The 122215-nt window shown below is 42.3% G+C and overlaps 3 protein-coding genes across 4 annotated transcripts in view; 2 read left to right on the forward strand and 1 right to left on the reverse strand.

The window, feature by feature from the left end:
• GRIP2 (glutamate receptor interacting protein 2) overlaps nucleotides 1–8687 on the reverse strand; it is a 496203-nt gene extending 487516 nt beyond the window's left edge. Inside the window, exon 1 of the mRNA XM_032784290.2 lies at nucleotides 8523–8687. Coding sequence (XP_032640181.1) covers nucleotides 8523–8577 — 55 coding nt within the window. The 5' untranslated portion in view covers nucleotides 8578–8687. The remainder of the gene's footprint in view (nucleotides 1–8522) is intronic.
• Nucleotides 8688–40492: 31805 nt separating this feature from the next.
• Nucleotides 40493–65053, forward strand: CCDC174 (coiled-coil domain containing 174). 2 transcript variants are annotated; one of them, XM_032784287.2, is made up of 11 exons: nucleotides 40493–40650; nucleotides 43824–43928; nucleotides 45260–45360; nucleotides 46675–46733; nucleotides 47996–48176; nucleotides 51279–51374; nucleotides 53758–53894; nucleotides 54306–54400; nucleotides 55359–55506; nucleotides 57119–57268; nucleotides 61576–65053. In XM_032784287.2, the coding sequence occupies exons 1-11, from the start codon at nucleotides 40510–40512 to the stop codon at nucleotides 61848–61850; spliced, it is 1488 nt and encodes a 495-aa protein (XP_032640178.1). In that variant the 5' UTR covers nucleotides 40493–40509; the 3' UTR covers nucleotides 61851–65053. The 2 variants fall into 2 exon arrangements, with proteins under 2 accessions (XP_032640178.1, XP_032640176.1); XM_032784285.2 differs by having other exon boundaries at nucleotides 40494–40650; nucleotides 57116–57268.
• A 3490-nt stretch (nucleotides 65054–68543) lies between these two features.
• On the forward strand, nucleotides 68544–121599 carry C17H3orf20 (chromosome 17 C3orf20 homolog). Its single transcript, XM_032784284.2, has 15 exons — nucleotides 68544–68973; nucleotides 70123–70233; nucleotides 70979–71101; nucleotides 72041–72143; nucleotides 73653–73844; nucleotides 76818–76970; nucleotides 80043–80163; nucleotides 81390–81521; nucleotides 90593–90716; nucleotides 91985–92243; nucleotides 93362–93674; nucleotides 95922–96038; nucleotides 104964–105106; nucleotides 117290–117415; nucleotides 120181–121599. The coding sequence occupies exons 1-15, from the start codon at nucleotides 68544–68546 to the stop codon at nucleotides 120311–120313; spliced, it is 2580 nt and encodes an 859-aa protein (XP_032640175.1). The 3' UTR covers nucleotides 120314–121599.
• Nucleotides 121600–122215: the final 616 nt, after the last annotated feature.

Consider the following 122215-nt stretch of genomic DNA (forward strand, 5'->3'; position numbering starts at 1 on the left):
TGGATGCTCAATACTAGAATAAAAAAGTGACTTTATTCCAATGCAAATACTCTGCTTTATTATAGTATAACTATGCCAGGAAATTTCCACATGTAGGTGAGGAGGTTCCGGATGACTGCAAAAAGGCTAATGTAGTGCCCATCTTTTAAAACAGGAAGGAGAAGGATCCGGGGAACTACAGGCCAGTCAGCTTCACCTCAGTCGCTGGAAAAATCATGGAGCAGGTCCTCAAGGAATCAATTCTGAACCACTTAGAGGAGAGGAAAGTGATCAGGAAACAGGTCAGCAGGAAGGTGATCAGGAACAGTCAACATGGATTCATCAAGGGCAAGTCATGCTTGACCAACCTGATTGCCTTCTATGATGACATATTGGCTCTGTGGATAGGGGGAAAGCCGTGGATGTGATATACCTTGACTTTAGCAAAGCTTTTGATACAGTCTTCCACAGTATTTTTGCCAGCAAGTTAAAGAAATATGGATTGGATGAATGGACTATAAGGTGAATAGAAAGCTGGCTAGATCATCAGGCTCAACAGGTTCAATGTCTAGTTGGCAGTCGGTATCAAGCGGAGTGCCCCAGGGGTTGGTCCTAGGGCCAATTTTATTCAACATCTTCATTAATGATCTGGAAGTTGGGATGGATTGCACCCTCTGCAAGTTCGCGGATGACACTAAGCTGTGGGAGTAGTAGATATGCTGAAGGGTAGGGATAGGATACAGAGGGACCTAGACAAATTAGAGGATTGGGCCAAAAGAAATCTGATGAGGTTCAGCAAGGACAAGTATAGAGTCCTGCACTTAGGACAGAAGAATCCCATGCACTGCTACAGACTACGGACCGAATGGCTAGGCAGCAGTTCTGCAGAAAAGGACCTAGGAGTTACAGTGGACGAGAAACTGGATATGAGTCAATAGTGTGCCTTTGTTGCAAGAAGGCTAATGGCATTTTGGGTTGTATAAGTAGGGGCATTGCCATCAGATCGAGGGACGTGATCATTCCTCTCTATTTGACATTGGTGAGGCCTCATCTGGAATACTGTGTCCAGTTCTGAGCCCCACTCTACAAAAAGGATGTGGAAAAATTGGAAAGAGTCCAGCGGAGGGCAACAAAAACGATTAGGGAGCTGGAGCACATGACTTATGAGGAGAGGCTGAGGGAACTGGGATTATGTAGTCTGCAGAAGAGAAGAATGAGGGGGAATTTGATAGCTGCTTTCAACTACTGAAATGGGGTTCCAAAGAGGATGGATCTAGACTGCTCTCAGTGGTACCAGATGACAGAACAAGGAGCAATGGTCTCAAGTTGCAGTGGGGGAGGTTTAATTTGGATATTAGGAAAAACTTCTTCACTAGGAGGGTGGTGAAGCACTGGAATGGGTCACCTAGGGAGGCAGTGGAATCTCCTTCCTTAGAGGTTTTAAGGTCAGGCTTGACCAAGCCCTGGCTGGGATGATTTAGTTGAGGATTGGTCCTGCTTTGAGCAGGGGGTTGAACTAGATGACCTCCTGAGGTCCCTTCCAACCCTGATATTCTATGGTTCTAAGCCCTTTGGAACTGAAGGGCTCTATTCACCCACAAAACAAGTATGATATGAGCAATGAATGACAGTGCCTGTTTCCCCCCCCGTGGCCTCTCTACTGAGAACCAGACTTAAAGAACTAACGCCACAGACAGCCTTCGGGTGGTTTTGTCACTAACATGCTGATCTGAATTTGAAACTCTGAGCTACAAGTGAATGGCACTAGGGACAGGATTCTATCCTGCGAGTCATCCTTCCCTTCAAGAGCAGGTTTGGACATCACTAGCTTGCCAGTGAAAATTAGCATTGAACCTCCTCTCGGGCCCATCTGGATATTGGGCCACATCATATAAACTGCCCACAACTTTGTGGTAATTTGGCATGCTCCGCAGCAGCCTCTCAGAACAAGCCCAGGAATGGAAAAGGCAGGGTGCCAGCAGCTAGAAGCGTGGCGTATTTGCAGAGCACCCACGCTAGATTACTGTGATTTCTATTTATAAAAAGGCAACTACTGGGAACTCCTATATAAATTATATAAACAATGTTCAATCCACCCCCAGCATTTCCCTCTAACAAAATTCCCCAACCCCACAAAATTCTCAGCCCCCATCAAGAAGCCCCTCACTCCCTATAAGCTTTTTCAGAGTTTTACCCTCTTTGCAGCGTGCTCTGAGCGCCAACAGACCCAGGCTATTCCCGAACCCAAGAGCAGGGAGAGTAGCTTCCAAAGCTGAAGGACCCTCGTCAACAGTACTCTTCTCCCAGCTTCCTCTCTTTGAAACGAAGGTTGAACCAGCTTGAGTGTCTTCACTGATTGCAACTGCCGCAGTATGGCACAAGGAGAGTGGAGGTCTCCGAAGTCAGATAGTACCAAGTCATTGCAGCCAGCACTATGCCACTGCATGTAGTATTGTGCCAGGATTAACACTTTATCACTGCTCATGAAAAGCCTCTTTTCTGGAAAGACCTGTACAATAGCCCATCCAAGTGAATCCAAAATTATAGCCATGTTGGAGAATTCTGCAGCCTTGTTCAAAAAAGACAGTTATAAACTATCTTGTTTTTATAGCCATTTTTCAGAATCCCAGGTTTCATCCCTATGAAAGACTTTTCCATAAGGGTTGACTGTTATGGCAAAGTCAGGGACCAAACATCACACCTGAAGCAGGCACAGGGTGACAGAGAGTTGGGGGGTGGGGATGGGAGGGGTCCCAGGAAGCGCTTACCCAAAGCACACTGATGTCACAGCCGTTTGTCCCTCATTTTAAGTGGTGCCGCATGCACATCAACACTTTAATGAAAGAAAAAGAACCCATCACGGTCTAGTAGGATTTGCTCTTCCTGTCCTATCAGTTTGATGAATGAACATTGTCCTTTAAGCATTACTACCACAGACTTAAAGCCATTCTAATTCCCTACCATACGTTGTTGGAGGTCAGAACCTCTATTTGAACATTTTGTTTAAAAGCAGTGGCCTGTATAATTAGTATTGCCAACAAACTGCAGCCCATAAATTTCTAAGCACCATGTGTGCAGCTCTTCATCTCTGGCAAAGATTCACTGTGAAGTTAGGTGCTGGTATCTAGAAATATATTAGAAGACACACTGTATATACAGACAGCCGTAAAGTCTTTTCAGTCTTTCAGCATCCAAACACTATTTGTACCTACTGCAATCCAGCAGAACTTCTATATTAAAAAGGTGCCAATAAGATATTAAACCACATTGCTGTAGATTCAAATGCAGGGATTCTTCAAAGCAAGACACTATGCTAAAACTGCATAGCATCAGCCTGCTATTTAAATGCATTTGTAGTAAAACCTTGCTAATTCTCATTAATAAGTAGGAGATGTATTGTGAGTTACTGAGTTAGGTCCTGATCCTACCCACACTAATTTAAGCAGGTAAATAGTACAACTGATTTCAAGTTAAGCACGTCTGTAAGAGTTTGCAGTATTGGGGTCTTCAAGGGAAAGTGAACAAGCACATTAAAAAATAATGCAAGTTCTTTTCCATTTGTCGGATTCTTTTTATACTTTATTCTGTCTTACAGTCTCATGTACTACATATATATATATACACACACACACACACACACACACACACACACACACACAGATATGTCATTTTTATGAAGTCCCTCAAAAATCTGTATATTTTCTGATAAGTTAATTGTGAGATTCACAAATTCCCCGGCCTTGACTTACTGGGGCACTGCACTTCGAGATGTTATCGTACATAAATAGAATCCCAGTCCTAGGCAGGATCATATCATTTCACAGTTCTGAAAAAAATTGCCATCATTTATGGATGTAACTGAGGACAGAATCTGGACTAGATTTTTATAGCACAGCAGCAGCAGCTGAGATCTTCAACATATAGATACTTTTACATTTCAAATGTAAATTTAAACACTTCCATCAAAATCATGAAAAACACCCCTTGTAAACAGTTGAAAACTACTTCCAGATTCCCACTTACTGTGTCAAGTTTAACCTGCTGATATTTAACATGGATTATCCCACTGCAAGGTATGCAAGTCAAATTTTATCCCATAATTTCCATGTTTTTTCTTTCATTTTACAAATCAAAACACATTATCAAGCATTTCCTCTTCCTGGGCTATATATGCACGGATCTACCATGGGAAACCTCTGCCCACAACCCTAACAATCAGTGTGACCACAAAGCCAATAAAATTACATAGTACACTGCTACAGCTGTTTCCTAGGTAACTAGCATGAAGCCACATAAACTGACTGGATGCAATGGATGGAAATAAACAGCAGTGACATAATCCTGTAACATTTTGACTTTTCAAGAACAGCTTTAACTTGTTACAAATTTATTCTTTTATCTTCCGCAGTCAATTTGCATGTGAGGAGTCAGTAACTCACTTTAGATTTTATAATCCCCCTGTATTACTACTCATGTGGTATTCCAAGGGGGCGAGGGAGCAGAAATCACCACACTGGGTTTTGTAATGTACAACTTAGGCCAAACCTTGAAGTCCTTACTCAAACAAAATGTCATTGAAGTCAGGGGGAGTTTATCCACAGTAAAGATTTAATGATTTGGTTCTATATTAGTGACCTACACCTTTATAATCACAGCCTATACTTGTCTCCAGTAGTATATGAATCACATCTAAGGTCTGTGTAACGGTGTCTAGATATGAGAGTGACAACATAGGTCGATATAGATATTATATTACTCATACTTGTTATGACAAAAATGTCTTATCCTCTTGTTCAGTATACAAGACTTAGTCCTATGTCATTATGGCCACACTCTGCCCTTGGTTGCTTAGAGGTACTGAAATCAATGGGAACTCTCCCTCCCACCCACCCACATGTATGCACAGTACTGAAATCAGAATGTGGCCTTTATTTTTTCCCCGCTACTGACATGCTGAGAAAACCATGAATAAGGGCCCAGTCATGCAGTCCTTACTCAAGCTAAATTCCCATTAAGAACTGCAGCATTAGGTAGTTAAATCCTACTTACAAGCATTGTGGGCCATAACCTGCAGTCTTCGCATAGGCTTCATTCACAAGCCACTGAAATCAGCAGAATAGTTTTCTCCAGCAGGACTGCAAGAAGTGGCCTGACAACTAACCAGTGATGAGCAGAATGAACATGATCTAGTTTGTTCTGCCGTTCTTGAGTTATCATGATAGTTAGAAATTCAGTGACACATAATATTGCTCCAACCTTTATTAGTTTATAATTTATGTGGTACTATTTGGCAAATAATCCAATATAATAAACTATAATAAGGGAATTGTATCTTACTGTGTGATACTGTAATTAAGGACATGATTATAAAGCGTGAGTACAAAGTGTGTAATTAAGGACATGATTATAAAGATGCAGGCAAGGTAGATTTGTTTGTGTGGCTGCCTTACCACGGAATTTCCAGCCTTCAAGCCAGATCCTGCAAACAGTCAGCTGAGCAATACTTATGCAATATGGCCAGACCAAAGCCACTGAAGTTAATGGGAGTCTTTCCATTGACTTCAGTGTGCTCTGGATCTGGCCCCATAATGGTGCTGATGGACCTTTTCATATGAATAAGGAAGTAGTCGTAGGAACTGGTCCTTGACTTGGGAAGAACAAGTCTATGTACATAGAGAACATGTGTGTTGGGAGTAAGGTAATGTGGAATCTTACTGGCAACATTCAACTTCTTTAAAGTCATTAATGTCAATTCTTCCTCAAAATTAAAAAAAAAAACCCAACAATTGTACATACCATGAAACTCTTTTTTGATGGAGAATGAGAATTTTTTCATGATCACAGCCATTTTGTGCTTTCTCCTGGGATCATACATGCCAGACTGTAGCCTTTTTACAGCAAAACAAGTGTATAAAGAAAATACCTGTGGTTGGTTTTTGCTTAAAATATGAATGAATGCCATATTTCAGCACAGCCCATGTGAATTTTACGTATTTTAACTATGTTACTTAATGCGCTTGACCCTTTGAACACCGTTCTCAATTAATGAAGCTCCCACTCTTGTACAGAATGACTGAAAGTAGCAAGCGATGCCCATTGCAGCAATATGGAGTAACCAAAAACGTACCACTCATTTTCATAGACTTAAATATACTCCTTTTCATGACTAGCAGAACATTTACTTTGGAAACTCAGGGCTATGGGCTATGTGCAAAATTTACACATTGCATGGTGAGTGTGTGTTGCTTTTGCAGTGCTGTCGCTCTTAGTTGTGGTATGGCCGAACTGAAATTGCCACATTTGAACAATCACAAAAAGACAACAGGCAGAGAGAATTTGTTCAGAAAAAGGATAACTAGAAAATAATATTAATAGGATGTTTGGAGTTTGGCTTGACCAAAAAAAAAAAATCTGAATAAAATCCTGTTTTCAGGATGCTGTTATACAAGACGAGATGTGAAACTTTCTCTGGAGCTTAGTTATGCATTGTACTGTGTCTGTTAAAATATTAATACTACAAAATTTTAACTGGGCCCATATCTGTCTTACAGAGTCTTACACTGAAATATGAACAGCTGACTATTTAGCATTGTAAAAAAAGAAAATCTCTGGTAGAAAAGGGACGAAGATCTCTTCCCTGCATGCCCTCACCACTAGTCCATTGCCATACACATAGCTTGTCCGCTACACATCAAACCAGCTTGTCATGCTGCCTATTCTGCAAGATTTCTTCTTTCAGATGGTTCATCAGACAGTAGTTAAGTCATAACTTCCAAAGACAAACTGCTCTTGAGCTGTGCAAGGAACTAAGGACAATGTTACAGTGGAATCTGGTAAACAGCCTATAAGAATATGGATAATGTACCAGCATACTCAGGTAAGAAACCCACTGCAGTGCTGTGTGTCAGAGGAGGGGGGCGGCAAATGAGGGGGAAATCAATTTCAAAGACATAGGAAGGAAGAATCATTAAATATCTGTGAAAGTCATAGAAAGTAATAAAACCAATCATGTTAAAACAGTGCAGCTAGTACTTCAGGAGCTCAGTACTGTAAATACTGTTTAAGAATTACTGGCCTCCAAACCTCCACTGGTGCAAGAGCACCCATATGTATTACTGCAGACCAGTGTTACATAGCACTGTATCCCACGGTGACTGCATTAAAGGACTAGTTTGAGGACACTATGGACTTGTTGAAAAAAATGCTTTTTAATAGAATAAAATCTCTGATTTTCAGCAGAATTCAAGTTCTCAGTTTAATGAGCCTGGAGTCCAAGTTAAGTGGAAGCTGTAGACCCAAGAGGTTAAAAAACACTATGCTGTTATCTTGAAACAGAGTGCAAGAAAGAGATAAGTAGCATCAGAAAAAAAAGACTCACTAAATATATAAGTTTAACTATTCAAACCTGACACTTCACAAAGCAGGTAACCGTGAAATTTGTTTCTATTACTGGTAATCAACAGGGTTGAAAAGTCTGATTTTTGCATTACTCACTTGGTGCAACTGTAATGCTTTAAATCATTCTTGAGCCCGCTTGGCATTGCAACACAACTCACTGCTAACCAACTGCAGCAAAGCAGCTGAGGGGCAGCATTGAAAGGAGAAGCTGCAAAGGCAACCAGAAAAGGAATTCCTGCTCATCTCTGACCCTAAAAGCTTGTCTCAGGTTAACTCCCTGAAACTACTGTCATGGGATCAAGACAGAATTATACTCCATTTCTGACATAGTTACTGTCCTCAACACTATCATTCCCATTCATACATACTCTCCATGAACCAAAATATACTGGCATGTAAGATTTTAAACCTTCTTTAAGTTGCCACCTTGTGAGAGTTTCCTTCTAACTTTTATGAGCTGCAGATCCAACATTAATTTAACATCACACTGTAGAACATAATTCCCAGATGCTGGGAGTAATAGTATGAAAGATAACATGAGTAGTAGTAAGCTTGCAGGACCGCAGTGAAATTCACAAGACCCACATCCCTGTTTGAAGTTAAGCACTGAGAATAATTGCTATTTGGAAGCAGCAGCGGCTTTAGAAAGTTACATGCAAGATGCTGCATGCTACTCGACTGCCAAAAATAAATATTCAATTTCCCCTCTCTCATATCTTCTCCCAATACTCAACACACAAGGAAAAGAACACCACCTCCAATCTTACACCCAGCATGATGGATGGAGGACAGAGGAGCTGCTTTAAAGTTTATTGGCATTTGGCGTATTTCACCCCCTCAGCCAGAGCATCAGACATCTGATTTATGTTGCTGTTCCTGGCAAACAGGTAACCACCAAACAGGGTTCAAAGTGATTTGTATCGGGGGGGGGGGGGATCACTACCAGAACCATTGTAAACACGCAGTTCAAACAGGGGCCTCAAAAGAGAGGCTGCATTTTCAAGCATCCCTCCAGAGACAAAGAAACAGACACACACACCCCTTACAACCTCATGAAAAACTCCAAGGCAGTTTCTCAGTGCAGTGTAATATCCCCCCTACCCCACCCGCCGAGCATTCCCCCCTGGTTCTGCTGCCAGCCGTACCTTCCTCCTGCATTCTCTGCAGACACAGGGTCAGATTCTTCCTCCAACCTGGCATCCCGGCACCGGAGCAACCTGCTGAGGAGACGAGGGGACCTTTTTTTTCCTTCTTCGGCAAGTCTGGACAGGGCCCCCGCCCCCACTCCAGAAGTGCTGTGGGTACAGCGCAGCGAGCAGCGGCGAGACCCAGGGCTTTACAAGGCTGGACATTGATGTGCGATTCGCTCCATCAGTGCTTCTGCAGGAACAAGGATGGGGAGGGGGGCAGGAGTAACCGAGGTAGCAAATAAAAACACCTCGCCGTGCCGCTGGCTAGTGCTGCTTCAGACGATCCTCTCCTGGCCCGTGGCATGGGACTGTGGCTCTGCTGAGGCTTGTTACTGCCCTTAGTGTAGCCGCGGGAGCTGCGGTTCCCAGCGTGGGGGTGGGGATCGTACTAAGTGGCAGGAGAAGCCAGGGGAGCGCCACGATAGTGAATTTCCTTCCTCCCTTAGCGAAGCCTTTGGCCAGGGGAGCGCAAGCTGCGCGCTGCTAACGGGCCCCCCGGGTGGCTGCCCTGCGGGGAGATCCTAGCTGCGTGCCGCCAGGGCTGCGATTCCCGGCAGGGGGTGCCCGAGGTAGTACAGTCCGGCTCCAGGCTGGATCCGAGTCACTCCGTTTCCCACAGCTGGGCAGGTAAGAGCAGCCGGATGAGCCTTTTCCCCGGGGTTGGGCGTGATTTTCTTCTGGCCCGTGCGGGGGGGGGGGGTTAATTTGGGGAGCCCTGTGCATCGCAGGAGGGTGCACCCCGAAGAATTCCAAAGGGAGCCGGGGCAGGGAGGAGGCGACAAAGAGCGCTCTGGTCTCTCGGTGGGAAGCGCATGGACCATTTGTGTCTAAACGGGAGCTGCGACTGAGGGCCTGAAACCACTGCCGCCGCTGCCAGAGAGGCTATACTGAGCCTGATGGCACCAGGCGCAGCTCGCAAGATGATACGGAGCGATGCCTCTGAGTTTTGCCTTTGATAATTGTATCATCGCCTGGTTTGTTTGGCAACGGAGAGAGGGAGAAAACACACGCAGCCACCCACTCTGCTGAGCACAAATGAGCCTGCTGCCGCCTCAGCCCCATGGCAGGTGTGTGTCATCAGGTCCTAGAACATCGCACGTTGCGGATTATTCAGCCCCCGCCAGATTCCAGAGGTGTCAGACCAAAAAACAAAAACCCCATCACACGCTATTTTAATTAGGTATTTTCTCTCTGATCAAGCCGTTTCAATGGACACTGTCAGTTTGCAATCTAATCTATCTGAATAACTCTGGTTAAAGGAATACACCTGCTTCTTAGTTCTTTCCTGCTAATTGTCCTGGCTTTACCTCCACATTTTCTTATTTTTTTCCATTATTTTCTCTCCCCCACTGCAGTGTGAAACCCCACATAAACAATAGGGAACTGTCTATTTTACCATGTGTTGTCAAATGCACAATGTAAACAGATCTTTTAAAGGGAAATATTTTTCTGTTCTCTTTTTCTCTAAGCTGAGGCATTACTTATAACAATGGTAGGTTAAAAATCAGACTGATTTTAAGTTGACTTTAAAGATTAACATTTACATTTTATAATGAAAACCCGAGACCAAGAGAAATATTTGCATGATTAATTAATATAATTGATTTTGAACATAAGCATTTCCTGGAATGTCTGAAACTCAAACCCTGAAAGTGAAACTGTCTATAAACAAAAAGTGAAATGTCGATTTTCAGTCCAAGCTGAACCGAAATTCAAAGAGCAAATGAGGAGCACAAAGAGTGACCAGTAAATAGGACTCTAAAAGTTCTTTCACCTCATAAACTAAGAAGTTATTAGTAACGCAGGGAAAGAAGTTTGATAAATAACTAAATTGAATGTATCCCTTTAATATGACACGTTGTAGGTGTTTTTACCACAAAGGTGTGATTGTAGCACAAATAGGCATACCTATGCTAGCTTTAAACAAGTTAGCACGGGAAACAATAGTAGCGAAGACATAGTGACACAGGCTAGCAACCCAAGCATGAGCCCATCAGGGACCCTGGGTACATACTCTTGTTGCTAGCCTATGTCACCATGTCTTTACTCTTATTGTTACCTGTATTAGCTTAATTAAAGTCAGTCCAGCTCTGCCTACTTGTGCTGCAGTAATACCTTCACTTTGGAGTGAAGACACATCCGAAAGTGGTCTCTAAAGCCCTGATTCTGCACCTATGTCCCAGTCCTGCTAACATGCCTGTATGTAACACTTTGCTCACGTGCGTAGGACTACATATTTGAAACTGCTTATGTAAAGTTGCATGACTTGGACCAAAGTTTATAATGTTTTTTTTTTCCCAATTGTAATGACTATTCACAAGTATTTAAAAAATCTGGGGGGTGGTTGCAAACTCTCTCTGATTTTTTTAAGGATGCCAGAGTTTTGTTCATTCTTGAACATGCAGTTACAAAGGAGACATTTATTGCATATGCCACGATGTTCATGTTTTTAAATTTCCTGAGGGCAACATTTCTTAGTAGTAACTGACAGGCTTTTTGTTCTTTGTCAGGCCTTTTACAAGCACTGGTAGGCCTTCATGTATATCTCTGCCTTCATGGTGGTAGCTATTTTAATGGGTGTCATGGCAGTTGTAACCTTATAAAACCAAATTCTCGCTCAGACCCCAGAAGGTAGGGTGCAGTAGATCAGCCAGTTTGTGTTACAGAGAGCTGTCCCTCTGGCCCACTTTGGATGGTTGGGACAGCCACATCACTATAGGGACACAGTAACCTAGGGTATCTGTTTATTGCAGCTTAGCTGTTGGGAGGCAGGAAAAAGGAATTGCAGTTTTGTTTTCCCTTTGGGTAAGAAAGGGAAAAGAGAACATAAGAACAGCCATACTGGGTCAGACCAAAGGTCCATCTAGCCTAGTATCCTGTCTTCTGACAGTGGCCAATGCCAGAGGGAAAGAACAGAACAGGTAATCATCAGGTAATCTAAGTCTGCAGCTAGGAGACCCATGATTGCTGCTGAAGTAGCAGTAACTTCTCCCAGCATCTTTGGGTTAGATCTCAGAATGTTTACAACGTGTAGCATCAGGGGTGAAAATAACTTAAAGGACTTGCCGGTACTCAGAAATCCTGAGGAGCGGCGTGGCCTCCACCGGAAGAGGCAGCCTTTAAATCAGGATTTAAAGGGCCCAGGGCTGAGGTTGTGGTAGCAGCAGCTGGAAGCCCTTTAAATCACTCCCGAGCTCCCAGCTGCAAAGGTGGCTGGGAGCCCTCTGGTTTGGGGGCAATTTAAATGGGGCAATTTAAAGGGCCTGGTGCTCTGGCTGCTGCTACCACAGCAGAGCCCCGGGCCCTTTAAATTGCCGACGGAGCCTCAAGGCTCCAGCAGCAGGGCCCGGGGCTCCGGCTGCCGCTACCCTCCAGGGCCCTTTAAATCGTCTCCAGAGCCCTGCTGCCAGGGCCCTGGGGCAGCGATGGCAGGGCTCCGGTGGCTATTTAATGGGCCCAGGGTGGTAGAGGCAGCGGGAGCCCAAACCCTTTCAATAGCCACCAGATCCCTGCTGCCACTACCCCAGGGCTTCAGCAGGCTCTGGGGACCCTTTAAATTGTACCCAGGGCCCTGGGGTAGTGGCAGTGGGGATCCAGCAGCAATTTAAAGGGACTGGGGCTGTAGCAGCGGCAGGAGCCCTGGGCCCTTTAAATTGCCACCCGAGCCCCACAGCCACTACCTCAGGGCTTTGGGAGCAGGGCTCTGGCAGCAATTTAAAGGGCCCTGGGCTCCTGCCTTTTAAACTGCTGCCGCAGGAAGCTGGTCCACCCCGGTATGGTGCACCAGCTCTTGCCAGCAGGGGTGGTAGGTTTGTAGAAATTTTGATGGTGCCCAGAACCTGCCCCTGCCTAAATTCTGCCCCCCCAAACTCCACCTCCCAGCTGCCCAAGACTCTGGGAGGGAGTTTGGGTGAGGAAGGAGGTCTGAGGTGCAGGCCCTGGGCTGGGGCAGGGCACTGGGATGTAGGAGGGGTGCAGGCTCTGGGAGGGAGTTTGGAGATGAGGGGATGTGGAGGGAGGGGGTGCAGGGATGAGGGCTGTGGGGTGAGGATGGGGGTGGATTTGGGATGTGTGGCTGGGGATGAGGCGTTTGGGATGTGGGAGAGGACTCAGGGCTGAGGCAGAGGGTTAGGGTGCAGGGAAATGAGGGCTCTGGCTGGGGCTGGAGATGATGGGTTTGGGGTGTTGGAGAGGCTCAGGGCTAAGACCGAGGGTTGGGGTGTGGAGAGGGATAAGGGCTCTGGCTGGGGGTGTGGCAGGGCTGGGGATGAGTTTGGGGTGCAGGCAGGGTGCCCTGGGACAGAAGCCAGAGAGAAGAACTTCTCCCAGCCCTCTCCCTGCTGGCAGCAGCGAGCTCTGGGGTAGAGATCCCCTTCTCCCCTCCCGGCAGCACACTCACTCCCCCCTCCCCATCACTGCATGAGCTCCTAGGACCCTTCTCAGGTCCAGGAATCCGCCTTGCCTCCCCTGTGGTGGGTGCCATGCCAGGGAGAGGGGGGCTGCTATCACATGTGTGCCTCCTCCCCTGCTGCTTCCCTTCACTGTAGCCTCACTGGTTGTGGCAGATGGAGCTTCCCCTTGCCCAGCATGGGGCAGGAGCAGTGACTGCAGGCAGGGAGGCGGCTGTACTGGTGGAGGGTTCCACTGGAAAATGAAAGGATCCTAGGGGGAAAGGCAGCCTGCCCTGGAATTTGTGAAGGGGAGCACTAGGACCCTGTGGCAGCAGTTAATGCAGGCAGGCAGCATGGAGCTGCAGGGGACAAGGAGAGATACTCTGCTCCAGGGAGGTGCATAGGGGCAGCAAAGGGCAGGCGTGGAGGCAGCGGGCAGCAGGTTGGGCTAGTGGGGAGACGCAGCCCTGAACATTTGTGGAGCCAGGCTCAGACCCTCAATATTGCTGGAGCCAGGAGAAGGAGTCAGAGAGGGAGAGAATGCTCCATTTTCTTGCCTGTAGTTACTGCAAGTTTTCTTACCAGTCCTCCGTACTGGCCCGTACCGGCTTACTTTCACTCTGTGTAGCGTAGAAGCCAATTGTTTTAAGGGCAACATAAGGTGGATGGATAACATAGCCCACTGCCAAACTGATTAGCAACATTCCTCAACATTCTTGTGAAACGTGAAGGACTTTCACACACAGACACTTTAATCCCCTGCCCCCTTAAGGAACCAGTGCTGCAGCTACCGTCCCCTGGCTGAAGAGGATTCCTTTTGAATGTCACGCCTGTATTGGCCAGAGGAGCGAGTGGTGGTGAACACAAAACTGTCCCCCTTTTTTCAAAGAAGAGTGACATCATCAGTTCCTGCAGACTTAGGCCTTGATCCTGCAAACATTTAACCACATGCTTAATTTTATTCACATGATAATCCTATTGTATTCAATAGGATACTCACATGTCTAAAGTTAAGCACATGTGTAAATGGTTGCAGGACTGAGGCAGTAAGCCGTCAAGCCCGGGAACTGAACTCAAGTTCTCAACATGGTGATGTAGTGAATTACCACTAACGTTGCTCCCTTTGCCAGTAACACTGGTCTACAATTTTTGAGAAGTCGTCTACTTCAGAGATAAAATGTGGTATTTATTATGTATTTTGATGTGCTGAATTTAAATTGACTTCAACACTGATTGGCTATTTTCTAAGTATTTAAGTTTTTACAATTTTTGTCTATGGTTATTGTTGTTGTAGAATGGTGTTTTAATAATAAATTGTAAACCTAGGTCTTTTCATGTGTTTAATGGTGCTTTACCTGATAATATTTCTACCTGTCTGTTTATTAACACTTTAAAAATCAGCAAAAGGGTTATATAATCAATAATTATTATGAAACAAAAGGCAAAACTATATTTACTGTTTGTCCTATTCAGTGTCTACTCGGCCCTTCTTGGTTGTTTCTTGTTATTCATTAAATGGAGCATCTCTTGTCACTGTCCAGCAATAGTCTGCAGCATTGATGGGCTCCATTTGCCTGATTGACAATGGAGAAATGCCTATGTCTGTGGAATCGCTCGCCATGCTCGTCGTACTGCTCCGCAGTTCGGTGGAAAAAAATCTAGATGGAGTGCAAAACTGTTACTTTAGTGACATGTTGCAACCAAGGCTTTTGTAATGCCTTGAGGAGGTTTTCCACAGCTTGTAGTTGTCGGCCTTGTTGTTTCTGAGAAAATTTATTGCCACTAACTGGAAGGCTTCCATGCCGTCTTTTCCTTGCCAACGCAGTGCTGTCAAATGCATTTTGAGAAGTTCACGAACTCGGGACCAACAAACACTTCCTTTTCTTGCGTCACTTAACCTTGGAATTTTCCACGGAGGTACTTGAAGCTGCTTGTGTTTGTCAAGGGCCTTGACAAAGTTCTTCACGACCACATTGTAGGGGGTGGTACAATCTCCTGATTCAAAGGGGGATGCTGACCACTGTTCCTCCACAGCTCCAATACGGAATGGCCATTTCTCTTGATGATGATGGATAACTCTGCACGACACCTCGCAGAGAAACCACAGTATTGTGTAGCATCTGCGACCAACAGGAGAGAGCAACACCTTAACACCACAAAGCTGCCATCGATGTGGTCTAGTTAATAGACCTCAAAGTTGTTTCATGTGTCATGGTTTCCTTCTTGGCTGCAATGACCTGGAATTGCAACTTGCCTTTGCAGCAAAAGCTTTAGACTCAGTCTTCGGATGATCAGTGACAGTCTCACTCTCTGGATCGTGACAATGTAGAGGTGCCATACTCGTTTGTGTTGTTGCAGGCTACAAAATCACCTTCCTGAGAAGGAATGGGACAAGATCCTTTTGACGGTCGCGGAACATGGAAACCCTAACATCACCTGCCAGGAGATTCCACTGCTGTAGTCTGGAGCCAACAGCTAGACTAGAGCCAATCAACAATTTTAAGCACCATTTTCGTTCTCAGTGACCCAGAATTAGTAAAGTTTGACTACATTTATTTCAGAAGCATTTTGGCTGTAGAGCAGTGTAATTTCTAACTCCTGGAGCTATCCATCATCCCCAACTGGGAAATATATCTAGACGCTGGCAACTGAAGATATATTTTAGAAAATCAGCTAGTATAGTCTGTAGGCAAAGGTGTGCAGCTTGCCTCTTTTTCACTGTAGCCAGCTCTAAGGGACATTTCATGATGAAAATCAGCTGGCAGCAACAGCACCGCTATCTCTCAAACTCTGGCACATCCACTAATCGTGGCACAGCAGCAAAGATTACGGAGGACAGGGTGGTTATGTTGAATCACAGATGATGATGGGGAGGGGTACGTTTCTTGTCTGACCTGCTACTGGAGGAATAGCTAGACTGCAACCTCAATACAGTAAACTCCTTTTTATCCAAATATACTTGGGGGCGGGGACTGGAAACTTTTGGCTAACCAGGTGTTCGGATCCAAGGAAGGGCTGTAGCCTAACATAGTGATACAAAGGAACACACTGTGGATTCAGATAATTAGAGCCCTACAAATTTTGCATCTGCATCCAGTCTGATCTGCAACAGTGATCCACAGATTTGCAGTGCTTTAGGTATAAAATTTGGATCCTCATGCAGCCGTGACCTGCAAAAATGGTCTTTGGGTATCCACATCTGTGAGTTCTACAGCTAACTAGGATTTTTGAATTAAGGATTCAGATAACTGGAATTATACTGTAGTGATGAATCCCCCTCTTGTCACCAGCTGGAAATCTGACATGCAGAAAATCACTTGGAAAAACAATTCTCTGTAGTTTTGGTGCAAAAGTATGTGATAACTTGCGGAGCTACAGTAAATCAGAATTCTTTAGCTGAATTTGATCAGTGAACATCACCCTAACTTGCAGAAAGTTTGTGATGCACACCAAATGTTCTATCTGACAACAAAAAGATTAGAAAGACACTTATCAAGCCAAAATAAATGCTAATGAAAGGAGACAATGTTTTCTAGTAGTTAAAACGTGGAAGTGGAATTCTGAACTGTGGTGTTATATTCTGGCTCCACTATTAACCTAGGCAAGTCCTTTGACCTTTTGGTGCCTTAGTCTCTCCATGTGTTAGTTGGGTACAGTACTTACCTACCTCCCAGGGCTGTTGTGAGGCTTATTCAGTATTTATCGGCTGCTCAAAAATATTCACAGGAAAGGTACAGAATTATTAGGAAAGGATTTTCAAAAATGGTCCATGGTGGCCCAACTCCTCTGCTCCTTCTGAAGTCAACGAGAGTTTTCAGAAGTGTGCTGTTTGAAAGGACGAACATGAAGATGACAAGTGTCTACCTTTTAAAACAGCTGAGTGCCAGGGAAATAAATACAGATACAATAGCCAGAGTACTAGTTGAAAATATTGCCTTATGAGTTTTACAACTGTATGTGCTACATTGTATGTCATTACAATTAAAGTACCAATGCTACTAAGCTGGGATTTTCAGACACGGCCAATGTGAGTGTAACACTGTTCCCTTGAAATCAGTGAGTCAGTGCTTGAATAGGAAAACTGCTACCTATTGAGCCACTAACATTTTTGCTGCATTCTGGCTTTTCCTCAAAAAAAAAAAAAAAAATCTTCCCTCTGAGTCAGTACTGAATCAGTGCCCCAGCCTGGTGGTAGAAGGTTCTATCCTTTCACCGGCAACCACCACCAACTGATTTTTCAGGCAAATGGAAATTGGGAAGTGCTGATTGGATACATCTCTTGAGCTGTGTTCTGCCCACATGGCCTCTAGAATCAGTGTTGCATTTTTAGAATACCTAGCTGAAAGAATAAGGTCGTCTTGGATACTGCAATGACACTGACATAAGCCTAACAGGTGGCATTGACTTGTAAGTGCACGCTACAGCTGGGTACAACATACTGCAGGGGTTGTTGTCAGACAAATGATTTCTCCTGGATGATATGCACTGGGACCTGGTGACTAGTTCATGTCGGCTGCTGATGGTACTGAATATGTCCTCGTGTGTCTTCATGCTTGCCTGGTGCTCCCCTCCTTGCTAAAAGGAGGACTCAGGCAGACTGCAAGACACAGCACAAAAGCCCGGAAGTCCTCATAGTGGTAAGAGCTGTTTTGCTGACACTTATAGCCAAGTTCCTGGTGCTGAGGCTGACAGAAGGACACAATCTAAGATAGATAGTTATGCTGCTTGAATAAGGGGGAAAATGAAGCTGATGATCAGTTTGGATTAAATATCAACAAGCCACTCCACTCAAGCAGTTGTGAACTCACAGGGGCTGAAACTAGTGATGGAGGAAGCATCAAAGCTTCATTTCAGCTAAGCTCCATGGTGTTTGGCTTGGGCGATAACAGCCCAATCTCATTTGAAAAATTCTAGTGAAAATCTCACCAGGAGAGGCTCAGTCAGGTGAGGCTTCTGGCGCTGCTTGTTTCATTTGAGCAAGAAATGTATTTCTAGAGCCCCAGCTGTGTGCTAGTTACTTTAAAGACAAGTAGGTGCATAAGGGCCTGGCCCTGCAGAGCTTACAGTCTAAATGGCAAGGACAGTGGGGCTGGGATATGGCAAACTGCAAGTGATTAAGAGGTGAAGTTGATTATAAGCATTGCAGTATGCACACAGCAGCATTTTACAGGTGTAGTGGAGGAGAGAATTTGGCCCAATGCAGTTTAAGATGGAACTCAAGGGGTTTTACAGCCCATTTCAGAAGTTCTGTTCCGTGCCCTGTGCACGAAGTTAGCTGATGACAGTAGCGTTTGCATGTTGTCATAAGAGGTCTTCCAAGCAATAAGGATGGAGTTCATTAGAGGAGTCCTCACTTCATCAGCCTGTGAAGAGTGGAAGCTGAGCTGCCTGCACCAGAGAGAGGTAGTGGAGTGAGAGCTTCCCCACTGTCCCCCTTTAACCTCTGACCAAGTGGGTTGAGAGCTTCCTTCTGCAATGCTTCATTTGTAATGAAATATGTGCTGGGGCTCAAGCAAATTTTTTTTTTAAAAGCACTTTCATAAATGACTCAAAGCCCAGAGATGCCGGGGCTCAGCCCGGGCACAAATTAAGCAGTACCCTTCTGTCATAAATTTTGAACCTGCAAGGACCTTCACCCCCACGCTGAGCTCCATGAGAAAGAAATAGAAATAATTGGAGATGCACCAATCTCCTAGAACTGGAAGGGACCTTGAAAGGTCATTGAGTCCAGCTGTCATAGCTTCCTACTCAGATTTGAACCTTAGCGTTCATAAACTGAGAAGCTAGCATGAACCCTCTAAGCTTAATTACCAGCTTAGATCTGATATCGCTGCCACCAGCCAGGAATGTCCAGGGCCTGACTCCCTCTCTGGTCTCCCAAAACCTTCTCTGGGGGACCCCAAGACTCAGAGGCCCTGAGTCTCACACCAAAGGGAAAACAACCTCCTCCCCTTGTCTCCTCTTTATCTCATCCCCAGCTCCCCCTCCCTGGGTTATCCTGGGCGATACTGTACTTAAACTCCTTGAATGCAAAACAGAGAGGGCAATTTACCTTCCCCCCTCCTTCTTCCCCTGAGGCTATGCAGATTCAAACCTAGTCAAGCTAACACAAAGATTTCCCCCTCCCTTCATTCCTTAGCCTTAACCAGAGAAAAAACTCAAAACAGGTTTTAAAAAGAAAGCTTTATATAAAAAAGAAAGAAAAAAGACAAAAATATTCTTTGTATCACGGTGACAATAATACAGGATCAATTGCTTAAAAGAAAAAATGAATAAACAGCCTTATTCAAAAAGAGATACAATTTAAACATTCCAGCAGCTACACACATGTAAATACAACAAAAAACAACAACAGCCTATTGTTTTTCTACCTTTGTACTCACAACTTTGAAACTGAAGATTAGAAGCTTGAAGATAGCTATGAAAGGGATCTTTCTGAGAGCCAGACAAAAGACACAGACCCAAACATTCCATCCCTGAGCTTTTAAAAAAAAAAATCCAGTTTCCTGACTGGTCCTCTGGTCAGGTGTTTGGTTCCCTTCATTAACCCTTTACAGGTGAAAGAAACATTAACCCTTTGCTATCTATTTATGACACCAGCCCCCTGCCTTCACTAGGCAGGACTAATTTTTGCCCCACATCCCTAAGTGACTCCCTCAAGGATTGAGCTCACAACTTTGGGTTTAGCAGGCCAGTGCTCAAACCACTGAGCTATACCTCCCTTTCTTTACCTGTTTGTTTGATCCCAACTTAGTGACTGGTGGTGCATTCTTCCTACCCCTCTCGATTTAATCAAGTACTTTTTGCTATTCCCTCCAAGCAAACCTCTGTCCTCTAAGCCATGTTACCCCACCCTTGATGGAGTTCCTGGACAGCCCTTCTGGGAAATGGGAGGGACTGCTGAGGGAACAACCCAAGGTGCATTTCATTTGGAGCAGGCTTAGATATCTATATGTGGAGGATTTACCTTACGCAGTGAGCTGCTGCCATACAACATATAGTTAGAAATGAAGCCAGCACAATGTTACTAGCTTAGTTTTGTTTAATTCTGCAGAAAGGAAACGTACTTGGATAATTATTTCCAGACTCTCTCACTACTGGACTTAATCTTTCATTCAGTTTATTTTTTCTTTCACTAAAATGTCTTGCAGAGCAAACAGTGTTTTGTAAATATATCAAGGGAAAAAACAACAACATTTACATAGGTCTATCTCTGGTCATGGTTTTGATGCAAACTTCCCATTGACTCTCAGTAGGAGTCTTGCACACAAAATGATGGCAAGATATTGCATGTAAATTATGCTGTCACTGTAAATTAGTATTTAAAAGTGATACCACATATAATTCAAGTATAACTTGTCAGTAAATACAATAAAAACTCAGATTTTAAAGTGGTTTTACATGGCTATATGTTAGTATTTACATTACAACTGAGAAAGTAACTAATACAAACTAGGTTTTAGGGGGAAGGGACCTTGCCTAATTCTATGGTTGTATCACAGCTAGCATAAAAGAGCCCCAGCCCTAGTTGGGGCACTATTGTAAAAAAAAGAAAAAAAAAGGGGGAATGATAGCCAAGTGGCTATGGCATTAGCCTGGGACCTAGGTGAGCCAGGTTCAAGTCTCTGCTCTTCCACAGACTTCCTACATAGTTATTGGCAACTCACTTAGCCTCTCTGTGCTCCATTTCCCTACCTGTAGAATAGGGATAATGGCACTGTCCTGCCTCCCAAGGGTGTTGAGGATTGTGAGGTGCTCAGATACCATGGGGATGAGAGGCATAAGCACCTAAGCTGATAATAGGTATTTAGTAGTGGTTTACAAAATGTTACTCACTTTGGAATAGTTTGTGGCCAGACCTGCACAGGAGGAAAAGAATATGAGCAAACATTTCTGCCATAGGCCCTTGCACAAGGGACTGGATGTAATGTGGTCCTTGCAGTTAATTTCACTAAGAGCCAACAGAGTCCTCTCCTTCATTAGCTAGTTCAGCTGGCCCTGGGTGGGGATGGAGAGGAAGTGCACTCTGCAGCTTGACTAATCCACCACTCTATAATGTTCCCCACAGCTCCAAGAAGCTTTGTGTCTGAGTAAAGCAGGATCTCTCCAGAAGTTTGTCATGCAGTAATCTGCCTCCACTGTGCTGTTTATTTCCAGGCCCCAGCCACATGAAAATGAGTCATTGTTAAAAATGTAAATAAGTCCAAATATTGGAAACATCACAGTAGAATTTTCAGAAGCCTTCACAATTGCTAACTTCGAGCACTCAGCAACTGACCTTCCAGTGATCTGCAGATGATCCATCTATCTCCTTGCTGGTCAATCCCTACTACAGTGACCTTCAACCACTCCCTCGATAAACTTTCACAAGGTTATTTCCATTTCTACACATAGTGTGACAAAAGTTTGCATCTGCTGATCAACATCAGACTCTGCTTCTCTCCCATAATATTTCAAACATCAGCAGTCATATTTTTCTGTCCAGGAGATATGCAGGAGTCTTCACCAGCACCACATTTCAAAAGCTTCAATTTTCTTCTGTGTCAGCAGCATTAACTTCCCATGATTCAAATCCATAAAATCACTGCAGAAAAAAAAAATTAGGATTTTCACCAATTTCAAGATACCACATTCCCCCCCCCCCACACACTTTCTTAAAGGAGGCCATATCTGAGAAGTCATCCCTACTTCTGATTTCTTTGGAAAAGCGTCCTTGATTGGATATATGAGATCCAGATAATTAAATTCAGGTACTCTCTACAGCTTGTCCATTAATCATGATGTCTGCATGCATCTTGTTTTTGTTAGTCATGTCACCATACGTGCATTTTGTTTTGTCACATTCAGAAATAGTCCATATTCCTCACTAACTGTTTTCAAAGACTACAACATTTGTTGCATTGTATCAGTAGTGGTAGCAAAGAGTATGATGTCATCAGCATATATGAGGTCAGTTAAGAGGTACCACAGTGGAATTCCCAGCTCCTTCCTTTTTGTCAAAACCTTCCAAGGCTTGTCTCAAAATAAATTCTGTGTCTACGTTAAAGGGCTATGGTTACAAGAGGTTACTACCCTTGTTACAGGGGATCAGAATCCATTTACTTCAGTGGCTACTGTTACAACTCCTTCCTACCTGGGGCTGTGCCTTGAAAGAAAAAAACAAACATGCAACTGGTTCATCTAAAGCAGTGATTCACATTCACTGTGTAAATCACATACCTTGAAAGGTAATACTATTGAGGTTAAAAATCACTGTAAATATCAAATCACCTTCATTCTGTTACTAACAATATGCAAGATTGATACAAAGTTTACTTACTGGTGCAGCTTATTTACATTTTGCACTTCACTCAGTATGGACAATACACTAGTCAGTTTCACATTTGTGTAGAGTAGGGCTATGTCTATGCTGCAGACTCTGTGCTGGTGGAGCCCCCCAGTATAGATGCAGTTTGCACCAAGTGAGGGAGCTTTGCTGCCAGTGTAGGAACACTATCTCCCTGAGACTTCTGTCAACATAGCTGCATCTACACTGGGGGTTTTGTTGGCATAGCTGTGTCAGTAGGGAGTGAGGATTTTTCACAGCCCTGACCAACAGAGCTATGCTATGTAAGTTTTAAATGTAGACAAAGCCTATGTTTCATTGTTAGGTTCTCATACACAATCACACTGCTGCAGTGCTTGGGTTGCAAACACTGCTGGGGAATGCATACAGAGTTTGCTGGAATTTTAAAGAGTAGTTTCATAAAGGTATTCCTATTGTAGATTTGGTTAGGAAAAAAAAAAAGCAGCTTCATTTTGTGTCTTTCTACTGTGGTTGAGAAAACCTTATCCATCCAAGATACTTGTAAGATGATTCTGTACTTTATACATTACCAAGAGTTTATGCACAAGTATAAGCTTTGTTCACAAGTACCCACAAAAAACACACACACAGGAAACACTGTGTTCAAGAAATGCATCCCCAAGCAATTGAATCAGGATATAATAATCACCCTTTGTTCCTCCAGGATAGAAGTGGAAACATATCCTTTTGCCTGCTGTGTTTCCAGAGGGCACAGCAACAGTTAAGTTGCCTTCAGCAAGAGGTATGTTTTTTCACACACACACCACCATCCCCGCTGTACAGGAGAACTACAGCATGAGCAGCAAAGGGCTAAGGTCAGTTCATGGGTACTCTCCAGTGTGTCCATGCCATGAGGCTCTTGCAAGATAAGGATCCACAAAGGTTCTTACTGTTAAAGCAACAAGTCTGCCTGCCAGCCAGAGTCAAGACAGAGTGAAAGTCAGAGTGGGCTGATTGGTAAAAAAACAAGACAAACAAACAAACACCCACACAAGATATCTTTGCTTATTTCTGAAAAACACTATCAGCTCAGCCTCTTCTCATTATCACATGGCCTGTCTGTAGTCGATCAGCGCTTGTGGCCAGGGCTGATGGTGTCTTCAAACAGGTCTACAGACATGCTATGTCTACACTATAGACCTTACAGTGGCACAGCTGTTTGGATTCTGCTGAGCTATTCCATCAGGATAACACCCTGGGATCTATTAGAGAGTCTTAACAGGATTTGTTCTGCAATGCTGTTTCCCACTTCAATGTAATCTTGTCCCCCGACAGCTGACGACTGCAGTACAGCATTGCAGGAATTCCACACTTCTTATTATTCGCTGGCACTAAAGGTTATGGGCCTGTAGGACTATGGCAGAGAGCAAGGCAGAGCCAGAGGAGCCCGTGCCTTGGTCAATGCTTACTCGAAAACATCAGTGTTCAAGCAAGCCAGAGAGGACTGGCCTTTTTCCTGCTAGCACTGTATTGTTTATAATAGTGTTGTGCACACAGCTCCATTGCAGCTGCTGTGTATTGATTTCAGGTCTGCCGAGGCAGATTCTAGTAATTCAATACACTGTGGTGACTGACCATGTTAGTCTATAAAGTCTCCTATTCCAAGTAGTCAGCAAAGCACTTGAAGCACTAGTTTCGGACACAATTGCTTAACACCATTAACGTTTGCTTGTAATTATATAATGTAGGGGACAACCGCTACTGGTCCAGTTGTTTTTCCTGTTTGGAACAGTCACAAGGTTGCCAGTCGACATCTTCCTCACAGTACAGCAGAGCTACTGCACAACTTTGTGTGTTGCTAAACCAGCCTGAGTTCAGCCAGCAGTATATTTAAGGGCTACTTCAATCTTTCCTTGGAATAGATAATAGTGGTGTTAGCACCCATTTGTCTTTTGAAAACTTGCATGTTTTCTTCTAGTGGGATGGAAGCTCTTTGAGGAGAAAAAAAACTTCTGTAAGAATGAGAAAATATCCAGAATGTTAGCAGATCAGATGTTATCTCCAATATCCCTGTCTCTCCTCCCCAGCAATCCTTTCAATATCCCCCTTCTTTCTTAACTCCTATCCACCCTCAACTGCACATTCAGACAAGGTGACAGGAGAGAAGTTGCATCTGCTTACACCGGTCCACATTTGGCCCTTGCTGCTGGGTGCAATTATATCCATAGTAAAACATACAACTAAAAATGGGTTTACCACAGTTGTCAAGCTTCCTGTACAATTATGTGCGCATTGCTGGAGGGAATACTATTTTTACAAGGTTCAGCGGCATTTAACGGCTACCTAGTACATAAGGGTTTCACCTCGACTCAGCTTCTCCTTGGACAGGTGCTCAGGGAAAGTTCCATAAGTCAGCTAATTGCAAAAGTGAGGGGCATTGTGTATGAGAAGTGAGCATTCCATACTCAAGTCATAGGTTGTTGGGTTTAGTGAGTAGATGCCAGGTGGTGCTGGTAGCTTGTGATATACAGGAGGTCACACTAGATCTGGTGGGCCCTTCTGGCCTTCAGCTCTAGGACTTGGCTGAACCCCAGTCAGGGAGAGTTTCCAGTTAGTATGTGATTTTTTTGGTTTGATCTCAGCTTTATAAACAACATTTTCACTTGAGGGGGAATAAACCCTTGCTGAGTATGTCTGTTCTACACCTGTTGAGCCACTTTCCCAATTGGCACGTGTCTCTTGGCTGCCAGCCTGCAAGTAAAGAAGTTCCTCAGCTGGATCTCTAGCATCTTCTGGGAGCATTCTAATGCCTGTAACACTTCCACATGGTGACAATTCGCAGCTGCTCCTAGGCCTCCTTACTAACAACAGCCAGGCCTGCCATGCTGAGAACATACAGACTCCTTCCTGAGACGTCATTAAAAACTCAGTGGTGAGGACAATGGACACCCTGACCACTCTGCCTACTGAGCTATTGCAGTTATAATGATTGGTGTATTTACCATACACTTCACAGTAAGCAACTTCAGATCTTGTATCTTATATAAAGGCAACCACCTCCATTAACAGCAGATATTAAAACATTTTGTCTCAGATCCACAAAAGGACATAGGCATCACAACGCTGAAGAAGAATCACAGCAACACCACTGTGATCCCCAGCACTGGAGTTAAGTCCTCAGGCTCCCTATACAAAGAACAGAGAGAGATAGGAGCCTTAGAATGCAATCCACAAAAGCCATCACTCTAGACAGGGAACTGCCTAAGCTAGCCATGGGAGATGCTGATAAGAGAACAGTGTCTTAAGCCTCACCCCTCCCTTGGAGATAAGCACCTGAGCCAGGACTGCAGGGAGCCACCTACCTCTGCCTAGGTATCCATGAACAGGCACCTGTCTCCTGAAGGTAGGGGGCTCAAGTGCCTCAGAAATTGCTTGTACAAATAAGTTTTGGCATCTGCGCACAATGGCAGGAGAAGGAGATGGTGCCACCCACCTTATAACTTTTAGCCTAGTGATTAGAGAGCTCACCTGGGATGAGGGAGAGCCAGGTTAATTTCCCCTTCTGCCTGAGGGGGGGAAAGGTGGGAGGCCCTGTTCAAATCCTCTCAGGAGAGTGCTCTAACCACTGTCCTGTGGGATGTTCTGATGTGGGACTCGCAGTGACTCTTCTGTTGAAGCTGTTCCACTATGAATGATGAATTCAAGAATGATTGACTCAGGGGGATGGACCCTAGGTTTCCCATCTCCCAGGCAGGTGCCCTTACCACCAGGCCACAGAGTCTCTCATGTGCACGCACCCCCTGACTGTTCCACTTGGGATAAATAGTCATTAGGCCAGTGAGAGAGAGAGAGACAGATGCACACACTCTGTAGCCTGGGGTTTATATATGGAGATATACCTATCTCACAGAGCTGGAAGGGACCCCAAAAGGTCATAGAGTCCAGCCCCCTGCCTTCACTAGCAGGACCAAGTACTGATTTTATCCCAGATCCCTAAGTGGTCCCCTCAAGGACTGAACTCACAATACTGGGTCTAGCAGGCCAATGCTCAAACCACTGAGCTATCCTACACTCCAATCCACTAAGGTACTTTCCTTTTTCTGACTGCCAGTCCAGAAGTGGTTTGACAAATGTACTAGTCTGTAAACTATATGCACTGATCAGTCAGTACTTCTGCACCCCTTTCATTCTGACATCGATTTTAGCTCTCAGTATCTCACTAATGGTTAGAATTTTATACGAATAGATCAAATCTTTTCAAAATGGGGGCGGGGGGAGCTTGAAGTTCACTCTCAAGAGAATGACTGAAATCATATTGGAAGTGGGGTGTGTGTTGGGGGGATGGGAAGCAAAACAGAAATCACATCATCCTGATTACATGTTCTAATGCCTCACAACCTATCCCAAGTGAAAAAGTGTTATGATGGAGTGAGAGAACTGAGGTTACACCCAGCCTTCTACTGACACTCGCATAATATCCTGCTCTGATGTTCTGCAAAATATTGGACTTTTAAGTCTTTGTGGATCCTTAGTTTAGCAGTCATTTCTTGGCATTGATCCAGCATGGACCTTAACCCAATGTAATTTTCATCTCCTCTGAAATATGACGACAATTCTGTCTCATTCTGCTCCTGTGTATTGGGCTGGTGATAGCATGCAACAGACACTTGTAAGCTCCCCAGGGGCATAAAGACTGGTTCAGTTTCACTCATTTCAATTCCTAGGGGGGGGTATTAATAATCTTACTTTGAATTTCCTTTGCCAGCCAGCTACACAGACATTTTTTGTGCCTTCTGGGTTTTTATTTTAAGCCAATTTAGTGCTGGAGTGACAGTCCTGGAGGTTGGAGTGCTCCAATCCAAAGACAGAAAGGAATAGTTCAGGCAGGAGCAGTGCTAACTTCCCACAAACTGTCTCACTGATGTGCCTCAATTCTGCCCTAGAGAGGTTACCCCTGGGGGAGAGAGAAATTCAGTTTCCATGTCTCTTTGGTCCTTAGCCTTGCTGCAGAGACTGCCAGTGTCAGTCGCTGCCAATTATGGGGGTGATTGGAGATGTAAGCACTTGTCTGATCACTGGCTCATTGCACATAGGCTACCAAGTCACCATTAGAGGGTAATGACTTTTAGCCCTATTGACCCATGCTGAACTGGCAGTGGCAATCTATAGTAAAGGTACTGTAGCCCATCATCCAAACTAGATAGTCCCGCTCGCATTTTTGAGTTCTTTTGCCATATTTCCACCATTATTTTATTTCTATAGGACTATGGAAATAGAAGATCAATGCCATTTATTTCTCATAAATGTAGCAGTTTGAAGAGAGGATGGGCTATGGGGAGGTAGAGATGTTTTCATTTATGTAGAGTAAGTTCTGCTAAGAGTGCTGTGCTGTGTGGATCTAACCAGCCTGTACTGCCATCTACTGTACTGAGAGAGAGCAAGTTACCAAAGGGGGTGATTAACCTCCAGACTGTTGATGCAGATGGAAACCAGGAATGTGTTTTTGATCACCTACAGCTGGTCCTTTTTCTTCCCAACAGGTGGACCCCTTTTTTCTAGGTAAGTTTTACTTGATAATCTCAACAGTAGGTGTTAACAAACAAACAAAAAAAAAAGGCCCACCACACCAGCTGCTTTGACACCAAACATAATTCCTTCCCCTTCCCAAAATGTAAACATTTTCTCAATTAGATATTTTTATAGCACATAGGCTATAATGAGCAGATCAAGACTCAAACAATATACCTAGCCATTTTAAATTTCAGGGTGCATGGATGTTGGAAGGGAAGGGGGAGACAAAGGGGCATGTTCTTCTAAGTGATCAGCTATTTACTTCAGATGTAGGGATGATCCCAAACCAGACTGACCAATGGATTTGATACACTATGGAAAGTCCTTCATTTCTAAAATGTTTTCTAATGTAAAAACATATACAGGTTAACAGCAAGTTGTTGAACAAAATAGTTGCCAGTTAACCATTCTTGCCAGCATGAGGAGGATGACAGGTAATCCTGTGGGCATGGTATTTCCAGGGATGAAAGTAATTTAAAGGACTTGCTGGTACTCCAGAGTCCTGCAGAGGGGGAGGGAGCCCCAACCAGAAGAGGCGGGACCTTTAAATCCCAGGGCTTTTAAATCAGGATTTAAAGGGCTCAGGGATTCAGCTGAAGCTAGGAGCCGGGCCTTTTAAATCACCCCTGGAGCAACCAGCTGCAGAGGCAGGTGGGAGCCCTGGGGTTTGGGCAGGGGTGAAAGTAATTTACATTTCTTACCCATATGGTCCAATTGCAAGCAACCCACCTCTCCTACATACTTCATGGATCCCTCCAATTGCGTGACATAGATAGAGAAAATAAAGTTATTATTACTCCCTGTACTGTCTGTAATAAAACTTTAGTATTGGAATAAGCCTGAAAAAGTGAAAACTCACTGTCACATTTTTCTCCGTGTCTTCTCTCCTCCTCCAGTCAAGCTGCTGACACTAGGCTCCATGCTTTCTCCCTGCCTGACACTGAGCAGCAGCTGCAGGGGCTTCCTTCTAGCTTACAGCAGCTAGCAGGGAGACTGGCTGAGGGAGGGAGAAGCCTGTCTCCTGTGTAAGAACAGTTTAAACTCAGCTGTTCCCTGTGTGGTTCTTCAGTAACATTTCAAAGAGGATCTGCAAGCAGTTTGGACATCACAACCATGATCCTCTGCTGGGGAGCAAATGGGATAGATTTGAACTTGGAAATGGTTCCTGATTTTGATTGTGTTTTTTGTGTATAGGAGATCCCCTCATCCCAGGGGCAGAAAAGAACTGCCTCTGCCATGGTCACACACACACCCTCCCTCCCCTCCAACAACTGGGAGTGAAATTAACAAGGATGCCAGAAATGTCTTCTGACTCTGGGGGCTGAACTGCGCAGGGAACAGCTGAATTTAAACTATTCTTATGCAGGGGACAGGATTTTCCCTCCCTCAGGCAGTCTCCTTTTCTTACTGATCCTCCCTACCAGCCCCCGCTTACTTTCACCTCTGGGTATTTCTCTGGCAAATACCCTGATTTAACCATTTCTGTGCATCAAGGAATCACATCACACATGTGGAGCCACAGTCTGATTAATTAGGCTAGTCTACCTCCTCTTTACTGAGCATCAAGAACGAAACCCACCATAAGCAGAAATTGTGCAGAATACTTGGACTTTATGCACTAGCCATCAAAACCCATGTCAACAGTTGTTGATAATTGACATGTCAACAGAAAAAAAAATTAAAGTAGGGCTTTTTGGAGTTTAAGTGCACTGCATGTATTTTAAAAAGGAATTTCCAGCCTCAAAAGCTAAAGACCACCTCAGTCAGGTTAGTTTGCTCAGATTCCCAGAACAGAATCTGCTACTTTTCAGTTCACAGCAATCTTGCCCATGTACCCATTTCAAGTTCAATGTATATTTATCACTTTTCAGCCATTTATATTTTTAATGCCCTAATAGCAGTTCAGAGGCATTGTACTAGGGCTAGTAAATTCCCCAATAGCATTCCATTGAAAGAGGCCAAGGAACATTCTATAGGACCCAGATTCCTGCCACCTTGTGGGGATGCAGCCATGAACCTTCTGGTATAAAAATAATTCTATCAAACACAGTGGGATATAAACAGACTCACGTCACAGGCAGTGCCACTGCTATAGATACAGCTCATAACATCACTCTGAGGATGTCATTGGAGGAATGTAAAACAGGGTTTAAACACGGAGGTTAGAAAACAGCATCTTTGGAAAGAAACATCCACAATGAAAGGCAGCATGTGCTTCTCTGCCTGCTACAATCAGTACTCTAAAGGTTTCTTTAAAGAAAAATCAAATCATGCTTAATGATTTTAGTTAAGTTTCCAGCCATTTGATATCATCCTGTCATTAACTGCCACTTAACATGTACGCTTCAACAGGATAAAGCTACATTTTTAGGCCAGGTTCTGATTTTAGGAACACTAGTCTAACAGGAGTTATCAGAGTTCCTCTGGATTTACACTAGTGTAACGGAGATTGGAACTGGGCTTCAGCAAGGATTTCTTTGGAAAGATCATTTGATTGGAAGAAATTTTGTGCTGCCCCCATTTTTTTAAGAAAGCTCTATCAGAATTATATTTTTAATACTCAGTAGGCAAAAGGTTTTGGAAGAGAGTTATGGAATTGGTTGAATCATCCATGGATTAAAAAAAAAAAAAAAAAAAAAAAAAAGGGAACACTGGATCCTCTTTTCCCATTGCTGCCCCAAAATTACAAAGCATTAGAATCTCCACTTAGTTAATAGTATTCCTCTCCAGCCTCACCTCCATGCTGCATGCTCTGCAGACAAACAATAAGGCTTTTCCTCCAGCCTTGCATCGCAGTGCAGGACAGACAGAGAACTGCAAGTCTGTAAAGTGGCTTGTAGATGTGCAGCTGGAATTGGAAATCCCGCTTCATTTATAGGGCTAGACATTGATGCACAGGCAGTTCCCTCAGTGCTTGCAAAGGCATGAAAATTCTCTGATGTGAAGCACCTAGACCAAATTTTGCTGCGGGGATGGAGCAACTTCCTGTCCAAAGCAAAAGAAAGATGGCTGGAGAGAGGAAGGCTGGATGGACCGGCAAGTTTCAAGAGGGCAGGTGAACCTTTAATTCCTGTTACAAAAGTCACTGATGATGGCAGAACAAAGGGGTACATGATACAAAATATTTGAATGGCTTACAGAATGCTTATCAGTCGGGCTGAAAAAGTGTTTTTAAATCTATCACAGTACACAGCTATATATTTTGTTTTAAAATTATTTTTCCCTGCTTCTTCATGGCCCAGGTGATGAAAGCACTTGAGCGTGGACTTAAGCCCAGGCTTAAAGTTAAGGACCTTTGACTCCAATGAGACTTAAAAACATGCATAGTTGCCTTCTTAAGTAGAGCTCAATACTCCCATGTTCAAAAGAACCCATCAAAACTTTTATTAAAAATAAAATATTAAGGATCTCAACACAAGTTTACTAGAAAAATTATAATTGAATTACATTCCTCTTCCAGTTTCTATTCTCTATGGTATTATTCTCATTTCCTATCAAAATTGTTGCACGCTGTTGAACTATTGCTTTCTAGCTGTGTTGCAGTGATGGAGAAATACAGTTCACTTCTATATATTTTATAAAGTGCCTCAGGGTCCTTTTGGATAAAAAGTTGCCCTCTCTCATATGTAGAGAGACAAATTTAGGACATACAAGTTTATAATGCACTTAGGTAAGACAACCACAGTGTATGTAAAATGCAGGGTTTTTTGGAGGGGAAGTGGGGGTTAACTACAATATTAAGCAACTCTCTAGTTTATGTTCCTGAAAAATGTGACTTTAAGCGAAACGATGTTAAGCTAATCCAATTTTCCCATAATGTAAATAGGTTAGGTTCCAGGGAAATTCTTACCAGACCAAACAAACTATATTATATAGGTATACACAGTATAAGTTCTAAACAAACAATTTAATACTGTTTACAGCTATGATGATTGTGAAGCTTGGTTGAGGTGGTGAAGTTAGAGGGTGGAAGAGGGAGGGATATTTCCCAGGGAATGCCCTACTGGTAAATGATGAACTAGCACTCAGCTGAGCCCTCAAGGGTTAACACGTTTTTAATGTAGCCTCTCATCGAGGCAGCACAAACAGGGAGGGAGGGGAGACAGCATAGCAGATAGACACGCAGACCTTGGGGGGGGGGGGGGGGGGGGGGAAAGAGATGCATGCTGCCTTTAAGTAACCTGATCCACTCTTAAAGGCATTGTCTGTTTAAGTGGATCAAGACATTGAGACAGCAGCTGCTGCCCCAAGCTCTCTGTCTGTCAATGTCCCCTCCTTGCTCTATATGGAGAAGGGGTAAGCGGGGTGAAGGAGCAGGGGGACCTTCTGACATTAGCCCCTTCCCCACTGCACAGCAAGCAGGAGTCTCTGGGAGCAGCTCCAAGGCAGAGAGCAGGAGCAGCATGTGGCAGTGGGGGACGGAGAGCTGAACTGTTGATTGATAGCCTGCAGCACAGAGAACTTAGGGGAGTGAGGAGCTCATAGGGGGGCTGCTGGTCCACCCTGGTTACAACTCCCCACCAGCTAGCTGTAATGGGCTACTCTTCTTGCAAGCAGTGGACAAAGCAGGCGCCTGCCAAATGATCTTGGAAGGGATCATTGCACAACTTTAAATGAGCATGTTCCCTAATTGATCAGTAACGTAACAACGTTAATCGGGACGACTTTAAGTGAGGAGTTACTGTAATCTATGAGCAGAAAGAAGCTAAAGGATTCCATAGTAGCGTCCTTTAAACCTAGTTCTGAAGGTTCAGGCAGGCACTTATTACAGACACTCAATGCTTATGTGCTGCTCCTGAACAAAGGTTTTGACTTTCTACCTAGACTCAGACAATAGAAGTAGTAGTGTATAATAAACAAACATACAATCATTCTCATTCAGAACCCATGTCCATCTACAGAGGATTGTATCAAACTGAAAAAATAATAAAAAGTCTTCTTTTCTTTTTTTTGAGAAGAGACATTATTAAATGAACATCCATCCCTCCTTACTTCTAATCTGCAAATGCAGTTTTGACCAGTGAAGGGGACAGCTTAATTTTTACTGGAGACATTCTTGACACTGCCACAACCATGATGCTACAATCCAGACTTCCAGATTCTACTTCAGGTGAACCACAGAGGTTCAGGTTTGGGGGATCAAACGTAGTTACTTCCTTGGATGTGTTATGAACCTCATTCTTCACTTTGTAATCCAATTGCTCCTCCTTCTCTCCCTTTGCTATGACGATGGCAATCTATCCCAATAATATCAGATATGAATAAGGGTCTAATTCTGCTTCCACTGAAGTCAATGGCAAAACTCCCAATGGATTTCAACAGAAGCAGGATCAAGCCTCAAGAGACCATTTTATTAGAAAACCTCCTGTCAAAGACTATCCTAATGCATCCCCAAATGTATTCAGTACAACCAGAAGACCACTTCTAGATCAAATGCTGTGTAATGGGCAATGCACGTTAGCAACATGTAGCAATTTGGCAGTTTCTACAACATAAAATTCAGTAAAAATATTGAATATTAGGAACTAGTGTGGAATCATGAGATACAGAACGAGTTAGAACTCTATTTGTGCTGTGATTTTTTTTTTTTTTTTTTTTTTTAAATATAAGGGACTACCACAAAGCCTTCTTAAAAATGAGCTGTGGTTGTATAGAGATTGTCAGTAGAAAGTGGGAAAACTCTTGTGACCCAGTGTGACAAAATGACCCCTGTATTCACACCCAACACACAAGGTATATTTTGTACAAAGATTATTACAATAAGGTATCATTTGAAAAACAATAACTTGGTCATTAATGTCATGGAGAAGTATATGTAGCAACATTAGACAAAGGTATTAACCTATGCTGAAATCATGACTGAAGTGTGTTTACCAGACAAGGCTGGGAGTGGGTAAACTGCTTCTCAAAGACAAAGGACAAGTTGACTCCTTTAGCCAGGTGTCAAAGCTGATGGACCATCACCTATCAAGTGACCATTCTTTGGCAAGGAAGAGGGCAGGAACAAATAGATCAGCATCTTAGCAAACAGCAAAAAACCTCTCCCCCACCACACCCAGGTCTCATTACTCTTATCTAGGGGTCTGTCTTGTAGATTGCCACGTATTCGCAGGGGCAAAAGAAAATGTAGGCCTGTTATTTACCAGGCTGCACGTGGCAACAGACTATATAGGTAAGAGATGCAAGGAGAGTATGGGTCACGAGGCAAACTGCAGACACACACACACACACAACTAAAATCAATCAATTTAAAATTTTATTGGGGATAGTTACAAGGGGTAAGAGAGCAGCTTATGATTAGCTAATAGAGTTAACAAAACCTAAAACACACAATGCCTAAAATATCTACTAACAATATTTACAAAAAAAATGCAGCATTTAGTAATAACTGATACTTACAAATACAAACCAACACATCACGACCGGCAAACGTAGAAGCTCTATTTGAAACACGTGAGCTGAGAGAGAGGCTTCGAGGTGATCAGGCTCGGTTACGGCATACACGGCATACACGGGATACACGGGACACGTTTTCTCCTCTCTCTGCCTGCACATGGCAGGGCAACCCCTAAAGTACTCACTATGACATCACAGAAGTGTCATAGGGGACGGGGCCCAAAACCTGTGTGTGTTCGCCTCTGATTGGCACAAGCAATGTTTACACCAAATAGGGGAGCAGGTGCCAAAAGGTCTGGCTTCGCCCCCAAAAGGTGAGGTAATGCATATTGTTGTAGAATGCGTTCAACACTGAATGACAAAGGAAGAGGCCAGGGCAATACTGGTATGGCAAGTTCTACAGGATGCAGACAGGAACTCATCTTAACATCTCTCAGGAAAATGCATTTCAAAGGATGACTGAACTATAAATGTGAGAGGCAAAAATATGCCAAATTATCACTCTGTACCCATTTCTTTTTGTTTCCTAAGACAACAGCGACTTTGGGAGGAGATCCTGGCCTGAAAGTTTGGTCAGCAATGTGCTGAAAACATGGTAATGGCTTCACTCTGAACCAAAGCTAGCTTAAAGTTTTTTAATCTTAATTTTTCTTGTCAACATTTCTGACTTTAATGCCTCCTTACTTGTACGTACTTAAAATCTAGCTCTCTGTAGTTAAATAAACTTGTTTTCTTTAATTGAAACTAATCTGGTATTGTGAATTGTTTGGGTAACTCCCTTTAAGGTTGCGGACTGTTGTATGTCGATCCCCTTAAAGGGGCAACCAACCTAGTATCTGCACCATCCAGGAGAAGGCTGGACAGTGCAAAACACAGGCTTCTGGGAGGAAGTCCGGGACTGGGAGTGGTTTGGGTTCACCCTGTAAGTATTAATCAAGGCTGCTGGAAGCCAGAGCGCAACTGGTGTTTGACGACAGGCTGCTAGAGTCAGAGCTATGGCTATACAGACAGACAGTCAGGGTGTGACCTCCATGCTGTTCAGCTGTTCGTGAGTAGCCCAGGGTAGGAGGTACAGCAGAAAAGCATATGAAGGCATCCCAGGTTGCAGGGCAAGTGGTGATACAGCCCCTCACTGGTCTGGATTGCACCCCGGGTGTCATACCCGCTTTTAAAAGGTGCTTGTTGACGTGGTGCAGAATGCTTCCTAAGAGCAACTTGAACATAAAATGGGGAGGAACAAAAGAGCTTGAAAATTCCATGAAGAATTTCTCTCACCTAGAAGAAGTTGTGTGTTGTATATGAGATGAGATGTTGTGGGCGAAGGTGGTGTGCCAGACCAGAGACCGTGGGTTTATAAAGTGTATGTTTGTTACCTGTCCGTAACTTGAATCCTAAGCATGTTTTTTAAAGCAAAGATGCAAAATAGACATGTTTTATTGTATTTTGAGACTTCACTGTTCCTAGCAGCTACCGTATCAGCATCAGTCTCAAAATAGCAAAATCCATCAAAAATTACAACTTATTTTTTTTTTAAAGCCACATATTCTAATTTTAGTTGATACAAAAAAAAAAATCCTAACTTTGCATATGGCCCATTTTAAGATAGTTCAGGATTCTGGGTCGAATCCTGGAAGGTGCTGAAACTCCTTAGCTGCCACTGACTACTTTTAAATTTCCTTTAATGCAATCCACTATGAGCATTATTGTCACCAAAAATAATAAACAACCTCCTGTGTTAATGCAGCTATGTGGAAGTAAACACAATTAGGCCTCTTTTATGTTAAAATGAGCAGCATACTAATGAGACATACGAATCAATTATTCCTAAGTGAATCATGGCCAAACAGCTTTCGGTTATAAAAGCTAGTTTATTTAGACTTCACGTTTCTGATAAGAAATAGTGTTAAGCAGAAGACAGCTACATTGAATTTGAAAAATTCATCACTTTTATTAATCCGGTTCATCTGGTTTTGCTTCACGAAAGTTCAGAGCTGTTCTTATTTTAGTCCCCCCCGTGCCCACAACTACTATATACACACGTGAAAACCCTTGATAAATTGCTTGTATGCCAGAGACTAAGACAGTCCCCAGTAGGTTGGAGTTAACATCAAGCCTTCTTGATGAAACCATGTGTAAAAGCTTGTCAGTTCTTAGACAGGAAGAATGGGACTATTGAATTGACATTTAAATCATGTGTCTGAATGCACACTACAGAGCAATGAATCATACACCTAAAACAGCTCTTGTGTGCAGACCAATCCTGCAGCCATTGTGAGTTCAACAATCACATATCTGCTTAAGTTTTCATTGCTGCCTGTTGGTCTTCCTGATGTTAATTGAGGAAGGGAATGCTGGCTAATGGTTCTCTCATAGCTTGAGTCCATAAGTTATACAGTATAAAAGAAGGAAATTGATTGACTTGCTCCACAACATATTGCAGAGATGGCAAACCAAGGCCTTTCCCACTCCCAGTATTGAAGATTCCACTACACTTTTTGCAAGAACAGGTGTGTGAGCACTGGTGTCCTGGCCAAAATTCCATTTTAGGCAACTACTTAAATTCCTCCTGCAGTTTCACCTGGATACAGTTCTTCTGTAGCTCCTTTCCTAAAGGAATTATGTAAGGCTTAGAAATGTGCATGCTTATGGCACCTGCAAATAGACCACTTGAGGAATTTATGTAAATGATGCATTGCATTGCAAGAGTTAGAGGCTCTCAAGTGGAGAACTCCCCATCCCAGAAAAGATGTGGGGAGATGGATAGCTTACTAAAAAATCAGAACCTGCACTTGGTTCAGGTTAAGGGCAATTTATATTTAACAATTTGCCTGTGGTGTGGTGCATGTATATGCATGTCTTGGTGTGATTTGTAGCAGTTCTATCTTACTGAAATGAGAATGGGTGGGGTGGGGGAGAGGGGAAATCTACGCTTTTTCCCCTACTTTCCAGCAATGCTCACTTTTCTTCCTCCCCCCCAGTCTGAAGGAGGCCAATTTTGCAGATGATATTATGGCTATAATCTTCTGCTTCTGTCCCTGCAACTTTAGTTTTCTGTTAATGAACCATAAGTGAGTCCAGTCATCTTTATTCAGTTTCTTTCAGAATTCCATGTTTATTCACTTATCTCTTAGAATACAGACATACTGTATTAAATTCCCAAGTATCTAAAAATATGATGATCTGTTGATTTTCCCCATAAATGTATCTAAATACACTTACATAGATATGGGCCTGAACCAAATTCCCAGATCCAAACACAAATGTTGGAGACATCAAAATTAAATTTTAGACATAATATTATGTATGACAGTTGTCATTAAACAAAGGCTATGATGTTCTAGTATCTTACTTTTTTTGTTCCATGAGTTAAATGAGATTTACATGTTCCTTTTCTAACACTGGGACTAATTCCTATTCCTCTACTCAAATGGAGGAATATCTACTGCCACAAATGGTCCCATTTCTTCATTGGGAAGATGAGTGGAGTAAGAAGCCACTCAACACAAATAAGGGAATTGGAATCAAGCCAACTGAGAACTGTCAAGAGTTCTTCTTCCTTTCCTCCTGCTATGTCCATTTTTAGGTCTGTCCACTCTGGGCCTGATCCAAAAACCACTAAAATCAATTGAAAGAACCCACTTGACTTCCATGGGGTTATAACTGGAACCCTGAATACACAATGCATTGGGTATCAGATCCCTTACTCATCACAGCTCAGAAAGATTGTAATCCACAGGTGAATGTGCATTACAGGTTCCCCTCTGTGCTGATCCACAGAGGATACAAGTTTGTTACAACCCCTGGCCATACAGCCTTGGCTCATGCTTTGTGTGTGTTTTCCACAAGGATGGCAATCACAGGATCAAAAAAGGAAAAAAAAACTATTTGTATTCCCCACAACCATGACACTTGGTCTTTGTGGAAATACAATAATAAAATGGTGTATATATAGGAGAACCTAGACTACCCAAAATGCCTTGTCATGAAACAACTTTATGTCTCCCAATATTACTAATTATATTAAAAATTCCTTCAGTTAACTAAAAACCTTGATTATTCAAACGTATTCTCCATCTACTGCCCCCTACTCCACCCCTTCATGACATTCCACTAATTTCAGGTTGTACTGTATTGCCAACCTTTAAAAACAGCCAGATTCCAGACAGATGTTGAGCATCCATAAATACCAGTGGACAACCCCCAGTCTTACACGAAGGGCCACAGCATCCTTAATGGCCAAGCAGACGGGACCTCAGTTTTTTCCTCTCTCTCCAAAAAGAGAGACAGGCAGAAATGTAACTTGATTTATCTCTCTGAACAAGACAAAGTGCAGAGCTGGTCCTGTGGCTATTTGAACAGCTATTCCAAAAAGCTCACTCTCAGGGAGAGAGGGAGATAATCCAGAAAGAGAATATTTCTTGGGCAGATTTTAAAGCTGTGTTAAAGCAGTGGCTCTGAACCTTTCCAGACTACTGTACAGGAGTCTGTTTTGTCTTGCATACCCGCAAGTTTCACCTCACTTCAAAAGTGCTTTCTTACAAAATCTGACATAAAAATACAAAAGTGTCACAGCACACTATTACTGCAAAATGCTGACTCATTTTTACCATATAATTGGTAAAAAAATCAATTGGAATATAAACATTGTACTTGCATTTCAGTGTATAGTATATAGAGCAGTATAAACAAGCCATTGTCTGCATGAAATGTTAGTTTGTACTTATTTGTCTAGTTTTACAATTGGCTACATAAAATCTAGAGGAGTTGATGTACCCCTGGTCGAGAACCACTGTGTTAAAGGTTGTTGTAGTCTGATTCAATGAGACATCTCACTTATTTCTCATTGTCATTCACATATTGACTGCTGCAGGGATATAGTCTTTTCTTTCTGCAAATAAGTGTAGGTACTGCAAAACTAACGCCTAATCCACTAAAACCAGTATCCTGTTTTAGGCCCAAATTGCGTTCTGTGAATTCGGATGCTTTCACCTGCACTGGATCCCATTACTTCATGGCCACAGTGAGGTTCCAGGGGTGCACCCACAAAGATCCCTATTAAAGCAATTAAGTTAATAGGGCTTGATGCAGGCCCAGTGTTCCACCCTAACAGAGCCCACTGCAAGATCAGGGGTTTGGCAATCAATATACAATAGAACTAGGATTTTTTTCTGAAGAGTTACAGTCAACTAAAAAGAAAAAAAAATACCAAAACTTCTGTTAACTAGTTGTAGGAATATCACCCGAAAGGACTATAAGAGAAAAATCATTTTTTAAATGGGAAAAAAATGTAAACCTCCCAAATTGGCAGGGAGACTCAGGAGGAGGGGCAATAAGGAACATACTCCATACTTTTGAAGTTGAGTAGATTTCAAGTTGCCAGTATCTTTTTAAATTACTCTTTTTCCTCTTATGCGGCACACAATAGGGATTCACTGAAATTTTTAGTGGACAACACTCTAACTCACTTAGGGGATGATCATTACTCCAGCATAGTATTTCATTCTTAAATAATGGAAATCGTGTATACTGTAATTCAGGGAGTAATTTCCTGCGTGTGGCACTTCATATATGTATTATATAAATAAATAAAACGTGGCAGGTAAAGTCAAAATACAGCTGTTAAATAGCAAATCATTACACTTGTCACATGAATGAGTGGCCACTGCAAAAAGGGCACTGGATTATCAGCTAATGAGGAACAAAAAGAAAAACCATGCAACCCCTCCCCACCCTTATCAATTGCCTCTCTCACAATGTTTGATCGTTTTTCTCTGAACCCCAAGCGATTTTGAGATCTGAGGGTTTTTTCTTCATAGCTATAGATAATGTAAGCGTCTTGCCTTCCAGGCTCCAGAGAAAAGCTTGAGAATGGCCCCTGCGACCGCTAAGGGCTCAAAACCCAAAGGCAAATAGAACCCCCGAATGAAGGAAAAAAAGTCTCATGGTGCCCGTGGCCAGCCCCGTACCCTGCTTTCTGGGCTCCGCTCAGGCTCCTGCGGGCGGCACGCGGCTGGTCCGTCGCCTTTAGCGCGTGGTTCCCGGGCTGCTGCCGGCAACGCCAGGGCGGCCTGAGGAAAGCGGGGGTCTCTCAGCAGCAGCACGGTCGCGGATCCCCGCACAAGGCAGCAGCGGCGCGGACGCCGGGCAGGGCTGAGGGCTGCTCCCTAACCCCGTGAGCCTAGGCCACAGCAACGCCCGCCGACCTCACCATCATGGCGCCGGGGAAACCACCACCCTCCTATTCGCGCTTCACGGCACTGTCGCGATCAGTCAGGAGGTCTCCGCTCAGCGGCGCTTTATGGCAAGATGGCGGCCAACAGGGAGACGGGCTCTGTGTTGTTTATGGGTCCACTCTGTGCGCCGTAGCCGGTTTCCCGTGCCCCGGCGCAGAGGCGCCATGGACCGTAGGAAAAAGCCACTGGAGGTCACGGTCGCCTCGGTGAGTGCTGCTGGTCAGGGTGGGGAGGTCTCTGGCCTCTTCCCCCGCTAGCCCCATGTCCGAGGCTGGTTCCTGCTGCCTGCCCTGCTCTGTTCCCCAGGCTGATTCCCGCTGCCCCAGCTGGGGAATGGGCCCACGGGGGTGGGGAGAGGAAGGAGGGAGACTACACTCGCTCTCCTCTCCCAGGGTGCTGAAGAAACCCCCCCCTGGGCCGAGCAGGGTAGCTGTGTCTAGCTGCTCATCACCCTACAAGCCTGGCTCCTCCTAGCGCTGTGAGCGCATCAGCGCCAAGGTTCTGCACCGTACAGGAAATGTCGTCGTGTTGTGACTGTACAGCTCCAGCTCATCCCCTTTTGGCCAGGGTAGGTGAATGGCAAGTCTCCACCTGGCTGGAGTCAGTGGATGTAGTGATTCTGCTATGTGAAGACACAGATTAAAGTGGTGTGGTGCATCATAAGACAGCACCACAGGGTGTTACCAAGATGCAAATGTGTGTGTCCAGATTCATAGACTTTAAGGTCAGAAGGAACTATTATAATCATTTAGTCTGACCTCCTGCACAATGCAGGCTGCAGAATCTCATCCACCCACTCTTGTATCAAACCTGTGTCTGAGCCATTGAAGTCCTCAAATCATGGTTTAAAGATTTCAAAATGCAGAGAATCTTCCAGCAAGCGTCCTGTGCCCCACATTGGGTTTCTGCCAGTCTGCCCTGGAGGAAAATTCCTTCCTAACCCCAAAGGCCAAATATAAAAAAAACTTTTACTTTCTGATGTACTACAGCAAACAGTAAAGGATTTTAGAACCATTTATAAGATGTGAATGGCCTTCTGTTGTTCTTGTCTGAACCTTAAACATCAGTTTTAGCCCCTCCTGGAAAGTTCCCGTGGGTTTTTAAATCAGTTGGTTTGTAGCTCATTACAGATAAATTAAGGGTTTTGTATCTGAGCTATTTTATTTTGGTTAGTAATTACACTTACATGCAATACAAATTCAATTAGGCAAAACTTGTACTTACCCAGTTTTTAAGAGCTTTCTAGGAATTCTTTCCTTCTACCCAGGTAGTGCCTCTTTCTGAGAGGATTTGTATTAGAATTGCAGCACTCATCTCTTTGCCCTGATTGGGTCCTGGTAAGAACACAGCTACTTTATACCCCATGTAGACTAGGTTTGAAGAAACAGCTGTGCCTTGTATATCCCAGCTGGTGATCTTTATTTTCCTCTACCTATTGAGTGTGTTTATTATTTGAAATAGGGATGAGGTGCTACTGGACAATGAAGGTTCCCTTAAGAGCTGTAAAATGGTCTGTGTGCCCTGTTACATACCCACAAAGTTATATAATCCTTGGGTTGGTCTAAATACAGAAGGTTCAACATCATCTAAGAATAGTCTTTCTCCATCCTGCATGAGAAAACAAAATGCCATTCAGTAAACATGGGGTATTGTCTCTTGCCTCACCCCCAACACCTCAACCCTATTAATAAAAAATAAATCCTAATGTAAAAATAGCTTGCACTTAATACCTTTTATCCAAATATCTCAAAGTGTGTCTTTCTGTGGGAGGCTGCTATGCTTTGGCATGGCAGTTGTAGCCCTGTGACCTTACACTTTCCCCTTCAAACACAGCACATTGAACACTTCACCTGTGCACCTATGTCAGTGCTGAATTTGCTAATGTTACTCAGGCTATATTTAGGGTTTGTATTTTGTGAAGGAGATGAATGTGAATGTATTTTCTGATTTATTTTTTTTTGGAGGCAGAAGGAATTTTTGTGAAGATGCATAGTCTCTGACTGTCATTGGAAATGTCTTCTGTGGACGTTAGGGTACAGTTAAGTGATTTCCCATAGCTTGATATATTCCCTTGCTGTTAAGGGTATGCTTAAATGGAATTAAAATTGGTTAAGTGAGACATTCCTATTAAACATTTGTTTATGGAGCATCCTTCATGGGAGGTTAAGTTTCTACAAAAGTCTCAAATGTGAAAGCAGTAGGTAACTTCATTCATACCTAAGAGGTTGTCAGAACTTAAACATAACCTGAAATAAGGTGGCATTTTGTTGTTCATTTATGTTCATTGGTATACTTTTGTTTGTAGTCTAAGCATCTTTCATTGATTCATTAAAGTCTTTGATAGTTTCACTCCATTATTTTTATTAATGCTGCTTCAGCATTTTGTGTGTCAATATAATCTAGCAACTTAATTGAAACACAGCAGTGAAAATAAATAGGGTTGTATCCAAAACATACATCTAATTAACTTTTGCATTAGCACTTCTGACAGTTCAGGAAAAGCTTGGATGGTTAGTACCATTCTGTTTGTGGAAAATTTTAATATCAAGGGCAACCAACAGCTTCATTAAATTTCTTGTAGAAATTAGTTTAGTGTAGGACTGGCTGAAGAAGCCATCAGATCATAAATGTTTGTTTTGGTTGGTTGGTTGTTTTTAAAAGGGCCTCCCAGACTCCTGAAGGCAATTGTTCAAAAGCAATGCACCTGCTGAGTGAAGTTTCTTGGGCCCAGATTCTCAAAGGTATTTAGACACCTAACTCCCATTTAAGCCAATGGGTGTTAGGTACCTAAATACCTTCAAGAATGTGGGCCTTGATAACTAACATTTGTGGTGATGATTAATACCAATGGGATTTACATATTCATATTTATATAAAAAAGGAAGTCTAAAAGCAGCAGGGAAGAAGGTACTTTTAAAAAAGAGTAATGTCTATCAGCTAGTTCCTTTTTACAAAAAAAACCAAAAAATTTTTGCTTGGCAGCAAATCTCCTTAGGGGTTACTTTTTTAAATTAAAAACAAACTATTGTTTATTACAGTCTTTGGTTGCTGAAAACTTTGTAGGAGATTATGCCCATTTTGTTCCTGCAGATTTTCCATTTTGGAGTGAAGGATCAGTAATATAAATGGAAGTTTTTAATTAATTTATTTAACCACCTAATCATGTTATGTCCTATCTCATTATTTTGGATTACATATTGCTGCAAATGTCACAACGTTCTTCGTGTTCAAATCACTGCTCCTATTTTCTACATCAGAAATGCAATCAGTTTATTTTTTTTACAGGTGTAAACTCTTGATTTCTCACATAAGACTCTAGAAATTCCCTAATTATTTTGTTAAAATGATTTTTTGTTGTTTTTTATTGTGGCTGATGTAGTTGGTAGATTTAAAGGCTGAACTCTTCCGAAAGCAAGAAGAATTCAAGAAGGAAAAACTTCTGAAAGATGCTGGACTCTCTGTAAAACCCCAAACAACAAACAAGGTAGAAATAAAATATCCATCATTACTCATTATTTTTCTGTTTTTCTTTTAGTTTTTCTAGGCATCTCCCAGAATTGAAGAACAAGCCGTTAGAAAATCTGAAAAGTTATTAATACAATGTTTCATTTCCAGTTGTAGGACAAAGGTTGTGATGGCTTTATTTATCAAATTTCTATTGACTCATTTCCGGTTGAGTGTCTCTCTCAAAAAACAAAAGTCACCATTCAATTATATTGCAAAGCTGCATTTAAATAATCTCTTAACCGATGTACTTAACCCATCTGTGAGCCCCAACCTCCTTAAATGCCAGCAAGAAAAAAATGAGCTTTGAATTTTGACAAATCCATGATCAGTTGGACTAGGAAAGCACTTTCCAGAGTCAATTAATCTTCTTGGAAAATTCCCTGCCATCAGCTCCTATTCATTTATATTGAGGGAAATAATATCAGATGCCCTGCAATCTCATACTTCAATCTCTACTGCAGTAAAACCTCCGTTCATTTTTCTAAAATAATGTATTGCATAAACCTGACTTTTCAGTCATATTCAGACTTACTTTTAACATTCAGACCAAATGAATTTGTGATCTTGTGGCTATCTTGTTGTAGACTGTAGTATTGCTATGTTTGAAGACCATGCAGCACTTTTACCTCTACATGCTAAAAGTTAGACTTGTCACTATGTAATGTGTAGAACTAGAAATAGACATCTGAAAGAATTATGCAAACAGATCGGAATTAGGTGTCATTTTGAAGAAAATGGTCAGGTTATAATGCTGAAAAATATCAGTCCCATAACAGGCTATGTAATTCTGTATGAAAAGGTCAGTGACTAAGGTATATGAAGCTTTTAAAATGTTGTTTTTATTGACCGTATCTAATTAAGAACCCGAGTTCTCATAGCACATAAGAGATACTGTACACTATACTTGTATCAGTACTTCTCACACTAAGTCTTTGGCATCATTCTTCCTGATAATTTTCACCTCCAAGAACAATATGAATTTATTCTTAGATTTGCTTTTCCTTTAGTAATATTGTCCAGTAAGCAACTATTATCTTTATCTATAGCTGTTCAAGAATAAAATTTGTGTTCTAGATTTTTTAAATAAAAAAAAACAAAAAACTCATGTTAACCCCTTTGTTGGTTCTCCTTCCTGTGCTGTCATAAATATAAGATACACATGCTATTTGTCACATCACAGCAGCAGGATTATACGAAGAATGTTTAAGCGGATAAATAACTCCAGAGCCTCTCTTTTTTTTTACTTTTATTTTTTTTAGTGGTCAAATAAGGTTGAAATCCTGTGTTTTAAAAACCTATGTTCCACAGAAACCAAGCATTTGGAATAAGCAGAACACAGGGGTTTCAAGTCGAGCTGAGAAAGATGTTGAGCAGAAGATAGAAGAAGATCAAACATTAGAGAAAGCGAGGTAAATTTTAAGTTACAGCAATACAAATAAATAAGAGGAACAAATGCTTTGTAGAATTTTTTTACATTTGTAACAAATTGCATAAAAGAAATCATGCAAATAGCAGAATGCAGGTAAGAGTGGTAGCTATTCAGTTTTTGCTGGGATGCAGCTGATTAATTGCTTGTTCATTGCTCCACTTGCTGCATTGTGAGACGTCTACACTTACATTATTCTATCCACAGAAATTTGACAGAGTATAGATTTTCTTTTAAAGCATTTTCTTCCATTTCAGTAAAAGCATGGATACAAACATCACAATCAACATTTTATGCTCCAAAGAATACTTATTTATAATTTTTGCAGAAAACTGTCTCTTACCTATTTAAGTATCAGCCTAATCTATACTAATAGATATATATATACTATTCATTCTATATATATAGTAGTATACATATATAGTTATATATTTTTTTTGAGGAAAATTACAGGTCAATGACCTGTTTTGGTTAGTTGTACAATTAAAATATACATTGAAAATGTGACATCTGCTGGTTCTCTGCTATAAATTCCCCATCTCTTATGGATACATAGGTGTAAACCATTCCAGGAGCTAGTTTTAAGATATTCTCCCTGGTTTCTGTGTCCATTTAGATCAGTGGTGGGCAACCTGCGGCCTACGGGCCACATGTGGCCCGTCAGTGTAATCTGCTGGTGGGCCACGAGACAGTGTTTACATTGACCGTCTGCAGCTCCCAGTGGCCACAGTTCGCCGTTCCTGGCAAATGGTATCTCATGCCTTGTACACTGTGCTCCATATCTTGTTGCCTGAAAGTAATTACTATAGAGAGGTTCTGGGCTGATGTACAGTTTATCTTGGTCTGTCATCTAGATAATTGTAATTACAGAGATGTACAATACTTACATTATATGTTGCTGCCTATTTGATCATCTCATTGAAGTGAACTATGTTACTTTATTAAAAATTGTTCACCATACAGACTAATCAGGAATCTGTATGTTCGTAGAAATGTCAGTTACAGTTTAAACAAAATTCCTCCTTTGCTTAGCTGTTAAGATCTGAATTCTGGGTTCTAAGATTCCACTTGCTATGGTTGATAACTTCACTGATACCTTCAGCAGTGTAAGAAAAATAGTGCTTTTCCTGCAGTGTCCCCTAAGCCATTGTTTGGTTAAAAACTCTTGCAGTTCATCTCTAAGGGAAAATATCAAACATTATTACCATTTATTCCATTGCGGTCTAAATACTGAAAGACTATTCTGTTTGTGATGTACTTGGAATCATACTATAAATATAACCTGCTTTTCCTCTAGGCAGAAACTGGAAGAGAAAGCAAAGCTGTATGAGAAGATGACAAAAGGAGACTTTCCAGGTGAACAAAACCTGCATAAAACCAGTATACATTTTAAAAACCTTGCTTTTATTTGGTCACTTTAGAAGCTGGCTGCCTTAACTGTCTCATAGTTGACAGCTATTATGCTATAAAATACAGTACTTCTGTTAATCAATAAATGTAGCTTTTATACTAAATAAGCTTTTTGGAGGCACAGCGTACAAGCTGATTGATAAAGATTATTTTTGCTGAGAGAGAAAAGCCAGCGCTAAGGAAAGAATATTACTTTTTGAAGGACAGTCCGCCCTAGGAAAGAAATATGGGAATCATTTGGCTTGATCATCAAGTGAGAGAAATATATTCTGGTTTCTTAGCATAGAACCCTAGAAAAGTAAAGTTACTTTGTCATTTTGACATCCTTGGCTTTTATCTATGCTTCTGCATGCTTCCTTTTCACTATATGAAGAGTTTAACTTGGGAAAGAGAGGAGGTGACTGGCTGGTCCATATGTGAATGCCAGTAGCTAGTAGGGTCTGACTTCTCACCTTCCAGCTTTAACCATCTCTAATGCATGTGCACACTTCCACTTTCCTCTCAGCACATGTCCAGTTCTTTGTGTCATGTGACAGTTAATAGTAGAAAGGCTCAGATTCAATTTAATCCTTCAGTGCTATCACTTTCACTAGTTTCTATGTGCAAGATCCATCATATAAAATGTAGTCTCATCATTCTTCTCCTTTTTGCAAAGAGAACTCAAGTGACTGCTTAGGTGCATTCTACACATCCTTACGTTAAATTCAGTCTTAAGTAATTGTCCTCTATAAACACCATCATTGGAAACTGAACTATTGAATGTAGTAGCCTGCTGTACCCATTCATCTCTTTCATATTCACAGTTTACTTGTCAAAGAACTATTTTGTTCTCTCTAATAAAATTAGCAATTTTAAATCTGTTACTTCCCATTTCATTTTCATGTTAGGACTTGAATTAGTATTGTAACTGTTAATTAGCATAAAGATATATTTTTTTAAAGATGGTATCAGCACAGTTGCTGTGAACTTTTTTCTGGGATATATATATAATTAATTGCTTTAAATAAACAAAGTTTACATACAGAAATACGATTCATCCCATATAGCTGAATTTTCTTGACACTGGATGAGATTAAAGCATTGTCTGATAGTATAGTCAAGGGCATTGTTTGCAGCTGTGAAACTGATTGTGGCTATTCCATATTGATTTCTTGCTCAGTTGTGTTCTTTTGATGCGTGTTATCTAAGAATTGATTTTTCTGCCCTAGATGAAGAAACTGAGGATTTGTACCTTGTGGATTTCACTCAGAAGATCATAGACAAACGGAGAGAAATACATGATCTGTGCGAGAGTGAAACTGCTAGAAAGGCATCAGAACAGGAGGAAGATAAAGAAAAGACACTACCTGAAATAGAAATACCACCCCCACAGGACCCAAATGAAGAATGGTTGGTAATACCGTATGGACAGAACAAGTCTGACAAATCTGTTTTTATTTTTTTTATAATCTCATGTGCATTTAGTCTACTTTATAAAACATCTTGAATAAGAAATCATTCTGGCTGATACGAATCCATCACTTGTGATTACAACATTCTTTCCCTTTAAGAAGCATTTTTTCACGTGTCTTCTCACCCTGCAGGAAAGACTCCAGGTAGAATAGGTTATTTGTGTATAGTTTAAGATTAAGTTGTTTTTTAAATCTATGTAAAATTTTTAGTTTAGTTTTATCTAAGTGCAATTATTGTCTCTCTTCTTATGTCAAAACTAAGAGCATGTAATTGTGTGAAGATACCTCCTCAAATCCAACTCTTTCCTTTGGATGGATAACCATGCAGGCATTACTGAGCTTTCTGAACTAGTTCAGGGAAAGACTTCCATTACATAGACCAGATTATGTCAATTGACCTCCTTTCTAAAATAGGGTTATGTTTTCAAAGTGAGGAAATGGGATGTTTAGACGCCAGTCTTATTCACAAACAAGATTTTGGGGTCTGGTACCTGTTTGATTTTCAAATAGTTAAAATTTAGCTTCATAGGGTTTTTTTTTTTTTTACCCTTGAGATCACTGAGACAAAATGTTAAACTAGGTAATCTACCAGTTATTTTTCTTTTAATGCCATTATATAAAAGAGGAGAATGCAATAGGTTCAGAAAACATAATTTATATGCCTTATGGAACACATTTCCCCCTTACTTTGTCTCATCTCTCAACGACATTGACTTGCTTAGTGCAGCTGGACTTGGGAATTCTAGAAGTTTCAGTGTATGGGGAAGGCTGGGCTGTATGAAAGCTAAATCATTCTTATCTAGTGCATAAGGTAACTAATTTAAACTGAGCCTTTTTAGATTGAAAAGGGAAAACCTTTGATCTTCCAGAAAGAGACCCAGAAGTTCCAAGTTTCTCAGACTGTTAACATATTTGCAAGTAACATTTCCTTCCACAACTATGAATTTTAAACTGCTGACCCACAATTGATGTTGTTTTGAGATGTATTGATCAAGAAAATGTGCTGTAAATAAGAATGATATTAAAACGTCTTATATGTTTTCCTGCTGAAGTTATGGGAATTCTGATCCCCTTATCGATGCAGACAGTAAATCAGACTTCCTACCTGGAAGCATTATTTAACTAGACTAATTTTTACTGAAACAACCCTGCTCCCTTTCAAGTAGTAATTTCCTCTGATCACATGACTTTCAAAGTCAGCAGGAGTTTTGGGTTTCTGGCATTACTGTATGTACAGATTTTCTCTATATGGAGGAAGACAGTGCTTTAACAGCATTTCTTTAAGCTCTAGAATTTTAAACTACCCATAAAAACCCTTTTGTAGTTAAGTTTCAGGTGGCCAGTAGTCTTTCAGCAAAGATACTATAAATAATTATGAAACCTAGCTAGCTAGGTATTTTTTTCTTGTCTGTTCATAAAGAAAACAGTGTATGCAGATGGAGGTTTTACTCCTGTAATCAGCTTTGAACAATAACTAGTCTGAAAAGTAGAATTACAGTTTTTCAATTTATTAGTTTAAGACAGGAGAGAATGTCATTTTGTTTCTTACAGCGTATGGGGGGTAGTAGGCCCATAGTGAAGAATCAGAAAGCTGTAAACCTGAACAGAGTAGAAATATGTAATACTAGTATACTTCTACGTCTAAGGTGAAACTGTCTAGTTATTCTGTGCCCTTATCAAGTTTAAATATCAGAAATGTAAGCCAATGTGTTCACCTTCTATATACTTGTCTTCACCCCACCTCAAGAAAATGAAAAAGACAGTTCTAATTATTTACTGATAAGCCTCCAGGAACTTTGTCTCAGCACCCTGCACAATGGGGCTCCAATCTCATTGGAGGCCTTTGGGCAGTACCATAGGATTAATATATACCACTAATTATTCTCCAGCCATGTGTATACTCTTGGGCCAGAGGTCACTGATAGAAATATTTTTTCAATTGTCGTATAATTTACTTGGTAAAAATAAATGGCACTAATACTAAGAGTATATCTGCCCTGCAGTTAGACCCACAGCTGGTCCGTGGCAGCTGACTTGGGCTCGGGCTAAGAGGCTGTTTAATTCCAGTGCAGAAGTTTGGGCTCGAGCTGGAGCCCACGCTTGGGAGCCCTCTCCCCTTGCACTGTCCTAGAGCACAGGCTCCAGCCCGAGCCTGAATGTCTGCACCACAGTTAAACAGCCCATTGGCCCAAGCCCTGCAAACCTGTGTCAGCTGGCACAGGCCAGCCATGGGTATCTAATTGTAGTGTAGATATACCCTCAGTGCCCTTAACATTTATTTAAAAAGCATAACTTAATGAAACAATAAATCTTTAAAAGTTTAGTATTTTGGGACTATTTTGTACTCTGGTTCAGCGATACTTTGTCGTCTGTGTGTCTTGAGTTTCTAAAATGGCATAACAAGAACTGTTTAATGCTAAAGAACTGTGTGTAGGATTGGTGGACAATAAGTACCTCTGTTTCTTATTCTCCCCACAGTTTTAAGTGGAGCATTCACTATGATAAAGAGCTTTACCTAAATCACACTATGTAAAGGGAGCTTCAAAGGAACAACATTCTGCCTGATTTCCTAGGCTTTTGTTAAACCAGTTGAATGATTACTGAAGCTCTTAGTAAATGAGCCATAGACTGATAATTGCATTATACTATAGCAATTTAATATTTGTGTGAGAAGTCAGTGCTGCATCATTATTTTCACTACAGGAAGCAAATATTATGCTTGCAATGTTATTTTGACTTGGGAACTACATGACATTGTAACTTGTAAACAGTTTTCAAACTGTCTTATGAAGGAAGACAGTTGGCTCAAAATGAGTGATATTTTATTCAATGTGATAAATCTGTCAGAAACCTTGTTTAAAAATATGTCCTTTTAATTGTTAAACTAGGTCTGTTAACTGTTAGGATGGAGGTAACTTTAACACCCTGAATGTGAATGTTCTTTATGGAACGTATTCAGTTAATTTTTTTATCCTTTGGATAAGAGTACTATAAATCTGAGAATATAAATTGTGTGAAATTCTTTTTACTTTCATTACAGGGTTGATTATGTGGATTCCTTAGGCCGATCTAGACGCTGTATGAAGAAAGATTTGCCAAATCTGCTTAAAATGGATAAAGAACTTCAGGGGAAAAGGTATGGCTTCTCTAAAGAAAGTATTTTCTTCCACAAGATTGGTAGTGGTTTTATCAAAACTTCCTCTGTGAACACATGCATTTGTCCTAAGCTATTCATTTCACTGGCAACTGAACTCATCCTCTGAAAAGTGTGTGGTAGATTAAGGCCAGGTCTACACTGCGACTTTAAATCGGTTTAATGGCCGATATACCGATTTAACGCTGTACCCGTTCACACGACGTCGTCATTAATATCGAGTTAAACGGCTCCTTAAATCGATTTCGGAACTCCTCCCAGACGAGAGGAGTAGCGCTAAATTCGATAGTGATAACTCGGATTAGGGTTCGTGTGGACGGAAATCGACGTTATTGGCCTCCGGGCGGCATCCCAGAGTGCAGCACTGACCGCTCTGGACAGCAATCTGAACTCGGATGCAGCGGGCAGGTAAACAGGAAAAGCCCCGCGAACTTTTGAATTACATTTCCTGCTTGCCCAGCGTGGAGCTCTGATCAGCACGGCTGGCGATGCAGTCTGAAATCGAAAAAGAGCTCCAGCATAGACCGTACGGGAGATACTAGGTCTGATCGCTGTATGGGGAGACAAATCTGTTGTATCCAGCTCCGTTACAGAACACGAAACGCCAAAGCGTTTGAATAAAAAACTGCAGGATACACAGCGCTGCGTGACAAGCGTAACGGGAAGCCAGAGACTCAAATGGACGCTCATGAAGGGAGGGAGGGGGTACTGAGGACTCCAGCTATCCCACAGTCCACAGCAGTCTCTGAAAATTATTTGCATTCTTGGCTGAGCTCCCAATGTCTGTAGGTTCAAACACAGTGTCTGGCGTGGTTCAGGGAACAGCTCCTCAGTTTATTTCCCCCCACCACCACGTGAAAAAAAAAAGGGAAAGATTGCTGTGCTATGGCGTTTGCTCAATGCACTCCGCGAAAAAGGCGCCAAAGGGTTGTCTGCTGCCTTCACAAAGGGAGGGGTGAGGCTGTACCCAGCACCACCCGGGGCAGTGTTTTCTGCCCCATCAGGCACTGTGCTCTCAACACGGAAGTGGGAACTATGGGATAGCTGAGGAACAGCTACCCACAGTGCACCGCTCCTGAAATCGATGGTAGCTTTGGACCATGGACGCAAACAATCGATTTCGGGATCTCACTGTGGACGCGCTAAACCGATTTTATTAGATCTGTTTTGTAATATCGGTTTAAGCTAATTCGAAATAATCGTGCAGTGTAGACGTACCCTCACATTTTGAATGGTGCCTGAGTTGAGGCCATGTATGCCAAACTTAAATACACCGAATTTTTATAAACTACTAAAGCTCAGATTCTGATGGAAAATGCTAATGAAATCCAAAAACTTCACTGTAGAGCATTGGCTCATATTTGTCCTACAAACAAAAGTTTATTAAATTTAATTTAGCAGCCTATCTGGTACTTGACTTGTTTTTTTTAAAAACTGTGGTCCTTCTATAGAAGTTGTATTTTAGTGTGCCCTCAACCTAAAGAATCCCAGCAGATATATATATATATATTTTTGTCCTGGATGATCTGATTTCAAGGCTTTTAATAAAGTCAAATACATGACGTTCTGAGTGAATTTGTTAGAACTCCAGTTGAATAGTTAATTACAGCTATTCTGATAAAACTAATGGCAGAAGTGAAAATTATATTGGAATGAAATGTGCCATAATTGAGCATTTATATTATTGAATTGTAAGCTTTCCTCCTTGAAAATTCTGCAGCCTGTTCTTTATAATTCAAAACAGAATGAAGAATATAAAATTGCATAGGAAGTACATTCTCTGTATTCACCTAGATAAGTGGTCTGCAATCATATTTTGCTCTAGCCTAGCTAGATTGAGGGAAAGAAATGTTTCTGCCTCCCAAGAGAAAACATAAAAGTATTTTCTACCTCAGCTACTGAGGTTCCTCATTTAAATGTTTCATCATTTTACATTAAACAAATAAATGCTATTCACGTTTTTGTATCCAGTTCACATTGGTGAAAGTGTTGCTGTTATTCTACTTTTGGTGACTATTCTATTGAGCACTGATCATCTCTCACTTCTATTTTCAGTTATTAGTGACTTCACAATGCCTGTGAAAATGGTATCAACTTCTTTTTAAGGATGTTTAATTAGAATTATTTTACTGTGCTGTGCCAGATGTGGTATCATATCCTTTCCTCCATCCTCTATTCTGTAATGTACTATAAATTCCCATACTGTGCTCACGACTGTAGTACCTTGGTGCCTTCCATTAGTGTTCTGCAAACTATGTCCACACTTCTGATGAGTAATGAAAAATGGCTTAGCTGTTGTCATACTTTCATTGTTCAATACCAAAGAACCTTTACACTTTGTTGTTTGGGTTTTGTTTTTTACTAGACAAGGCACTGAGGAGAAGACTTTGTTGTCTGAAGATATGAGACGAGAACTTCAGCGGCAGCAATGGGAAAGAGAGGAAGAAGAGGCCCTAAAGAAACCTGTGGGACCCATACATTATGAGGACATTAGAGAAAATGGTTTATATTCATTCCTTTGTATGGTTTATCTTCACTGGAAGATGGTTTTTAGAGGAAGAAGGTGTAATTCATCAGGAAGTATAAAAAATATTCCAGTATAAGTATATTCTTTCCTTGTTAAACTGTGTTAGAAATAGCCACTTAATTTACACAGGAATAGCATGCATTCATCTACTGACAGAAAAAATAAGTAAGGAAAAAAACCTAGTCTTCTAAGAGAAGTTGCTGGGAAGCATCATCACATGAGTCAATTAAAACTAGACTGGACATAACACTCTAATGCTATTGTCAGGCAGGGCAGTGGGCAAGATGACCTAATGAGTCTCTCCAATAACTTATACCCTGGTGATTTCAAGGGTGCTGCAGCTGTAAATCTGATGAAACCTAACTGTTGAAAATTGTTCCTTTCAGAGGCCAGACAACTTGGTGTTGGCTACTTTGCCTTTGCTCGTGATGGAGCACTGAGAAATAAGCAAATGGAGACTTTGGAAATGCTAAGAGAGCAGGTATGAAGCTAAAAGTAGATCCGTAGCCTGTGCTGGGAACAGCCTTGGATCCCCATCTTTATACAGAATTTTGGAACCTTGCACTGTATAACATGTAGTAAATGTGTTGGAAAATAGTACTTGTGTAAGATGTTGAACTGCAGAGCATCAACACCTGTAGTTGTCCACTCATGATCTTTGATGCTGAAAGGCAAAATATTTAGAAATAAATTTTCAGTGGAAGTAACCTGAAGTTTGCATGCATGAAAGTGTTACTGTAGTTGTGTCAGTGAATGGATATTTAGACTTCAGAACGCCATTTGCTTGCACAGTTGCAATAATTGTATGTGTGCAGTCTTGATAAATACACAACCATGGCTCCTACCCACTGGAATTTGGTCCCTAAAGTTGAGGAACTACTTTTCAATTATTACATTTTTGTATTAATTTCTCAGTATAATAAAATGTTTGAAAGGCTTTTATCCTATCAATATAGGGAAAGGTTTGCAGGAACAGGTACAAAGTTACATGCATAAAATAAATGTTGAAATCCTAAAATAAATCCCTTCCCCCATTTTGGCTTATCATTCATGAATTTCTTTTGAGTTGAGATTAGGTGTAGCTTCAGTGAAAAACCTGTTTCTTCTACTCTCTGGAAGTTTTCATCTTGTATGTGAAATAAGTATCTTACACCTCTTCCACATGCCTCTCTGTAGCAAGCTACTTAGGACAGAGACATGTTTTGTTGGGCATACTTAGCCACATTTTACTGTACCATGTTCACAGCTTAAACCAATGGTAGTAAGTATTATGCCTGGTAGTGTGTACAAGTTTGTATTCAAGGAATGGGGTCATTATCCTCCCCATTGAGAAAGTGCAGCTGATAATCAGTTCATTTCTGGGTATAATTGAAGGAGATGCACAGTTGACTACAACCAAATACAGGATTAACTAATGAACATTTTCGGTTACCGTTAAGACCACAGACCAGAGGACTAAACGTGAACATTTAAAGGAAAAACGAAAGGCAGTTCTGAAAACAAGGCTTTCTAAACTTAAAGCAAGAAAGATAAAGAGACTAAGAGAAGATGGACTAGAGGAAGAAGCAAACAAACTAGAAAATGAAGGTATGGTCTGTAACAAGTATCTTGGTTTTAAAACATTCTCCCTCAGTATTGTGGAAAGTATTCTGTTCAGATTGAATATCTGTGTTTGAATATCAACATTATATATTTTGAATATATTATATGGCTTTGAAAAAATTAACAGTTGAAATTAATTGCACATAGGTATAAAATCATATATACTAAAAATAGTTCTTTCCATGGAGAGGAAAGTGTTGTGTTATGTGCATTGTCTTGCCTTTTAGATTCACATCTGCCAGAAAGAATTATGCAGGTCACCATTTAAATATATGCACTTCTAGCTTGGAATGATTTTTTTAATGAGCGAGGATAAAAATGATAGCCAATTAATTGAGGTGTGAAGAAATACAAGCAGTTTGTTTAGAGCTGTCTTGTAGGGAATGTCAGATACTGTATATTCATAGAATTAAAGTGATTGCAGGTGGTAGTTAAGGGCCAGAATCTGTATTCAGATGACTGTGCACAGCTATCGGAGGCATACGTTTGCTATTAAGCCTATAGCTTAATTTATGTATGCAGAAAAACTCCTTCTGCCATGTGATTTTTGTGAACGTTTTTTTTTTTAAGTAAAAGGTTCAGTATGCACAAATGGACACATTCCAAAGCTTATTTGTAACTTGGTGGTACAAAAAGGAATACCTTCTAGTAACAGCAGTCTGTGGGTGAGCATGATGAGATTAAATAATGCTACACAATTGAGTGTATGTCTTCATTGCAGAGTTAACTTGAGTTATCTTTTAAATTAACTCCACTTGAGTGAGAGTGGCCACACTGTGAAATCACACTCAAGCTACACAAGAGTGGTTGTGTTCGTAGCTAAGTTGTGCCAACTCGACTTTTAGCTTAGACCTTCTGATGGGTCAGCAACCTCACTCAGATTAAGGATTTTTGTGTGGATGAACTCAAATTCGAGGCAACATGCAAATTACAAGCTCTGAAAAAGGTGAATGTCAGAAATGTAAAGGGAATGTGGCCTCATTTCACAACTTGCAGAAATGAATTTTTGAATTCTAATCCCAGCTCTCCACTGGCTCCATCTGTGGTATTAAGTCACACTATCTGCTTCCTCATCTGTAAAATAGACTTAGTACTTTCCACCTCCCAGTAATGAGAGAGTGCTTAAATGTAAAATGCTTTGGAAATGCAGAACAGTAGTATATCAATGTTAAGTATTATTCTTTCAGATCAGAATAAGAACACAACTTTTTTCTAAGATCACTGAAGTGGAGATACATGCGAGTAATGTTTTCACTCTTTCCTAATTTCCCATTGCCAGTAGAACACTCAGCCTATTCCTAGGTATGTTATTAGGCAATACATTTTCAGCCGTCCCTTCTTTTACACTGAAAATCTAATGAAGGGTCATAGATTCATTTCTAGATTGTCTGGCTTATCCACTGTGGCTTCTGAACTAATACACAGTAAATTAAAAACCAACAAAAGACACCTGCCTAGTGAGGTGCATTTCATTCTAATTAGATAACTGCTGTAGACATTATTAGTGTGAATGTGGAGTAGCTCTTGTCATGTATTCATCCTATAATATTTGAAAAATAAACCGATAACAAATTTCTTTTCCCTTTTTCAAAAGAAGAGGAAGAAGTTATTGGACCACTGCCAGCTGAACCAGAAGCCCCTGTGGCTCCTAGAGTTGCAGAAAGTAGAAAAGTGGAGGTGGTCATTCAGGAGAGAAAAGATACAAAGGCTGGTGTGCCCTATGTTCGAGAGTGGGATAAAGGGAAAGGTAAGAAAACTGAACTATGAACGTAGCATGGTATAGTCAAACACTGTTTATTAATGGGATCAGAACTAGTGTCATTTTTATACATCATGATCCTGAGAAGTAAAGTAATATGCTTTTCCTTTTGCTTTTAAATTTACATTGTCATTACTTTATGGTGAGCCCTAAAAAGAGAGTGACAGCCTTGACTATGACAGGAGCAGCTGCTGTAACATAACATAATCTTACCCTTCACACAGGTTTTTGCGTTCCATACAAAGATACTGATGGAAGAAGGTTGAAGTGTGAATTTTTTTTAGTTTATAACCTATCCTGATATGCAAAAATAATTGCTGTAACTTTACACTATGCCAGGGGTAGGCAACCTCTGGCATGTGTGCCGAAGGCAGTATGCGAGCTGATTTTCAGTGGCAGTCACCTGCCTGAGTTCCGGCCACTGGTCCGGGGGACTCTGCATTGTAATTTAATTTTAAATGAAGCTTCTTAAACATTTTAAAAACCTTATTTAGTTTACATACAACAATAGTTTAGTTATATATTACAGTCTTATAGAAGGAGCCTGTCTAAAAACGTTAAAATGTGTTATTGGCATGCAAAAAACCTTAAATTAGAGTGAATAAATGAAGACTCAGCACAGCACTTGTGAAAGGTTGCTGACCCTTGCACTATGCGGTGTGGATGGGCAGGATGTGTCACACAGAAGAGTCTAAGCTGTAACTGCATGAGTAGGTAGAGTATTGCACCAAATTACATAAACGGACACCATCGAGGCATATGTAGAGCGAGGTCACTTTCCCTAAAATGCTTCCATGGTAGAAGGGAATTTTAAGGGAAGGATTTGAAGGAAAGGCAGAAAGGCTGTTGGCACACAGTGAGTGGAGGCTGTTCCATGGTTCTTGTGAAGGAAAGTGCATGTAAGAAGATGGGAAAAGTGGGGGAAAGAGAGGAAACAGTGAGAGAGATGTAGGCAGCATTGGGCAGATCCTTGGAGGTGTGGACACGTAGTTTGAACTTAATGCAAGAGTGTGTGTGTGCGCGTGTTAAAAGTAGTAAATTTGGAACTGAAGAGAGGGCCCTCCCTCATAATGAGGTATAGTTACAAATTGCTGTAGCCACATATTCATCAAATTGTCAAGAGTTAAGTGATGTAGTTAGGACCACCAAATTAATTTATAGTGAATACAAATATCTGGCCTTTGGCCTTCTGGTTACGAGGTAACATCAACCCTACTACAGCACATGAGGGTAAACTTAATTTAACTAGCCAAACTTTTTCTTAGAAGTGAACAGATATGCTCTATGAAGAAAGTAACTAACTTTATATTTCAATCATTAATGTATGTGTGCCCTCCGCTCTGCCCTTGCCTTTATTCATGCTGTGGTAACACTTGGCAGCATCTTCCTTTTCCTGAATGCTAAGTGACTTTACTGTCCTTTAAATCCTTTCTCAAGACTCACTCCTTCCATCTCACTCCCTGCCATTAATCTAATCTCAGGCACTCTGGCCAGAGTGCACCAAAGGAGCATTGTGACACAACGCCTGACATCTAGGCGCTAGAAAACCACTGGAACAGCACTGGGATTTACAAAGTCTGAGTTAGGCACTTAGGCTGATATACAATGAATGGGGAGAGAGGAACCTTAGACTCTGATTCACAAAAGCCAACATGCTAGGTGGAGAGCTGCCTAACCTAGCCCAGGGGAAATGCTGACGAGGGCTGTATACATTTGCACGCGCGCTCTCTCTCTCTCACCCAGTGACTGTTCCACTGTGGATAAATATTTAAGTAGTCATTGGGCCAGAGAGCAAGAGAGAGACTCTGTAGCCTAGTGGTAAAGACACCCACCGGGGAGGTAGGAGACTCTGGGTCCAGTCCCCCTGCTCTAATCATTCCATTATTTATCCACAGTGGAACAGCTTCAACAGGGGAGACAGAGGGCCCTACATCAGAATAGCCCACAGCATAGTGATTAGGGTGCTCTCCTGAGAGGTGGGAGACCTTTGTTCCACTCCGTTCTCCCTCTCTGCCTAAGGGAGGAAATTGAACCTGGGACTCCCACATCCCAGACAAGTGCTCTAATCACTGGGCTAAAATTTATAAGGTGAGCTGCACTATTCTCACGTCTATTAGATCAGGCCACAACTTAAGTGGGCAAATGCTTATCTTCCTCTGGTTTGTGAATCACTCTGGGGCATAGGTGGAGGACACAGGCATCCAGACACTTAGAAGACGGCAGTAGGGCACATGCCCAGAGGCAGCATATAGGTGCCTAAGGACAGTTACCCTGAACCATGAGTGAGTTTAGGTGCCTACAGAGGTGTCACAGTTCTCAAGCTGCTGACGGGCGCCTCCTACTGGGCAGGCACTGGAAAATCCTTAGGACTCTCCCATCTGCCTAGGTTAGGGTCCCTATGATACTAATTATGTTAAACAGTCCTTTTATGTTGAGGTGACTCTTGGCTCCCATTCCCCATGTCCGTTGTGTATGGTCTCAGATTCCCTAACCGCAACTGCCTATTTGGTTCATCTTGGGACTTGCTGAACCTATTGTACCTGGCCAGTACCCCCGGGTTGTTCTCCTTGTAGGCACAGGGTGGGGGGCTCCCTTAGCCATTCTCCGAAGGCTTCCAGATGGCCTCTTTAGGAACTGTAGAGCTGCCATCTGCTCTCTCCCAGACCTGCCCAGCAACTGTTGGGAACTTCATGTTTTTAAGCCCTTTATTCAACCCTTGACATTATTGATAGGGCTGGAGGAGTGGGACCAGCCTTTCCCACAGCAGCTCTTTAACCCTTAGTTACCGGTTCAGCATTTATACATTCCATCACAGGGGTTTAGGCAGCAGTTTTGTGCATCGCATTGGAGCCAAAACTAGGTCTTAGGTACCTGAAATAGGGAATTAGGCTCCTGAGCATTCAGGCCTCTCGCTTCACATTCTGGCACCTAGGCCCCCTGAAACCTACTCACTCCCCACAGGGGGGTCCCGGACCCCTGGTTGAGAACCACTGGTATAGATAATACTTATTCCTGCCTCAGTGCAGGGGATTAGACTAGATGGCTTATCGAGGTCCATTCCAGTCCTACATTTCTATGATTCTATACTATTGCAATACTACTAATATGGTACTCTACAACAGGGGGTTCTCAACCTCTTTCTGAGGCCCCCTCAACACGCTATAAAAACCTCCGTGGCCCACCTGTACCACAACAACTGGTTTTCTGCATATCCAGTAGATTAAAAGCCAGGGCTTGTGTTAGGAAGTAGCAAGCAGGGCAATTGTCTATGGCCCCATACCACAGGGAGCTCCACAAAGCTAAGTTGCTCAGGCTTTGGCTTCAGTCCTGCATGGCTTGGGCTCTTGCTTTCTGTCCTAAGCCCCAGCGAGTCTAATGCCTACCCTGCACTGTGGTTTATTTTGAGGGACGCCCTGAAACCTGCTCACGGCCCTCTAAGGGGCCTTGGACCCCCGGTTGAGAATCACTTCTCTACAAATAGTGTGTAGACCTAAATTACAAATAAAATTTGAAAAAATAGTTACAAGTCTGATTTGTAAATCAATTTGTAGCACCAGAAGCACTGTAAGATGTGCAGTTCCTTGCTCTGTTTAGAAACTTTTGTTTGCTGAAGTTAACATTTGTATTGAAATAGCGTAAAAAGGCTGTCTTCAGAACTAGAGCCCCTTTTTGCTATACGTTGTACAAATCCACAGCTTATAATCAGTTGATAGGTTCCTGTACCACTGTACATGGGGTAAAAAGCTGTTCAGGTCATCTTCAATGTAAAACGTATTTATCGTGAACTTGAGCTGTCATCACGCCATTTCAAGCTACCTTTAAAAATTTGTCATGGGAAACGATTGACTGTAATAGAAGTTGAAATGCCTACCATTGTAATGAAATAAGCACCATCACAGGTCATAGCACATTCCGACCTCATTGACTACCCTAGCATAATTGTCATTTTTAAATATCTTTGGGTTGTTACTGCTTTAATCTCATTTAGAACATGGGCTTCCCCTTACAATTAGCAACTGTCTTCTTAAAATAACCAATATTCTTTAACCTAAGGGGTAAAAGTTGTCTTAAAATATTTTTTAAAGTGTTTTGGTTCCTGAGGTTTGAAGCAAGTGGAGTGTCAGCTTAATACTGATGAAATTAAGTGAAAGGCTGTAGTGCAGATTACTTCAATCAATTCAGTTTTCCATTTCTGTTAAACACTGAAGAATAAATCCCCTCACAGGAAGGGAACATAAATGATCTTTGTACAGTCAAATTTATTTTTAAGTTACCATGTTTTTCCTATCTAACAGAATTTACTTTTGGACAATGGTCAAAGAAATGTGCAGATGAACGAGATCCAGAATTTGCACCACCTTCCAATTACTTTGTTTGTCAAAAGAGAGCCAATAACTACCAAAGCCAGAGTTGGAACAAGCTTGGATCCTCTCATGAGGAACTGGGACAGGAGTCAACACAGAACAAGCCGTTTCCATCGATGCAGAATTACTGCAACAATTTGGAGGATCAGCAACCAGTTTACCAAAGTCTAGATGACATGTTGTCTTACTATAAACAAATGACTTGAGCTTATCCAAAAGCATAAGCAAGAATCTTAACTTAAATAAGTGAAATAGAATTATGTTCTTAGCATTCACCTACTGTTTTTCCCAGGTTTTGGGGAAATAAGGTTCCTGTAAATAGATACCTTATTAATTAAAAAAATCTGTCATGTGAAGTAATGCTTTCTGAACTGTATCACACAACAGCCACACATTTGCTTCATCAGTGCTGTATTGTATTAAGAGGATAAGTTTTGATGGTGGTAGTTGATTGTGGTATTTGACACTTATTTTTTTACCCTATAACCCTATTTTTTGTCATTTTCCTGCATTTTGCCTGTTTTGAAATTTATGAATAGAGATGCTATTTTTAATAGGTAACACTTGTTTTAGTCCTTTTTCAATGAAACCCTCTTCCCCTCCCTCCCAAAAAAAAGGACATTGTTATAAGAGCTAACTTCTTAGAAGTGTCAAATTGAGAATACTCTGACAAACTGAAAATCAAGTCCAATGATTATATGGTCAAATACTTCTAAAGAAACAACATTCAGCCAGTTACTCCTATTTGCTAATTAAACCATCTGGTGTTTAAATACAAAACCTTCATTTTTTTTATGAGAAACATTTGTTTACCTAATGTCACCTGTTGACTTTACTGGTGAGGGTAGTTCCCTTCCTATCCCTAAATAGTTGTGTGGGGTTCCTTATGTTGTTGTTATGCCTGCTGCATTCTGGAGATGTGTGTATAATCTGTAATTCTGTAAAGCACTTCAAAGCTTGAGAGGCACTGCATGAATCAATATATAATATCCACGTGAAGGGGTAGACCAATCATAAACACATGATTCAAGTAGAAGCCGTGGCACTTGATACTACCATCGTAATAGCTTAAACAGATCTGATATATCAGTGTTTCCAAGATACATTTTTTTCTTGCTAGGTGTATATGGCTTTATTTTATGTTTAACCCATTTACCAACATACATTACTTTTATATGCTGTTGCAATAATTATTGTATAACCAAATTGATATGCACGCTACTACTACGCTTCAGTTAGCTAAACAAACAGTGGGTGGTATTTGATATTTAGAAAAAATAAATTTGATTGCAGGGGGCAATTTAGATCATTGGAGTTATTTTGAAAGCTTATACGAGGACACCAAGATAGTGGTAATCTGGAAAATTTCATTTCAAATATACCCTGTCACTTAACCTTATAAATACTATCAAAGTGATAAGCACAGCAGCAAACACTGAAGTTGGCATGGAGACTGTCAGTGTTTTACTCTTGTAATAGTGCTTTTCATCCTAGGGTCTCAGAGTGCTTTGCAAAGGTTGGTAAGTAATAGTATCCCTATTTTACCAATAGGTTCAGGCGTGCCAAAGTAACTTTAGTTTCATATTTCTGTTTAATAGATTTAGTGCTTGTAAAAGGTGCTGCAGAATGAAAATTTTAATCCACCCAGTAGAGCTCAGCTAACAGTGCAAATTTCTGTGCCTTCCTCACTGATGTTTCAAGCCTGACCTGGACCAATTTTTAAGGGTTGAGAGGGGACATCTGTCCGCATATCCCTCTCATCCTCTGAGTTTGTCCCAATGTGAATGAATTTGAAGCAGCAAACTAGAAGCAAACAGTTCTTTGATAATAATTGTTTGGACCATCCAATCACCTCTCCTTCGTGCAAAACAAAAACATAACCATGGATATCTTTTTAAAGAACTCACAACAATTAGCCAGTTTACACTGAAGTGAAATGGGAGGAAAATGTTCTAAATCTGGCCACTTTCACTGACCGTCAAAGTTTAACTTTCTTTATAATGATAGGTGGCACAACAAAAATGGTTTTTCAGCTCTGATCTCTCTCGTTTATGAGTCAAAGTTAATGTCCACCAGATGGCAGCGTAGTACTTACTTGCTAGTAACAACTCACTGCAATTGCTTTCATCCATGTGTGGGCAATTTATGTACCATTCCCTTCCCATTAGCATTGAGGAATTATCTGTATGAATCTCCAGTACATTGACAGGCTGTTACAGAACCCATAACAATTATCCCAAATGGTACACTGAAGAAGGTATAGCTCAGGATTTTTGGGCTAGCACACAGCCATTTCTATATTTAGGCAGCTGCATTCAACAACGCCACCTGCAGATGAAACCCAGAGCTGAACATGAAACGGGCAGGGTAGTCTCAATGGAGTGCCATCAGTTGTGGAATTCGCAGACATCAGGCTGAAGTTAAATCTTGCAAACTTTAGGAACTAATGCATGGTTGAACTCATGTAGCAAATACCTCAGCTATACAATGTCCCCAGCACTGTGCCCCTGGAATAAATAACCTAGATTCCTCATAAACAAACAGCTTCAGTGTATGAGGGAAGGGAGAATGGTTTGCTAGCCTAGAAATGTTGACATATTTAAAGAATGTAATGGGAGCTAGAATATACAGTAATGAAATCTGTTGAAAAATATAATCGGCTTTTGATCAGAGAGTCAGGGGTCAAAGTCCTTTACAAATATTAACTAATAACACCTTCAGGAGGTAGGGAAGTAAGTATCACCATCTCCGTGTTATGAGAAGGGAAATTGAGACCAGTTATGTGACATGTTTAAGGCCACAAAGAACCACCAGCTGAGGAGGATGAGGATTTGGGAGTTCCTAGTTCCCAGTCCTATGTTCTGGCCATTAAGTCATACTAATACTCTACTATATAACTCTGAGGCTCTCTTTCCCCCTAATTTACTGCTTGTTAATTTACCAATCAAGATATGGGAAGAACTCTTCTCGTCTCACAGAATCAGTTGAAGCCTAAGCCCATTGTGCACATTCTTAAATTCCTCTTAAATTTTAGGCCAGAGTAGCTTTGAAATTTAGGTGAGCAATGCTCTGTACCAACCAAGTGGTTTATACTGTAGGATTCTGACCAATTGTGATGTAAATGTTCAATTTTAGAATGTAGAACTTCGAGCAAATCACCTATTCTGTTCTCGTTGACAACTAATATAGCTTATAATAGCAACATTCATGTTTGGAATACCTTTGTTGTTGGTTTTTTTTAATCAAAAGTAGGCTGCATTTAAAGCTGTGAGTTTGATGAATCTTAAATGATCGAGGTAAGAAATTCAAGATATTTTACTGTAAAAAGTTCTAATCTACTGTTGGTTCCCATTTTGAAGCTGTGTTTTGACATTACTTACTGAAAAATAAAATCTCTGGTGTTCATTAACTAGATGTTTGTAGTAGACTTGTGTTCTGATCAAAATTGGATCAAAACCACATCCAGAGTACAAAACAAAAAACAAAAAAAACAGGTTAAGAAAACCAACAGTTGGTTGCAGCTAAGTGAACAAATCACCCAGGCTGGAAAAGGGTTATGTCATGGTTAAAACTCAAGACACAATTAGAGCTGATACACATGATGTTTAGAGGCCCAATGCAGACTTCCTTTTCTGAATAGCTTGAATAATTTGGTATTGGACTTGTGCATGTGAGCGCACTACTGGATTTTTCTGCATATTTATCACAATCTGACTCTAAATATCTTGTGCAATTAGGTATAAAGGGTGGGTTTTTAAAGGTGCCAGGCACCCAACTCTTGCTAAATTTCAATGAGATTTAGGTACCTAATTCCCTTGGTCCTCTTTAAAAATCCTAGCCTAAAGGTAAATAGTGAGCCCACAAAGATATGGCAGCTAGAAAGTAGCAACATGCCTTGTGTGTTGGACATTTAACATTATTTTAAAGTGGAAAAATAGACGTGAGTGCTGTAATAGACCTGCAGCAGTATGCCATCTAGTCCATTCATCCTCCACCATAGGAGTGTTTCCTCCAGCCCAGACTTTGGTACTTTGTCCAATTCAGTTTTAAATGACCCAAGCAATGTGGGCCATTAGGGTGTTAATCATGGAATCCTACTCAAATTCCAGCAGGAGCGAGCCGGCGTAGTTTAAACACCACACTAGTATTTATTTATTGTCCTAAGCTGGTGTGCAATGTTGCTATACACTTTACACTCCTGTTGGATTCCACACCAGAAGTGGCTGCATTTCTGCAGTGGGTGAAGCAATTCCTGCATGCACATTTTTTTGATTGAGTAATATGTTTGCACTACTACTTTCCTCCTAGGGTCTCAACACTGCAACTATTTATGAATCAAGACTCACATCACTGTTCTGAAATAACAGAGTGTTGCTGTCCCTACTTTACAGATGAGTTGAAATTGTAGCACACTATGTCTATCATTCAAAGTCACACAAGGAGTCTCTGGCAGAGCAGAGACTTGAACTCAGGTCTCTTGTCTGCCAGGTCTGAGCTTAGTGCACTGCTAGACAACGCTTCCTTTAAAGGCACTATGTAAATCAGCGAATGTAAATCATAATTTGGAGAAGAAGCAGAGATTTAATTGGATCTGAGCAGAACAGCAGCCAGCATGTTTTAAATGTTGGCCTCAACTTGAATAACAAGTTGTTCGTTATTGTTTCCTTTGAACTACATTCACGTCTGTTCCTGTTCTATGTTCCTATTTTGCATCCCATTTTAATCACTGACATAAAGCTTTCCACCATCCCTATTCCACTCAGGCTTCCTGTTTTCTGGACCTTTCTGATTCTTGGGTATATGTGACTTGGGAACTGTAATGTCCTGGGTTTGGTTCTGAAAACTTGCCTGAAAAGCTAGACTTGGAATAAAATAGAATAACTGAAGGCAAAGGGTACAGATTTCCCATCTTATATAGTAAAAATGGCAGAACAGAAATTAAAATGAATGTAAAAATTTATCGGGAGTCAATTTGCATGCCGATGTCTGGATTAGCTAACCCCTAGCCAGCCATAGAAATTTGAACTTTCATAAAAATCAGACTGACACTTCATTAGTTCCAGCTGAAAGTTTACTCTGTAATTGAGAAAATTTGCTTCCTTTTCCTAATTAACCCAAATGTAATTGATCTTTCACACTGAGGCACCTGCAACTATATTTGGGATAAAAGTAACCACTACCACTCTGGAAAGTTTAAAATATCTTTAGTTCCAGGATGATACCAGATTTAAGCTCTGCCACTAACTCACTCAATGGCTTAATCTGTGGCACAGATACCTTGCAATAACCACCTTTATAAATTCACTAATTAATTAATGGGAAAGTGCAAGGTGATGGTGGTCTTATAATGCATTTTGGTCTCTTGAAACCCAGTCTTTGCCTTGGACAACGCTGTCATCAATGTGGTAAGATCGGCATGTTCATGTTGAAGAGGTGTGCTCACCTCCTTGCTTCTTAATGACCTAAAGTGTTTATCATCTCCTTCTCCTCTTCTATTATTTTTTGCCTCCTTGCCCCTTCTGTATCTGTAATTCAGTCTCCAGGACCCGTACAGTTCTCAGCATCTCTACTGAGTGTGCCAACAAGAGTACCTAACTTTGGGAACTGATTCTTTGAGGTGCATATCTGTGCAGCAGAACTATGGCAGTCAGTTTACTTCTATATCACCAAAAAATTGTCAGAAGATAATAACTGAAAAGAAGGCCTAAAAAATAAATAAATGATATTCAGTGTATCAGATAGTTTAGTATCCAATTGTGCACCCAATATTTCAAATGTCAGTACTATGATTACACATAAGTATTTGTGCATGCAATTATCTAATTAAATACACGTGTGTACAACATCTATATGATTTCTGCATACAGGTATAGCAACTGTCTATGCAAATTAGGGATACAGCTGTGCCTTCATTTTGCATCTACACTTGCATACCTCAACTATGAGAATCAAACCCTATTTTTCAGTTGATCTAAATATGCACACAGAGTTAGATCAGGCATTAAACACATAGTACTGGCCAAACAAATACTCATATACTCAATTAAGAGAACCTGGTGTAGCCTCATGTATACAGAACAGGGGTTGTCAAAATCATCTATAGACGTAATCTGATGTTTATGACAAGCATTGCAGTTTGACAGCTTCTGAGACCTGGTACCACAAATGACTTGTATTCAGATAACTCTTTTGATATCTCATATACATTTAAATTCCCTTTGCTGTTTCAGCTGCATATGATATTCCCATTCACTTTGTTCTTCAACTCAGACATTGCACTAGATTCTGTTCTCATTAATACTAATATAAATCAAGCTGATTTATCTAAGATACTTGTAACATTAACTTTTAGAGGCCAAATCCAGAGTAGATCCAGTGCATCAGGATTTGGCTCACTGTTCATAAATTTGAATACATTAATTTTAAAAAGTCAAAACAAGTCAAGTACATAGCAATTATAGCTATCTTTTTATTATCTTTCACCTTTCTACGTCTGTTCTCTCCCATGCTTTACCCCATCCTTCGTTTTGATGTGGCCAACTTAAACTGTAAACTCATGCACACCCAGGGCATGCTTGAAACAACAAGAAAAACAGTCTGAAATTCCTCCGTCGAGTTAAATAACGGCCACATTCCAACAGAGGTGGCTTCTTTTCAGTACTGGGGGAAGCGATCCATTTGCAAAGCTTAATCCACTTCACAATCCACCAGGATCAATTAATACCTTCATCAGTAAACTATTAATCAAATTTAACCATTACTAACACCTTTTACATATTCCTTTTGGTCACCTCGTCTGCAGCGTAGGCCTATGATGGAAGATAGATTTTGTTTTATCATCTTTTCCCATAGATCACATCCAATGAAATACCCACAAGTGAAATAGCTACATGGGTGATATGAGTGCCAAAAGAAGTGATGCCAAGTTATATGAAAAGTTCAAAGTGACAGCACCGGAAATGCTGGCCCAAATCATCCAGGTACTTGCATTATGCCATAAACTGGACATCCATGTGCCACGAGGGGTCAAGAACCTCTTTGAGTTCACATGGGAGGAGCTAACAATAACGACAGAGAGGAAAGTCATCATTGGAGAGTACTGTCCTGTTGTCCATTTAGTCCATACCATGGAAACATCTTTCTCTAGCACTACCTACAAGAGCCATACACGGAGGAAATCTCTCCCCAAAAGCACAATATCAGAGCCCAGCTATCTGTCTCCTTCAGCAGAAAATCAACAAATACTTCTCAAGTTCCAGCAAAGGTCAGTCCACCTGCTGAGCGAACTCCTCAAGCTGAAGATGAAGGCGATGATTGATTCTGTTACTGGTAAGGACACCTCAGTTACCTCTAGTTTTCTTTCACTACATCGACAGAACACAGCAGTCACCACAATGGAACCTGTCCCTGGTCTGGGAAGCTATGCTAGAACCTCTATGGTAACCCCTTGCCCTCATTAACCATGTTAAAATATGATTGTAGCAAGTGTGCTTGTGACCCTAGCATGGAGAAGCCCTTAGATATTCATTCAACCTAGTTATCTCTACATTTGTTCAATGCCTTTGAGCAGATAAGGCAATTCAGGTAACTTTCTACATAGTTGTCAGTCATAGAGTTTAAGGCCAGAAGGGATCCACAGATCATCTAATCTGACCTCCTGCGCATCAGACCACTACCCACACCTAGTTACTCTTGAACTGAGCCCCATCACCTGGATTAGACTGAAGTCTTACAGCCATCTGGAGCAAGGCCACTCGGGGCGGGGGGGGGGGGGGCAAGTGGGGCAATTTTCCCCGGGCCCCACAGGGGCCCCGCAAGCCCTGGCCCAGCGGCGGTCCGGGGTCTTCAGCGGCATTTCGGTGGCGGGGGGCTCTTCAGTGCTGCTGGAGAGGCAGAGCACCTGAAGGCCCCCTGCCACTGAAATGCAGCCGAAGACCCGGAGTGTTGCCAGATGAGTACAAGCGCCGCAGCTCCCCCGCTTTGCCCCAGGCCCCCTGAATCCTCTGGGCGGCCCTACTCTGGAGAGTAAACTATTGTGTGCCACAGGCAGAGAATGGGAAGGATCTAGGTGCATCCATGCCTGAGGCCCCTGCAATGGCAGAGAACCAATGTGGTGAGTGTGCCCAGATGAGCCTAGTAAGCAAACACTCCCCCCACCCACATGCTAGAGGAAGGTGAAACCCCCCTCTCCCAGGTCCCTGCCAATCTGACCTGTGAAAAACTTCATTCCCACTCCCTAGAATGTGATCCCAAGCATGTGAGCAAGACCCACCAGCTAAGCATCTGAGAGACACAATTTTCTGTACTGCCTCATATGTCAAACTTTTTGAATCACATCATTATTGGCTCTAGAGGAAAAAGCATATTAACACTTCTATGCACTTGTTATCTTAGGGAGAAACTCTAATTTATTGATAGAAGATGACATTAACAGGAAGAGACTTCTAATTTTTTTCAACTTGATTTTTTTCCCCTCAGGATGTAGTTCCGATGAGGTTACCAGAAAGTTTTTGGAGGCAGGTCAGCTGCTATGTCCCAAGAACCAGGAGGAGGCTGCTGAATTAATGGCACAAGCACCCAGAAAAAGAGGTGGGGATAGAAAATGGTATCCAGGTTTTTGAAGGCTGTGATACAATTGTATCCTTCTTATGGGAAATAAAATAAATAAGCCTAATAGTTTGCCTGTATAAGTGTGCCTTTTCTTACAAGGCTCTCAAAAGGGATTTACACATGCTAATGAATTCTCACAGTATTCCATGAAGGTATCCATTTTACAGAGAGGGGGAACTGAGGCACTGAGAAATTACTTGACAGAAAATTAATGGCAGAGCTAAGAAAAGAACCCAGGATTCCTCAGTCCTAGTGCCCTCCTCTGTCCACAATAAATAGATTTCCCACCTCTTTAGTACTATTCACTGTACTATATTCATTATTATTAAGGGCTCCAACCAAGTGTGGGACCCTACTGTGCTAAACTGTGAACAAAGAAGAGCTCCCAGGCTACATAGGCAAGACAGACAAAGGGCGTGGAGAAGGAAGTATAACCATAATCCCATTTTACAGATGAGGCAAAGAGAGACTGAGTGACTTGCTCAAGGTCTTGCAAAAGGCTATGAAAAGTGGGGAATTGAGCCCAGATCGCCTGAGTCCCAGTTCAGTGCTTTAACCCCAGAAACATCTTTCCTTTCTTCCTCCAGCCCCGGGTTTATGAATCAGGCTGACAAGAATTGTGACACAACTGAGGCATCTGTCTTTATTTCCATAGCTAGTTTCATTTGCAAGCTCTTGGTTGGTTGGTTTTAACTTCTAAACCCTGGTTTCTGCTTAATCCCAGTGTCACACGTCAGCTGCAAGCCCATCCCTATTTCCTCCACCATTCAACTAATACATCAAGTCTCTGTGTCCTGCCTCACCTTCTCACTCGCATCAAAGGAAAACAAACTACCAAAGGCCCCAGGTAAGCGCGATGCCCTCACCATGAATAGCGAGTGCTTCAGCCAAAAGAAAGGCCCATATAGGAGTTTGTGGCAGCCAGGGTGGGGGAATCCCTCATCTGCATTATTAATATCAGCTTCATTCCTGACTACAGTCTACACAGGCAAATATACCAGCAAACAATGGGAGATGCTATACAGCCTGGGTGAAGTTTTGCCCTGAACTATCCGTCTTAGGTACATATATGGCTCCCATTATTATACTAAGTGCCTTACAATCTTTTTAACATATGTATTTACCCACCAGTGCCCCTTTGAGATAGGTCAGTGCTATTCTCTCCATTTTACGGATGGAGAAGTAAGGCACAGAAAGGCTAAGTGACTTGTCCAAGCTCATACAGGAGATCTGTAGCAGAGCAAGGAACTGATCCCACATCTCCGACTTCCCAGCTAGCAACCTAACTCCTGGATCATCTTTTCTCCCCCCATCTAAACAAGCAATCTTCAGGATCTTTTTATTCAAATGAATGTAGCATTGTGTTCCATTTTGGTATTCTACTTTTTTCCCCTTCAAGGCTTCTTCCCAGAACCCCTTTCTAGTGTTCCCATGTGTGTATTGCATATATTGACTTCTACTTTATTCCATTACCAGTTACAGCTGCTTATAAATTTTGTCATGAAAAAGGAGAGAACATTTTCATGAAAACTATTCCCATGTTTCAGATGGCTTTAATTACAGTAGTGTGTAGATGTGATGAAGCAGGGGCTGAAAAGGGTACTATGGGGGGGGGGGGGAATTAATAAAGCTTTCTGATAGGAACAACTTGTCTATGGTGAAAAGGGGGTTAATGTAACCTTAGCTCCCCCATCCCTTTGTGCAGATTCTCAGGGCAAGGGCAATAAGAAGGACAGTTTAGGAGACTGGCTGCTTTTAGTCTTTGTCTCAACATTTACTTTTGCAGGTTCCCCTAAATTCAAACCTATGCAGGAAGCAATAAATGTTGACCATCAGCATGACCCATGCCCTGAAGCCAGGCAGAAGCTCAGAGAAATGTGCCAACATATGTAAGCATCTCCAATGACCAAGGCTAAAGCCTAAGGCATGGGTGGGAAAAGGACTAAGTGGTGGGATAGGAACACAGAAAAGTCCATGTCAGATCAGATCTATGGTCAGTCTTGTTCAATATCATGTCTCCAGCAGTGGCCAGCAATAGATTTTTTGATAGGAAGACAACACCATAAGGGACAATTATGGAAAAATCCACCCACAGGAGAAGTTTCTTCCTAATCCATCTCAGTTAGTGGCTGGTTTACATTGAAGCATGAGGGCTCATATCTCTAAAACTGTTTTTGGCTGGTAGGTTTCTCTTGTCTGATTAACTTCAGGTTCAAGGAAATAGGCATTTTAAAGAGTTATGTTTGTTTATCTGTCACAACACTTCGTATTGGCCATGGGCTATAGGCCCTCCTTCCCAGGTAGCTGACTTGAATTGAAAGACTAGAGTGCCAGCAAGGTTCTCTGGAAGATAACTTCTCACAACTTCCAATCTGCATCCCACAACAGTGTCAGAGGAGGGGAAGCAAAAGGTTAGTTTTTTGAAATTGAAACTGCAGGGGGAATTTATGATGACACACTCTGTAATTACCCAAATTGGAATTGATTGAGGATACTATGGTTAAGGCTTCTATTTGTGAGAAATGTTCCCTTGGAACTTTCCTGACCACAAGAAGATAGTTGGTTTTAGACCCTATTAGAAATGTAAAGTGGGGGAAACGATCAGTATCAGAAAATGGAAGGGGATGAATTCAGTCAGGGAATAGAATGTTACTTTCAAGATGTAGAGTATTACATCACTGGGGGGCCAAAAAAACATTAAAACTATAGCCAACAGAGTGCTATCGAAAGAAGGAATGGGTGGTTCAGAGAATTGCTAGTGAGGAATGAACTTTTCATGTCTATATTGCCAGGCTGGTAGTGGTTACCATTGGATGGCTAGTTGGTGACCAGTCTCTCATCTGGTTCCCATTGGCTAGATATCCACATGACAAAACATTGGCACTGAAGGATGCTCTGTGTGGTAATCCCAAAAGAGAGGCCAAGAACTGACTGAAAGAGCCCTTGTGATTGAACATCCCTCTCACTTCTAGAGATGTTCCCCCCCCAGGTCAGGGATGGAGCACGTTAGCGAGTGGAGAGGCTTGGCAGTAGCTTGCACTGTTTCTCATTGTGTGTTATTTGTTTTGTGGATGCATTTCTTTTTATCCGTTACCTTTCAGAAGCAGGAAACTTGCTACTTTAAAACAGACGGAGAGAGAGAAAAAAATTAGTAAGATTCTTCAAAAAGAAAAGTGGACAGAGCCCTTTCTTGACAAAGGAGTCAAAAAAAAAAAAAAAGCCTGATTTGTACAGTAGTAATTTCAAAATAAATGCAGAGGGCCAGACCCTCAGCTGGTATAAATCAATGAAATCACTAGAGCCACACCTGTTCATGCCAGCTGAGGGCCTCGCCCCCTGGCTTCATGAATTTGGACTGTTTCAGAGACAGACAATTCATTTATTCCTGTTCACTTTAGAGAGGAAGAGAAGGCTGCAATGAAAGCAAAGGGCCATACCAAGCCCCTAATAGTGCGAAACTATGCCACTGTGCTCGGGTCACCGTCCATCTCCTCTAGAAAAGGTGGGCAGATGGTCCCACTACCAACAGAACGCAAGCCTAAACCACCAAAGCTCTATTTTGCCTTTCCTGATGGGACAGCATTTATTTTGTATCCTTCTACTGAAACCAAGGGAGAAGGGTGGGTTATAACGGGATTTACAGGAGATGCTTCTTCTGTGCCACTCCACAGCCACAAACTGGTCACTTAGTATCTGGCCCTAGATTAACATAGGCTCTCTCGACACTAATCCCCCTGAGCCATATAGTAGCAGCACAAGTACGATTGCCTTTCCTTGGTGAAATATCCAAATGTACAGTACACCGTACAAAGAACGAGTTGCTGAGGGAGCCAGGCTTTCGGATTAGTTCTCTATGGATGTCCAAAGAGGAACAAAATATTGTAGATAGTTACTGAATGCTCATACTAAGGAGAAATCAACCCCTGGTACATCTGAGAGGAAAATAGTGTTCATACATGATTTAGATATTTTTTGGTGAGGGACTGGGAGGGGAGGATTTATAGTGGCAAGATCTTGAAATGGAAGGAGAACAGTGCTTTTTCATGGGTCTAAGAGAAAATTCAGACTGGAAAGTGATCAGATTTAGTCAGGCACACACACACACACTTCTGACTGTTACACACCCTTGTATTACATAACAACCCAGGATAACATAGTTGAGAGAGAAGATGAGTTCTCCGGATGCTTTGAGGCTCAGTGGATTCCTGCAGGCTACTTTGATCTGATTTCCTGTAAGCACTCAATGGCAGATTAACCTTTCCTAGTCCCTCAATTGAAACTAAATTGTGCCACTCTTCCAGCATAGCCTATTGATTTGTCTTGATCCAAGAGATCAGAGAGCCAGCCAATGGATTCTACCAGAAGGTGTGCTCAAGCCACGTTGAAACAAAAAGTGGAAGCATGGTCTATAAAAGCATTGTATAGCATTTGCTTTGGTTCTCTCCTGACTGCTGGATGAAGTCCCACATTTAGGACCTAATCTCCCTCTGATTGAAGTCAGTGGGAACTGGAGAAAGTAATTTGCTTTTTCCATGTCGACATAAGAATGGCTATGCTGGGTCAGACCAATGATCCATCTAGCCCAGTATCCTGTCTTCCGACAGTGGACAGTGCCCCAGAGGGAAAGAACAGAACAGGTAACCACCAAGTGATCCATCCCCTGTCGTCCATCTTGTCCTTACATGAACCATTGCTAACAGCTAGGGATGGGTGAATGCCAGAAGACTCAACTGTTTGGTTTACCAGGCACTAAGAAGCTCAGATAGTCAGCCAAACCTCACCTAAGACATCCAGATATCATTGGCCAGCCAAACTGTGATGTGAATCTCATGGGAGCAGGTGATTCCTGGGGCTTTTTCCTGGGCTGGAGAGACCATAAGAAAATCCCCTTTTGTGACATTTACTACGGTCACACTTAAAATGTTTCTATTCCTTTTAAAGATTTTACTGGCCAGAGAGAGATTTCTATTATAACTGGTGGAATCTCTCAAACTGGTAGAAAGTGCAACCACTGCTGGCGCTCAGATGCCGGGATGATTAAGGTAGTGTAAACATTTAGATTAGACAGATGGAATAGATTACATTAGATTTTGTCCCTTTTGCTTCTGGTCCTAATTACGATCAGGCTGCTCAAAGACATTTAAAGGTATTATTCTTCATATGGTAGTAGCACCTGGGAGCCCCAGGCCTGGAGCAGGACCCCCCTCTGTGCTTGGTGCTGTACAAACTCAGAACAAAAAGATGGTCCCTGCATGAAAGTGCTAACAATGCACTTTAGTACGTTTAGAAATGTAACCAGGCTGGTTTGAATCCCCAGATAATTCCAGTTCAGGTTCAAAGAACACTCCAAGTTTTGGATCCATTTTTTGTGCTACCCGAGCAAGTTTTCCCAATGCTAATTGTAGGCCGGTGATTTTCACTGAAAACCCCTTTGCAGAGCACAGCTGGAAACACTGGCGTTCAGCTGCCATTCATAATTAATAACCCTGTCCATCCCCCAAAAGACTCTGAAATTGTTGGGGATACTGGGGAGAAAAGCAGCTTCTTGCCCAGCATAATTTAATTTTCATAAATTAAACTTTCAGTTCCAGTCCTTCAGGGAGTTCACAGACTGTTAAGAGGCAAGAAGGGACAAGAGTACTGTCTGAACTACCACTGAATCCCTCACTCCATCTCGGAGGCAATTTGTGCTCACTACCGTTCAGCTCCTTTGTAGTTCAATCTGTGATAGTTTCCCAAGAGCTCATGTGCAGTTTGACCTTTTGACTGAACTGGGAATTAAGAATTTAAAGCTCCTAGTCAAAAAATTCATATCATTTCTCTAGTTTCAATGAAGCCATTCATCACGTTTTATCCAGTCTCTGCTTTCTAACACCGTATATAAAACACAAAGGGCTCATTTGGCGACATGCTTCCTTTCTGGATTCTGTCTCTAGCTCCTCACTTTGGTTAAATGAATCAATCGCTGCAGTGTTGGTTGTGAAGACGTCACTGAATTAAGCCCTTAAAGAACTGGCGCTCGAGCGAGAGACAGACCCTGTGCTCCGTCAGACAATCTTTATTCAGCCTAATCTCTAATAGTTTAGCAGCATGCACATATCATCAGTACTAAGGAACTAACAAACTCCTTGCTCGCTAAGGAAATTCTCTTGTTCCTTAATATTACAAAAGTTTGATCAAAAGTATAGCCCAAAATCATAGATCTCATACTGTGCCCTGAATATTGTCAAACTCTGGTTCGAGTGGACATGTGAGTGGAGCTGGTTCCAGAAATGTAGGGCAAAGGTATTCACTTAGAGGCTATTATGTGGTCCAGAACTTATGCTTCTGCCAGGGTATTGTGAGCTTCAGGAAATGGGGCTGGTCTGATGGTGGGGAAAGGAGGGGAACAAAACAAATACAGTATGATTGCCTTGGAGGCCAAAAATGTCCTGGGTACTGTGAGGTCCAAATGCACGAACTGGAGCTGGTGCTACCTATAATGTGGCAAGATGTAGTTGGGCAGAGCATCCCAGAAGGTCTCTTATATACAAGTGTTGACAGTACTTAACAATATGTATAAGTTACCCAACAGGAAATATTGCTGCTTGCCAGTTCCCCATGTGCTGTGTGGGAAAAACAATCACCCTTCTCTTTAATAATGCTCCAAGTCTAGCTCTTCTGGCTTCTTTTATAGCTGACTATCAGGCATGTGTGCGTTATTCCTTCAAAGCCAGGTGAGTGGATTATAACCTCCTTCTATAGTGTAGATAATATGTGTGCGGGGGGGAGGGGGGCAGAATACCGATGCCCATTTTCCAGAGCTGTTGAGCAGCTTCCATTGAACCCTGGGAAATGTAGGAATTCAACACCTCTGAAAAATCAGGCCAGGAGGATCTAATTTAAGCAATTGACTGAGTGCCCAACTACCAGAAATGGTGGCTTATTGCACTGGTATAGATGGTGGTGGAAACAGTGGATGGAGCAGTAAACGATACAGTGGCATATATCAAAACCAGATTGAAAGAAACAAGAACCATAGCTCAAACACAGAAGAGCATCTTTCGTGAGAGAACTTAAAATATTTGCAGCTAGCATTGTAACCTGTGCAGTACATAAAGGGAGAAAGCCTACTGATGCCTAGTGCATGCAATGACTTTCTATTACAGGTGCAACCCTGTCAGAGCACACAGCTGACAAATGGCAACCCCAGGGGTTTTAAAGCATCCAGAGGGCTGATGGGGAGAAGTCTTTCTAAACTGTAACATTTCATGGTCTGAGGACTTGCCAGTGCTCTCAGATTTTGATTTTTAATACTTTATGATTATTTATTTATTTGTATTACCATAGCACCTAGCAGCCCCAGACTTAGATCAGGACCCCCTTCTCTAGTGTATCAAACAGATGCTGCTTGTCTTTACTTTCAAAGCCCTTGCAGGCTGTCAAGGCTAAATCCCCACTCTGTCACTCCAAGTGCAGTAAGTGGGGGCCCTCAAGGATTTTAAAAATTAATACTGGCCCCTCCAGGCTTGTATTAAACTCCCAAGGTTACAGTTTCTCTCTGACCTTGGCTTGGTAAACACTGCCACCACTCAAATGCAAAAAAACCCCTTTGAACTCAGGAAGGGGCACTTGGGAATTCCGTGTCCAGTACCCTCAAGCACTTTCACACTCTCCCCTACAGGGAAGGGCTGAGAAAGCCACAGCTAATTTCCTTTGTTTTCTATCAGCTAATCAAACAGCATATGCACAAACCTCTTAGGACACCAAAAATCCAATCCTGTTCTTTAAAAAGGTAAACTTAGGCTTTTTGCTTGATCTTAAAAGATACAATTACAAAAATTAATCACCCAAAATAGCTTTCTTGGGGGCTCAGCTTAAAGGTTGCAAGCAAACAAAAGCATCTGGGGTTAGTACAGAGGAGATCCACAAGCCAAAACAAAAAATAAACCTGATAGCATCTAACTAAACATTCCCTATCCAATTAATTTCTTCTAGGTATGGAACATGAATTTTCATACCTGGTTCAAGCCTTACACAGCATTGCTGCTCTGTCCCTGCAGCTCAGAGAACAACAAACAAAGGGAAAGTTTCTTTCTAAAATTTAAAAGTTCTAGCCTTCCCATTGGCTCTTTTGATCAGGTGTCCACTCCTTTCCTTTCACCTGTGGGCTTGTTAACCCTTTACAGGTAAAGCAAGCAGAGAACAGACACCAAGAGGGATTTTACAGCTAACTGGCTGGCTGGATGTTCATAAACAGGGGCTACCCCTGCCCTCCTTCATTTATCTCACAGGCCTTTCCCCATCTTCTGCTCTGGATGTTCATTAGACAATGTTCCCATATCAGTTCAAGAAGAGGTGTGCAAGGACATTTTAATTATTAGTGGGCTATTTTGGTGGGTTCTCGTCAGTTTAGGCCTCAATCCTGCAAACACTTAATCACCCAAGTAACCTTTATGCACATGCGCAACTATCCCAGTGACAGCTCATGCATAAATTTACTTATGTGCTCAAGTGTTGGCAAGACTGGGTTCTTGGTAATTCTGTATTGGTTCCATTTGTGTTGTGCATAAGACTCTACACTCCTGGAGTGCTTTCCCATCTGAGGACACCAGCATACTTTACAAATATTTCCTAAGTAAGCCCTGTGAAGTAGTCATTATCATCTCTATTTTACACATGAGTAGGCTGAAGGCACAAAGAAGTTAAATGATTTTCCTGAAGTCACATAGTGGGGAGGTGGGAGGAGAAAGCTGGTACAAATTACCAGGCCCTGGTGGTCCGGAAAGGGGCCCAGGGCCCAGCTTCCCTGGCTTTGTCAGCCCTGTGTAGCCTGATTGCCCTTGCTGGGGGGGCCAAAAATTTTTTTTCACCGAGGCCTGAACCCGCTCTCAGTGGCCCTGCACATAGCTAGTTGATGGCAAACAAAGGAACAAAACCCAGAGGTCTCAATTCCAATCAAATGGTTCCTTCTCATTAATAATAACTGAATATACTATAAAAAGAGTCTGCTATTACTAAGGGTAAGATTCTATCACAGAGGTCACGCCGCATAGCTGGCCGGCAGTCAGGCCTGGGGTCACTGAACAGCTGGCCAGTGGTCAGCCCCGGGGCCGCTGAACAGCCACCGCCAGAACAGCAGCAGCGGTCAGTCCTGGGGCTGGCAGAGCAGCAGTCCCCAGCCTGCGGACCAGTGGCTGGGGTTGGGTCAGCCCATCTGGGGCTGAAGCAGCAGTGGTCAGCCCTGCCAGGGGAGCTGTGATGGAGCTGGAACAGCTGCAAGCCCTGGCAGTGCTCTGTTTGTAAAAGTCAGGGACAGGTCACGGGCTTCCTTGCAATTTTATTTAGTGCTCACAACCTGTCCCTGACTTTTACTAAAAATACCCATCACAGAATCTTAACCTGACCTTTTACTTACCATTTATGATGATCATCCTCATCATTCTTTCTTTAAGAAAGATAATTAATTCTCCTGACCATTAGTCTTTGCACAGAGTGGTATTGGTGCTTATTAATGGTGTATGTAAAAGTTGAATACCAGTGGGCGTAACTGATGGTTACAATGCAGGCCATAACTCAGGTAGAAAAGGTCATCAGAGAGCTGAGCAATGTGTATGAAAGGGGAGGGGAGCAGAACAGAGCAAAGCTGTTGAGTAGTGAAGCCCAGGGTTGCACTGGTTTTATGTGATTCTCCGTAAGAGTGTAAAGATCTTCGTTGAGAATTCTCCCTTGAGTGTTGGATGTTTATTATTATCATTCCATCCAATCAACATAAATCTAACAAATACTTCCCTTTCTGTCCTGCCCAGCTGTTCACTTGCACTGATGATGGATCTTGAAGGAGGAGCAGTCAGGGACAGAGATGGATATTTGACTCACAAGTGGAGCTGGGCTTCAAAGACCCAGACTTTACAGTCTTTAGAATTTCAGGTACAAAACTTAACTCCCGCTAAGTGCCAATATTCACAGATCTAACAGAGTCAAAAATTATGAACATTCCCAGACTATACACTAGCTGTCTGTGTAGTGTGGTTTTGCACCAGGAACACCTTTGATCCTGTCTGAGTTCTTCTGTTCGATGTGATGATGGTAGATGCATTGTGTTTTATTTCTGCCTATTCCCTTTGATACTACTTTTGCACCCAGACTTAACCTGCAGATTATTTCTAATTTGTCAAACTTGCAATAATATGGCCTTGGAAAGATGTAACTTGTCATTTCAGTTTCCGGCTATAGCTTCTTGGAAAAGATGGGCCTGTGGCATTATTAGTTTGAAAAGAAGCTGTGCGCTATCAGACTGAGGAGACCTTCATAAATTCAACTAAAATTTCCAAAGTCTCCTAAAGGATATGGGTGCCTAATTCTGATTAGTGTTAATGCAAGTTGGGGATTGGTCCTGGTTTCAGCAGGCGGTTGGACTAGATGACCTCCTGAGGTCCCTTTCAACCCTGATATTCTATGATTATATGAAATTTGGCATCCAAATCACTTAGGTGGTTCTAAAAATCTCAGTTGAATTGTTTAACGTTGACTCAGGACAGGTTGAATGGACCGAAGATTTGCGAACCAGAAGCTTCTTTGGTTTGTCCTCACGGAAGAAAATGTAGCTGACGCTAGGCTATCTCCCAAGAATTAATTGCCCTGTGATTCTAATTTATTTCTGTTTGAGGGCGTTCTCCTGGAAAATTGCAGACTAAAGCCCCAATCCTGTGAGATGTTGTTCTGAGCACCCTCAACTTCTGGTCTGAATGAAGCATGTCAGAAAATCACATCTGAACATGTTGGAAATCACAACCCTGTGGGACTGTGACAAATTCACTTAATTTAACTTTGAGGAGTTTCTCATACTTCATCTCATTTTACAGAACCCTCTGCATTTCTTTTTAGTCACAGTTTTGACAGAAGAGAGATTTTCCCTTCAAAATCATTTGAATGTCTGCATATTTTCAATATAGAAACCTGCCCTTGATTAAGAAATGAACTCAGTTGTGCGCTAAGGAGGCATAAATCCTAGCAAAATGTGTTAGAGGTGTTTCACAGACCTGGGAAGCTGTCAGGTGAAGAGATGGATAAAAATCTCCTGGAGTACCATGTAGTAGGACAATAGTGTCAGCAAAAACTAAGGCTTAATTTACCATGTCCATTATCTTCCTCAGATAAATGAACAGCTAAAACTGAAGGTACTTGGTCAAAATTCCATTACTCTTTCTTTTTCCTGTTTGAATGAGACCATCAATATGTCTTTGTCAACAGCTCCATGCGCACACACCCCCAAAGCTAACAAACGGGTAAGCAGCAGTCATGCATGTATGAATTACATCCGAAAGGATGGCTGATGGGTGCCCAACTAATTGCTAACCAGTTTTAAATTAATTAACCAACCATATTATGTGAAATATGGCTAAACTATTGCTGTTTTCACTGACTTAGTCAAGCCTGTTTACCAGAGTGATAAAATAAGGACAGATTCTAAACTTGAACCAAACATAAAATTTGTTTTGTATAATGGAAGCCATTAGAACTCCCAGTGTTTGTTCATCTCTCCTTCTCTCAGGCTTTTCAAAGGTGCAGGTCACCATGAGACACAGTGCAATTACTAAGGAGCTATCTCCTCTTCTAAGAATAGGAAAGTACGATAGTCATTGCAGGGGACTAGAGAGGCAAATGTTGAGGTTTTAATGGTATCTACTCTAGTTTTAGATAAGTTCAGTTAATATTTTGAACTATTGTTTTGCACGTGACTTTGCATTTCTTGATTTTGAATTGACCAGAAGTAGAAACGATTCAGTGTCAGGCCTGATCCTACATTCCTTGTGTACCCCAAACACCCGATGAACTGTCAGACTGTACTGGTGCTGCACCTGGTGTAACTGAGAAAGGGGCAAAGATAACTTTTTTCTACCTCTGCCCCCCTGATCCACTGCCTTTGTGGTTACAGTGTGCTGCTGAAGCAGTGCAAAGGAGCAAAGGGAGGGACTGCAGGAGGGAGCTGAAGATCTGGCCTTGGGTGTGCAAAAAAATGCAGGATCAGGCCCACAATGAGGCATAAATGACCTATTTCTAAACTAGAGGATGTTAGAGATGTCCTTTGCATTTGTAATTCTTAGACTGTGAGCTCTTCAGGCAGGGAAGATACTTACTGCACTGTGGTATTACTATACTAATAATAATCAGCAATATTTCCCACTGACTTGCAAGCAGAAATGCTAGAATTCACATGAAAGGGCAGTTTTCTTCCAATTTCCACCCTATTTTCTGAACGGAGGGAGTGTAGCTAAATTGAGGGCTATGTTCACCCACCCTTCCTATGCACTAGTGCTGAAATTTACCCCAGGACAAGGGGGCTAGTGTCAAGCCTTATGCACTTGAAATCCTGTGTTAAGGGACGGGTCTGTCTGAGTGAGGCTTTTTATGGTACATATGTAGGTAGTCAGCAGGAATAAACCTTGCGCGGGATCTCTGTACTGGAGAGAATTGCCCCCCGAGCTGCAGGCATTATAGTACAGTGCTGTTTTGCTTGCAGATGCTTTTACCTCAGGTTTTGACTTATCAGCAAAAGCAAACATTACATTTAAGGAAAGTAGATAAACAGTACATCCCCGTTTTAAGACTGGATGTTTTTAAATTGCTTCCCAAGGCTCCCATTGACCTTTGAAAAGTAACCCCGAGGAACTACATTGAAACCTGCCTTAAAGACAACCCTCTGTTAAGAACCATTCACAGGTCCTTCCCTAAATATTTATACTGTGGATGCACTTTTATAGAAAGACAATCTTTCAATGAAAATGCTTTATTAGCCCAGAGGCAGCCTTCATAGGCTGCCTGAGTGACATATTTCTCTACCATTTGGTGTTAATTGGCCTGGACTTTCTACTTAGAATTCATCATCCTCCCAGCTGGCATTTTTGTTTTTATTATTTTCTCTTTTAGAAGACAGATAAAATAAAAAGGTTTATTCATCATGCAGAGAGGAAATCTGTCAACTTCAAAACCAAACAGTATGTGGCAAATAAATACGTCTGTACTTGCTGCTAACCTCTTAGCCAGTTTAGGCTGAAAGAATGTTTGAAATCCCATTTATGTTTTAAATCTTTTCTTTGCTTTTTGCATTTCTCTTTTGGTGACATTTTTGTTTATGGGCAACTTCATTTTCAGGTTTTCAACGCTGAAAAGGCAGGACTGCAGGGAAATGTTTACTTGATGGGAAAACGAATGTTACCATTGAATTAAGAGAGGGTAAAATCTTGGAAGCATTTTTAGTGGTGATAGATTTGTAAAAGCTTGTCTAAATTTTGGGCCTGATTATAGTGTCCTTTAAGAACTTTAGATTTGGTGTGGAATGCTAGCTTCATTTTTCTGGTATCTGAGAATGGGCCAGATCTTCAGGTGTAAATTAGTGTCGCTCCATTGGGATCCGGCCAATTTAAATCATATATATGTAGATGCTAGACATTTTGGATAGCTTTAAAAATGTTCTTGCTCTCCATGTTCGAAAATGCTAGTTTCACTGAAATATATAAATATCTATTAAATATTTAAAAATCTATTCTCACTATTGTCAAGGAGAGTTTGCATTCAGTAGGAAACGTTCTTCATAGTCAGTGCTGAGTCAATATGGAACTATTACACTGTAGGAGGTCACAGAATTTGAGGCCAGAAGGGACCACCAGAACATCTAGTCTGACCTTCTGTATATCACAAGCCACCGACACCACGCAGCACCCGCTCCCTAAACCAAACAACTGAAATTAGACCAAAGTATTACAGCCCACAGCAGACTAGATTATTATGTGTCATAGGCAGAGAACAGGAGGGACAGGTGCACCAATGCCTGAAGCCCCTCAGTGGCAGCAAACTGTTTATGTGAAATGTACCCAAAGGATCCTGGCAAGCAAGCAACATCCACACACTGCAGGGGAAGGCAAAAAACCCCGAATGTCACTGCCAATCTAACCTGGAGGGAAGGGGGAAAATCTCTTCCCAAGTGTATCTATGGCAATCATTAGACCCTTAGCATGTAAACAAGAACAAGACAGTGAAGCATGAGAGAGAGAGAGAGAGAATGCACGGTGCCACCTCAGAGCACTGGCCCATCCTGTCCAAGGTTTCATCTCCAGCTGTAACCATCTCTGATGCTTTGGAGGAAGGAGACAACCCCCCAGAATACATGGGAGTGGGGGAGGAGGACAGGACTGCAAGATCTCTTCCTGATCTCTGCAGGTGACTGGCTGAAGCCTTGAAGCAGGAAATTTTAGGAACATCCCACATGAACCAGAAGAGACTCTCAGGGCTGCCAAGGCCTGCCCTCCACCATCACAAGCAACACTGTCATACAATCCCACTAGTACATTTGTCCAGCTCTCTCTCAAAAATAATCCTTCCACTTATTTGAGTCTCTGCGGACTTGGTCTCTTCTTTTATATACCCCAAAATCTTCATAGTTAGTGGTCATTCTCACTTTGTACAACACTATACAGTAACTTCAGTGCCCTCTGTGTGAGTTAAATCCTCTCTAAAGCTCACCTTAAAACTTCATTTAACTTTGTTTAAAACGGACACATTCCTACTCAACTTTCCCTTTCTATAATTACGTCCTTCAAGACATCTCTCACTACAAATAAATAAAATAATCAGCCTGTAGGAATATTTACCTCCATCTTTTATCCCATTTAAATTTCTGCTTAAAACAAAATCATTCTTTCAGTTTTGTACATCACTTTCCTTTTCTCTGTATCCAACTCTGTCAAATTTTTCTATTTCACCTCTCCCTGTAGTGCTTGATACTTGGTAGGAAAGAAACTATACACAAATTTATGCTGTATGTTTAGTGCCTCTGGTTTTTTTATTAATTATTATTATTATTATTATTATTTCAGAGTTTTCAGTTTAGTGTTCTAAATAAACTGTTTTATGCAAAACAGTAATAAGTAACAATATCAGACACACATCATTATGTGTCCTAACTAATATATATTAATTAATAAAATCCAACAATAAACCGAACTCCCTTCCCACTAGATGCAGAGACCACCCCTTCCCTCTTTCACATGGAAACAACCAGAAAGTGTTCATCTGGGTGAATTATGGAAATCCTAGATGCTAAGGGCTCCTTCCCCAAAGCCCCGAGCATCAGGTACAGCTCATCCCTCTTACTGTGTACCCAGAGGATGCACCTGTAACACCTGTAGACTCCAGTTTCCCTGTAGTAGTAGAAGCCAGGAGAAGCTCAGACAAGAAGACTACAGAAATCCCCAGACTTTCAAGGCTCCTTCCTCAAAGCAGTGAGTACGAGATACAGTCAGGTGTGAAGTGATTAACCAGGGCCTCCTCACCTTTGAGATAGAGAACAGCAGTAGCCAGGAGGTGCCTTCACAGACTCATAACACCATTTGCTCAACACTGAAACTGGATGCTGGATTTGTCCTTTTCATTTCATAGAATCATAGAAATGTAGGACTGGAAGGGACCTCAGTAGGTCATCTCGTCCAACCCCCTCTACTGAGGCAGGACTAAGTATTATCTAGACCATCCCTGACAGGTGTTTGTCTAACCTGTTCTTAAAAACCTCCAGTGACGCAGATATCACAGTCTCCCTAGACAATTTATTCCAGTGCTTAACTACCCTGACAGCTAGGAAGTTTTTCCTAATGTCTAATCTCCCTTGCTGCAATTTAAGCTCCTTACTTCTTGTCCTGTCCTGAATAGTTAAGGAAAACAATTGATCACCCTCCTTTTTATAACAACCTTTTATGTATTTGAAGACTGTATCATGTCCCCCCTCAGTCTTCTCTTCTCCAGACTAAACAACCCCAGTTTTTTCAATCTTCCCTCATAGGTAATGTTTTCTAGACCTTCAGTCATATTTGTTGCTCTCCAGACTTTCTCCAGTTTGTCCACATCTTTCCCAAAACGTGGTGGCCAGAGCAGGACACTATACTTCAGTTGAGCCTTACCAGCGTGGAGTAGAGGGGAAGAATTACTTCTCAGGTCTTGTTTACAACACTCCTGCTAATTCATCCCAGAATGATGTTTGCTTTTTTTGCGACAGAATTGCGTTGTTGACTGTACTTAGTTTGTGATCAACTGTAACCCCTAGATCATTTTCTGCAGTATTCCTTCCTAGGCAGTCATTTCCCATTTTCTGTTTGAGCAACTGATTATTCCCTCCTTTGTCCTTATCAAATCTCATCCTATTTATTTCAGACTATTTCTCCAGTTTGTCAAGTCATTTTGAATTCTAATCCTGTCCTTCCAAGTGTTTGCAACCCCTCCCGGCTTGGAATTGTCTGCAAACTTTAGAAGTATACTCTCTATGCCATTATCCAAATCATGCATGAAGATATTGAATAGAACTCAACCCCCATAGGACCCCATTCAATATGTCCTTCCACTTGATTGTGAACCACTGATAACTATGCTCTGAGTACTCTTTCTCTACCAGTTGTGCATCCGCTTTATATTAGGTTCATCTAGGCTATGTTTCTCTAGTTTATTTATGAGACGGTCATGAAAGACAATATCAAAAGCATTACTAAAGTTGAGATATATCACATCTACTGCTTCCTACAGGCTTGTTACCTTGTCAAAGAAGGATATTGGGTTGATTGACATGATTTGCTCTTGATGACTGTTATTTATCACCTTATCTTCTTGTCGGTGCTTACAAATTGATTGTTCATTTGCTTCATTATCTTTCCAGGTGCTCAAGTTAAGGTGACTGGTCAATAAGTCCCTAAATTGTCCTTATTCCCCTTTCTATAGAGAATTACTATATTTGCCCTTTTCAGTCTGCTGGGATCTCTCCCGTCCTCCGTGGGTTTTCAAAGATAATCACTAGTGGTTCAGAGATATTTACAGCCAGTTCCTTGAGAATGCATTTCATCAGGCCCTGTCAACTTGAAGAACTCTAACCTGTCTAAGATTCTTAACTTGTTCTTTTCCTATTTTAGCCTCAGATCCTATCCCATTTACATTGCTATGTTAGTTGTCCAGTCACTGCAAAAATTTTTGGCAAAAACTAAAACAAAAAGGTAATTTAACACTACAGCCACTGCAGTGTTTTCTGTTATTTATTTTCCCCTCCTCATTGAGGAATGGATGTATCCTGTCTTTGGTCTTCTTCTTGCTTCTCATGTATTTGTGAAATGTTTTCTTGTTATCCTTTATGTCCCCAGCCAGTTATTTAATCATGTTTTTTTTTCCCTTGGCTTTTCTAATTTTGTTCCTATATGCTTGTAGTTTATATTCATCCTGTGTAATTTAACCTATTTTCCACTTTCTGTAGGACTCTTTTGAGTTTGAGGTCATCATCTTTCAGATGAGAAGTAAAATCAACAGGTTTGTTACCCCTGGTGACAGCCATATTCTGCTTTGCCTTCCTAAACTCCCCCTGCAGTTTCAATTGGGCCTGCTCTACACTGGGTGCGGGCAGGGCCGGTGCAACCATTTAGGCGAACTAGGCGGTTGCCTAGGGCGCTGAGATTTGGGGGCGCCAAAAAACGCCCCTCAATTTTTTTTAAATGGTTGAGCAGCCCTGCTGCTAAGACAGAGAGGGAGTCTGAGCTGCCAGCGGCAGCCGGCAGCTTGGGGTTTCCGTGGGTCAGGGCGCCACCGCAGCAGCCGGCAGCCCAGGGTGTCTCCTGGGTCAGGGCACCGCCGTGGCAGCCAGAAGCCCAGGATGTCCCCTTGGTTAGGGTGCCGCCGCAGCAGCCGGCAGTCCAGGGTGTCTCCTGGGTCAGGGCGCCGCTGCGGCAGCCGGCAGCCCGGGGTTTCCCTGGGTCAGGGCACCGCCACGGCAGCCGGCAGCCCAGGAGCCTCCTGGGTCAGGGCGCTGCCGGAGGGGGTGGCAGGCAGCTCCCGTGGAGCTACTGCAGTGGTGCCTGCGGACGGTCGGCTGCTTGCGCGGCTCTGGTGGGCCGCCCGCAAGCACCACTGCGGCAGCTCTACCGGAGCCGTGGGACCAGCACGTGGGGCAGCGAAATTGCCGTCCACCTAGGGCACTCAAAACCCTAGCGCCGGTCCTGGGTGCGGGGGGGGAGTGTCGAAGTAAGATATGCAACTTCAGCTATGGGAATACCGTAGCTGAAGTCGACGTATCTTATTCTGACTTACCTCCTGTCCTCACGGCATGAGATCAAAGTCCGTGGCTCCCCCATCGACTCCACTACCGCCGCTTGCTCTGGTGGAGTTCCGGAGTCGACGGGGAGTGCGTTCGGGGATCGATATATCGCGTCTCATCGATCCCTGATAAATCGATCGCTACCCGCCGATACAGTGGGTAGTCTGGACGTACCCTTGATGATGTTATTCTTCTGTGCTTCCTGACATAGCCTGTCATGTGATATTGCTGGCTGTTGTTAAACAACTAATGTGTTTCTTAGTAGGTTTAGCTGCATTTCCTGTATATCTAGGTTCTAGAGAGTTTTGGAATGGTTAGGTTAAAAAGCTCCAAATAAATGTAATACTGGACATCAGAATCTGCTTTAGTGAGAGAGGAAATTTTGGCTGTACCAGTTACCCCCTTCTATTTTTCAAATAGTACCAAGAGAGCTTTTATTTCCTCCAGGACAGTCAGTGTGGATAGTCAGAAAAACTCTACACTGACTGTCGCATCTGAAAGATGGCATCTATGACCATGCAATTTCCTTCACCTTTGGTTTGCAATGGTGTCATATGTGGCTGTGCTTCTTTTTGTTAAAATCCTTTGGATCACTTCTTAATAGAGAAACTTTCTTATGGGTCTACCTTTCCATCCACTTTCCCAACACTTATGTCACAGAAAGTTTCCTTTTGTGGACTATTTTTGGCTCTGGGACCGTAGTTAGAGAAACACTGTTGTTTAATGGCAATCAGTTATCTGTCTGCACTTGTGTGCAGAAAGGTCCTTCTACCATTCTCAACAGGTCAGAGTGGCCTTTCGAATTGCATTTTTCTGTAGCTGTTCATGGCCCTAAAATAAAACTGAATCAAAAATGTAATTTATAAATTCTAAAGAGCTGCAAGAATTTGAACACATTTCCATCCATATTTTTCAAAATGCAAAGGCATTGAAGAAAAGAGGGAGATTGATTATTTGGCTAACTTATTTTTGATGTCACGTTACCATTGGATAGGAAAGGAAAGAGGAATAACACAGGAGGGATGTAATTAGGTGATTTATCTCTGATATCATATTCCTGCTACCTAATAATGAACTATTATCAGCAGAGGACAGGGATTAAGGGAGAAGATGAGGGAAAATGAAATCATCACCGAGTCTTCCTCACCCTGGGAGGGGCTGTCATAAATAGATAGCTAAGGGTTAATGTCTCTTTCACCTGTAAAGGGTTAACAAACAACACCTGACCAGAGGATCAATCAGGAAACAAGATACTTTCAAATATCCAGGGAGGGAAGTTTTGGGTGTGGGTCCTTTGTTCTGTGTCTGTGTGCTCTCTAGTCTCTGAGGGTGATCACACTATCTCCAGGCTCTCTAATCTTCTATTTCCAATTTGTAAGTACAGGTAGGAAGACAATATAGGCTTTTACATTGTTTTCTATATTTGCACGTGTGTAGTTTGCTGGAAATGTTTAAATTGTATTTTTTCTGAATAAGGCTGTTTATTCATTTTTTATAAGTTAACAGACCCTGTAATATTTTCATCTTGATTACAGAGACGATTTGTATGTCTTTTCTTTCTTTTTATTAAAAGCTTTCTTTTTAAGACCTTGTTTGATTTTCTTTTCTAGTTGAGGCTCAAGGGGATAGGAATCTCTGTGCCAGGATTACTGTCTCTCTCAGGGAAAGACTGGGAGGGGGAAAAAGAAGGAGGGGGGAAGGTGAATTGTCCTCTCTGTTTTGTAATTCAAGGAATTTAAGTACAGTAATCTTCCAGGGTAACCCAGCGGGGGGAAGCCTGGGAGGAGGTAAAGAGGGGGGAAGGGAAGTGGGTTATTTCCCTTTGTTGTGAGACTCAAGGCATCTGGTTTTGGGGTCCCCAGGAAAGGTTTTGGGGAGACCAGAGTGTACCAGGCACTGGAATTCCTGGTTGGTGGCAGTGCTACAGGATCTAAGCTGGTAATTAAGCTTAGAGGATTCATGCAGCTACCCAAATTTTGGACACTAAGGTTCAGATTTGGGAATTATACCTTATGACAGGAGCTACCAGTTAAGTGGGTAAAAGATCCACTCTTTCTGTGAGTCTTGAACACAGGACCTTGGATCTTGACTAGGAAGTAAGACTGTTTCCAACTGAACAGGTCTCTAACAGGACTGCACCTGCCTCCCCTCAGTCATGATGTCATTCAAAGTTTGCAGTGCTGGAAACTTGATTCCAATCTTAACTAACAATGGTTGGGTTTCTCCTTTCACTCTTTAAAGATACTTGCAAAAACAAGTGACAGTGAGAAGAAGGAGGAACAACTGGAGAGAGCCTTGGAAGAGATTAAGAAGCGTTTTCAGAAGACAGTGAAACAATTTATAAATGCCATTTTGATCGCTTCAGGTATACTATTTTTTGCTGCATGCCAACAAAGTGCTTAGTCCTGTACATACGTATATAAGGTCTGGTGTCTCCGCCAAGGGACTTACAGTTTAGCTCTGGCGCATATTAATGCAAGGATGATGATGTAAGGTCAAAGTACTGGAGAGGCTGGGAGAAAAAATTGCAGAAAGGTTTTCTGGGAGAAATGGGCTCAAAGGAATGAGTTGAAGGGAAAGAATGATGTGGGTACTGAATAGAGTGGAGCAAATAGTTGATTTCTGGTTCAGTGTCTGAACCAAAGAAATCAGAAAAAAAAAATCATCTTGGATTGACCCCAAATGGAAATGTTTGGGTTTTTTTTGCTGAAACAAAAAACCTGAAAAAATCTTGTTATGGGTCAAATGAAATGTTTTGTTTGACCTGAAATGATTTTTCCCCCAGTTCTTTGTTTTTGTTTTTGTGTGTTTTTATCCTTTTTAATTTATTACATTTCTAAACAAATATTGTTTCAAAACTAAAAGTTACTTTTTCAAAATGTAACATATCAAAATGTTTTGAATTTTTTTGAACAATTTTTATTTTTTGGAACCAAAACTATTATCCAGATTTGACCTGAATTCATGGATACATTCGATTGACTCTGAATTTTTCAGGGAATTATTTTTTTCATCTAGAAAATTTCAACCAGCACTAGAGCTGAAGTTATTTTGATTAAAATATTTGAAGTCATTTAATACTGAAATATTAATGGATATGTTGAACAGCAGATTTCAAAGGGGTGAACTAGAAGACCTAATAGAAAATTTGAATAAAGCCATACAAGTTGGAGGTGGACTGAGTAACTCCAGAATACCTACGTACACTTGGGAAGGTACATGAATCAACAAGTTACTCAGTGTCCCATTCACCTTTGGGAACCTTGTTCAAGTTCTCTTCCGGTCCCAAGTGAACATACCCCATTTTGCTTCATCAAACTATCATGGAACTCAAGGCTGAGTGAATAACATGAACTAATTTTAAACAGTGAATTATGAGCACCCAATACGTGCAGCCAGGACAAGGCCAATCACGCACAACCTGTCAGAAAGAAGGGAGTGTAGGCATAGCGCGTCCAGGGTTGGTTAGATTTCATAGGTCAACAGCTAAAGAGTCACTGTGGTTGTATGGATTCCTGCAGGGGTAAAATGCTGGCGGTCTTTCAGACCAAAAGCCCAAACCATCCCCTTCAACTTGAACTAAAGAAAATTCTCTAACAAGCGCATCCTTAAATGTTGTTTTTTATTTGTCAGGTATGATTCCTATAGAATATCCAATCCTAGAAGGAGCAAAGTATGTCAAATTTGAAAGAAAGGAACTGTCGTCTCAGGCCTGGGCTAAAAGAGTGAAAGAAGAACGTGCTCCAATGGCTTCAGAAACGAAAAGACCTCAAAAACCTCCTAGCAGACCGATTGACCGAAGGATTCCTCTCAAGCCTTCTCGCAGACCCGTGGATCAAAGGAAACCTTCCAGTCACTTGGATACCATGACCCAACCAAAGCCTGCACCAAGGTTTGCTTGGAGATGCACACACTCTTCCTGATAGGGTAGAGGACACAGTGTCACTGAAATTTTGGGTTCATAGTTTATTTTGATCATAAGAGGAAATGGTTGTGTGGTGAATGAGGTAAGCAGGCAACTGGCAGGATTAAACTGGATTCTTTGAGACCCAATCCTTAGCTGGTGTTCATCAGTATAGCTCTAATGGATTCAGTGGAACTCTGTTGACATACACTAGCTGAGAGACCAGCCCTTTACATCTTGCCTTCTTTTTCAACCTGCTCCACTATTCCTGCTGCAGTTCCCGCTAGAATTTCTAAGTGCATAGTACATTTATTCCTCAGTGGGTAGATGAAATCCCCATAGATCTCTATACACAGGAAGACTGAAGAGAGTTTTATGATCATATCCTACAGAAATCATTTAACAACTGTTGCCCAGTTTGTTTGACGAGTCAGAATATCTTCACCGCCACAAGACCTAGAAATTGAATGTTCCTGTAAGATAAAGCTTAGGCGCTACAAGAACTGATAAAAGGCCATCAAAAGAGTGTGGGTATAGGCCCTGATCCTGCATCAGTAGAATCAATGGGAGCTTCACCACTGACGTCAAAGATTGTAGGATCAAGCCTTAGTGAACCACAGTGAACCAGCTTAATCTGACCTGATGCCCTAGTATTAGTTTCCAAGGGTTCATCTGCACCTGTTGGAGGATTCTTCCCCTCATTCCTGAATGAACACAACTGTTAGTGGGAGAGAAGTTTTGCATCTTCTGCCTCTTAAAGAGCCATATTCCTTTGTTGTTAGGGAATATGATGCTTTTTAAGTTGAGACAGCCCCATGATGCAAAATCAGGCTCTGGATGCAGGTTTAAAGTCTTCTGTAAAATTTTGGAGGTTCAATTGAATGTATTTATGGTATTTTGGGTTTTTTTAAGCCTCTATTTTACATGCAAGCCCACTCAACTTTTTAAAGGGTCAGATTTCCATGTCTTAGACATACTGGAGCCTCTGTCTGAAATCATGGTAACAAAGTGACTTGTATTTAACTACTTTCTTGGATTACCGTAGAATACACAAATATATACTTCTGGTATATATGTATCTAAACTGAACTTCATATGCCTTGCAGAGTTAAAACCGTTTCAGGTGCAGGTGCATGCCCTGCCAGGACCTGGGCATCATCTATTGCTGACTGCCCAGTTGTGCTCCGAAGGCTACTATCAAAACAGGACGCTGGTCTGGGTTGCAAGTGTGTTGTGAAAATTCCATTTGTTACCGACTTGGAGTTTGACAAGTTTATTTCAGCCCCCAGAAAGTCCGATCAGATCCTGGTGATCTTTGTCCTGTCATCCCAAAACCCTTCCTATTCTCCCTTCTTGGAATGGATGTTACAAAGCCTGTACATGGAAAAACAGCATGGCCGCCCATCCCCTTGTGTTCAGGTAAATTGTGGTCAGGGTTAAAGATTGGAGGACAGGAAATGCACATAGGTGACCCACAGCAAGGGGGACTGCCTAGTTCTTTTCAAGAAACATAAAATGCAGAGTAAGTGACACTAGTGAATGGTGTTAGACTGACAGTCTTGGGGATTATTTTGGGGAAGATCTATGGCCTGTGTTACACAGGAGGTCAGATGAGATGGTCACAGTGGCCCCTTCTGGCCTTGGAATCTATGAATCTGAGATGGAAGAACTCTTCATGGAGCAGCTACAACACACAGCAGCAGCAGTTCAAGTTTTCTCATGCTGTTCACTAATGTGCTCCAACTTTGACCTGGGGTGTGTGTGTGGGGGAAACATTACTAGCAATGGAGTGGGGGAGTTCAGACTCCACGTTCATTAAGTCACTGTTAAATTATAAAATTTGTCCCCAAATGACTTGATCATTTCCCCTTGAAATGATAAATATGAGGCTTTTTGCTTACCACTGAGCTGCAGAATGTCACTGGTGTGATAACATGCAGAGCCCAGGCGGAAGAGATGTCTAATCAACACAAGATGTCATTCTGATTGCTACTATTAAAAGATAAAGCTTCATAATGGCTGCACCCACATTTTGCAAACTAGCCACCAGGATGTGCTGCTGTTCTAGTAGAAACAATTGCAAGTGCAATTATCTCAATCTCACTAGGGGTCACTAGTGATGTCTAAGAACCAGCTGCATGTGCACTTATAAGAAAAATAGCCCGTAAAGAGAGAAACTCAAACTGTACATCAGTGTCTTCAGTCCAGTTCAAATATTGAGGATGTTGCTACATCCGTATTATACATATTCAGAAGATAGGTTCTACTCAAATGAGAGTATCAGATTAATTACGAGTTAACACTTTATGGTGAATGTCATTCCAGACTGGATTAATAATAAAACCAAGCAAGTTTCACTCGACAGTGACAGTGAAATGTTACAGCAGAGCTCAGAGCCAGCATATATGTAAGGATTTGAGAATTGAATTTCCAGTCATTTTGACACACAGCCCTACAATTTAAAGGGAGTCATTAAATGCTGGCCTGGATTCCAGACATGGTGATATGAGAGGTTACATCCCTGTATGTACATGAACCTTCCAGCATTCTTTAGCGTATCTGGCAAAGTGTCACAGTCAGTGAGAAGAAAGAAATGATACAATCAAAGAGCATTTTGTGTGCCGCTAAGGCTAGCTAAATGACATATCTTTTGCTGCAGTGCTTCAAGGGCCTGATCCAAACAACCTTGCACCTGGCCCAGGATGTGGCAGAGTAATTAGACTGTAATTTCACAACACTGTAGTCCTAAACCCCAACCCCCCCCCCCCACAAAAACCAACCCCTCCCTACTTTGAAAAGGGAGAACGTGCCCAGAGGACTCAGGAAGTCGATCGGGCCCTGATGTGTTGCTATTGGGTTTATATGGAAGGTGCTGAAATACTATGGTGTTGTGCAGCAGTAGAAAACCCTAAAATAGACAGGTTTCAGAGGGGTAGCTGTGTTAGTCTGTATCAGAAAAACAACGAGGAGTCCTTGTGGCACCTTAGAGACTAACACATTTATTTGGGCATAAGCTTTCGTGGGCTAAAATCCACTTCATCAGATGTCTGGATTGGAAAATGCAGTAGAAGCAACTCCCATTTTTTTATATGCTGTGTCTTTATACCTCTCTACTGTATTTTCCACCCCATGCATCTGCTGAAGTGGGTTTTAGCCCACAAAAGCTTATGCCCAAATAAATTTGTTAGACTCTAAGATACCACAAGGATTCCTCGTTGTTTCTGCTAAAATAGACAGATGTCACCTCTTCTGCTTCAACAAATGCAGTACGGCAACTCATTTCTATCGAAACCTTCACAGATAAAATATTTTGGTGACTCCTGTTAACTAGTGTGATGTCACTTGTATCACCTAAACCTAGACTGAATACGTCCCTCACAAATACTAGTAGGGAGCAATACCTTTTCATTGGTGGGATTGAGAGAGGCTGACAAAAATCACTTACGTTCTTCTCCATCGTCAATTTCAGAGAGTCTAACACTGTCCATTTTTAAATGACAACAACCAACACTAGGGCTTTATTTTTTAGCTGAGATCTGCACTAGAGTTCCCAAAGACCTATTTTATTCTATGCAAGTTTTATACCATGCTCATCACTGTAGTATTAGCCCCTTCCATTAGTGCCTCTGTCATATGGAAAGAATGAGTGTGTTTGTCCATCTCTAGTGCAGGTGTGACCCTTACCGCTTGCTGAGGTATGACATGGACAGTGTCACAAGACGAAAGCCCCCCCTGCCACCTCTGCTTGTGCGGAAGCATGCTGTCACTCCGGGAATGGTGCTGGTAAGTCTGGAAGTTTTGCTGCTTGGAAGGACCCTGAACCTTTGACTCAGTCAGAACACTATGTCTCTATGATGTATGGTACTCATGGGTGACTACATTACACATAGTGCTGCCTGCCAGCCAGCTCCATTGTAAAGGAGGCTGAGTACCAGCATGAGCTGAAGGGGAAAGAGTCACTGACTCATTAAAACATCTGTTTGTTGGCTATGAATCGCATTAACCCTAGGAAGGATGGTGGTTTAAGGTAGGAGGAAAGTTCCTCTACAAAAAGTTGAGATGGGCCAAAGCTGAAATATTTCAATATGGATCCTGATCCAAACTTCTCCACTTTTGTGTGGATTCAGATTTAATGTCACACAGTTCAAATTCATCTTATAAAGATGAGTCAACACCATGAATTTCCCCCAAAATTTCAAGGTGGCTGAATCCAATGCCTCTAAGAGGAACCCAAGGCCATGCTGTATATGTTCCTCCAGTGCACATCTTGTCTTCTTTCATTATCCATATGCATTACCAAATCAGGAGGTGAATGTGTGACAGCAGAGTGTCTACAACTGAAGAAGAGAAGGCACTTTTCTGTTCAGTCACCAGTTACATTCCTGTTCAGCTGTAGAAGTCGTCCTTATTTTGTTTTTACCAATACAATAGCTATTCAGCTTCATCCAGCACCTTTTGTCCCAGGCTGTCTGAGTGATGTACAGTCTATGCCAAGACTCGCCATATCTCTCCCTTAAATGAAGCCACTTCTGTGGTGGTTTGCACCAGAGCAAGACTATACAGCCCAGCAAGATTACTGAACACTTTAGGACAGGCACTGAAGAATAACATATCTGGATGAAACTGCAGTAGCAATTTAGGGTGGCAGAATGTTACCCACGCTGGAATTTGGCTAGGACACAGGGGTTGGCATCCTTATATTATGAAAAGTTCCTAAAGGGCTTTTAATGACCACAAGTGGCCCTGTCTCACCTAAGTAATGGATTTTATTGTGAAATACTCACTCTGATTCTTCTCCCACTGAAGCCAATGGCAAAACTCCCATCCAGTATTGCAGGGTCAAGCACTCTATGTGGTAATTTTGTGCCTTTATAGCCCTCTAGCCTAACATTTAAGTCCATGCTTAAAGTGAAATAAGTAACCCTAAAGAGCACTCACTCGTGATTAAAACACCCTACAAATAATAGACATACCCATCCCAACTCTAACAGTAACAGCTACCTCACCGAATAAATAAGTATTCATCAGATATTCTAGATAATCCTTGTGGGTCAAATCTCTCATTCACGTCAATGAGAGTTTTAACCAAATAAGGACTTCAGGATTTTGCCTTCAATATTTAAGCACTCAATGAATTTCTGTTAGTATAGACTCTTCAGCTGTTCTACTCCAAAAATGTGCCAGTCAGTGTTAGTATGTTGGCTATTCCTAATCAGCTGATGACTGTGAATAATTTCACCAGCCTTCTCTAATATCCAGCCAAAACCCTGCCCTCACCCAGTCTCTGCTGTTACATGGCACCTTCTGCCCAAAGATCACACAATTTACAATGAATCCAGTCGCTCAAGCTGCCCTGTGAAATAAGCACCATCTCCATTTAGCAGCTTGGGAAATGGAGGCAGGAAGAAATTAAGGGCTTTGTCCATATTTCACACTGAGTCAGTGACAGAGCTGAACTCACTTGCCAAAGGCCCAGGTTTTGTGCAGAAGAAACACCGTGATATTGAACGGCTCAACATTCCACTGCTTTGGGAAGGGCTATTTACATGCAAGTACAGTTCCCTTCTTGGGAGTCCTGGTTCACACAGGTTTTTATTTGGGTTCACTGAAAGAGGTGCCAAGTCAGATAAGACTGTATTAGAGAGCCTTTCAATTAATGCCCTTCTGTGTTCTAGAATGGCTCTTTTACAGCCTTGTAAATCTCTGACTGTGGAAGTGTAACGCTCTTGTTTCATTGGACAGACAAGAAAGGGATTAGAATGGTTATAAGGCTATTATTCATTCCCTTTAGCAACCAGAATCCATTGGCTGACCTCCTCAACACAGTTAGGCTTATTGTTAATATACAGTCTGGATGTACAGGCAAATAAGATTTTATGGTCAAAACAGAGGTCATTGCAGAAGCATTTGAACTTCATGAAATGGTTTTGCTTGAAAGGACTTTGATTTGTGTAACCAAGAATTTACTGCTAAAGTTTTTCCAAAGTAAAGACCTATGAAGGGATGAAATTTTAATGAAAGAATTGTTTAAGTGTAGTTATTAAAATAAGGTTTTGATCGTTGTCTGACATGAGAAACTTTAAAGCATAAGGGAGGGGGGAGGATTACAATTTTGAAAAGAAAACTAGGGATGGTTCAGGGAGACAGAAATATAAAAGAACTGAGCCGAGCAAAGAAATCATCATGAAAATCAGGAAACCTTGATTCTCATTGCAGATTTGCTACTGACTCACTGTATGTCTTTGGGCAAGTCATTTAACTTATCAGTGCCTCAGTTTCTCCATCTGTAAAATGGACACAATAATATTAATTTGCCATTGTGTAAAATGCTTTGATAGCACGGAATGCTAGCTACTGAATAAGTGCCAGTTATTCCAATTGTGCTTTAGAAGGCAGATGTTCAATAGCTCTTACTATGCCTGCTCAATCTCCCCTCCATGTGACACATTGCACCAATTCTCATCATGCCACTAAGTCCAGCTCCCACACCCTTGTCCCTGCCCCACAATTTTTTTATCTTTGCTGCCAGCAGTAAACAGATCCTACACATGCCCATGTCTGACCTCATGAAATGCACCAAATCCCTTGGGAGGATTTAAAAAGCCCTGTGTGGGTGGTGGCAGGAAAGGGGAGAGGAGTGTCTAGGAAAGGTCAATTGGTCTGCTTGGCTGGGTAGCATGGTGTGATTTCTTCCTGGACAAATGCCACTGTTTGAAAATGTGTAAATGTCTCTTGACAGCAACTGCATTGGTGGGTATCATGTGCTGTGCTGAATAACTGAGCTGAGCTAATGCTGGGGCTGGAGTAGAAAGCAAAATTGTCAGGCTCTCACCCAGGGAGGAGTTCTTTATCTAGGAGTATTTGAACAGATGAAGCTGGTGTTGCCATTCCACTCTAAAGGACCCTTCCTGATTCCCCTTCCTCTTCCATGACAGTCGCAGAGAGACTAACTCTTATGGACTGATAATGGTGCTTCACCTTACCGAACCTCTTGCATGGGGCTGCTTGTGGCCATGCGCTCTGATAGGTACTAGTGTGATGGGAACCACCCAATTGTCTTTTGTGACGTTTGCCGTTTCTATCTTTCTGCTGCATTCTTAAAAGCAGAAATGAGTTTGGTCCTGAGATGCAGATACTGCCTGACAACTCCTTTGTTCTCCTTGAGGGTAGGCCTCCTGACCCTTGTACCCAGTGTTCAATGGGTAACGAAAGAGGTGTCAGGACCCAAGCAATTAGGTGCCAAGGCTCAAGCAATTTCTTTTTCCTTTCAAAACTGACACAGCAAGCCAAGAGGTGCTGGGGCTATGAACAGCCAAGCCAAGAGGTACTGGGGCTCAGTCCTGGCAACCCTTGGCATAAATTAAACATTGCTTGTACCCCCAGCGTAATTAGCACTAAACTTAATAGTTTGCTAATCACTTGAAGAATTCTCCAGCCTAGTCCCACAGCAAAGAACTATCAGGCGGAGCAGAGCCAAACAAACACTGCTCTGAGTCTTTTGTACATAATTTGGTGACATCTAAATCACGTTCCCTTTCCCATCATGGACAGCCCTTTCCCACAAACACTTCCGAAAGCCATTTCTTTTCCTGTTTGTGCACAGCAAAAGAACTCGGGTAATGCCCCAAGTACAGATTTGGGGCAGAGAGGGTTTACCTGCTGACACCCGTATGACTGTGTGCTTCCATGAAGGTTCATTATAGGAGTGCTCAGGTGGCCATCTTGAAATGTCTGTCGGGGGTAGAAACAGGCCTATGCAATTTAGGTGACCAATTCTATAGTGTCATTATCATATTGTGACTATCCTGTACTTAGAAGAATTCTTACACTGAAGATTTCCTGAACAAATGGTGTGCTGGAATTTTGTTTGTGAATAGCCAACACACTTGTAAGGAATGCAATCCTGGCTGGACAATAAGAGTGTGGCTGCTCCAAAAGACCTGACAAACCCTCCCCAGACTGTGATGTCGCCACAGGAAGGGACTTTTAAAAGTCTAATAGCTGCAGTCATTTTGCCGAACTGTTGTTTTGCCTGCAGGTGGGCTGGGAAATTAAGTATCTCCCTGAAAGGGGCTTATGAGAAAATAGATTGATAGGGTGAGATCCTCAGCAGGTGCACATTGGTGTAGCCTCATTGCCTTCTTTAACTTTCATTGAGCTACCCAGCTTTATACCCGCTGAGGAACTGTCCCATAACATATAAAATGAATTAGGGAATCTTGATTATTTTTCTTACTACCTTCCTGTTACTTGTTTTTCCTGCTAAGTCCCTTCTGGCAGAAGCACACACAATGTCACAGAATGAGCTAAGATTAGAATCGAGGAGTCCTGGTCCTCCATCCTCTGTTGAAGCTACCAGACTGTTGTTGGGGCTGCTTCAACACAGCTGTCAACTGAATATCTGCCAAACTAGCTGAGGTTTGCTGCAGGATCTATAGATGCAAAGAATTGAGCTTAACCTGATACCTGGTGAAAATTAGGTTGTTTGCTATGAGCCATCCAACAACAAGGCCCTGCTGTTGCCTCCTGCGATGGTGAACCCGGACTCTATCATCCGTAACATTCCTGTGGAACGCAGTTGTTGCAATTAAAAGTGGAAAAGGAGATGGTGCCTGGGATAACATGGTCCTTCCCCTTTCCAGGGCTTAGAAGCTAAGCAACAGATGCTTGAACATTGTGCAGGGTCTGATGGGCAGCCAGTGTAGATCATACATTGGGGACACTAAGCACTCTAGTTGGCTTGCTCCTTTTAGCAGATAGGAAGCTGCATGTTAACCCATCTGTAACATGAAGGTGGCCACCTGGTACAGGCCAGATTAAACAGAGTTGCTCAAGCCTCAAGGTAATAAGCTAATTCATTCAACACTACTGCATTCCCTCAGTGCCTGCAGTCCCCTGTGCTCCAGCGGTTGATGAATGCAGCAGCCAGGGATGCAGAACACTTGAGCATATTGAGACTCATTCCAATTTAGAAAGACTATCCTGCAATGAGGAAGATACTTCAACTCCCAATCCCTCCACGTCTCCCACCTCTTTCACCCGGAGGGTAGATCTACAGGGAGAAATCAGGATATGTACCTATAACTATCTCAGGAGACACTGAGTGGCACATTAGCTTTGTTCAAATGGACATGGAAACATCTACGCAATATTGTAAAGTGTGGGTAGGCGGGATAGGAACACTGCAATTCAGCTTGAAAGTTTTTCAAGTAAATGGGTATATTGCACCTTGGTTTCAGACACACCTGCTCCTTTTCCAGATACTGTAGTTAGATGCCTGATATCTTTGGTTTTCTAAACACGGAGCCCTTCTGGCTTTCCTTTTGTGAGAAGGTATGAAAGTGCTGGTAGCAATCCTAACATCAGCGCTAGCTTTCAGTGCCTTTCTACACCCTCTGCTGCTGCTCCTCACAGTTCAGAGAGATTCATCGGATAACGCCAGAGGGAGCTGCTGGCATTCAGAATTCAGGCCAGCTGCCCACACACTGCACTTTAAACAGAAGAGGGATTAACTTGTGAGGCAATCAGTGGGCTTCAGCTTTGAAACAACCCTTTTCTTCCTCACACAGATGTACAAATTGAGCGAGCATGTAGTATCCAGTGACCAACACTGACAATTGCCCATGCACTTTCCATATCTCCCTGCATTCTGTGCCCCACCATCCTGATCTCTCATCTTTCTACTCCCTCCTCCCCACCCTCCATCCATTCACTCCACTCCTTTTGTCCCACTCTGCATATATCCACCTACTCTCTGCCTCCACCCAATTGCTTTGACCTCATGTCTTCCTACTCCACCTCATTCCCCCTGCCTAATCATTGTGCTCCTTCAGTCTCCACCCTGCTGCTCTGATCTCATATCCACTGACTCACTCTACCCTACAGGTCTCCACACCTGTCATCCCCCACATCCATTTGCCATCTCACTTCTCCACCCATCTTTGCCACCTTCATTCCAGATCTCATCCCCAGGATGGTCTACAGCTGAAGCAGCGTAGCTCCTTCATTTGTGCTACCCCCTGGGCTGTGTTCCACTGAATCACCTCTCCTCTGTTAAGTCTTGGCTTGAAATCTTCCCTTTCCCTTATGATTTTATGTGCATAGGACACTATGGAAAAAATAGAATGCACAGTACTGAATTGCAATACCGCTTCTTCTGCACTGCCCCAACCAGGGAACAGAGTTTCTAGGGCTGTCAAGGCTATATTATATCATATTATTATATATTACATTATATGGATCAGGTATATATCTATTCATTGCAAATCCTGAACTACACAAAAGCCGCTGCAGAATGTATCCTGCTGTAAGTAGAAAGTGGAAGTTGAAGGGCCTGCTACCATGCTGTGCCTAGCAGGAGGCTCAGCCCAGGAGAGGTGGGTGCAAAGGTAGCTTTGTGATAACTTTGAGAATAGGAGTGGCCTAATGAATAAGGTAATAGCTTTCTAAGCCAGACATTGTGGGTTCATGCCCCATATGGGGTGAAAAAACTTTGAAGATAGGGATTTGGCCCCCAGTGTAAGTTAGAGCAGATCCTAAGGCTAGTCTAACTGATGGCAGTTGCCATCAACCACAGCTGTGCTCTTCTGTATTCCACAACAAATGAAGTACTCTAGATCAGGTGTCAGCAACCTTTTGGAAGTGGTGTGCCAAGTCTTCATTTATTCTCTCTGATTTAAGGTTTCGCATGCCAGTCATACATTTTAACATTTTCAGAAGGTCTCTTTCTATAAGTCTGTAATATATAACAAAACTATTGTTGTATGTAAGGTAAATAAGGTTTTTTAAATGTTTAAGAAGCTTCATTTAAAATAAAATTAAAATACAGAGCCCCCCCGGACTGGTGGCTAGGACCCACGAGTGTGAGTGCCACTGAAAATCAGCTTGTGCCATAGGTTGCCTACCCCTGCTCTAGACACTCCTCTTTTCCTGCACCCAGCCAGCCCCTTGTGCTCAGGGTTGCACAAGTGATGCTGTAGGACAACCTATGTCATCCCCTTCCTGAGAGAATTTTCCACAGGCCCATTTAGGGTGACCAGATAGCAAGGGTGAAAAATCAGGACAGGGAGTGGAGGGGTAATTGGCACCTATATAAGAAAAAGCCCCAAATATCAAAACTGTCCCTATAAAATCGGGACATTTGGTCATCCTAGACCCATTTCAACCCTTTTTGACACATATACATCACTGGAGTGGTATGAAGAAACTGCAGAGAGGGCTAGAAGACTCCCTGTAGTAGAGATTGATGAATCTCAGCAGACTCAGAGGTTCAGCTTGGGTTTTACCCAAGAATTTAGAACCCAGATTTGTAGAAAGTTGAAAATCTGGGCCCAGCTTTGGACTGATTTCTGGGCTAGAGTAGAAAAACCAGGAAGCTCTGGATTCAGATGGTTTCTAACTAGGGATCAAAAAATGGAAAGTAAGCAGAGGTGCCCATTACTGAAAAGGTTGCCCACAATCCCCAGTTACCTGGAAGTTTAAGTTAAAATGGTCAGCAGTGAAACAAATTATGTTTCAGCGTTAACCTGTCATTGATTAGAAAGGGTGAAATGTTCATGAATATTTTTTTGTGAAAAATACATCCCATTTTTCAAGAGATGCTTGAAAACATTCAAATTTTGACACACACACACACAGAGTTAAATTGATGAATTTTTGCAAAAGTTTTGACAAAAAATCTTCCTATTTTTCAGCTGGCTGCAGTTTTCATCCCAACGCAGGAAAAAACCAGCTGTTTCCAGTGGGTATTATTTTGAGAATTTGGGTTCATTTGGCCTTAAATTCCAGGGAAGGGGGTTAATAAACCCACACAGACTAAAACAAATGATCAAAAGAAAATGTAAATAACCCTTAATTTTTCACTGCTCTAGTGCTTCCTTGATCCTCTGATCTGCAAGATTAGGCTTGAGGTCTCAAGAAAACAGGGCCCAGGAGTTACCTGATATCATATAAACAGCATCCATCTTGAATTTTCAGGCTTCTGTTTCTATTCCTAACCAGCACTTATAAGTAAAGTGAGGCATGCAAATGGAAAAAAGTTGTCCTGTATTGACACACTCACATCACCAGCTTCATATTTGTCCCATTCACACATCTATTAATTGCTCAGACATCCTGTCCTCTAGCCTCTGTGATGCTTACAACAGTTATTCCAGAGGAAGAAGAGAGAATGTTTTGAGATTTGAGATTGGCTCAGACAAAACTCATTGGATGTAAAACTACCACAAATCAGAACTTACAATATTTTCCCCAAAAAAACTCCTGAGAAGGGAAATCACCAAACTCTGCACAGCTCTCCGATCTTGAATAGCTCCAGAATTCAGGAGCCATATGTATGTTATGATCTCATCCAATCTACCCTACGCTGTTCCTAACATACAGTGTAGTATCTAGTTGTCACTAATGTCCAGCGGTTTCACAGAAACATTGCCGGCAAAAGTGCTTTCACAGTGTGGAGGACAGTCCCATACTTTTCCACTCCAAAACCGTAAGTTGAATTCCAGTCAGCACTGATGGTGTTAACTGCTTTGAAGGCAGAAAGTGTGTTTGCAGGACTCAGAGCCCCTAACCACTGGGTGAAAACTTCTAAGAGTCCTGTGCAAAACAGGAAAGGGAAGCCATTTGGCCCAAGCTTTCACGCTTGGTTTTATTTTTTTTTATGGCAAAGCATTTTTTTCCTCTTTCTTCTTCCTGCCTGTTTGTCAACAGATGTACGCTGGAGGGAAGCTGCTCTTCGGGGGCTGTGTTTTCAACGGATATGGCTGCAGCAAGAAGGACCTGCTGAATCAGATCGGCCAAGCTCGCCTCGACTGCAAGATTGGTCACTTCCTGCCAGAGAGTTTCAAATTTAGGTAAAGCAGGAAATGCGGGGAAGGGGGCCCCATGTCACACAGAGGTCTGTTTGTTACATGAACCTGGCTAACTAGGAGAAATCAAGGGGGCTGTGATAAGGAGCGTGGGCGCATTGATAAAGTCATTATCGGCCATTCCAGTTTATAAACAGGGTGAACGGAAAAAATAATGGAAGTAAAAAAGTAAGACCAAGTGGGATATTTTTCCCTCGTGTGTTCCTGGAAACTCCTTAATTCAGAGCACTGTGACTGAGGCATAACTAAGAGCTTTATCGATCACCCCTACTGTGTGGGCATGCCCAGAGCTCAGGCACAACTCTTTAAGGCCCGGCCTACAACGTACTGGGAAGGATGCTGTTGAGGGATGTGGAGGAGATGCTGCCATGTTGTTACATTTCAGTTAACAAAGTCAGTGGGCTGCCTTACACTTTTGGGTTGAGCTTTTCAAAGCCAATTTGAGAATTTAACCACAACTGAACATCTCCATCTTGACTGCCTGAGATTTCAACAATCACTTACTCTGGTACGCCTGCCATCAAGACATGGATATTTTGCCACAGTGAGGCGTTCACCTTTATTCTGGTATTTGCGGGTTTCCTGATCTTTGGAATGGGAATCTGTTCAACTTAGTTACTGCTGGGAGTCAAACTGCAGTTTTTAATGGCCCACCACTATTCCGCTGGGAGTTACATCGTAACATCGTGCCCCACTTGCAGTTCAGAGACAGAGCTGAACTATACCACAGGTAGGACATGTCTACAGTGAGAATTTAATTCACATTAAGGTAGGGTGTGAATTTAAAGCAAAATAATTATTCCAGATTAACTCCATGTGTGGATGCTCTTATTCCAAAAGTATTCTGAATTAAACTGATTTGGAATAAGGCACTCTTATTCCAGAATTAGAGCATCCACACAAGGAATTATTCAGGAATAGATGTTTCAAAATAATTCCCTGTGTAGACAAACTCTTAAAATCTCCCATACTTTAGGCTGTATCTCTTAGGTAGGGAGATGCATTCATTGGAGTCACCTTGAGACATTTACTACTATGCATATATTTTTACATTCATTGACAGGTTTTTCTCCCTTTATATCTGAAGAATATATATATTTTAAATGTAGCCCTTAAATTGTAACCAGCAGGCAGATATTTATTTCACTGCACTACTCCAGCCTCTGTGCTCTTGCCATGGTGTTTTAGTGGTCCACAGAAGTCCCAAGGGAACTGCCTGCCACATGCAATATGCATCAGGTGTTTGCTTGTTTGGCCAGTTTACATGACATATTAGGTGCCAAGAAAATGGCAGTTTTATCACTTAATTCAAAGCCAGTTATACAGGCAGGATGAGAACCTAGTTCCCTCCCCATCCACCTCAAGCACAGTCCAGGCCTTTGAGGGTGCTTCAGTATCAGCACTTTCCTCTCTGTTTTGTAGCAAGGCTGGAGTCTGAGCTCTGGGACCTGACTCAAAGGTTTGGCTTATGCTATTGAGTATCTTGACTTCAGTGTCTACAAGCCAGGCATATGGAAGGATTTCCCCATTCTGAGCCACTTTGCTTTTAGAGGCAAATCCTGCTCCCCTTCTCCCACCCCACAAGCAGGGACAGCTCCAGGCACCAGCGAAGGAAGCAGGTGCTTGGGGCGGCCAATGGAAAGGGGCGGCACGTCCGGGTCTTCGGCGGCAATTCGGCGAAGGATCCCTCAGTGCCTCTCTTCCTCTTTGAACTGCCACCAATGTGCCACCGAAGAGGAAGAAAGGGGGAGAAGGACCCGCTGCCGAATTGCCGCCAAAGAATGGAAGAGCACGACTGAGCTGCCACCGAAGTGCTGCCGGTCAGCTTTATCTCTTTTTTTTTTTTCGCTTCACCGCTTGGGACAGCAAAAAAGCTGGAGCTGGCCCTGCCCACAGGCATAGAAAAATCCAGAGGTCACTTTGATCTAGCAAACAATAGCAGTGAAGGCTAAAACACCATGGCAAGAGCACAGAGGCTGGAGTGGTGCAGGGCTGCACAAGCCTGCCTAGGACCCTGGCTATGTACTCAAGCAGCTATCAATCTGATTTTCAGTGAGATTTGTGCTTCTGAGTGAGGGTTTGTCTACAGGGGGACATCCAAGAAAGTTAATCCAGATCAACTAAAGGTGTGAATTTGAAGTGGGCTAGTCAAACCGCATTAAGTTCTTGGCGGATACTGTTATTCCAAATTAAAGTGACCTTAATTCAGTTTATCTTAATTCACTTCCAAAGTGAATGTCTACACATGCTGCAATCACACCTCTGATTACAGTGTGCACATGGATACTTTTGAAAATCCCATTCTAAATCCAATTAAATGGATGCACAAAAGGTGCACTAGACAAATCAAAACCACAGCTCAGCTATAAGTAAAATAAAATAAATGAAATCTACAGTAAAGAAATAAATATACAGATGAATCAAATAAACACAGTATTCAAAAGGTAACAGCCTACTTGAACTGGGGGCCAGCATGGCCCAGCGGATAGGACCTAGACTGGCAGTGCAGAGATATCAATATTATTTCCCCCTCTGCCATTATCTTGATGTGTGACGCTGGGCAAGTCACCAGGTAGATTTTCAAAAGCACCTAATGGATTTAGGCGCCCTATTCCTTTCGGTGAGAGTTCTGCTCCATAAAATCCCTTAGACCTCCCCATGTGTAAAAAGAGGACAATAATGCTGAATCACCTTGGTAAAGCACTTACAGATCCCCAGAGGAAAAGCATTAAACATTAGCTGTTATTGAAAACAGGTAACTCCAAATAAACTTCTTCCCAGTGCTTCAAGGGAATATGTCATGCTGTGCATGCAGCAGGCATTGGTCTGTAAACTAGCAATGAAAGGTACATGCCCAGATTCCATCCACAATCACTGCACTATGCTAAACTGTGTGCCCCAAAGAGCACATCTAGCATCCAAAGAGTTAATTGGTGCTGGGTGTTGGGAGTTTATTAGGCCAGATGAGAAAATCCTGAGCTGCACGTATTATATAGGAAGGGTATGAACTCATTTGCAGTCTCTTACAGTAACTCTTCCCCACCACTGACTAATGGCTGTTCATTCCTGTGGTATGTAACATTCTCTGCCGTCATGTGCATGGAGGCCGACGTTATTTTTAATGTAGCTGTAATATGGGTAGCAAAAATATCCAGGAACAGTGTTAACTTGTTTTCTTTTTCACTTTAATCTTGCTGCTCTTGGACAGGAAGCACAGACTGCACTGTGTACTGGAACCTGTCTCAGTGTAGCAGATGGATACAGCAAGGGTGGTTGAACCTTTCACTGCTGGGCACTAGTGGTTTGCCTGCAGGAAATGTATGCCTTTGCAGGGCTAAGGTAACTGAAACCTCCATAACTGCAAGTTCCCTTTAAGACACTGACAAGGTCAGTGCATGCACTCTCTTTCTTTCTCTTCCTTTGCTGTTCATTTTCTTTCTTAGCATCTTATATTTCTGAACTGTACTAAAATTTGAGGGCCTGATACTTTATTCAGTCCTTGCTCCAAGCAAAATTCCCATTGACTTCAATGGATGTTTGTCTGAATAAGGACATCAGGTTTAGGAAGAAACTTTCTCTCTGGGCAGGTTATTCCATAACTGTTTTCTATGAGGTTTCCTGCACCCTCCTCCAAACCATTTGATGTTGCCCATCACCGGAGACATAATAGTGGATTAGATGGACCCTGGGTCTGATGTGATATGTCAGTTCCTACGTCACTGTGAACAGAACATAGAAAATCCTGCAAGTTCTATATGGTATAGGGCAGGGATTTGCAACTTTTGGCACACAGCCCGTCAGGGAAATCCGCTGGCAACATGGGCTGAGGGATGTGCTGGCCGCCACTTCCCCAGCCCCCATTGGCCTGGAATGGCAAACCGCGGCCAGTGGGAGCTGCGATCAGCCGAACCTGTGGACGTTGCAGGCAAACAAATCTTCCTGTCCCGCCAGAGGTTTTCCCTGACAGGCCATGTGCCAAAGGTTGCCGATCCCTGGTACAGGGCTAAACTGATCAGCCCTTTTAAACCCAGGACCATAGACATTTTCCAGGCTGCTTACATGTAGTAGGGGTCACCTCAAAGGGGCACTACTTTGCATGGCCTCCAGGCAGACAGAGCAAGTTTATCAGATTTTGTCTGGGAACCATCATACTTTCTCACTGTGTGTTTGGGTATAAAGGTTTAATAAAATGCATTCTCAGAGCCGAGAGGAAAGCTGCTGACCCAAATCATGCACATTCTGCAAACCCCCTCTCTAGAGGAGGAGAGCTCGGTGCAGCCAACTCTGGAGCCAATCAATGCTGCTTGGCTGTATGACTTGGGGGTGGGGGTGATGGTCAGTCAAGAGTAACACAAAGCACTCAGGTCCCAAATCCATCTCTGCTCCATTTCCATTAATGTCAACAGGCCTAAACCTGGGATAGATTTGGCCCTATTTCTCCTCCGGGTCTTAGTGTGCTCCCAGCCTTTGTGCATTTGGAATGGATTTGAGAGCTTACATGTGAGGTTGTGCTCACTGTGGAGGGAAATTTGGAGCCAGCCCGCTAGTCTCAAAATAAAGGCACAGGATAGATTAAATTGGATTAAAAAGATGGTAGAGGAACCTCATTGGGACGGACTTTTAGATCACAGCCAGGCACTAACCAAGTGCAATGAGGCTCAGATGTCTGGGAGGTGGGGTCTGTTCAGAAGGCACAATGATGGCACAAGACTCAGGGCTATCTGGGGGCTGTTGTGTCCCAGGGAGTGACCCTCAGTAGCAATGTTTGCTGTATTTCAGACTGAACAGCGTTTCACACAGCCCTGGGGCAGAACGCTACAGAGCCCCAGACGGCCCCATGTCTCAGCACGCATCCTCTTGGAGTGGGGCAGTAGCATGCTGATAACAAGATGTCTCCGTGTGGTGGGATGGTAGAGCTTTGCGAATCAGGAAGCCATTTTACGTCACTGGGGCTTGTCCGTGATCTTACACTCAGACTGACGGATGAGGCCGAGATAAGGGAGGAAGCAGAGAAACATTGCGTCGTGGCTGCAAGCATTCATTCTCCCTGCAGAACGTGCTGAATGGGGAGGAAGGACGGGTGGGAGAGTGAGGTGGAATGTGGCTCCTCCTCACCCAACGCCTCCCATGGTCATAAATATATTGGCTCACAAAAACAGGAGAAAGGATCAACTGTTTGTTCCTAAGGGCTTCCACCTTCCCTTCTGCTGGTCTGAAGCCAGGAATCTGTAGTGTGGAAAATGTATAAATGTAAGGCAAAATTCTTCCTTCCTGCCTCAGCTGTGGACCCCTATAGACTACAGCAGGCGCAGGTGAGACAGGGAGGAGGGCTCAGTAAATGGCAAGTCTTTTAGCTGTCAGTCTGGAGAAGAAATCACAGCTTGGGTAGATGCTGCAGTGGAAGAACGAATAGGGTTTGGCGACAGCCTAGAGGTGCAACGGAGATGAACAGGGCTAAGTCTGATAGCAGTGCCCTTCCAAACATGGGTGATGGGGAGAATGGCACATTTGGTGATGGAGAGAGGAGACAGTGGAGGAGTTCTGTTCCAGTTGTGCTGAAGTTGACTTGGGAGTGGGAGTAACTGGAGATGTGGGACTGTGCAGAAGGGGAGAGGTCAGGGCCATCAAGTTTTACACGAACCTAATAATTAGAAGATGGCTTGTCATAGACCAGAAGAGAACAAGGGCTGCAGTCAATGGCTGGAGTCTCCCAAGGATTTAATGCAGGTTAGTGGTGGTGTATTTTTTAAAAACAAACAAGAAAACAGAACCATGCTACCAAGTTCAGCCAGTAACAGGAAATGACCACAGCTGTGTTCTCTTCTGTGCGTGCCATTGTGAACTGCCTGGGGAGTGGGCAGGAAAATAAGCTGAAGGCTTGTATAATAGGATGTATTCAACATAGAAAAGGAATGCTAGAAAGTGGCAAAAAAAAAAGGAAAACCTGTCAGTCTGAAGGTCAGTGAGACAAATCTGTGGCACTGAGTTTTCAGGAAAGGTCAGAGGTAGCTGAACTGTTTATGAAACATTTAAAGACAGGTCCATATCCCACCCCACCCGCTTGGGTTCCTAAGAAGTCATAGCAAGTGATTAATATTTTTCTTGTTGAAACAAGTCAGAGAGTGGGAGTAAGAGGAAGGTGAATACATAATGGCTTTGTCATAAGACAAATAGACAATCTAAGACAGAACTTAGCTTCCTAGAGTACTGCCCATTTTGTACTATATATTTTAAAGGCTCAACATGACAGCAGCAAAATATGCAGAAGTCATAAGATTTGCTCAGCTGCTTTAAGAGTCTGAGGTCCCTGCTGTTTCTCAGTGCTACTGCTATTATTTTTTATTAGCACTGATAATATTGCAATAGTGTTGCTGTTGCATTGAATGCACCTACAGTGAAATTTATCCCAGGAGAGGGTATGCAGAAAACAATACAATACTGTGTCTCGGGCAACCACTGGCGCCTTAAATCCCACCGAGACTAAGGAACTGGGTTATCCAGTTAATGTTTCAGGTAGTGATGGATTATGCATTGCACATTTATCGTAAGTAAAGTCCCTGAGTTTCTGCTAGTCTGCATAATCGGCTGTAATAAATTATCAAAGTGCCAGGCGCCCCCAGTCCTAAACTGCATTAATGCCTGTGCAGTCCGTCAATGTCTCTGTCCATTGCTGTGAATAATTGAGTGCGGTGACACAGGCTGGAACTTTGCTAACAGTTAAAATGCTTTCAAATTAAAGCAAGTAATGGAGGGAACAAAGGAAACTGACTGAAAATCAGGTCTATAGGCAGGTCATTCGGAGCTTTGTTCTTGTTGTTGGAAGTTTGACTAGCCCTCCATATACATTGGGGTGAAACTTTCTGACATCCCCCAAAATCAAACCAAAACAACTTCTGCCTTGTAAAGGCTCTTGGATAAAGCCAATGTTGATTTGATCCCAGCTTTTCTTTTCTTCTGACATTCATTTTTGTAATTCATTTCTTTTCTGGTGCTTTTCTTCAATATTCTGGAGGAAACTTTCAAAGCACCATGCAGGAGAATCCTGAGAATGATATTACTTCAAGCATTAATTTTATGGGAATATTCCCTGAAAAGCACAGCCCACTGAAAACTGAATCCAGGTCTTCAGAGAACTTGAGTTCTGACTGATCTTAGTGCTTAAAACCACAGGAAATCCTCTCCCATAGTATGCAACCACAGAGCAATTTCTTGCTCAAGCAAATACCAGGTGGCAAGAGTCTATGCTGGCGTGAAGGATTTCCTCAGCTTTATAACACTTCATAGGATGCTTTTCATTCGTGGCTTTCAAAGCACCATACTACAGTGGGAAAGTGTCATCTCCATTCTTCAGGGAAACTGCAGAGTAAAGAGATTAAGTATGGCTGGTCAAAAATGTTCTGTCAAAACTGTTTTTCAAAGGAAAAATTGGTTTTTGACAGAATGAACCTTTTGGTGAAGCGTCACCTTTCTCTAGAAATGTTTGATTTTTTTCATCAAACAGGTGCCCCAAAACTGAAAAGTGTGTTGTTTTTGGCTGAAAACTGAATGGAGTTTACTTGCAACATGTCCCCATTCTCCTCCCTGGGCTGGACTCTTCAACTAAACTTCATCTTCTGTGATGCACTATGGCCATGGGCCTTGCCTGATGTACTGCCTTCCCTCGAGCGAAGGGTGTGATTCATCATGAGAGATGGAGTCTGATCAGGGAGTCTGGCCTATAGAGGAGAATGGGAGCATGGAACACCCAAACTGTAACTCCCATGAGGCACAGCAGCTGCATTTCCACACTGAATATTTCATTTTTCATCTGAAAGATTTCGGGTTTTGATTTTTGGCCAAAAATTCAACATTTCAGTGGAACTGCACCCTCTCCAATATTTCCAACCAGTTCTATTATCAAGTGACTTTCCCAAGCCCAGTCAGGGGCAAATCTGTGAACAAAGCCTAGATCTTCTGTCTTCCAGTCCTTTGACTTCGCCTCTCAATCACAGTGCCTCCAACTTCAGAATAATGTGGACATTGTTGGAAGGAACAAAAAAAGATGTGAAAGACTGCTAATTGCACTGGTAATAAACAGCTCATATAGAATGTGTCTGTCTGAGCCAAATGGGCACCCTCTGTCCAGTGCTCTGAGAGCAGGGTTACAGCTGACCATTTAAAATGTGTATCAGACTTGCTGATCCATCAGCCTCCTCTTTGCAGTATCCTCATAAGTCTCCTGAGGTACAGTCACCCTCGCACACAATATGATCATTGACACGGTGCAGTTAGCTGGAAAGACCCAGTACTAATGTTAATAAAAATTCTGACGAGAATAATGAAAAACCTGCCAGTTGCAACACAAAATATTGTTCTTCTGGAAAATTAGAGGTTTTATTCTATGGTGGTATCCATGACTTATACCCACCTATACCCCTTTTGCACAGGAAGATGACAACAAAACCCTAAAGCCCGTGTGAATACATTTTCCCCAACCTGGGACACAGTTTAACCATGCCCATGTTGACAGCAATTGCCACGGCTAAGCATCTCATTACATTATGCCCAAGATACCCTCAGTATCTAAATAACAGGCCATAGCAGCTGGAGCACGGGAAATTAAAGGTGTTAGCTCTTGATTGGAAAGGGCGGCAGCTCCAAGGCATGGTCTCACCTGTGGACTGCTGGCTCTCCTTGGATAGCAGCCATTTCTGTTGCTTGAGCTGCAAGTTCCTTTATGGATACTTCAAAGAGAAATCTCATTTTGTTTTATCAGGAACAATCCAAGATAAAACGAGGCAAGTAGTGAAAAATAAAGCCCAGAGCATTTCCACCCTTAGTGTAAGAGATCCTCCACCAAGCTGTGATTTTCCACAATCTATCCTGCAAAACAGCATGTGATAACTATATCAGGTCATTGCAAAAGGGGACTAAACTTTCAATATCTTCCTCCCAAGGATCTCATAAAGCAGGCTGATTGGGGTGCTTCTCAAAGGACGTGCCACCCAGCTGAGGGATACAATGACTCCTGCTGTCATCTGTATTGCAGTGTCACTCTGCATTCCTTCATTCAGTGCCGATGCAGTTTCTGACCTGGAATGACATAGCGAGATTCCAGCTTCTAACTTGGACAGCAGTGCCTCCCTTGGCACTGCTATTGTATTATATAGCTGAGGCCGTTGATATGATGTTATATACTGAGGGCTCTTTGCTAGCATCTAGCTCTAGCTAGCATCTAGCTCTCCAAATGTGGAGTCTCCTTTGACATGTTTTCCTCATCAATTTCAGTTGCAACTCTGCAGTCCCTCTCTCTTGCTCCATACACCAGAATCTGCCCATATACATGCTGAGATGATACCACAGTGACAGGTGTCTTAGAAAAACCTCAGCTAGATGGGTCATTGTGACCTTGGGTAAAGCGAAACTCCACTTGTAGCGAAGTAGAATGAAAGCCCTGACCTATTTCAATGCATTACAGTGTACAGACATCTACTTATAGCTGAATGAGACCTCTGCCTACCAGGTAAGTGTTCTGTGGGGATAAAGAATTCCTTCTCTGTGAGCCCTATCCTGAAAAACTGAGCAAACCCCGGTTAAAGGAGTAGCATGAAAATGTGCTAAAGCATAGCAGAGCTGAAGGGGCGGATCCTCAGCCCAGTGTCAATCATAGGACCTGATCATATGTGTCCAGCCAGCTCGCTGATGGCTGGTGCTGGGTGTTAGGGCTATGGGAGGCTACTACTGAGTGTATGATACTTTAGAGATGCAAATGACTAAATTTCCTGCCCTGCGAAGATTATACTCTACATAGGCACGGGTGCAGTTCTTGTCTGTCCCCTCCATAAGGTAGATCCATATTGTCTTTGGACCATGTGGCCATTTCGCATTCATTTCTCCCGCCCCAACCCTGCCATCATTTCCCTGGAAGGAGACACCATGCTATCACTTTCCCAGCATGCAAGGTGGGTGTACTGCTTTGCTCCCCTTCCCTCCCCCAGCCAAGGAAACACACTGTTTCCACTATTTTAGGCCCTTATGTGCCTATTTAAAATTCCTAATGCTTTCATCCTATAAAGAGGGTTCACGTGTGCATGGGTCTGTGACTCTCTATATTTACCATAGCATATTTTTGTAATGGTTTGTGTTTAGCTACAAATGGTTTGGATAAGCTACACTGAGTGTCCAGATCATGGACAACAGAACTAAGACCCGTGAAGTCCTACAGTGTAGCCAGCGTAATTGCTGATTCAGGGGTGCTGCCTACAAGGAGTTGTCAGTGCCGTCTTTACTTGGGCAAAGTTTGATGCCTCTGATCCAGATGGTCTGTTTCAAGTACTAGTGCTAAATTGTACATCAGGAACCTGCTGGGATTGTGAGTAATAAGGCTTATGAATTAATTTAGCTAGGAAGAATAAACGACACAAAGTCAGAAACTATTAGAAGGGAATTGCAGGTATGCATTCTCCCTTAACAAGAGAATGTGATCACAGGTGGATTTCATGATGGACTCTGCTCATCACTTCATTACCCAAAAGCTATCAGCTCCATTTAGTGTAATGAAGTTTCACTATTCACTTCACCCTTTAGCAACCCTCTGGAAATTCGGTTTCTTGTAAAGCAAGTGCTGCTTTATCTGGGGGCTAGCAAGGGTATAAAGAACTAGTTAGGAAAAATGCATTTTAAAGGGAAATTGTTAAGCTCAATGAGCCCCAAACTTGACTTTTGTCTCACCTTGTTCTCTTTGATTCTTGCATGTGATTTCCCGCCCCCATTGCCCAATGCTTTCTTTTCTATAAACGGTGCCAGCTACCCAGACCTAAAATCTACACCACCGCCGCAGTAACCCTCTGACCACAAACTACTGGCCCTGGCTTAGTTCTCATGAATCACGCTGCAAAGCTGAACGAAAGCCTAGCACTTATAAGCAGCCCTCCTTATCAGCACAGATCTGCTTTACATGGATGGATACACATAACTGTCTCCACTTTACAGGTGTTCAGAGAGGTTTACCTTTGCTCATACGGTGAGATAATGCCACAGCTGTGAATAGGACCCAAATATTCAGGCACTGTATGCACTATCCGCAGAATGATGGTCCCTCCCTCACAAGCCACTGTGAGCTTCTGGAGGGATTTAGAAAAGGGTGGTAAGGTTTTAGTTCCAGCTTGCAAGGAGTGATGATAAGGAACTGTGTGTTTGGCTTTGTATTAAATAATGTCGCATTTAAAGACCACATGTTTATTCTGAGGCATGATTCCACTCACAGCTGTGTGGGCATTCAGGACAAACTTTGGATCATTTCCACCAGCGAATATGGTGCTTTACTGGGAACAAGGCAAAATATCAACTTGGGCAAAAGCTTTCTTTTCCCCCTTTCGCTTCGATGCAGAAATTTTTGCCATTTTCCATGGTGAAGCCCAGTTTTGTTTAACCAGTTGGCAGGGATTTAGTCTCCCTCACTTTTATAGAAACCAGATAGAGAGTTGGCAAGATCCAGAACTGGTGTAATTGGGTGCAACAAGAAACCAGATAGAGAGTTGGCAAGATTCAGAACTGGTGTAATTGGGTGCAACAAGAACAATGCTGGAGTAAATGGTGTGTACGTGGACATAGTAACTCTGAGTTTTACTGCTACCATTTATATTACAGTAGCATCTGCAGGCCCCAACTGAGATCAGGCTCCCATTGTGCTAGGTGCTGTACAAACACAGAGGAAGACATAATCCCTGTTCCAAGTTGCTTACAATCCAAATAGACAAGACAGACAAAGGGTGGGATGGGAAACAGACTCAGAGAGAGGTGACGTGACTTGCCTGAGATCACACAGCTAGTCAGTGATAGAGTTGGGAATAAAATTCAGCTCTCCTGACTCCCAGTGCAGTGTCCTATCTACTAGACCATCTTGCCCCTCTCCATTTGGCTATAGATGGAATTCAAAAAAGGGCTAGATAATTTTAGATCCAATATTTAGTGGCTGTTTAGGCTTAGGTAATAACAGTTACAAAATCTCGTTCTTCAGGATGTAAGATGATGATCTTGTGGTCAAAGCAGCAGACTCTGGATTCTGCTCCTGGCTTTGCCCTAGACTTCCTGTGTTCAGGTCTGGCCATCTGGTTCTGGCCTTCCGCTGGCAATCCCAAACATGCTCTTGAAATGCAAAGCCAAATGCAATTCCTTTTGTCTCTGCAGTGCTATCCCTGTGGAGGACCCTTACCAGGACAAAGTGAAGAACCAACAAGATTCAGCAGAGGCAACTAGTGAAGAGTCTTCCTTAGTGCCCAAGAGGGAAGACACTCCCCGCTCAAAACTAAAGATGTAAGTAGCTGTTCCAGGGAAGGCTGCTGCCTAAAAAGCCAGGAATTAGCTGAAACATCTGCAGGTGTTCCCTATTAGCTGCCCTCTGTTAAAGACTTTTTTTAAACCAGTGACTTGGTCTTTAGAGAAAGAAGAGGCATGGGAATGAGTTATTTTGCAGGCCTCCTGGGGTTTCTGCTAGTTCCTCTCTAACCCTGATTGTCAGCTACATCTTTTTTAAAAAAATTGGTGCAGGGAGAGGCTAAGGAAAGTATTGGTGTCTTTTTAGCTTAGGATGCCATTTCTCTCCCTCCACTCAGAAGACAACTTGCTACAGCAGAAGTGGCGAGCTTAATGGAAATGGTGACTCTGTGTAATCTGACCTTTCCTTAAAAGTGCTGTAGGGAATGTGGTGATGCACAGAGATCCTCAGGAAAACATGCCATTTGTTTTTCTGCCTGCACCACTATGTTAGTGAAGATGAACTTTTAAACACTCTTTGTTTGGACTGATGAGGGTCTCTCCTCTGTCTCACCCTTCGCCCACTGATTCCATTTGGATATCATGCTACCATGTGATACCTCTTGGTACATGCTGACTTTAGCACAGTGACCGTAAAACTGAGCTCAAGTCAGTAGAAGATTTGCTTGTGGGAGGCATCATATACGTATGAGAGTTTTAGAAGGACAGAGCTGTATTCTGCCACTGGGCCCAATTATGCCCTCACTTGCTCCCATTGAAGTCAACGGGGTTGTGCTGCATGAAGAACTGGGTTCATTGATTTCGTGGTACTTTCAGCACGTAAACATGGGCTTCAATCATGTTAGCTAAAGGAGAACCCTTCTAGTTGTGAAATAGTAGGAGGCTCCATAATCACTAGAACTAACCAGTGGAAGGAGACATTATCTCGTGCATTAGGCCAGTGCACTATCTCAGATACTGTGATGATGATCACCTTCGAATTGTGATGGCTGGTACTGATGGCAGGATGGATATGAGGATCAGTTATGGCTGATGAATTTTTCCCCACTATTTAAAAGGTGCTGGATGGTCTGCTGAGCTATCTTGCTGTTCCACATTCATTTTCCATCAGTGGCTTCCATAACTACGATTGCCTAAATTCAAGTCAACCCAAAATTTGTTTTATTTACAGTGTCATCATAATTTCCATATCTGTCCATCACTCAATTGCATCAACATTTAGCATAAATGATATGTTCTGCTTAGGAGAGGCCCAGCAGTGGCTTAACAAGGGGTAAAACAGGTCAGGTATGAGGCACACTGGCAGACGTGTAGAGATCTGAAGATTGCAACAGGGGATATGTGGGGCTATGTGCTATGATATTGAGATACATTTACCAAGCTATGGGTGGTTGAGGAAAGCCTGCACAGAAGTGGCGGAGCCCACTTGGTCCTGTAGTTCAGCTGACTGGTACATCACTTCTTAGATGTTGGACCCTTAGATCTTCTTGTTCTGATGAGTCAGTAGTCATTACATCAGTCCTGTTATGGTAGTCAGTATGAAAACAGGACTGACAAACAGACTGGACATTCACTCCTGGGGAATTAAAAAGCATACTTTTCTAAAAGGAGTAAAATTGCATTGTCTTGTGAAAAGCCACTTGCAAGTTAATTAGTGACACAGTTTTTTTAGTGTTTCCACAATAAGGGGGAGAAGGGAATCTGATTTTGTGCCTCTGAAGCCCTTAATAAGTTAAGTGGTGTGTCTAGAGAAACATCCCCCTCATCTGTAGAGTTCAAGATGGCAGATCTTAGTTTTAGAGGGGTGCTGTCTAAACTTTTAGGCACTCTAAATAGGTAGAACTTTTGTAATCATCATAATCCTTGGTAAGGGCAATAAATTGTTTAGAGTGGCCCTGAGGATTTACAAGGAGCAGTGAGAAGAAACTGAAAAACTAACATGTAGGGGGATTATTAGTAAAAATGTCCTCAGAGTGAGGTCTCAGACTGTAGGATAATCTGCCTGGGATAGAAACTCCATCCTTTGAGTCATTTAGAACTAGCCTAGACAAAGCAATTGACTGTACACTCCAGAGAATGGTTCTGGATGAATAGGTGAATACTAACGCACAGTAGGCCTCTCCCAACTCTAAATTTCTGTCAGATTCCACACTGACATATGCCTGTGAATCTCCCACTGGACACAATGGGAATCTGCCCACAGAGCCTATCAAAGCCTAAAATGAGACATTAGAGGCTGAATTCTGCTCTAAGGGCATGTCTACACTGCCCCGCAGTTTGGACTATGAGGGTGTGAATATCAGCATGCACCAAAATGCTGTGCTGTAACTCCCCCATCTGAATGCTGTGGGCTCAGATTTACCCATCCCTAGTTCACGCTAACGTACTCCTCCTCAAATGGGACTAACTAATTTGATAAGAGTTTCTCTGGTATAATGGAGAGCTAAAGTCAACCTTATGTTGTGGCTTTCATTTGGTTTGTGTGCACTTTGATCCAACTCTCACAGGTAAGACTAATCTAGCCCTCTCCTATTTTCTAATCAGAGCCCCAACTGGTGGACTAGGAGTGTGGGGTCAAGTCAAATAAGACACAATTAGGACTGTCTTCGGCATTTAAATGAGTTAGCCCATTTCTAAGGAGGCTGTATTAACAGGCATCATATCTTTATATTGCTGAATTGTGCTCTTCCTAACACGGCTTTATTTTTCTCATATGAAATATTTAGGATCTGATTTATAGATACCTTCCCTCAAACTACAAGAGAGTTCAACCCCCTTTACCCTCTCTGTATTTTACTTAGTAGATTAAAGACTTTGACAGCCATGAAGCGCATCTTTTCAATGCAAGAGCAGCAGCAGCAGAAGCAGAAGAAAAACCAAAAACCTCGGATAGCACAGGCAAAAGACAGCAGAAAAAATAGTGACACTAGTAAATAGACACCCCAGGCCTCTACTTTGTACAGAGATATAGACATAGCTACATCTTTCTAAACCTCCTCTGCCATTTTGTCCAATCTGTTATATTTTGATTGTTAGTAACAGGAAGTATTTACTTTTCAATTCTCAATATAAAATTGCAGTCAGCAAATGCTTCTTGGTTTGCTTGATCTTGTTGTCCTCACTTAAAGAAGGTTCCTCCCGATGTGCACTGACCCCGGTGATTCCAGCTCGATGGAAGAACCAGTGAGAAACCAAATCATTGAGGATTCATGTGATCGAAGTGTCTGCTTTAACCAGTGTCCAAAGACATCCTAGAATGTCTTTGCAATGGAGGTAGGGGAATGAGCTGACACTGGACAAGTCCAGGTGAGTCAGGAATATAGAGGAATCTCTGCAGTAAGCTGGTTTGAGGACCTGCATTTTCAAGGGCTTGCCGTAAAGGTGCAAGAAGCAAAAAGGGGAGGATAACAGCCTGTTTAGAAAATACTCCAGCAACCAGTGTGATAGTATACTCAGTTCTATATGACTGGAGAGGCCCAGGACTGGGATAAACAAGAGATGCTGGTGATCAGTACTGACGTGCCCTGGCAGAGTTGTGAGAAGGAGACTCTCCAAAATAACTAGGAATAAAGCAGGTTGGGACAGAGGGATTTTGACAGAGCTGTGAGGGTGACCCCACAACTGGAAAAGAACTGAGTTTGATCCAGGTCAGGATGAAGGCACATTGGCAGAGATACTTTAGTGCATCTCCAGGCAACCCCAACCATTGGGCTCCTGCCATGTGGCGCTCTGGTCAGAATTTAAAGCTGCTGCCCCAACCCCTGAAATAGGATTCCTATCCAGTGCAATCTGTGTCTGTCAGGAGGACATTTCAAATCCCTTTGGCAGCAGAAGTGAACCTGCCCCATCGTCTATGGATAAAAGAGGAAGGACATCAGGGAAGAGCTCCCAGCTGATTGGAGGTGGAGTTTACCTAAAGTTAAACACATAACAAAACTGCACTGGCATAGGACCCTGGTTTTTAAATACGTATGGAGACGTACCTTACAATGGCATTTAAAGAGAAAAGGTGAGTGAGGTAATATCTTTCATTGGACCAATTTCTTTTAGTCAGGGAGAAAAACTTCTGAGCTTACACAGACCTGAAGAAGAGTCTCTCTAAAATCCTGGGACTGACCCAGCTGCAACACAACTGCAGTGGCATTTAAGGCAGGCTTCTTTCCCCATCAGAACCTATAGGTAGGCTTTTCTCTAGCACATTTCATCAAATTCACTTGGCTTCCAGGGGCACAGCAGCCTCAAAGAACCCAGTTCAGAGTCAGACACTGCAATGTCTGTAGATGCCAATATTTCTTTAGCAATATTTGTTTTTTGATTTTTATTGATACATTTGTTATGAACATCTGTCGAGACAAGAGGCGATAGAAAAATCTTGGCTCTTTCATTTAAGCACACAATCTGGCATGGCACTTCAGTGATTGGCTTTGGCTTTGTACATATATATATAGATAGATAGATAGATAGATAGATATAGATACAGATATATAGTGTGGCAAATTGCCGGTATTGTTCTCTGGGTCTCGCGCTTTCTCTTCTCTGGGGTAGGTTCAGGGCGATATTGCTTGCCTCTGAACCAGTTCTTAATCACTCCCCTAGTGTCCTTGGAGGAGGGGAGTGGCACCAGAGCCTTCAATCCTTTCTCTCTGGACAAACTCTCTCTTCTGCAATCTGCACTCTGCCCAATCCAACCTTTCTCCTTCAACTACCACACCTGTCTGACTGAAGCAGGGTTTAATCCCATGACTGGAGTCAGGTGCTCTAATTGGAGTCAGGTGCTCTACTGGAGTCAGGTGCCTAAGTGAAGTCAGGTGCTCTAATTGGATCAGGTGCTCTATTTGA

Source organism: Chelonoidis abingdonii, chromosome 17 (genome assembly GCF_003597395.2).
Source record: "Chelonoidis abingdonii isolate Lonesome George chromosome 17, CheloAbing_2.0, whole genome shotgun sequence".
Taxonomy (NCBI): Eukaryota; Metazoa; Chordata; order Testudines; family Testudinidae; genus Chelonoidis; species Chelonoidis abingdonii.

Coding starts and splice junctions, on each gene's coding strand:
- C17H3orf20 (XM_032784284.2), top strand. CDS start 68,544: ATGAGTGCCAAAAGAAGTGATGCCAAGTTATATGAAAAGTTCAAAGTG. Junction 71,102..72,040: donor CAAACTACCAAAGGCCCCAG/GTAAGCGCGATG, acceptor TTACTTTTGCAG/GTTCCCCTAAATTCAAACCT. Junction 105,107..117,289: donor CCAGAGAGTTTCAAATTTAG/GTAAAGCAGGAA, acceptor TTGTCTCTGCAG/TGCTATCCCTGTGGAGGACC.
- CCDC174 (XM_032784285.2), top strand. CDS start 40,510: ATGGCAAGATGGCGGCCAACAGGGAGACGGGCTCTGTGTTGTTTATGG. Junction 40,651..43,823: donor TGGAGGTCACGGTCGCCTCG/GTGAGTGCTGCT, acceptor TGGCTGATGTAG/TTGGTAGATTTAAAGGCTGA. Junction 57,269..61,575: donor AGAGTGGGATAAAGGGAAAG/GTAAGAAAACTG, acceptor CCTATCTAACAG/AATTTACTTTTGGACAATGG.